The sequence below is a fragment of the Crocodylus siamensis genome, chromosome 3 (assembly GCF_052110815.1).
Source record: "Crocodylus siamensis isolate JL-2025a chromosome 3, ASM5211081v1, whole genome shotgun sequence".
In the NCBI taxonomy this organism is placed as follows: domain Eukaryota; kingdom Metazoa; phylum Chordata; order Crocodylia; family Crocodylidae; genus Crocodylus; species Crocodylus siamensis.
The window spans coordinates 203,342,906-203,487,084 of NC_143397.1; the positions used below are offsets into that span (position 1 = coordinate 203,342,906).

At 43.6% G+C, this 144,179-nt stretch overlaps 1 protein-coding gene and 1 pseudogene across 1 annotated transcript; both read left to right on the forward strand.

Annotated features, from left to right (window-relative positions):
• The first annotated feature begins 26,757 nt into the window (after positions 1 to 26,757).
• PI15 (peptidase inhibitor 15) lies at positions 26,758 to 64,272 on the forward strand. Its single transcript, XM_090040197.1, has 6 exons — positions 26,758 to 26,949; positions 27,454 to 27,789; positions 55,761 to 55,879; positions 56,241 to 56,373; positions 56,515 to 56,630; positions 58,417 to 64,272. Exons 2-6 carry the CDS (start codon positions 27,517 to 27,519, stop codon positions 58,550 to 58,552), a joined length of 777 nt encoding a protein of 258 aa, XP_089896323.1. The 5' UTR covers positions 26,758 to 26,949; positions 27,454 to 27,516; the 3' UTR covers positions 58,553 to 64,272.
• Positions 64,273 to 107,737: 43,465 nt separating this feature from the next.
• Positions 107,738 to 118,280, forward strand: LOC149869359 (uncharacterized; annotated as a pseudogene).
• Positions 118,281 to 144,179: the final 25,899 nt, after the last annotated feature.

Sequence of the window (144,179 nt, forward strand, 5' to 3'; positions counted from 1 at the left end):
ACATGCCAGTGTGTGGCCTGTGGCCTGTTTGCAGCACCACATACCTGCATGTGCCTGCATGTCTGCATGTGGCCTATATATATATATATTTTTTTTTTTGCTTTTCTTCATAAACATGCTATTTTGTGCTGCAAACAAATAACTCAATAGAGAGGTTAGGTCTCTTTTTATTTGAGTAAGTTTCTTTATTGTGTTCAAAAGACTCCTCATTCATTAAATCCTAAAAAAGTGAGTATTCTTAGGGAGTGAAAGTTTAACAAGTGAGCTAGGAAGCCTTGGTTTGTAGGGGCCCAGGCAAAGTGAACTTTGCCTTTATTGTCTGTTCAAAAGGAGTTAAACAGTCAAAAGTTCCTTCAGAGCTTCAGGTCTTAAATCAAACAAACAAACAAAAGCAAAATTCAATGAAAACTGTGGGTTTGATGCAAAACCACAAATCAGATCACATTCCCTAGAATTTGGGCCCAAGGTTACTCAAGAGATTCACAAACACTTTGACAAATTTTAGCTGAGTTTTGACTGTGTAAGATAACACCAAAAATCATGTTTCACACAGCCTGTGGATTTTGGAATGAACCTTTTTCCTAATTCTGGTTAGCAATTACTAACCAAGATACCCTAACCAAAGAGGATAATGGGCCAAAAATCACTTGTGGTATAACTCCACTGACTTCAATGATATGCTACTGTTTTGTGCAAAGCTCACATGTTTTATTCAATTTAATGGCAGCACAGATCAGGGGTATTTGGGTAAATAAGAGTGAGTAAAGAAAAGTATGGATAAGCTAAAGAGAATCAAAAATCTTTTCCCAACTTTGGATGGAAATTTTGTAAGTCTTATTACTGTGAAATATTTCTAAACAGGCCATTAAAATAGTAAAAGGTCCTTAGCAAGTTAGAAGACAGGTAAATGTCATTTATGTCACTGTGAATTCCATTTGTGTAAATCATTATAAGATGCTTTTTTAAAAAAAAATTCCTCTTCTGTTTAACAGTGTGGTAACATCAGGATAGTTAGGGAATGATTCTATTCTCGGTTAAAACTGTTTTGGGTTAATGTAATGTTATTGGTTCAAAGGAGTTATTCTGATGTAACTAAGATTTGAATGTGGCCTTAAGTAGTTGTATTAACTTGCAATGATTGCTTTTTCAGATGTTGGTGAATACATGTGCTTAGGTTATTACAGCAATAAGCCAGCCTGTATGCGTGAATTAATATTTCATATATTTCTGCTTCTGAAGTGGTAAAGTTGCTTTTCCCTACTGAGCAACAATAATGCCTGATTTTCTCTTGCTTACACCAGTTTAAATTGAGAGTAACTCCACAAAAGTTAGTGGAGAAATAATGGAGGAAAATTATGTGACTATGAAGAGAATCCCTTCTCCCTACTCTTTCTAAGGAGAAGATAAGAAAATAGAAGAACCAAAGAAAGCATTTTCTCCACTGGAATTCAGTATAACATAGAAGGCATTGACAGAGGGAGGTAGTTAACTGTTAGTCTGCAGTCAGGGAGAAGGCAGGGTAGATTTGCACCTCTACTAACTAAAACTAACTAAAGAGGGCTTACTTCATCAGATGTGTCTCTTCTTCAGCTTGTGAAGGCATTTATTATTTTAAATGACCTGTTAAATAACATTTCAAGATGCAGTGACGGGCATTATTTCCAGTCAAAGTCAGTAAAAGATTAGTGATTTTCTTAAGCTAGTTCATGCGTCATAGTGCTTTCATTTGTCCAGCTGCCAGTATAAATGATGATCTGTTGAAGTGCGTCTCTCTTGGCACAATGTAAAGCTAAGAAGGTTTTCTGGACATTTATGTGCATTCACTTTCTGAACAAGTACACTATTCTATGCACTACCATTTACCATATCAAACAATCCCAAAAATCTATTCTCTTGAGCAATTTAGCCAACTAACCTGTAGCTGAAGGAGGCCAGGGTTGGCTGTTTATTGCCCTTCACCTTTAAAGGATGATTTCTGGAATTAATATCTTTAAACTGAAAATGTTGAAATTTTGATCAGCAGTAGTTATAATACTCTGGGAAAGAACTGTGGAAAGCTTAAGTTCTCTTTTCTCTGTCCCCTGCCATGTTGCCGAATACCTAGCCTGAAATTATGACCACATTAAAACAATGATAACTCAAATGACTTCAGCATGCCCAGGATTTAATAATCGATATCCACTACATAGATGGCTTTATTCTAGGGCCAGGATCTGCTACTAAAGTTTATGTCAAGCAATCACCTTAACTTTCATTGCAACTACTTAAAGAGCAAAACATTACTCTGTGGGATAAATTCATTGGAAGAATGACAATTTACAGATATTGAAGGTATAATTCAGTATGTGTGAAGGTGGCAAATGGTGGTCTATTAGGATTAAAATATGCAATAAGAAAATGTCCCAGTTATTCCATGGCTTTTGAATATTACATGTTCTATTTTGTTTTTTTCTTAAAGTTGGCTGAAGAATTTGCTGCTAAAGTTGGAGCTTAATCAAATGCACTTTTTGGGAATCCGCATTATTACAACATACACTGTAGTAGGGTGTGTTTTGCCTGTAAACATTGTTTGCATAATGAAGAACATCGCAAAATGTGGAGATGATAAATTAAATTTGCTACCACAGATCTCCGAAAGTGTTACTCTATTACTAGTCTCAGCTATATAAAGTGTTCTATTCAACAGATTGCTTATATGGCTTCTTATAGGAACATCTTCAAGATAAAATAACTTATTGTTTCCACCAATGACTTAGACAAGTAAAAATTAAAAAAAGAATGTTAACATTTCAGTTTGTAGGTTGTAACAGGGCTCTGCCCAAGGGCCCTGTTACAGTCCAGAGAGTCCCATTGCACCTGGACACACAGCAAAACTTACAGGAGGGCACAAGACATATAGATCGGCCGAGGGCTGTGCAGATGGTGTCTGGGATGAATGTGACAGCCCACCTGCTCAGCATAGGGTGAAGCTGGGACATGGAATTCTGGACCTGGCTCCTATTGGCCAGAAGGGGACCAGCCAGAAGTTAAAGTAAGGCCAGCCAAAAGTAGCATCTCCTGGGGAGGGGAAGCACAAGCAGGACATAACTTGTGTGAACTGCATGCAGGTGTGGAAACGACTGTAGGAACCGGACTGAAAAACTGGAGATGACACGAAGTGGAGCAGGGCACTGAAGACCTGTAATCACCTGCTGATGAGGAGGCTCTTAAAGCCACAGGGAAAGGAAAGGCCACCCAGACTGGTAAGGTGAAAAATTAAAGGGGTTTATGCCCTGGGATAGGGGGACTTGGCTGGCAGATACGGGCTGGTGAGTAATGGACATTGGGCCCATTTGACTTAAATAAGAAACTAGCTGTCATGGGACTTGATGAACTTAATTAACCATGGCCAGTAAGCTGGTCTGTTGATCAGATAGATAGAAAATTGATTAATGGGATGATGATAGACATTAGAGCCAAGCATCCAGGGGATGGTTACAGTACAAAATGGATTAACAAACTATGTGATACGAGGGAAATTTGATATAATTGGAGGATGGGACATTTGTTAATTGATATAGCTCAGGTGAGAATTAATGTCATTAAGAAGACAACTAGTTGGGACTAGGCTTCAATCCTCTATCCATGGAAAGATGAGACCCTGAGGAGGGTCACATAGCAATGCCTGCAGAGGTATGATAAGGGCAGGGTGTAGGGAAGGCAGAGCCCTGTGAATAAAGATCACAAGCCACTCCACTCACTGAAGTAAGCAAACACCTTTCCTCTCCTTATTTTTCCTTCTTTCTTAAAATCAGAATGTGGCTAGTGAGGATTTAAGGGAGGTGATCTAAAGTGAAGGAGAGTGGCGGCAGATCAGGCACCTTTGAGCACGTGTACATATGATGGTGGGGCCATGTACACGTGACAAAATGTGACAAGAAATTGTCATTTGTCTAATGTAATGATGTCACCATGTACACATTCACAATTTTTTTGTGTAAAAAATTGTTTGAGCTGGCAACTTAGACCACCTCTTATGTATTTTAGTTCAATTGAGGCAAATTCTCCTGTTGTGGATAAAAAAATCTTGCATGTGTACATGTCACCCAGGTGTGCTGGTGGCTGAAGAAGGTGGCAGGGATGGTGCACAGGGCACTGGAAGCCCAGGTGTGCTCAGGGAAATTCAGGTTTGGTGGGGTTTCAGCACCTCATGCAGCCACCTTTTCCAGCTTCCAGCATATCCAGCTGCCCTCCTGCCACCTTTCCACACTGCTCCAGGGGCATTCCAGGGTGGTCCCAAGTGGTGGGAAGGTGGTGGGGACAGTGCATGGGGTGCTGGAAGCCAGCCAAACCCAAGCTTCCCAATGCCTGGACTTTCAGCGCTCTGTGCACTGTTGGATCGAGCTGGGCACTGCCTATTAGCTGGGGCAGAACCTGCCCGGCTAGCACCCTGCCCAGGCAGCCCCAGGGGGCACTGATGCCATGGAGGGAAGCACCGGGTTCCCTCGCAGCCCAGGGGCTGTGCAACTCAGTGGCAGTCTGTGCTGGCAGGGAAATAAAAAGAAAGTGGTGAGGGGCCCAATCCTTTTCTTTTTTTCCTTGTGAAGGCTGCCTGCCTCTCCCATGGCCGGGGGGGTGAACCGCTGGCAGGCCCTGAGCTGCAGGGGGCCTGGACCTTTGCTCTGCAGTGGCGGTGCTCCCTGGGGCTGCCAGAGCAGGCTGCTAGTGGTTGGATGCTGCCCAAGGGATGTCACCACTGCAGACAGAAAGTCCAGGCCCCCTGCAGCTTAGGACCCACCAGCAGTTTGCCCCCCCTGGCTGCAGGAGAGGGAGGCAGGCTCTGCCAAAAAAAAAAAAGGATTGGGCCTCTTGCTGCTTTTTTATTCCTGGCAGAGCCTGTCTGTGACCGGGGGGTGGGGATGAGCTGCCAATGGGCTGGCACTGTTCCATTGATGGAAACCCCTAAACTAGTTCACAATTAAAACCCCACCAATTAAAACCCCATTGTTTCAATTTAGGGGAACTAAACCCCCCTCACATGTACAAGTGCCTTTCAAGCTCAGTACTGTCACACCGAGCATTACAGGACTCATCATAAGGAATTTAATCATTGACACTGAAACTGATTTCCTACCAACCCCAAGCCTTCTTAGGGTCATGGTGGCAGAATAGTTAGGATATTACATTACATTTCTGGGAGCATGAATTCAAGCCTCACTCTAGAACTGTGCCAAAAGCTGTCACCGTACACATCAATGGGTTGAGAGGCCTAATATGTTCATAATGTTCATAATTATATTGGTCATTCATGCCAGGGTCTCCAAGTTAGCTAGACATGATGCTAGCCATATCACCCCCTTGCATACAGAGCTACCTTAACTTTTGAAATAAAGACTAGTGCTGGATGTAGTTGATGGTGCTCCTTCCTATTAGTCAGTACCGAACCACTGACCCAGCATCAGATTGAAGGGTCAGTCTTTCCCATGAAAAATAAAATTGATGACTTAGCTAAATGCAGGCAGTTGAGATCACACTGAACCCTGCAGAAAACTAGGAGAGTTATTCTGAATGTTTTGGCCAGGTTCTAATTTTTATACTTACAATTCATTTGTGTGCATCTCCCATGATGATTGACTGGAAATACCACCCTTTTTCATCTTTCACTTCCTTTGTTGTGTTCTTTTAAAAATATTTTATGCTATCAGGGCCACAGTTACTGCTGGTGCAAGCAGCTGAAAATCTGTACAAGTTAGTGGGGTTGTGTTCTTTTACCAGTTACAGATTTGAGGCAAATAGTCTGTTCTTTTAAACGTACCTCCTATTTTGTGTCTGCAGCTTGATCTGCAAATAGTTACTCATCAATAACTTGCTAACTGTCTTATGGTACCTACAGATTTAACTGCATTATTCATGCTGCAATTGACTTCTAAGCTTTAGTTTCACTGAGTTTCAATTAAACTTTATCTCCTAAGTGACTTGTGAACTTTAGGATACCAATTAATAATGACTGCAAAATGGGAATCTAGTTTGGAGAATTAAGTCTTTGCGATAAAATGTTCAAACTTAGTATGTAAAGTTGATCACACAATCATGTTTACACACCCATTATAAATGCCTTGATTTTTAGACAGACAAGATTCTTTGGGTGAATCTGATAACTTTAAAAAGATCAACTTAAGTAGTTGGAAAATACTATTTTAAGCAAGCTTTGGGTTTTGGGTTTTTAAAAATTGTTAGTGGTGTTTGGTTCACTGGGAGCTATAATTAGCCAAATCTTCATTTAAGGGTCTGAATATGAATATATGGGTGTGGCTGGATGAGCACAGATGTGCAGTATGTGGTACTGCAAACCTGTTTGCGGTGCTGCACACCACATGTGACATACATACAGGTGTTTCCCATGCTTCTAGTTTGCCTCATGGTCAGGAGCAACATGTTCTGGTATGGTGGTCTGGGTTTTTTGGGTGGTTTTTTTTTTGTATTGATACATGCTTTCAGAGTCTTTGGCCTTGTATTGGCATAGGTCGGCATTCAGTGACCAGTCACTTTATACAGTTTGAAGAATTTGCAGAAGTACTGATTCAGCTCATATACAGACCTCTAATATCTATGGTGATTTTCAAGGCGAAGTTCTCTGACCTAGTCCTGACATGGCTGTTGGAGTGCTTACAGACGGCAGTCCTTGGGTTCATTAATATCCATGTAAAGAATGATCATACACTTCCACAGCAACTCGTGAATGAGTTAACTTAGAAACACAGCCCCATCCACCTGCTCCACAGATGCCAATTCAAAATGGAGATAGTGGGCACTCTCACCATCACTCTTGAGCTTTCTATCTCTCACAAGCTTGAGAGTGTGGTGGGGACATCCCCAGGCAAGCTTCAAAGCCACTTCAAAGCCTCCTTTGCAAGTCTGGGCATGTGGTATCGAAAAGGAAGGGCAGGGCAGTGCCTCTCAGTGCAGTGCTGGAGTTTTCAAGCCAGCTACGGCTGTGGATTGGAAATCTCTGCCCCCTGGAGCAGCCAGCTGCCTGTACTCACTATTGCTGCAGATTTCTGACCTCTGTGCAGTGAAGGAAGTGCAGATCTGGAGGTGTAGCAGGCTATGCAGCAGAGCAAACAGCTGTGGGGGATCTGGATGGCACAGTGCAACTCTCTGCCACCAATTCTGTGTGCCTAATTGAACCTTCATGAACTGGATTTGACCTGTGGGCCCTCAGTTGACTAGGTTGAGTTGTACATTCTGGACATATTAGGCCTCTCCACTTACTCTACAATCAACAGCTTGATTATTGATTTAACAACTAAATGATGTTTTTCCTTGTATCTGGCATGAGCAGCTCTAACTTTCACACTTTTTCCATTTATAGAACACATTCTTCTTGATCAGCAAGTAAATCCGGAGTAGATTGCCATAAAGTTATAAATGCTGCAATCAAACCTTCTTGTCAAGAGATAATCCTATTATTATATTATATTAGTAAGGCTTGTGTATTTTCAGCCATGCTTGAGTATCTTAGTAGTGATAGCTCATGTCTTTTTAGATCACTGTGCATGTTTGTATATGTTAAGTTGGCCATTACAAATCTGGGATTTCACCGAACCAGTTTTGTTTGGCTTCATCTTCAGGAGCAAAAAAACCCAACATGAAGATGACCAAACCTGATTGGCAATATCTCAGTGAAGTTATTTCTGTCTATAGTTAGGAAAACATTTCATAATCCTCCTGACTAGGCTTGTTATGTAATATAAGATATTAATAATAAATTAATTAAACGGATGCACACAGTAATCATGTGAGCCTGCCATAGAGGCACTATGTAAACACTTGAGCCAAATTAAACTAAGGTATAATCAGTTTAGTTTAATTGATTTCATATGCATTATATCCACAGACCAATTTTATAGTTTATGCACATGCTTAAAAAAATTCAGTGAAATCATTCTAGCTAGTACAATATCAAAACATTTACTTTTGTTTAAAAAACTAAAAGGATTTCAATATATGATTTGATTAGGTTTAACTTCTTGAAATTTAGTTGAGAAATGAAGTCTTTTTGCAACTGGAAAAAAAACATTTTGAGGTATATCAAAAAATAATATCCTGCTCAGTTTCTTGTTAATACAGAATGTAGAATTCCAATTTGCATTTGCATCACTTGGCATTCCCACTGTAAAAACAAACTCAATACCACCATTCCCATTTTTGAAAATATTTTGTCTAGTTGTGTTACCAGAGATCTTTGTTTGAGATCTTTGCTTAAGGTCAAAGAGGCAGTTGTATTGCTCTGTTCATAAAAGTGTAAATAATTTAACAAGACATAGAAGACTGACTTAAGTTGAAGGTGTGTCCTTTAGGCTTTGCCAGTTTCCCCCAAATTGAATGCAGATGTGTTTACAGGAAAGTTATTGATGACAGGAGAGATATCAAAATGAATCACAAAAGACACTACACTTCCAGTGATAATATTTTTGATTCAGGTGATATAAATAGTTGAAATGAATCTCTTTTGAAATCTCTTAGCCTCCCAGGAATAAGTACTACAAAATTACATATAACTAATGAAAAATAAAAATACTTCTCTGTCAAAGTTCATGATGATTGCAGAAATAGATTTGAATAAAGCTATTCTCACCATTTTAATCTCATTAGGATAATGGCTCTTTAATCTATCCTGTCCCTCACATAATGGACAGCTCCCTAGAGTCCTTCCAGTCAATGGTTCACAGATATTTAAAAATGTCATTTACATCCTGTGCCTCAAGGAATGTTCACATCAAAAATCTCACATACTTTGCCTAAAATGGAGTTGATTAAAGATATCTTAAAGGTTGCCATTTTCCATGGAGGCTCATCTCCATTGCTTCTACTCGCTTTAATAAAAGATTCACAGGTAAAATGCCCGTGCAGATTTGAAAATCTCAGCCTTCTTTTAAAAGCATGGACTATAGGTATGAAAATCCAAGGTCTACTGATGCTTTATCTTAGACTAAGATATGTGACCTGCTTAGCCATCTTGGCTTGTTGGCTGAAGTGCAGTATTACATTCTCAAATGCATACCATCTGTGGCCTGGTATAAGTGATAGGGCTGTGTGAAGCTTCGGGTGGTCATTTGATTTGGAGGAGATTCGGCCCAATTCGATGGCCAAATCTCCAAATCTGAATCGAATCAGGGCCAATTTAAAGGTCTGAATTGATTCAAAGCTCTCCAAATCTTTGGAAAAGATTTGGAGAGCTTTGATGATTTGGCCAGTCCCCAGTGGCTGCAGCAGGGAGCTGCAGTTGACTCCAAGCAGGTAAGTACTAGGGGCAGAAGAGTGGGGGCTGGGGGAGGGGGGAGGGGACCATGGGGGGACTCCTGCAAGCCCCCTGACCCCCCCACTCCCCCAGCCCCCCTACCCCTGCCCACTCCCCCAATCCCCCATGGCTAACCCCCCACCCCAGCTCAGTACTTTAAAGAAAAGCCCCAGTGCTCACTGGGTGCTGCTGGGTGTGGGGGTGATTCCTGCTGCCCCTCACTGCCCCGTGCTATATGGGGAGCTCTGCCATGAGCCCCCCAAACCCCCCTTGCTCCCCCAGCCCCTCCACAGGTGTCTTACCCAGGCCATCTCCGATCCTTTAAGAAAAGAAACCTGAGAAAAGCCCCAGGACTCACCACTCCTGCAGTGGCCTCAGGGCTTTTGGGGCTTGTGCAGAGCCCCCCACATGGTGTGGGGCAGTGGGGGCAGCAGGGGGCACCCTCTGCTGACAGTAGCGGTTAGTCCCAGAGTTTTTTGTTTTTTTTTTTTGAAGGGTCAGAGCTGGCCTTTTTGAGGCACCTGTGGGGAAGCTGGGAGAGTGAGGGGGAGTGGGGGGCTCATGCAGAGCCCCCACACAGCATGGGGAAGTGAGGGGCAGCAGGGATTGCCTCCTGCCTGACAGGACCTGGTGAGCTGAGCCACTTTTTTGTACAAATGCTGGGAGCTGGGGCAGGCATTGGTGGGCTGGGAGAAGTGTGGGAGATGGGCCTGTCCTGGCCTGGCTGATTTGGAGATTTGGAGATTTGGTTGCTGCTGAATCTCTGAACCAGATTCAGCTGAATCAAATTGGGACAGTAATTCGACTCACCAAATAGAATCACTGTCCCCCAAATCAGCCAAATCTGAAATGAATACTAGCTGCTTTGCACAGGCCTACTGGAAACCAGTCTATGCATGTAGCAGAACAGAAGTTTGGTACACACAGACTGGTTTAAACATGGAGGAGCCCAGTCTAAATTTCCCCCCTCCTGCAGGGCAAATATTAGGCCTGTGCAAAGCAGCAAGTATTCACTTTGGATTTGGATTTGGCTGATTCAGAGGGACAATGATTCAATACGAATCACTGTCCTGATTTGATTTGGCTGATTTGGATTCGTAGATTCAGCACTGATTCAGAGATTTGGCCATAGACTATAATGGGGAATCACTAAAATACCTATAACTTTTTCATCTGAGTCTGCAAAAAAATGACAACAGCAGAGATGGTAGCCCCTTTTAAGGGCATGAAGGCCGCCGAGTATCAAGGAGATATGTGCAGGGGCTTCTGTGAAAGTGCACCTCAAACTGTTGAAAGCAAAACTCATATCACTTGTTTTTGTTAAGGCAGAGCAAGATGAAAACAGCAAGGATGATCTGTGCTGATGGTAGGTAACTCAGAGAAAGATCACAGTCACTGGCCAGCTACAGATGTCAAATCAGAGCAGTCTTTCCTACCCTCTCAGCCTTTTCCATATATGGAAGATCACCCCATCCCCCACCCTTGTCTCAGTTTCTGTTTGCTGCAAGCCTTCCGAATCGCCGAATCTCTCTGAATCAATTCAGAAGCTTCCAATTCAATTTGGACCTTTTAATGGGTCTCCTGACTTGATTAGGATTTGGAGATTTGGCTGCTGAATCGGGCCGAATCTCCTCTGAATTGAATTGGCTACCGAAGCTTCGCACAGCCCTAGCAAATATGTGTTCTGTTGGCTAATGATCTAAACTACACTGTTTACAGAAAACCATGTAACTTAGATTGATTCCACCTTAGGCTTTTTGAGTGTCCATACATAGACTGTATGGTTTGCAACCCTGTGTTAAAACTAAGAGTTTCTATGTGCCAAAAAATGTAAGAGAAAAAACACTGTGGGCCATTTTTTAGCAGGTGGGTTATACCTTTCAATTTGCATGGAAAATTTGAGACACCACCCTGTGCGTCTGCCTTGGCCAAATCCAGCAATTTCCTTTATCACAAGCCAGTAAAGGCATTGGGGAGAGAAATTAAGTTTAAAATGTCAGTATGTGAGGTAAAATTATGTAAAGCAAGCATTCAGTAGTAGGCACAAAACCTCACAAAACCCTATTGTAGCTGCCCTTTTTCTTCTGTTCCTGTGGTTAAAGCTGAACTTCTCTTTCTATAACTGCTATCACATTTCCACTACTTGAAGAGAAGACCAGCTGTAATCATGGGCAGGAAGATGAAAAGGCTAGGCCTGTGGTTTTTCTGACATGGAAGCATTGTTTTCTTTTATACTTTACTATGACTTTTGTTTCCATTACGGATTAAGTCCAGTGAAATGGGTTTGAGAGGAGCAGCAATGGTCTGTCTATAAGATCTGTGTGAATGAATTCTGCCTCTAGCATTTTAGACACTTTCTTTCTGCAAGCTATAGTTCTAAGCTGTAAAGACATAGTCCAACTCTAAAGAAGGATATTCCTGCCTGTAGTTTTATGACTTCAGCTTTAGGGGCCAAAAATCCCAGCAGGAGGATGAATGAATCCAGTCTTGAGCAAGATAAAGTGACATCTCATAAAGAGTTGTATCCTTTTGAAAGAAAAGAAAATATTTTAAAGTACTGAGTGTTCTTTTTTCAAGGCAAAAACCTTTCTCTTCAAATGAGTCAGTCCTGCCTTATTAATGAGGAAAAATCACAATGACATCAGGCATATAATTAGTGGCTTTACCAAGCAAAATGTGGAAATTGTTATAACTGACAATGGTCCTATTACAGCCAAAGACCATTTGCAACAGGGAATTTCAGTGCTTATGGTGCATACACAGTCAGCTAAATTAAATTAATTGAAGTCCACAGAAGCCAATGGAATCTCTTTACCCACTAAATTTTGAAATCCTCTGCATGATGACATTATGTAATATGACTGATATTGAGTAGAAAGCACTGTACTTTTAACCTGTAGTTAGCTGAGTGACTAGAGCTGTTTTAAATTTGGACCCACTTAGAATGGTTTCTAGCAAAGCTTGGTTAATATGTGGGTGGACAGAGCTGAACTGTTTTATATTGGACGCAAGAGCTTTACCTGGTCTAAACCATGATTTGGCATAGTTTCTATGGATCAATAAAAAGCCATCTTAGAAGCCATCAAAAGAACTAAATTCACATTCTTCCTAAAATGGCAAGGAGCCCATTGAAGATGGGAGGTTCCTTTTCCCAAGCTCTACTCTCAAATATCACAGAGTTGAGATGAAATCCATGTCAGTATCGCTGACCCTTACTTAGTCAAACAGATGGCAATGGTTTCAGTAACAACTCAGTAGGAATGGAGATATATATATATATATATATATATATATATATATATATAATGTGCCCACCTGGTCTCCTGTAGGTGCTGCCTTGCCACCTTGGAGTATGTGCTTAGGTTTGTTGTGAAATTTGTTGCATTTGTTCCTGCCGTCATGGCGAGGGCTTGTGTTTTCCTCGAGGGAAGTCCCAAAACTCACCTCCCATGACTTCAAACTTACTTTCAGTGGTGGGACTCCCTCTTGTGACCCCTCGCCAGTCAGTCGCATTCCCTCACATGTATCCTTGAGGTTCCACCTCCCCTACACCCCGCCCATGCGCTAGCCTTTGAGATGGCACTTGATGATTGCTCGGCCCACCCTCCACTGCTGCCTCTTGGACCCTCCTTGTCTGCAGGGCTTCTTGTGATCCTGCCCTGTCTTGGCTATCTTCAGGATATCAGACTGTCTCCACCACTATGACAGCTCTTCCTGGCTACACTGCAACTTGCAGTGCTGCCTCGGTTGCTCCAACTCTTGAGTGCCACCCTTGGCCCTAGTCCATATCTTAAGGCACTTCAGGGCAACCCCTCAGAAAACAAGTTAGTGCAAAGGAAAAGAAAAAGAGGAGTGGGGTCTCCACCCTTCCTCACTCATGGATGCGGTGCCTGCGGCTTCTTAGTGCCTTGATGCTGTCTCTGTCACTTTTATTGCCCGAAGGCCCCTCCAGAGGGCCCACCCTCGGGCCTTTTTGCTCATTCTTGGTGCCGTCCTTGTCCATCATGGGAGGCTCTCCTGCAGCTTGCTCCTTGCAGTGCCTCCCCAGCTGTTTCTTCACTGATGGCTTTTATCTTTGCCGGGCTTTTATCTTTTCCATGACATCTTCCGTCTTCAGCCGAAAATAAAAGCATCTGACAAATAGCGCAGGTGCTACATCCCAGCATTGCTCATCTGTCCCATCTCCTCCTGGAAAAGGTAAGTCTGCCCTGTCTTTAGGGCTTTCCTGCAGGGATGGGCTGTCTCTATGGCTTGGATAGGAAATGGGGATGCCACTTCCTATTCCTTCCTCTCCTAGGATTCTATCTATTCAGCATGACAGGCATGAGAAAAGATTTCAGGAAAAGGCTCAGCTATTGTAGAGGTCTTCAGTTTCCACATGGGCTACCATGTTGATAGAAGTTTGTGGACAGTAGAGGGACAAACTTAGGACCCTGGGAATCAAAGACAACAAAAAGTCCTTCTTTAGGTACATAGGGAAAGGGAGAAAAACAAATGGAAGTGTGGGGCCATTGCTCAACAACTCAGCAGAGCTGGTTACTGGCACCCAAGAGAAAGCTGAACTCCTGAATGACTACTTCGCCTTGGTCTACACTGGACCAAGGGGAAAACCATGCCAGGCAGAGTAGAGGATGAGCATGGTAGGAATAATCACCTTCCTACTATTGCCATAGAATTGGTGTATAACCAATTTAAAAAATAGACATATACAAGTCAGCGGGACCGAATGATCTTCATCTGAGAGTGCTGAAGAATCTGGCCAAAGTCATTGTGGACCCCCTGACGAAACTCTTCCACAACATGTAGCACTCTGCAGAAGTCCCTGAGGTCTGGAAGAGGGCCAATGTTGTGCCTATCCACAAGAAGGGCAGGAGGGAGGACCCAGGTAACTATAGGCTAATCAGCCTAACTTCCATCCTAGGGAAAATCCTAGAAAAGTTCATCAAGGAGTCTATCTTTGATAAGCTTGCAGAAGGTAAGATTCTGAATGACAGCCAGCATGGCTTCATCATGGGTAGCTGTTGCCTTACCAACTTCATCTTCTTCTATGACCAGGTAACTTGCCACCTGGACACGAGAAAGCAGGTTAACATTGTATACCTAGACTTCCAAAAGGGCTTTGATCTAGTATCCCACAATATCCTCACAAGAAAATTGGAGGATTTGGGGCTTATCTCCAAGACAGTCAGGTAAGTGAGAAACTGGCTGCAGGATAGGACCCAGAGAGTCATAGTAAATGGATGTGTGTCATCTTAGGAAGAAGTGGGAAGCAGTGTCCCGTGAGGGTTGGTGCTTAGTCCAGTACTTTTCAATATCTTAATTAAGATTTGGATTTGGGGGTGAAGAGCTCACTGGCTAAGTTCGTGGATGACATCAAGTTATGAGGAAGCATGGTCACACTTGAAGATAGGTTACAGTTATAGGCAGACCTAGAAAGGCTAGCAAATTGGGCAGATTGGAATCTGATGAAGTTCAACATCGAGAAATGTAAAGTGCATCATCTCGGGAAGAGTACACCTACAAGCTTGGTACAAACTGACTAGCACAATGAATGAAAGGGACCTGGGGGTAATAATAGACTACAGTATGAATAGGAGCCAGCAGTGCGATGCTGTAGCCAGTAGGGCAAATAATACTCTGGCATGCATCAATTGATGCATCACCAGCAAAACAAAGGAGGTGATTCTTCCACTCTACTCAGCCCTGGTGCAGTACTCAGCAGCTGGAGTACTGCATCCAGTTCTGGGCACCACACTTTAACAAGGGCATGGACAAACTTGAGAAAGTCCAAAGAAGAGCCATCCTTATGATCAGAGTCTTAAAAGGCAAGCCATACAAGGAAAGGCTGAGGGATCTGGGACTCTTCAACCTGAAGAAAACAAGGCTGAGAGGGGACCTGGTAGCAGCTTACCACTACACTAGGGGAGTGCATCAAGGGCTCAGTGAGCAACTGTTCACCAGGGCACCCAAGGGGAAAACTAGGACTAATGGCAAAAAACTCCTGGAAGATCGATTCAGGGTCAACATTAGGAAAAGTGTCTTCACAGTCAGGGTGTCCAGACTGTGGAAAAAGCTCCCTCCAGAGGTGGTGAAATCACCTACCATGGAAATCTTCAGGAGGAAACTAGACAGTCACCTTGCTGGGGTCACCTGCCCCCTAGTTATCTTCCCTGCTTGGTGCAGGGGGCTGGACTTGATGATCTTCCAAGGCCCCCGCTGGTCTTACAATCTAAGAATCTATGAATCTATGAACTCCATGGGAGCCATCCCCTCTCTCTAGATTGCTGTGATATCACAAGAAGGATATTCATAGATTGTAAATCTGGGATTGATCCTAAAGGATGAAGTTCAATGCTAACAAATGCAAGGCACTGCACCTTGGGAAGAATTATTAAAAAGCAAAAAACAAAATAGGTAACAACTGGCTGGCAGGACTGTGCGAAACAACACTGTTTTATTTCAACTTATGTTTCACTGTTTTGAAGGGATAGAGTTTTCTTTCATCGTTTCATTTCATTTTAAAGCGCTGTTCCATTTTGTTTCTTCAAAACTGTTTCACTGTTTCAACACGTTTCGACATTTTTTCCATAGGCTCAATGAAAATGCCTATAACTTTGTCATTTCTTGCCTGATTTGGATGAAAATTGCAGAACTGGTAGCCCCTTCTGAGGGCATGAAGCCTGACAAGTTTCAAGAAGATAGGTGCAGGGGTTTCTGGGGAACTGCAGCTCAAATGGCTGAAAGCAAAACTCATGTCACTTGCCAGCCTCCTGTCATCCCACAGGCAGATCTGTGGGCCTGTTCCCCCAGAAAGGCTGTGGGGCTGTGCTGAATTCCTTCTGGGTGTGCGGGCCCCCAGATCTGTATGTGGGGTGACAGAAGGCTGCCTCTGCCTTCTGGGATTGGTGCTGGGTGTAACCCCCAAGAAGACTGGTGCTGGCATTGGCCCCAGGCAGCAGCAGCAGCCTCCTGTCATTACATATGCAGATCTGCTGGCGTCTGGGAGGAGTCCAGCAGTGCTGGGAGGGCAGGTTTCACTCTGTGGGGCTTGTGGAGCAGCTCAAAGTGTAGCTCTGGCTCTCCCTGCCTCCCACCAGGTTTCACTCTGAGTGGCTCTGCCAGCCTGTTGCCTGTAGGTGTTGTAGGGTGTCGGCACTTTGCCCCCAAGTGACGTCAGGATGAGACTTAGGCTCAGGTGCCACCTAGATGGTATGAATGCTGCTCCTACTCATCTGCCACATCTTTGATGCTCTTTGTTGGGGAAGCAGTCCCCTTTAGGTGGCCTCCACAACGAAAGAGGTCTTGGTTCTTTCTTCATGGGGCTCTAAATCTCCCCTTTACTCCACCCTTACCACATCCATGGCCTTGATGAATACTACACTTCACAGGTCTTCTCCTGGATGATCTCTCCTCTTGTCCAGGTCACTCACCTCAGAATAGATCAAGCCTTCCAGGCCAGCTCAACCGTCCCCAGAGCTGGTTCCTTGGCTTCAGGCTGGATGGGACACATAAATCCACCCTGTCTTAGGGCTAACGAGAGCTTCCAGTGACCCCAACAGAAACAAACATCTGGCCTCCACTGACAGACTCCTGGGATCCCATCTCTCAGTGCCCCTTGGTTGCACCAATAAAGGAAATAAAAGGAAAGGAAGGGGACTCGCTCATCCTTTTGCTCCTAGTAATTGTGGGGGTGGGCAGCCGCCCCGCTCCCCACCCCGATCCGCCTCCCCAGTTTGACCTCCTCGGAATCCTGGCTGACCTGGGGTCGCTCTCCAGTCGCTGCTCCCGGGCTGGTGGGGTGTGCGGTTCCCCCACTGGGCTGTTCTTGCCTCTCTGCCAGGTTGCTTGTGTGGACTGGCAGCTCCCTGCCGCTGCTTCCCACCACCATACCTGAGCTCCTTGGTAGGGCTGCAGTGTCATTCCTGGACATCCCTTGGCTCTTCAGGCTCAGGCTTCCTCTGTGCTCTGCCAGAGCCCTCTGGTTGCTGCTCTGCTCCTCTTCTCCACTCTTTAGCCTGCTGATCCTCCTCCCTACAGCAGCCGTCTCCTGGCCGGCATCCTGTTCTCCCTCCACTGGCTGCTCAGCTGTTCTTCCAGCTGCTATTTAAGCAGCCCATGTCTCTTTGATTTATGTGTCCCATCCCTTGCTGATCTACAGCTGCAGGCAGCTCCAGAATCACGGAGCTTGCATCTGAGCTCCTTCCCAGCTACCGCTCATTTGGGTCCCTGTGGTAAGTATTGGGGAGCGTGGGGCAGGGGTCCAGGGCACCTTACAGGGGCTTCCACTAACCCTCTCACACAGCCCCATGGAGCTCAGCCCAGTGGTGGGAGGTGGCAGGAGAGCGAATGCCAGAGCTGCTCAGATCACAGCCCTGGTGAGCGCAGCCCGGTGGTTGGAGGCCCTGCAGGCCCATGGAGCTGAGCCTGGCAGCAGGAGGTGGGTGAGAACCACTGGCTAGGGGTGTACTTGGAGCCATGGTTGCATTTGGACCACCTCCACCACTGACTCTCCTGGTGCCTCCCACTGAGCTCTATGGGGCTGGTGGAGCTGCTCAGAGTGCAGCCCTGGGTCTCCCCTGCCTCCCATCACTGGGCTGCTTCAAAACGTGAAACATTTCACAACTTGCTTTAACATTTTGAGTGCCCTCATTTTGTTTTGAAGCTGTTTCAAAGCCTTTTGTTTCATTTCGATTTTGCTGTTTAGAGCTTGAAACGCATCAAAACAGTTTCAAAACAAAACACCCATCAGAGTTTGTCTTCTGGACTTTGCAGTTGCCATATGGGGCTGAGAAGGAATTTTTCCCTGGCTGTTGCTATAGGTACTGGGGACTTTTTTTTTCATCTTCTTCAGAAGTGTTGGGTGTTGGCTGTAGCCAGGGCTGAGGATTTTGACTGGGGTATGCTAAAACCTAGATGTTCCTGGTGAGAGGGTCTTGCTCCTTTGCTTTGTGTTAGACTGATCACCACATTTGGCATCAGGAAGATAATTTATCTCATAGTCAGACTGGCATAGAATGTAGTGGATTTTCTTTTCTTCACCCAGAGAAGGACAAGTGCAAAGTCCTGCACTTAGAATGGAACAGCCTCATGCACCAGTACAGACAGAGGACCTCCTGGCCTGCTGAAAAAAACCTGGGGGTTATAATGGACAATAAACTGAATATGAGCCAACAATGTGCCCTTGTGGCAAAAAAGGCTATGCATATTGGGCTGTAGTAGTAAGAATGTTGCCAGCATATCAAGGGGAGTAATTCTTCCCCTATATTCAGCACCAGTGAGGCCACATCTGGAGTCTTGTGTCCCATTTGGGATCCCCACTAAAGAAAGGGTGTGGACAAATTGGAGAGAATCCAGCAGAGGGCAATGAAAATGGCTAGATGGCTGAGGCTCATGACTTCTGAGGAGAGGCTGAGGGAACTGAGCATATTTAGTTTGGAGAAGAAAAGACTGAGGTGGGGATTTAATAGTAGCCTTCAACTGCCTGAAGGGTAGTTACAAAGAGGGTGGCTCTAGACTGTTCTCAATGGTGGCAGATGACAGAACAAGGAACAATGGTCTCAAGTTTCATCAATGGAAGTTTAGGTTCATAGATTTCATAGATTTCATAGACATTAGAGCTGGAAGGGACCTTGGAAGATCATTGAGTCCAGCCCCGTGCCCAAAGGGCAGGAAGTCAGCTGGGGTCATAGGATCCCAGCAAGATAAGCATCCAAATTACTCCTGAAGGTGTTCAATGTAGGTGCTTGAACTACCTCCGATGGCATGCTGTTCCAGATTCTGGGGGCTTGTACGGTAAATACATTCTTCCTTGTGTCCAGCCTGAAACGGTCTTGCAGTAGTTTATAACCATTCAACCTCGTCATCCTTTGGGGAGCTCTGGTGAACAAACATTCCCCCAAATACTGATGGTCACCCCTGATAACCTTATAGGTGGCCATCAGATCGCCCCTGAGCCTGTGCTTTTCCAGGCTAAAGAGCCACATGGCTCTCAGCCTGTCGTTGTAAGGTCTATTTTCCTGACCTCTGATCACACCCTTGGCTCTCCTCTGCACTCTCTCAAGCTTCTCCACATCCTTTTTGAATTGTGGAGCCCAAAAGTGGATGCAGTACTCCAGCTGTGGCCTCACCAAGGCCGAATACAAGGGGAAAATGACATCCCGGGATTTGCTTGAAAAGCATCTATGGATGCAAGCCAGTATTTTGGTTGCTTTACTAGCCACAGCATCACATTGCAGGCTCATGTTCATCTTGTGGTCAATGATGACCCCCAAGTCTCTTTCTTCCATAGTGCTAGCCAGCGTAGCACTGCTGAGCCTATAAGGGTGCTGCAGGTTTTTCTTCCCAAGGTGGAGAACCTTGCATTTTTTGATGTTAAACACCATCAGGTTCTCATCTGCCCATTTCCTGAGCCTGTCCAGGTCAGCCTGGATCACTCGCCTGTCTTCTGGTGTGGATGCTTTGCCCCTAAGTTTGATATCAGAAGAAACTTTCTCAGCAGAAGCATAGTAAAACACTAGAACAGGTTAACCAGAGAGGTTGTAGAATCTCCATCCTTGGAGGTTTTTAACACCCTGATAGACAAAGTCTTGGCTGAGATGATCTAGTTGGGCATGGTTCTGCTTTGAGCAGTGGGTTGGACTAGATGACCTCCTGAGGTCTCTCCCAAACCTAATTTTCTATGTATAGACCTTTTCCTTGAATCTGCTGAGGACATTTTAACAACTGTTGCAGCAACAGGACACTGTCAGACCTTTGCTTTATCTCTGGCAGGCTAAGGTGCTCCTGGTGTTTTGGGGAAATATGCTTTGTAACTGTGCAGTTGGGTTGATTGTATAGTTTTAGGAATAATAATACAAGCACCTTATGGAATGGTTTAGATAAGGATGTTCTTGCCTCCAGCATTGGTTTGAACTGGATGCTTCCAGAGGCTTTTTTCAGCCCTACTTTTATGGGGTTCTAGTAAGAAAGCAAGAAGGCCTGGATTAGTGCATTTCAGCAGCCTTGCTTAGAATTAGGGACTTAGTCCATAAGTGCAAAGATGCACAAATAAAGGAGAGGCTTCAGGGGAGGCTGGAACAGGTCAGGGAGTGTGTAGAGGCCACAACAAGGGTTCCTGAGGTGCATTTATTTCTTCCTCATTTCCAATACATATTCAAAGGCCTCCTTTTCGGGGAAGAGTTAGTAAGAAGGGAATGGAACAGGGTTCCCACCTCTTAGGACAGCGTCCTGACCACCAAGCTGTAAAGCAGTAGAAGTGGGGGAGCTCATAACCTCTCCTATTAGAGCTATGTCTCTGCAGCCAAGAGTACATGGGCTTTGTTACACAAAGCTTCTACAAAGCTGAAGCCAGGCCTCTGTCCACGTTTTCATATGAAATGAAATATTAGTAGTGTTGAGTGAAAAAATACTGGTAGCACTCAGACCAGATTATGGCATCGAGGATTTATGTTTGTCTTTTGACAGACAGTAGAACATCTATCCAAATAGTCTCTTCCTTCTATATACTTTGCAGCACTGAAATTCTGCTCTGTCCAGCAGCAATGAAATATATAAATCTTTGTGCTCAGTATGAGAAATGTTACCTTTTTTAGTCTTGCCATACACTGGCTTTTTTTCGGGGGCCTCTTTAGTTATGAAGATGCTTAACAATCTCCAAAGTACCTGTAGGAGAGAGCCAGAAGGCTCCTGTTACCTGAGGAGGAAAGAGTAGCAGGTGAGCTAACTACAAAGGAGATGGTCAGTCAGGGGGAAGGACAGAGGTTAGGGGTGCCTACTGCAGAGCTGGTTAATTTGCAATAGTCCAGCAGGGCAGAGCCCTGCTTTGGGAAGCAAGGGACTTATTGCACAGCATTAGTAGGCTACTTTGGAGCAGCAGCAGCAATCCTAATTAGAAAGTATCTGTGGGTAGATGGATGGATCACCTGATGAAAAAGGGGTTGGCCTAAGAGGTATATAAACCTGGGGGTTGAGCCAGGACAGCCAGTTTGGCCCTTGGAAGCCTCAGGGGGACAAAGATACTTGGTGAATGGCTGAGATTTTGCTATGCCTGGGAACTGCAGGTAAGGGACTAAGGTCTGGTAGGGGACTAGGACCCAGACAAGTAAGAGCTGGTATATCTATGAAAGAGTTGGTATACAGTGGATTGAGAGTTTTGTTTTAGCCGCTGGGTTATGGTTTCATTTGCGTTTTAACTGGTAGTTTGGGAGTGGCTGTAAGGGGAATGTGTGAAGGGCACAGCAAGGGGGCCTGAGGTGCATTGTGGGTAACCCACAGTGAGTAGCATGAGAGGTGCATTGTGGTTAACCTACAGTGAGGTGCTTAAGGGATGTATTGTAGGTAACCCCAGTGAGGTGCTGGGGCACAACAGTGTTTGGGTCCCTGCCAGGGGACACTCTCCAGAGACAGGCTTTCTTTCTCTTACGTTTTAGTGTTTCTAGGTGGGAGCCTAGACAATTAAAGCTTACACTAAGAAAGCTGAGTGAGATGGGCCAAGGGCACAAGTGAGTTGGGCCAATGGCCAAACAAGGCTGAGACTCCAAAGCTGGGTCAGAGGAAATGGGCCTAGGCTGGGAGCGATCAGCAAAGAATGACCACCGGGATAAAGCTAACAGGGCTCAAGCCTGTACAAGTTAGTACATGACTCTGGAGTGGTACCTCTGAGATGTGGCTATGGCTATAGGAGAAATTGGAGCTGTGAATAGCCCATAAGGTAACTGGTTCCCTAGAGGCACATAAGGGTCAGGAGGGACTACCTACTATGAGGGCTTGGTTGAGATCAGCAGAGTCCAAAAGGGATCTGCTGGTGGAAGCCGGACTAGCGCTCACTCTAGCACCATTCATTCTGACTCTTCCAAGAACTAACTGAGAACATCAAGGCATGACAGGTGGGGAAAAAAAAGGGGGTACCCTAGAGCCAGAGCAGGGCAGGAGCCATGTGACCACTAGGGGGCGTCAGGTCTGCTCCTGGATCACTGGTCTTGTTACAGGACCATAGATAATGGAAATGTTACCCGGGAGCCTGAAAAAAAAATGTTTGACTTTGCTACATTGATTCAAAGTGATGACTATTGCAGACAGTAAACTAATGCCCTGGGAAAATTTGTCAACTCAAAGTAGTTTAGTACTAATTCAATCATCTGTTTTTGTTTTGCCAGTTATGATAAGACTTCTGAAAGTACATCGTTGCATTGCACAGAGCAACATGATGTGACACAACCATCATGAAACATCTGGCAAATGTACTTTTAATATGACAAGTACACTGTGTTTAGTAATATTTAACCCTATCGTTCTTTTTTTATTGTCACAGCAAGCGTTCTAATAAAATGATCATTGCTTTTATCAGTGCATAAAAGTGTGCTAACTGCATTAAATCTATGACACTCATACCTGCATCTGCTTTGCTCAGCTCCAGGGGTTTTTTTGTGGGTTTTTTTAAGACAGGTTTCTTAATAGGAGTAGTTAACATTTCCTTCAGTTCCTTCAGTAACTATTCTTGCTTTTTCTGTGAATTCTTTCTAGCTTGTTGATGTATTTCTGGCATTAAGATGACCAGTCTGAATAAATTAATCCAATTTTTTGGATGGTATTAGTGCCATTCAAACCGTCTGTCAAGGCCTACTGCAGACACTTGGTTTACATCTAGATATTAAATCCATTAGGAAGTTCAACCATTGCTCTGCCCTATCTGCTACTCTTTTCCCTGCCTCACCCATTGCTCTGCTCTGTTCTCTCCTCCCTGCTCTAAGTGCTGCTGTTTCCCTTGCGGGATTTGCTATGTGCCAAACATGCTACTTTTGGCATGTGTGCTGTGGGTTGACCACCCCTGTTCTAGGACATAGGTGATCCTGTTTCAAGTCCCTGTTCTGACCATAGGCAACGTCATACTTTTCCTTTAGAACAAAAAAATGATGTAAACTTCATGCATATAATTACCTTGGCTCCTTATCTTTCTTGATAGTGATGACCGATTCTTTGATATTTGATATTGGTTGTTATTTGAGTATTTTTGGTGTATGTTTGTGTCAAGGTACTCTCCTGGCCCCTAAAACTCTTGTGTTTGCTTCCTGTGGTTTGATGCTATGGTTCTTAGGATTGCACATAGCTGTGTTTCTATACTTGCATCAGCAGTTACTGAGACTACCCATTAGACATGAGAACAATGAGTTGAGCAATATGCAAAAGGGATGGAAATAAAGGAAATCTTAAGGGAAGACCCATTCTTAAGAAATTTACAGCCCAATTCTTCCACAGTTTACAAAGTTTACATCATGTTTGTATGGTGCCTTGATCAATAGATTATTTCATCACTGTGGCCATCATTACTAATGTAAATAATAATGATAGCTATCTAAAATGTGATTGTTTTACAATATTTGCTCAGTGGAACAGGGTGCTTGTCATCTTTTAGAGATGTTGGGCCAGATCTTTATCTATGAAGTCAAAGAAGCTATGACAAAAGTGGGGAGAGATGGGGTGAAGTGGACTGTTGAAATGGCTTCCAATCTCCCCCTGGATTGGAGCAGCCCTTATGGTTTCAGGGCCTGCTAACACTGCCCTTCCCCCTGCTATTGTGGGGTGAATTTGGAGCAGAAGAAGGCTGGGAGGTTGGGCTTGCAAATCATTTGGCCAGTCAAGATGAAAAGGAAAGGTCCCCGCCAGCCTGCAGCTTTAAAGGGAGCGCAGGCTCTGCTGGGGCAGACATCCTGGGAAGCTTCCACTAAAGGGCAGTGCCCAAGTGTGTTCTTTGGCATTGCCTTTTGGTGTGGACTGAGATGGGGTGAAGCGATATAGTTTTTGAGTTTGTTTCTGTTTGTTGCTTTAATTGAACTACATTTTTTTTTGTAGGGAAGGGAAAAAGGAATGAGTTTTGGAGACTGTCACAACCCTCTCCCTCCCTTTTGAGTGGCAGTGGGAGGAACAGTAAGGCAGTGGGAGGACTTCTCTGTATATAAGGGAAGGGAACAGGAATGGGTAAAATGTTGGGAAAATGGATGGGAGATATTTTTATTTTTATTGACTGTGGGTTGGTACTTGAGGTTGAATGGGACAGGGATGAGCTCTGCCTGTTCAGAACCAGGGAAGCACGAATGAGCAGGGTTGGGTGCATTGCTACTGAATTGGACTTTTTTTCTCAGAAGCATCAGAAATGCAAAACTCTAAAACTATTGATACCTCTGAACCAAGAGTTTTAGAGTTTTACATTTCTTTTTGTCTCAGACCAATGTGGCTACCAAGTACATCTAAGAAACATTGGGTGTTTTTTGCAGCCAAGCCTAGGGATTTTAAATGGGGCGTGCTGGTGATCCTTCTGGTACTTAACCCAGGAGGTTCCTGGCTAGAAGGTCTTACCCCTCTTCTCAGGTTCAGGCTGATCATATTTGGGGTCAAAAAGGAACAAATAAGTTTGTGTGCATGCATTTTACTCCATTGTCCAATTGGTGTAAATGGTGGGAGGGCTTTGCCTTCTTTTTGTAGCAGGACATGCAGCCCTTTTCCTTGGATCTTTTAAGCGTATTTTAGCAATCGTTACAGCAACAGGATATTGGCTGTCATGGTCTCCCTGCTTTACCTGTGGCAGGTTAGGGTGTTTTGTCTTGTGATTGTGTCATGGTTGACTATGCAGTTTTGCTACTTGGTTAGATAATGGGATGATTTAGATTATTTGGATAGGGATTATCCTTCCTCAGGCAGGGGGCTGAACTAGATGACCTTTGGAGGTCCCTTCTAGCCCTGCTACTCTATGATTCTAAGTCTTTTACACTTTTATTGTAAGCTTTGCTGAGACTTTGTGGGAAGGGTCACAATTAAATCTAAGAAATAAATACAACCAAACCAGCGCAAACTTTCTCACATTATATTCAGAGAATGAAATAATATTTTCTTTATGTTAATATAAGCAAATATGCCCTCTATGTACATGGGGCAGGGTGGAGAACAAATTACCTAGTATCTATTGCTGCTTATTCCTGTTTTCAGACTTGCTTGTTTTGTCATTTATATAAATATCTGTGGATACAATGTAGGCACTAGTATTGGACAACATTGGCATGTATTAATATCATAATAATATCTTCAACTTATATAACACCTTACAACTCAAAGCATATTGCCAAGTTTTAATTATTTAAGCCTTACACCATGTCTGTAAAAGACTATTATAGTATACTACAGATTGCACAGAAAGATTGAATGACTTGGTTTAGGCCACACAGGGAGCTAGTGGCAGAGCCAAGAGGAGAGCATAAGTCTTGGCTTCTCTTTCCCTGTTCTAACCACTGAACCACCTTCCCTTAAGGGTGTAAATTCCTGCAGTGCTTCTCCAGCCACAGTTCTGAAAACCAGTGTACTACCAAATTGAACAAAATCTAATGTTTGGTATGTAAACAAATGAAAAGGTCCCCTTTTCCGACCATTCCCATTCCCCATTTTTTTTATGACTCACAAAATAATTTTATTGCATTTTTGAGGGGCCTCATCTTACAAATTGTACCAGGTCTCCTGCTCCTGGCATTTGATCAACCCAACATTGTATAGGCTCCAATCCTTAGCCCCCGTATATGCAACTGCTGGATGCTGGCCACTAGCTGCCGCTGCTGCTGTTGCTGCTGTTACATTCTTTATAACCTCAGTGTTAGGCCCTCAGCTTTACTGTATGAGTGGCGGAACCATTCTGTGCTTAAATAATTCCAAATATATGCAAGTAAATCTGAAACAGATGTTTTCCTGGCTCTTTTTCCCTCTCTGTCATGCTGCTTCTGTAGTTTCTCACAGGCAGAAGTTCAGGTAATTGACACATTTGCTAGTTACATTCCAAAGCAAGGATCAATAAGGGTAGTGTGTGCATAAACACATGTGAGTGTGCACACGTGTAAGTATGAGGAATGGGAGAGAGAGAGTGAGCAAAAGCAAGTGTGAGCAATAGTGTGTGTGCGGTGCTCTGAACATCTGTTGTACTCAACAATGAATGAACTAAACATTTCTGTTGTGAAGTTGCTTGCATACCCTATAATCCCACTGATATAGCTCAGTTCACTCAATTCAGTGTTTAGTTCACTCTTTGAATGCATTCCTTTGGACTATATTGAGCACTGATTTGGCATGCTAAGTTGTAGGTTGTCTGAGTTACCAGCTTCATTATCTTATGCTTAAATATTGCCTAACTAAATGTATGGGTTGTGACTTAGTTTTTAAACAATAAATAGATGGATATCATATGCACATTAAAAAAACATTAAGAAACCAAGATGAAGCTTATCAAATAGCAGTGGGAAAAAACTGTCAGAGGTAAGGTAGGAAGTATTGAGAAAAAGAGGCTTGCCTTTGCGTCTTTGTAGTATAGGAGCTGTGGGTGTGGCAGACTATTTTAACCACCTACACTAAAAAGATGCCACCCAATCACAGTGTGTTCTCTGAAAATCTCCTCCCCTTTCATTTTGGCTAGGCAGATAGCCTTAGAAAGACTGCCTGTTTTGGATCACACAGTCTATAACATATAAAAGCTGTTAGCAGCTTTAGTAGCCAGCAGCTTCAAAACTAGCAGAGTTTTGTTCTTTGAGGGTTTGTAATAAGATACACTCCTTCTTACAAGGGTTCACAACACTACATAGGAACAAGCTGTACAGAGTGCGAGAACAGTATACTGTATTCATTTTTGCTATTATACAGAGGTAAGCAATTCAGCCTAATAAGTTTCTGTGCATGCATTTTTTCCAATGTTCATCACATTTTACTGGAGTAAGGAGGAATTTGAATGTCATTACTAAGATGCCCTGCTTTACTGCATTTAATATACTTTGACTGCCAGTTTGCCTAGGAGATATCAATGCAAATAGTAAAAGGTATACTCTGGAATGTACTTTTCATTTCCAGTACATAACAGTCTGTGAGATTCCTTGTAGTCTTCCCAGCACAAACTGCTTCTGTGAGTACAGTCAGTGTGTAAAGACGATACCTGTGATAATAGCATTCATGATAAGGTGGAACTTCATTTGAGCATAGCCACAATGTTAGTAAGATTGTATTGTGTTCTAAAGGAATAGCTCTAGACTGTTTGTCTGAGTGATCTGACAGATTATAATCATAATGATAATTTGGCATCAAGAAAAAAAAAACATTAATCTTTGCTACAAAGATGTAGAGAATCACATCTTCTGACATTTTTACTTCTGCAGATCTGCTGCTCTCCTGATTTAAAGCAGAACAACTCTGGCCTGTCTTCCTTCCCTGACCCCAAAATGACAGTAATCTCTGCACTCAGTTACATTTTTTTATTTTCCATTCTCTGTCAAACAAGTGCAATAGTATTACCCAATTCCACTGACCTATTCTTGTCAAACAATAATTTCACTGACACTGAAGCAGGGTTGGCAGCTCATTTGGACTCTGGAAAAATCCCCAAAGTGAGGAGGAAGCGATACATTTCACAAAATGACATGATTGCCATTCTTGATTATCACAATCAAGTTCGAGGTAAAGTCTTCCCACCTGCTTCAAACATGGAGTATATGGTAAGTTGACTTTGCTTACTTCTAAGGGTGAAATATCTTTTCTTTAGATGTGCTGGAATACATAAGAAGCTATAAATCTGTGATTTTATTTTCTTAAGGCAGGCCAACCTTTTGTAGTTTGATAGGCTGATGATTGTTAATCTCTGCATGACTTTCTTTTTTTTAAGGTGAACATTACAATAAATAATAAATAAGACCTAAGGGCTAATTATGAACCCCTTACCCTACTGAGCATTTGCTTTCAAGAATAGTCCCAATGGTATCAATGCAACTGAAGTTAATGAGGGTATTTGTGTGAGTTAACTGTTTGTTGGTGTAAGAGAGAGAAACAATTGCAGTTTAGTAATTAGAATAATAAACCATGCATCTAGGATCCTGATTATTAATAGTTCCATTACAGAATTATTGAACACTGAAAACCCGATGCTTAATAATGCATAACCTGTTGAGGTTGCTAATCTTCTGCATGCTTGCAAAGCAAATTCAAGCAATGGAGTGATTTGTCACATCATTGTCTATTAATTCTATGTACATATTTAATATCTAACTAACAGTTTTTTGTTCTTAATCAGGTTCAGTACTTGTTTAAAATGTTTCTTTACATATGTTGAAGTTACATAGAAATTAGTGTGCATGACATTGTTCTTGTGGTAGGTATGTTTTTCTCTTCGTAGGCAAATTCTGTCTCTGAAGTATCTGTCCCTTCAGTGTATATATCTAACTCACTAGTTTTTCATTCATTTGGATTTATTATCTTGTCATAGAGATAACAGCTAAGGCAATGTATTTGCAATATGTTTCGACAGTCTGTACATGCATACTTAAATGCTCTAATGTTAAAAATAGTCAGGCTAAAGAGGAGTACTTTTTTTTTACTAGACAAGGCTTTCACATTGTTTTTAAAGGTTCATTACATTCTGTATTTGCAACATAATATTCATTTAAAGTCACAGGGGCATAACGCATGACAACAGATGGTTAACAAGTTGAAGAAACCTGATACAACCCACATGATAAGCAAAGGGGGGATGATGATAGTAACAACTCATTCTCCTCTTTAGTAGCCGATGACAAACAATTTGGACATCTCTCTGTCACAGATGTTACCTGAATCTGCACTTGATCATGCAGTCAGTTGAGTATATCCCATGAGCAACCCAGACAGCTGAGTGTGCTCAGAAGCTTTCAGGTCAAGACCTATAGTGGTGATGCATACTAGGCTTGACATTTAGTTTAGTGGAAAGGTCAGAGGCAGAAAAAATAAAAAGGTCAAAAGTCAAGCTCAATCATCACTTTCATTAAAGAATTCCATGGTTGATGGGTTCTTTGGACTCTGAATAAATAAACTTAGCTATGATGTTTGAAAGAAGGTCAGTCTCATGTCACTGTCATTGGGCTGATGTCTTTTGGAAAAGTGCCATGTAATTTCCTACAATGCAACCAGTAGAAACTCATTTCTAAAAACATGGCCAAAAGTATTTTCATATACTCAAGGGTTTTATATGAAAGGAAAGACATTTAAAAAAGGAATAAGGAGGAGGATGATTCCAGTCATCAAATGTGTTTATTTTTATTTGGGAAAAAAAATCACACTTATTTTATCTTTTAGGGCATCAGCTAAACATTGCTAGGCTTCTGCAGTGTCTCAGTTTTGGAGTGGTGGAGTGATGATCGTGGTCTTGAGAAACTGTTTTTGACAATGTTTACTGCCCTGCTTACAATAGACTGTATTCGCACTCTAGGGAATGCAGCCATATCCCTTCAGTATTGAGCAGGTCTATTGGCAAGCAGAGATCACAGTGGTAATTGTGTGCTCCATGGGTGATGTACTTCCTAATGTACTTTTCAGAGCATATTTAGGCAACAGAACCAATGATTACAATTCAAACTTTGATGTTCAGATTGTATCTCAAGACATAATCTCCTTCAGTCTTATAGGTCATATTGGATTGCTGCTGTTATAATTAGGAGAGCTTATGGTGTTTGACAATGCACTTCACATACAGAATGGGATCTCTATATTATCACTGCTAACAAAGTGTATTTTGCTGAAAGAGCTTTACAGAATGTATAATGCTATCCCAAGGCCTTTGAAAAATGGCACAGCTAGTGATGAACATGTTTTTTTCCAATTCATTTTCTTACTCACCTAATGGAGAGGGAAAGGCCTGTCATGTTCAAAAGAACTATGAATAGCTGAAAGACTGTTTCATTGCACTGAGGAAACATTTTGTTTCATGTAGTACATTTAAAACTAGTTTGGAGAAAATGAGAAAAGCACATTTTCTCTTCCTGTCTTTCTCCCCAGTGAAATTACCTTTTGCTGTCTTTCCCTGATGTCATTCTTTTCTTCTCATCAACACCCATACCTAATTCCCAGCTCTGTTCCTTTTCACTATATCTCACTCACTTCCAATGAAAAAACTTATGGTTTAACATTACAGCTCTGACCATCCACCTGTAGTTCTATGTCTCACTCTCCCATGCTTATTTTTCACCTCCAAGCATCTTCTAACTTCGCCTGACACACAGGGCAGAATCCTATTCCACTATTTGCAGTTATATGGCTGTTTAACTGCAGTTTTTGGCACTTGTTTACAACTTTCAGTTCAGCATGTGCAGAGGGACTGTGGTCAGCTGCTCTACACTTGCAGAGTACTAATATAAGGTATGGTGAATCCTAAAATTATAGCAAGGCAAAAATCCATGACTAGCAGATAGGCAGGCAAGGTTCTTTTGGTTGGTGTGATATGTTTTATTAGAGAAACTGGGTAGCTGGAAAAAAGTTCTTTGCAAGCTTTCCAGTGCAACCACCTTTCTTCAGGCATGGGCAGTCTTTACTGTTCTGAGACTCCAAAGAATGGAAGAAGCAAAAAGTGTGACGGGATGTCAGTGAGAATGTAAATAGATGGCAATTAGGAAAACAAAAGGTTGAAAAGGGAAGGGAGGGGGGAAAGATTAGCAGTTATTAGACAGAGGAGGATGAACCTCCCACCTTTTAGCCCCAAACCCTGGGAGTTAAAAAACTTATCCAAGGAGTAGGTGACTTGGATTCTCAGTCTCCTTCACTCAGAGAGGAATTGAACCTACATCAATTAGATGAGAATCATAGATTCATAGATACAGGATCAGAAGGGACCTTGCAGATCTTCTAGTCTGATTCCTGCCCTAGACAGGAGAGAAAACTGGGTTCAAATGACCCCAGTTAGGTAATCATCAAGCCTCCTCTTAAAGACCCCCAAGGCAGGAGCCAGCACCACTTCCCTTGGAAGTTGGTTCCAGATCCTAGCTGCCCTGACTGTGTAGTGCCTTCTAATGTCTAGTCTGAACCTACTCTCTAACAACTTATGGCTGTTATTCCTTGTTACTTCTGGAAGTGCTCAGGGGAGCAAGGTTTCTCCCATTCCCTTCTGGTCCCCCCCCACTAAGTTTATAGATGGTCACCAGGTCTCCTCTCAGCCTCTCAGATTCAACAAGGACAAGTGCAAAGTCCTGTGTTTGGAATGGAGACATTGCATGCACAAATATGCATGGGGGAATGATTGTCTAAGGCTGCAGAACTTATTGTAGAGTCGGATCTGGGCGTTACAGTAGACCATGAACTGAATATGTGCCAACTGCATGCCCTTGTTATAAAAAAAGGACAGCTGGCATGCTGGATTGTATTAACAGAAGTGTTACTTGCAAATCAAGGAACATGATTCTTCTAATCAGTTTCAGGGGTTTACTTGGTAGCCATGTTGATTTGAGACAAGAAGACATACAAAAAAACAGAACTCTTGCTTCCAAAATCATGCCTTTTGAACTGGAAAAATGCAAGAAAATTGTCTCTTTCTGCAAGCTTTTGGCATCAAAGTCCCTTCATCACACTCTGGGAAAAGTATAGATGGTACAAGATGGTAAAAAGTCCCCATAGGTAGGAAATAAACTTCATTTTTGCACAGAGGAAGCTGAAGATGGAAGGCTGTCACTGGGTCCCTGAGAGTGTCTTTGTGAGCTGTGCTGAGTAGCTCTTTGATGTGTGGACGAGGTAAAATTCCTTCCCTGGAGGTGTCAGATGGCAGGAAGGGAGGTAAAAAACCTTTCTTGTTGTTCTGCAATGATGTTTAAAACCTAAAATCTGAAATCTCACAAAGATACTCTTGTGGTCCCAGAGGGACAGCCTTCCATCTTCAGCTCTGATGAAGGGACTTTGATCCCAAAAGCTTGCAGAAAAGGACAGTTTTCTTGCAATTTTCCAGTTGGTCTAATAAAACCAAGAGTTCTAGTTGGTCTAATAGAACCAAGAGTTCTAGTTTTTTGTATGTCTTCCAATCAGTTTGGCACTGGTGAGGCCTTGTATGCAGTACTGTATATGGTTTTGGACCTCAGACTTCAAGAAGGATTTGGACAGACTAAATTGTTCAATGCAGAACAACAAGAGGGGGCCTGGAAAGAAAGATTTGTGAAGAAAGGTGTAAAGAGCTAGGTATATTTAGTCTGGAGAAGAGAGGACTGAGAGATTTGATAAGATTTCAAATATTTGAAGGATGATTATAGAAAGGTTGGAGATGGGCTTTTCTCTGTATTTCTAGGGGACAGTAATGGGGACAGTAATGGGCCCCAAGTTGCAGCACAGGAAATTTAGGTTGAAGATTAGGAGAAAGTTTCTGACTAAGACGATGGTCAGCCATTGGAATAGGCTTGTTCTAGTAGAGATATAGTGGAATATCCATCCCTGGAAGTTTTCAAGAGCAAGGTGGACAGATACTTGGCTGGGATGGTTTAGTAAGGGATAAGCCTGCTTTGATCAGGGGACTGGACTAGATGACCGCATGAGAACCCTTCTAGCCCAAGTTTCCTGTGATCCTATGCTAATGCAAGTTTACTTTTGAGTTTACGTGTAAGTAACCATGTGTGCAGCTTAATTTCTCATGTCCATAGCACCAAAAGTGTGTAATATAGTTCATGCTGTAAAGCTAACTGGGGAAATAAGGTCAAAATGAAATTATTGTAGGTGAGCACAGAACTTAGCATAAAATAACATTCAGAGAGTAACTGACAGTGATTTGCTATCCAACTGGGAGGACATATCAAGTGGGGTGTCACGGCAACCTGGTCTTGGTCTAGTATTGTTTATTATTTTATCAGTAACACAGGCAATGGAATAGAGTGGACATTTATAAAAAAATGCAGAGGATGCTGCAAAAAAAAATAAAATTCCATTTTGGAGTATACAGGAATTCCATATATATGACAAGGGAGGTAACTCTTGGTCTCAGATGAAGCACTGCTTCCAGTTTTGGACAGCACACTTAAAGGGAGAGGTGGACAAACTAAAGAGAGCACAGCAGGAGCACAGCAACAATGAGAGATTTAGAAACCATGACCTATGAGAAAGGTTGAAAGAACTGAGTTTGCCTAGTCTGGAAAAGAGAAGACTGAAAGTTGACAAGATAACCATTTTCCAGTATGTAAAAGTTCACTATAGAGAGTGGGGTGTGGTCATCCTCATATTCTCATGTCTCCTGAGGACAGAACCTAAAATATTAGGCTTACTTTGCAACAAGTGAGAGTTCAGCTAGTTAGTAGGAAAACCCTTACAACTATGTGGATAGTTAAATACTGGAGAAGACTATGTTAGAAGGGTTTTGAATACATATTACTGGAAACTTTCAAAGAACAAATTAAATAGATAGTTGCCAGGCCTGGTCTAAATACATGAACCTGCCTCAAGGCAGAGGAATGGTCTACAGACCTATGTAACTATGAGTCTATGAAATGTCCCACTTTGCTTCTGAAAATCTGGCCTTCTATAAGTGGAGGGACAAACCACTGTATCTGAAATAATTTTAAATTAATCTTTTAAAAATATTTATCCTGAAAAATGCTTTACTGTACATGACTCTACTCTCTGTAGTACTGTAAAACAATATTGCAAATACTTTTGAAATTCAGATGAAACTGAAGCACACTGCTGGTAAAACTGGTAACCGATATGGGGACTGGCAGTAGAGATTTATAGATACCATTCCTAGATCAAAGCCTGGAGAAACTACTACCAGAGGCTTCTTAGTGGCTTGTGTGATATGAGATAGCTGTCTTAGATCAGTTTTCAGTAAAAAGATGTCCATATCACCAAATCTGCCATCACAGTTTGCATTATTTGAACTTCCTTTTGCTAGTTTCAGCAGAGAGGCCAGTGATCAGACGGACAAGGAAATTCATAGAGAAATTGAGTTGCCATAAGCAATAAAATAATATTCATCTTGTATTCCAAATTCATATTATTAGTCACATGAACATGAGCTGAGAAAAAAAACACAGGAACTATCACTATTAGTCTTCATTCTTTAATTCCCATGAATATTTCCAACCCTCTTTGTTGAGATTGTCAAGAAGGGTACCACAGAAGGGTGAAGAAGAAGGATGAAGAAGGCTGATTTTGGAGATATGGATCTCTGTCTATCACCAACCCTGTACTGGGTTCACAAAGTCAATTTACAGAGGTCACAATATCCATTTAATGGCCACAGATTCTATAGCTGGTTTAAAACTAGAGCCCCAGTGAAAAATTCATAAAAATTCCTAGCCATCCCAGTTACTCCAGAAGTTGCTTTCTAAGTTGGGTGACTGATTGGGAGGTCAGATAGATCAAAGCAATATTTACTTGCCGTTCTGAGTTCATTAAACAGTCCTAGTTGGTATCTGAACACTTTTCATCATGATGTGACAAAGTGAGTTTGTCCTCCGTCATTCTGGCACTGATAATACAATGCCTGTGTTATATGCTTCTTGGCACTCAGCTTATTCAACTACTACTGCTGTTTGTGTCAATATACTAGTTTCTTTTGAACTTTCAAATTTATAGACATTTAATTCCTTAAACCGTTTGCCCTTGCTCATGAATATAGGCCGATATAGAATCTATGCTTGTGAATAAGGATTAAAGGATTACCTCTTGTAAAAGCCACATAGAATAAGTCTATCACCTACCCTGTGTAGAATATTTGTCTACTTTAAATGCATATTTTTTTAATTCAGTATTTTTTAATGCATATAATGATGCTGTCTGAGTCACATTTCTTGGAAAAAATTGACCTTAGCATTAGAAGTAATTTTCAGATGTTTAACCTAAATATTTGCTTTTGAAGTTCAGTTTATTACTCTTCCCAATTCTATTTCACATCGTTACTTGTTTAATGTTTGCAGATAGTTTTCTTCTTTGTAGCTTTTATCTCACTTGTATAATATACCAGTATATCACATTTCTTGAATCTATTGGTACAGTTTAGGCACACCAATGTTTTTATTATTGATATTCAGATATAGTTGTATTCACTTCAGTGTAATTTCATTGGAAATGTGTAAGGCAATGTTAGGGCACATGAAAACTAGACCCAGTAATGTTTAACTGATGCATCTTTAAGCAAGCTCAGTGATATCTACTCAGATATAATACAGTGTGGTTTGTTACTTTGTTCTAGAAGTTGTGGGAAATCAGTTTTCTGTTGAATCATATTGCACTTACATAGACCCACAAAACCCTCTATAAATAGTAAGGCTTGAAATGAAGTAATAGGGAGACAAGTTATGGGACCAGAAACTCTCTCGTGTTGGGGCTGCTTTTCATCACTGCAGAAGCACAAAGTGGCTCCACATCTGGCATACCCAGGTCCAAGGTTTCTGGGAACTGGTGGCCACCTTTAGGGGGCAGTGTAACAGTCTCTATATGTTGCTTTCCTGTGTCCTGAAAAGCCTGCTCATGTTGTATTACTAGCGAAAGTCAATCAGTTACAATAGCTTTTACAATAGCTCTTACTGGAGTGGCATATAGTGAGGCCAGAACTGAGCCAACCTAAGCTATACTATATATTTTATATATGTATATTGAGCCATCCTGTGTATGTCAGAGGCAAAGGTCAGGAAATATGCCCATAGTGATTAAAAGAGGGCAGTTCGAAAGAATGGCAAAAAGGACTTTTTCTGGAAATCATCCTTTTGTGCAAAATCTCAAGAACACCCAAAACAATGAAATGGTCAGGAACAGCCTGCTTTCATTTGATCTGGTGTGAGAGCTCCTTCACTTGTTTTAGGCATAATTCTTTTACTGTGTCCATCTTAATGTGGTCTGCATAGATTAATATTTACAGCATGTAAATTTAGAACCAGCAGAAAGCCTTCTAGGAATTTAGGCCAGCAAAAAACAAAACCAGTCAGGGCCTTGATAGAAAGGCATCCCCCTAGGGCTTTCAGAATTAGACATTCTTTTATTATTAAATGTAGCACCTCTTGAACTTTTTGGCTAAAAACAGAGACAGGACATTTTTCACAAGAATCTTGTTCCAAAGTACACAGTACTTAGTTTCATACATGAATGGAGAAAGTAGTAACCTCTAAAGCTCTCTACATTTTTTGTCCTGTTTCTGTATCTGAGACAGAACTAAAGAGAATGTATTCTCCAGGACTGTAGAAATATGCATCTCAAACAGGGCAGGAGATGGAAACCATACCATTTTCTCCATCTGGATGCTGCCATGCAGGTCTTACCTTAGGCACCCACACAGGTACATGCCCTCCCAGGATCCCTGAAATGTGCTTAAAAGCCGATTTAAACTTGAGTGAGAATAATGGTCTCTGTATCTTCATCTGCAGTCTTGCTTATCAACTTTTATCAAACTGGAGCATCATCTAGTGAGGCTTCTAACCCCTGGCTTATATTTCTGTTTTGACGAAGGAAGATGTTCCAATATCATCTGTTCTGTGTCAGTTAGATATTTGTTTTTGTGGTATAGCTGTTTGATACATGATAAGTATTTCCAGAATCAGATTTTTCTCAGGTTTTTTGTTTTTATTGAAAAAAAAATAAAAATCCTGAAATAAAAAATTAGACTTCTTTTTCTATAAGAAGATGGAAAAACTCCAGAAGAAACACATTTCCATTAATTCCATTAACTTTCATTGAAAATATTTCAAATAAACCAATTCTACTCTCAGGTTCATGACAAGTTGTCAGTGTGATATGGTACTGGACAAAGTTAGGGTGCTTTGGGCATGTCTACACATGATGCTACATTGCCATAGCGACACACTATAGTGACATAACGTCCACAGGTGTCTACATGTGACCAGGAGCTACCTCACCATAGTGGCACATTCCCCTGTTATAGTGTGCCACTACACAAAGTAGCTGCTAAAAATAACTGTGTGCTGTGCGTATGGCACAGTATGGGAAGTTTGTACTTTGGAAGTATTAAGCAAAGTGCAGTAACAATGTTTCATAGTTTCATAGTTTCATACTTTTAGAGTTTCTAGGGTCAGAAGGGACCTGAGTAGATCATCTAGTCCAACTGGACTAGAAAGATCCGGCAGGAAAGATTACTGGGGTCAAACGACCCCAGCAAGGTGTTCATCTAACCTCCTCTTAAAAACCCCCAGGGTAGGGGCCAGCACCACTTCTCTTGGAAGCTGGTTCCAGACCCTAGACGCCCTGACTGTGAAGTAGCACCTCCTGATATCTAGCCTAAATCTACCCTCTGCCAGCTTGTGACCGTTATTCCTGGTCACTCCTGGCAGTGCTCGGGGGAACAGGGACTCCCCCAGTGCCTGCTGGTCCCCCCTGACTAGTTTGTAACAGGCCACTAGATCCCGCCTCAGCCTTCTCTTGTGGAGGCTGAACAGGTTCAGGTCCCGTAGCCTCTCCTCATAAGGCCTGCCCTGCTGCCCCCTGATCATATGAGTGGCCCACCTCTGGACCCTCTCAATGTTGTCCACATCCCTTTTGAAGTGTGGCACCCAGAACTGGAGGCAGTACTTCAGCTGCGGCCTGCCCAGTGCTGCATAGAGAGTGAGGATCACCTCCTTGGACCTGCTCGAGATGCATCTGTGGATTCATGACAAGGTACGGTTGGCCTTCCTGACTGCTTCGCCACGCTGCCAACCCATGTTCATCTTGGAGTCAATGATGACTCCAAGATCCTTTTCTGCCTCTGTACTGACAAGAAGGGAGTTCCCCAACCTGTAGGTATGGAGCCGGTTGTTCCTCCCCAGTGCATCACTTTGCACTTGTCAGTGTTGAATCCCATCCTGTTATCATCCGCCCACCCTTGTAACCTGTCTAGGTCCGACTGTAGCCTATTGCTCCCTTCTAGAGTGCCCACATCCCCCCACATCTTAGTGTCATCAGAAAATTTGAACAGGGTGCTTTTTACCCCCTCGTCCAAGTCGCTGATGAAGATGTTGAACAGTGCGGGCCTGAGAACCGAGCCCTGCGGAACCCCACTGCCCTCCAGGCTTAAAATGACCCATCCACCACCACACTCCAGCCAGTTGGCAACCCAGTTGACTGTGTGGGTGTTGACACCACAGTCCTCCAGCTTCTTAATGAAAACAGGGTGAGAGAGTGTCGAAGGCCTTCCAAAAGTCCAGGAAGGAAGGGCAATGTGTAGACGTGCCCTTTGACACCTTTTTTGGGGTAAGATCTTGCCAAATAACATGTGTTCTGTGGTAGGTTAGCAAAACGCTGGATTTCTTGAGGTATTTAGCTCTTACTCAGTACTTTTGACTTTTCCAAAAGATACAGGCGTAGTATACTATCAAATTTGTGAAGAACTCATACTATCAAATTTGACAGTCTACCATTTTTATTTATTTTTTGGCTTTGAAACCAGGTTCTACAGATGAGAGAGAGGGGGGAAAAAAAGGAACAGATGCTTGAAAGAAAAGTTTTTTTATTGGCAATGAGCAAACCTCAGATCTTTGGGTCTGGACCAAACACACAGACAAAAATGTGAATTCTTTTATAAAACATACCTAAGCTTCATGAATATACAAATTTACTTGAAATTTCCTGACAAGTGTGTGTGTGTTTGTTTGTGATGTTTAGGCCATCTGATTCTAGTTATTCTGGGAATTTTCTTTTCTGTCATTTGCATACTTCTGCTTACCATAAATCCAGAAGTATGTTGTGTGTTTTTTTTAAAAATGTAGTAAACATCTTTGAATCAGTAAAATTTCGTATTTGGTAATATTGCTGTGCTAAGTCTTAATTAATTTGAACCAGTTTGCTTGTATGGTCTTCCAAAAGTATCTCCTATAGCATGTTTTACTTTAGAAAGTGTACTCTGAGATTTTCTATCTAAGTTTCTTTAATTACTGCTGCATTATAGCAGGTTTTGGACCCAGACAGTAAGATTTATAATAGATGCACAGTAAGATTTCTAACAGGTGTTAATTCAGAAGAAAGTATTCCTATTCTTAGAGAGAGAGAGACAGCCTTGAATGCAAATGATCTCACAGCCCGAATAAAAATATAAAGTTTGCCAAATCTGTCTATAAATTCCAATGAGCTCATATGTTTTCATCACACAGTATGTATTGAAAAAATGACCAAGAAGAGAGAAGGCATTTTTAAACTCTGCTAAAAATGCTTACAGGCAAAAAGAATGGTGATTGTTTTACTAAATTTGTGCCAAATTCTGGGCAGGGGGATGGTCCTACATGCCCATAGACAACCAGGCATTTTAAATGCTGCAGGTCCACTGGGAAAATGATAAACAGGTATCTTGGTTTTCTGTTTGCAATGGAAAAATGAGGATTTTCTCCTTTAAAGGAGAAAAATGGAGGAAACCATGGGTTTCCCCTTGCAGACTGACAGAGTTCAAGCCTGCAAGGTGCTGCTTGGGGCTGGGGGGGAGTCGAAGGAGGCTGATCGGAGGCTGAGGGCAGCATGTGCATGTGCACACATGCACATGGCCAACAGCCCAGCCCAGCCCAATGAGCAAAGCAAACAAACAGGTAAGAGAGAGGGGCCAGGGTAATGCTGGGACTAGGGTACACACACCCACAGGAGGCCTCAAATGCCTCTACACAAACGCTCGTAGTATGGGCAACAAGCAGGAGGAACTCACCCTCCTGCTGGCTGACACCAGCCCGGACATAGTGGGGATTACAGAAACGTGGTGGGACGAAACGCATGATTCGGCGGTCAATGTCAAGGGCTATAGGCTGTACAGGAGGGACAGGATAGGAAAGAGAGGTGGGGGCATGGTGCTCTATATTAAGGAGGAATACACATCCTCGTTAATCAGCAAGGAGTCAGGGGAGGGGCACTCTGAAGTGCTTTGGGTTAGAGTACAAGGCAGTCGAGGGGAAAGGGACTTAATGGTGGGAGTCTACTACAGACCTCCCAACCAGGGGGAAGAGCTTGACCAGGAATTTTTGGGTCAGCTCACAGAGGTAGTGAAGGCTAAGGATGTGGTAGTCATGGGGGGCCTGAATTTCCCAGACATCTGCTGGGAAGAACAGTCAGCCAGGTCTGAATGCTCACGTAGGTTCTTGGCCAGAGTGCAGGACCTCCATCTAACCCAGGAGGTGCACAGCCCCACCAGGGGGGATGCCTTGTTGGACCTAGTGCTGGCCATGGGTGATGACCTGGTGAGGGGGCTGCAGGTGCTCGACCGCCTGGGTGACAGCGATCATTGCCTGCTGGAATTCACCATCCAGCGCAAGGTGGCAAAGGCATGCAGTAAGGCAGCAGCCCTAGATTTTAGGAGGGCAGACTTCAACGAGCTAAGGAGGATAGTTGGAGAAGTGCTGAGGTCCTGGAGCGGAGGGGAGCCAGGTGTCCAAGGAGAGTGGTCGCTCCTTAAGGAGATGATCCTCCAAGCCCAAAGGAAGGTAATCCCAATGAGGATCAAAGGGAGCAGGAGAGCACACAAGCCTCCGTGGCTCACCAAAAGCATCCGGGAATGTCTCCTTGCTAAAAAGGAGGCTTACACCCAATGGAAAGAAGGGGTCATCACCGGGGAGGATTATTCTGTAGTTGCTCAGGGATGTAGGGGGGTAGTTAGGAAGGCAAAGGCAGAGATGGAACTGGGGCTAGCTTCCCAGATTAAGGACAATAAGAAGTCCTTTTTTAAATATGTAGGGGGTAAAAAGAAGGTCCTGGGTAATGTGGGGCACTTGCAGGACACCATGGGAAACTTGGTCGTCACACCAGATGGCAAAGCCAACATGTTTAATGATTTCTTTGCCTCCGTCTTCCTAAGTAGGGACCAGAACGGCCACCTCCCTGCTGGGCCCCCCTCAGGCCCTGGGGGAGGCACACCTGGGCCACGGGTTAGTGAGGATTTAGTTAGGGAGCTTCTGGAGGGGTTGGACGTATTCAAGTCAGCCAGCCCGGATGATCTCCACCCTAGAGTTCTAAAGAAACTGGCCAAGGTCATTGCAAGTCCCCTGGCACAACTTTACGAGCACTCGTGGGGCTCTGGTGAGGTACCGGAGGACTGGAAGAGGGTCAATGTGGTCCCCATCTTCAAAAAAGTCAGGAAGGAGGACCCAGGAAACTATAGGCCGGTTAGGCTCACCTCAATCCTAGGCAAGCTGTTTGAGAAAATTATGCTGGCACACATCCAGGAGGGGCAGCAGGGGACTGCATGCTTAGGGGCAACCAACATGGGTTCATCAGTGGCAGGTCCTGTCAGACCAACCTGGTGGCCTTTTACGATCAGATCACCAGATCATTAGACGCAGGGGTAGCAGTGGATATAATCTTCCTGGACTTCCGGAAGGCTTTTGACACTGTCTCTCACCCCATTCTCATTAAGAAACTGGGGGGCTGTGGTGTAGACACCCACACAGTCAAATGGGTCGCCAACTGGCTGGAGGGCTGCACCCAGAGGGTGGTGGTGGATGGGTCCTTCTCAACCTGGAAGGACGTGGGCAGTGGGGTTCCGCAGGGCTCGGTCCTCGGGCCCACACTGGTCAACATCTTCATCAGCGATTTGGATGAGGGGGTAAAAAGCACCCTGTTCAAATTTGCTGATGTGGGGGGACATGGGCACATTGGAAGGATGCAACAGGCTACAATCAGACCTAGACAGGTTACAAGGGTGGGCGGACGAGAATAGGATGGGTTTCAAACACAGACAAGTGCAAGGTGCTGCACCTGGGGAGGAACAACAGGCACCATACCTACAGGGTAGGGAACTCCCCTCTTGTCAGCACGGAGGTGGAAAGGGATCTGGGGGTCATCATTGACTCCAAGATGAACATGGGCTGGCAGTGTGGAGAGGCAGTAAGGAAGGCCAACCGCACCTTGGCATGCATTCACAGGTGCATCTCGAGCAGGTTCAGAGAGGTGATCCTCCCCCTCTATGTGGCACTGGTCAGGCTGCAGCTGGAGTATTGTGTCCAGTTCTGGGCACCACACTTCAAGAGGGATGTCGTCAGCATGGAGAGGGTCCAGAGGCGGGCCACTCATATGATCAGGGGACAACAGGGCAGACCCTATGAGGAGAGGCTACGGGACCTGAACCTGTTCAGCCTCCAAAAGAGAAGGCTGAGGGGGGATCTTGTGGCCTGTTATAAACTAGTCAGGGGGGATCAGCAGGCATTGGGGGAGTCACTGTTCCCCTGAGCACTGCCAGGAGTGACCAGGAATAATGGTCACAAGCTGGCAGAGGGTAGGTTTAGGTTAGATAACAGGAGGCGGTACTTCACAGTCAGGGCGGGTAGGGTCTGGAACCAGCTTCCAAGAGAAGTGGTGCAGGTTCCTACCTTGGGGATGTTTAAGAGGAGGTTAGATGATCATCTTGCTGGGGTCATTTGACCCCAGTACTCTTTTCTGCCATGGCAGGAGGTCGGACTAGATGATCTGCTCAGGTCCCTTCCGACCCTAGAAACTATGAAACTATGAAAATGGCCCCAGGCAGCATGGTGGACAGCAGCTCCCCCAGCTGCCTGCAGCTAGGTCTTGCAGTGGGGGGAGGGGCATAGGTAATATGTAGGTAGGCAGGGAGGGCAGATTGAAGTTGTGGTGGTGGCTTGTGCTGAGATGAGGGAAGGAGTGGGTCAGGTTTGGCAGCTGGGGCTCTGGTCACTGGTCAACCAGGGCAGTGTGTGGAGCCCAGGGCTGGGGGCCAGAATGTGTGGCTGCAGGGCTTTGCCAAGAGCAGGACAAAGCCACTGGTGGCTTGTCTGTGGGGGTTGTTGGGGTGGGGAGGCTGGCTCCCTGTTGCTGTGTTCACTCCCAGGGAGGGGTCAGGCACTACAGACAACATGTTGGAGGGACGTATGGGGGAAGTGTCACCCCAGATTTGTGTGCCTAGAATGGGGCATGTGACTGCACTTTGGTCGGACCAGCATCAGGCTGCCCCTGTGGCCCAGTGGGTAGGACCCAGCATGGGAGGGCTGAGCAGGGTGGGGAGGTGAGACTTGCTGCTGCTTCCAGGACCCCCACACCAGACACACCACCGTGGAGTAACACCATCCTACTTGCAGCTCAAGTAGCAACAGGCTGGGGGGGACCTGCTCTGGACTCACATCCTCCCAGCCCCAGCTACTTGTGTGCTCAGCCACACCTCTGTCCTGGCGGGGAGGTGGGGTGGCAAGTGACGGTGGTGGCCGGGCAATGGCAACAGGTTAGAGCTGTGGCAGGAGGGGTTGAGGGCAGCGCAGCCACTCCCCCTGTCTGTTACTCCTCACACTGCTGGTGGTTCGGTGTTACTCCATGGCAGCATGGTTTGTGCAGGGGTCCTGGTGGTGGTGATGGTGGAGGTGGCAGTAGCAAGTCTCTCTGTCCTGCTCTGCCTTCCCACTTCTGGTCCTGCCCACTGGGCTATGGAGGTGGCCTGGTGCTGGTCAGCCCAGGCTGCAGCCCTGTGCCCCACTATGGTGCACAAATATCGGGGGGCATGTGCCCCCCATTGCCCCATGACACTTTGCCAATGGCATTGGCTATAGTCAGGCACTCCCCCCTATGGTCAAGCACACACTTGGGGGGCTGCAGAACAGTGGCTCAGGAGGAGGGGGGCTGCAGAGCAAGGCTGGGGGTAGTTGGGGAGGGATGTGGCTTGGGAGTGAGGAGCACCAGCATATCACAGCTGCTCAGAGTCAGAAAGCAGCTGATTTGCTGATTAAAAAACCCCCAAATCAGACTCCAAAATATAGAGGTATTTAGTCTGTATTTTATTATAATGACTGAAGCACTGGTAGGTTTCCAAATGGTTTTAAAATCGTAACGACAGTAAAAGCTCTGTTATCCAGCATCCCCCAGGAATGGGGGATGCCGGATAACAAAATATGCTGGTTAATTGAGTGGCCTAAATAGGCGTCCTTACTTTTTCAGGCCGCTGCTTCTCTTGCCGAGTCCCGGGCATTGCTGACCTTCCCACAGCATTGCCAACCCTCCTGTGGGCCCTGCAGGACAGGGAGGCATGCCCCACGCAGCCTGTTATGCACCTGGGCCCTGGGGGCTCAGGGAAACCAGAATTGCCACGATGGGCACTTCCGGTTTCACTTTTCCTTGCAAGCTGGCATGCCGGTTAACAAAGCATGTCGGCTTGTAAGGTATCAGTTACTGGAGATTCTACTGTATATTAATAAAATATTGTGTTCAACTTATTCCTATATAGGTAGTGATGTTTCATTTTAATTGTGGAAAAACATAGATTTGTGGGGTTTAATCAGAACATTTTGGAATTTTTTTAATAAGAGAATTTGAGATTTTTAAATAGAGGAAGCCAGGATCCCTACTGATCTGTAAAGAAGCTGTGCGAGGGAATTTTTCATCTTCTTTCATAGTGTTCTCAATATTATCTGGGAAGGGATATTATCTAGGTGCCAAGGGATATAGCTAACTGAGATGTGTATAAAGTGTGATCAAATGGGATGAAACCCTGGAAACTATGGTTTTAAGGGGACAATGTTGGGGAGGATAAGGCATCTTTTAAATGGGTACCTGGTAATTTGGTTTGGGGAGCCAGTGGTGGCAAGATGTGAAGATAGTTTCATTTCTTCTTTGCATGCCATTAGCTATAGGAACTAGCTACCTTAACCATACTGGTCCATTGTGTTGCCTGGGCTTGGGAAGAAACTTTGACCTTTAATTAGGATTTAAGGTATGAATAGAACTACACACAAAAGATTTCCTACTTGTGAAATTTAAATTGCAGAGATATGTTTAAATTATTCATATTAAATTATCTCTGTTTCTTTGGGCAAGATTAATGTCACATTATGCATCTTTTCTTGTCTTTCACGTAGATTAATTTTCTTTACTACTGAAAAAGAGAAAGTAGACTGCCTATAGAAGCTCAGGCCTTTCTGAGCCAGTTCATCTCTAAGGGCCTTGTTACATAGTAATTTTGGGTGGCTCCTGGAGATCTTAACACCTGGACTGTGTGAACATTAACACCTAAAACTAGTTTTAAGCACTCATTATGTAGCTCAAAGTTACACCACTTCAGGGCAGGATTATTTCTGATCTGCATTACTCAACTCATGTTACACTAAGGTATAGCCCCTCTAGGCTACACCTTAGTTTAAACACCCCACCTACCCCTCCCCATCCCCCAGACTGTTCCCGCCCCCCCCCCGGCACCCTGCTCACTGTCCTACCCCTCCTTACTTATGGCTGCCAATGCTGTCTGTCACAGGGAGCAGGCAGGGAAGGGTTAACTTGCCTGCTTACCTGCTGCCACCACTGCTGCAGCTCTCTGGGTAGTCTCCAGCCTGGAGAGAAGCAGCAGCCTAGCAGTGGTGGCAGTGGCAGGTTAATTCTTCCCTGCCTACTTCCCCAGTGGCCCAGGGACAGGCAGTGCAGGCAGCCACAAAAAGACAGGTTGTGGGGGAGGGGAGGCAGGAGAGAACCCCATGGGGCAGAGGGGGAGCCCTTGGCATGCTGGGAACCAGGGGAAACCTTGGCATGTGGGGAACCAGGGGAGCTCTGGGAGGGGGGATTCTTCCTTTTTAGTTTTCTTGGCCCCTGCTGCCCTGGAGTATGAGTGCTCCAAACTTGAGCTAGCATTACTACCAATCAACATTTGGGTGGCTCTCAGTGTAAGGTGTGAAAAGGTGCCAAGGTGCCACCCTGCCTTACCTTTTACACGTCAGATTAATATGATTAACTACCTCACTGCTCAGTATTCCAGAGTAGTTGATTATTTCTCCTGAAATGATTAATATTAGTATCTATAATGTCATCATTAAGCTTCCTTATTAACATCCTATTAAAATTCATGGCCCAGTTAGCAAGTCTCTTACAGATTCAGTGTCTGTCTCTTGGCTGACTCTATACCCAATTATATTTTAAAAATTTCTTCATAACAATAAGGGCTAGAAATTTAAATGGTTCCAATGCATGCCAAAATAGGTAGGAGGATGAGAAAAATGCCAATAATGTGTATCACTCAGTACCGGTTCAATTTGTCCACGTCAACACTACTTACTTGATCTTTTTAGTGCCTTATGATGCCACTGTCTGGGGTAGGAGACAAAAAGGCCATGTCCACATGAATACCTTGTGCCGCTGCTACTTGTTCCCAGGGAATGCATGTGCCACGTGCGCCCTGGTGTGCAGCAGGTTACCCCAAGTGGGAGCGAAGGCACTGGGGCCACCAACTGTGCTGGCTCGAGAAGCTTTACCTGGGGCTCAGGAAAGCTGCAGACATGGTGTTTCTGCAGCTAGGAGTCTGCCGACAGCCAGAGCATGGCTCCAGATGGCCAGGCTGCAGTTGTGGGTGGCACATGCTGTCACTGTATGTGCTACCCCACTTCTTTCATGTGCGGGTTTTTCTGACCCCAGAATTTCCCCCACGACCTTCTGCACTGGAAGGAGGCAGCATGGAGAATGCCTGAAGTCACTGTGGGGCCACATACTGCATGGCTGTGCTTGTCTGGATGCAGTCAAATATTCTTTCTTAGTGTCATCCTTTTCCCAAACCACAAGGGATGGATAGAGACATAATAATATTTTTATTTAGGCCAGCTTAAAATCAGAATAAGTAACTCCCATTTTCTGAATAGCTCCAAAAAACATGCCCATCTCCTTTCATAACACCCATGCCAAAGAATGAAGGTAAGCTGAATTTCTGAATCCTGGAATTTGGTAATTTTACATGAACTGGAACTTTGGTGTCATGCAGTCACCAAAATGTGTAACTATTAAATGTGACCCTTTACATAATAAGCACAATAAAAATAAATGTTGAATATGTATTTAAATGTATATATGCATTACTGGTATAAGGGTCTGTATGTTACACTTAAAATTGAGTGTACTGCTTGAAATGGGTATTTTACTTATCTGTCAGGCAGGTAAAAGAAATTACATCTACTGTATTGCATGTTTGAAATAATAAGTCAGGAGAAAAAAGACTGCAATACCACTCCTAAGCTTTATAAAATGCAGTAAAGTGTTGACAGAACTCTTTGGAGTGTTTGGAATAGTCCAGCAATTTCTTTCCAGAAAAAAATATAATTTCAGAAATGTGTTGTGTAGAATTTAAGCCAGATCATAAATCTCGGTGTGGGTATCAGCAACATGGGAGGTGAAAATTATTCATCTCTCTTTTTATTTCTATGACAAGGTGTTAATAAGATGTAGTTGAAAATGACCTCCTTTGTGATTTGTTTATTGAGGGTCTATGGATTTTTCTCTGGTACAAGCTTAACTAGTATTTGAATTTTGCTCATTTTTCATAATGGGGAGGAAATAATAGCTTGTGGCAGTGGAAGGCAAGTCAAAGAAATACATTCCAGAATAAAAGCAATTGAAGGATTAAACATATTTACACATGTCAGAGTAGAATTAACATATTATTTTCTGCCTGTGGAGAGTCATGTCCTCCAAGCACCTGTTTGATATTCAGGAACATCTGCTATTTTTCTTTTTTGACTTGCGTATTTGATCAATGCAGTGCCCGGAAGAATTCATCATCATCATTCCAAACTGGTTGTCAGTTTACAGTGTTAAAGAGCCCCATCCTGCCTCCATTTTGCCCAAGCACTGGAAGTGTTCACTGCTGATTAACTTTAGCCCCTGCAGGCTCATGACCGAAGGACTAATACAAGGCTTACACATGAGCTCTTCTTCATTCTGTGCAGCTATGGAGTGTCTAAACAATAGGTGTAATATGTGTATGTTTCTAGCCCTTCCAGTTGTAGGGAAAGCCTTGTTAACTCTGGCCCCATTTTACCATGGTGATACAACATACTGAGAAAATCCTACTCTGTATTGCAGTCAATAAGAGCATTGCCATTCCCGTGTTTATGTCATATCCTGTGCTAGAGAATGCTTAAATGCTTAGTCCACTGGTAGTTGTACAGTGTGTGTCATTTCAAACTGGGTTCACACGAGGCTCTAGCATGATATGCAGGTAAATCAAGAGGTATTCCTCTAAAAGAAGAAAAACGGCACTCATTCTGTTACAGCTGAATACTCATACAGTAGGCATGCAATGAATGCAAAAGAAAACTGCTTTAATGGATGTACAGAGTGCAAATGGTATGTTGTCTCTGCCTGCCAATAAAATTCAAGTCCTTAATACTTTATCTATCCCAACAGCATGCTCAAAGTAGTAACAATGTTGATTTTAATACCTGTTTTGTTTTAGTCAGTAAAATTTAACCATACCATGGCACATTCATCATTCACAGATGTCCTTAGCAAAAGCTTGCATGTTCAACCTTTTCTGTATAACTGCTGCCAAGGGCAATAGCCCATTTAAGAATATTAGGTATTTTACTTCATAAATAAAACAGAAGTAATTTTGTTCCTTTTAAAAGGCTGCCATTTTCTCTTGGGAAATTACTAGAAAATAAATAGATCTTGAAATTGTGGTATAGTAAAATTTCGGAGTCCTTTAGCAAACTTGCATGAGATTTTATAAAAGAAGTAATGTCAGATTACAGAGAGCTCTAATTATATTGGTAAATATTGTTGTTTCAGATATATTTGTGTAACGTATTTCCATATACATATAAGTAGGTGAGTTACAATCCTTAATATTTAGTTGTTTCCAGGTGTAGATTATTGTCCTACAGAAGACTCACCTGCACACAGATAAGTTAGGCATGCAAGACCACCATATTTAAATGATCCATAAATATAAATATAGTATTCTTGTAATAAGAAAGATTGCCCAAGGCCCAGGACCCTACTGTTCTAAGGACTATAACCATCAGACACATCCAGAGAACAAAAAGACAAACTTTGGCCCCAGAGAGTTTACAATGGAAGTATAAGGCAGTGAACAGCAGACAGGTACAAAGAGGTAGCAGAACATGAGAAAAAAAAGGAACAGTTTGATCAACAATAGTGAAAAGACATTGACAGTGTAGCTGCAGCCAAGTCATCTACAAACACTGATGCTGTTCACTTACAAATTATAATTGACAAATATTTTATACTCTTTTCTCTGATGTTGTACTTCATGGAAATTATAGGGGTTATTACATGTTTTTTTGCTACGCATAGGGGAAAAATCATGGCAATACTGATATCAAGGGCAAAATATGCTTTCTTAGTGTTGAGGTGACACTGTTCCTGTGATGGTTCAGGAAATGTGAGAGGAAAGAATTATCTCGAGCGATACCTTTTATTGGACCAAGTGAATGGTAGGGACAGACATAGGCAAGCTTTTGGGTACTTTCGTTGACCTATGCAAGGTTAGAATTTTACTCCTGAAGCTCAGTTAGTATGTACTTCTTGTAACACATTGAAACTTCCCTAAGCTGTCTCACAAGGCTATTATCCGCTCATTATGCAAATCCCTTCTAAAGAATATCTTTCATTCTGATGGGATGGTTTAGATAGGAATGTGGATTTTGGGGTTCTGTGATTGGTCATCAGGGGCTCTGCAGAGAGATTGGGGTAAGAGTGGAGTGGATCAGGAGGCAGTGTGCCACCATTGCCAGGCCAAGTTACCTGCAGCTCACAGGATAGGGGTAGGGGTTTGGTGCCAGAAAAAGTGCTATGAAAGGGATCTGTAACTTTAGGAAGCTTGAAAGCCACTGAAAAAGATGACATCTTGATGTCTTTTCCAGCCTTTGATTCCACTATGACACCTACTAGAGGCTGGCTGCCCATTAATGGCAAGGTACAAACTTCTAGGGCAAGATCATCAGCCATTGTAAATTGATCTGAAGATCTGGGCCCATAGTATTTATTTTAAAGTGTATTTTCATGACATAGTCTTTCATCACCAAGACCATTTTACTAAGTGTTCCACCCATTGTTCCTTTGTCTGATTATTTGTCTTTTTGTGGCTGCCCTCACTGACTTCCCTTTACAGTGTCATAAGTACTATGCCATAGATCAGGTATTATCCAGACCACTATTTCAATCTATTCTTTTAACATTATTGAATTTCCTTTGCATGTTTAATAATAAAGCCTAAATGGTTATCACAGTGTTCATTATTTTGTATATTGCATGATCCCTTACTCTTACTTCTCTTATTAATTAATCCTGTTCTTTTCACCTCTCCTAATAAGGAAACTGTACCTCCATGCCTTTAGTCATTTTATTTACTCAACCTGAATATTTTTCTCCTTCCTCCCCATTCTCATCAGCATCAGAACTTGGTTGTGACCAGAATGGAGACTCTGTATTGAGAGAGAGAGAGATAAACAAATTAAAATGCAGTTTCTGGATCATTCTTCCCCTCCTATGTTTTGGAAGACGTTAGGTCTTTATAAGAGAATTCATCAATGTGTCTGCCTATTTTGGTGCATATTACTTATCTTTCATGTTATTCAAAAAGATCAACAGCTGGTCTTAAACTCTTAGTGGGCCTGGAAACTGGCAAGGAGACAAATCTTCCATTAGTGAGAAGGGTTCTTGGTGGGAAACTGCTACTTCCATCAAGGGCTGCTGCTCTACCTAGTGGTGGGGGGAAGGGTCTGTGCTATCCAGTAACGCGGGAACCAGAAGTCAGTGTCTCCTGATGCTTCCAATTTCACTTCATTTGCCTGATGGGTCTTCAGGCACCAGTTTACGTGGAGGGAGAGCTTTTTGGAAGCAGTAGTCTCCCAATATTGGGGGAGCATGAGGAGCTATAGTCACCCTAATTTAGTCCTTGATCTCTATTTCTACATCATTTGGGTTTTTTAGGGAGAAACTGAGAAACACATGAACAGACATTCACTTTTGATTCAGGAAATGCAGCAACATGCCTGCAGTGGCTCAAGCAAGGAGCAGGGGGTGCTAGAGCATGCCTGTCAGCCACTGCCAAAGGGAAGGAAGGAGAGAAGCCCTCCAAGACTTTTCCCCCTTCCCTACTGTAGCAGAAGAAGCATGGCCTGGCCCCAGCCTGTGATCTGCCTGGGTGGAAGGAGGAGGGGCTGCCAGGCTGCGGAGGGGGTAGGTGGGGAAAAAGGCAGTGGCATTAAAATCATAAAAGCTTGAACAAGAATAGTCCTGGCTGTGTGTTTGCTTCCTCTTCTGCTGCTGCCGAGTTCTCTGGAATTTGCAGGACAGAATTACAGCACCAGGACTCTGCAGGGTTTCTCATCACTTCTTCTTCCCACTTTCAGGTATCTCTGGGATTTGTAGTCCACATTCACAGCCAGCATAATGAAGAGAAGGGGACAAGGCCAGCACACTGAGCTACCTTTACTAGCCTCAGATCCCTGGGGGGTTTGCTTGAGGTAGGAGGGGTGGTGAGCCAGCCAGTGAGCCAGCCCTCACTGCTTCGGCTAGGGAGCAGAGGGGCGGGGCCAACCCTTCTCTCTGGAGCAGACAGCACAGCCCAACCCAGTGCTGCAAAGAATCCTGGGATGCTGGGAGACTCTGATTTAACCTGAACCAGGAAGGGGTTTGAAACAGAAGTTTCATAAACAAATTTGACCTAAATTAGTTAAGTCTGATACTACATTCAGACGGGTTTCTGTTAATCCAGTCTCAGCTGTTTTGAAACTGGTTTATGTGCACTGAACTTCTGTTCTGTTACAGGTTTAAACCAGTTTCTGATCTCTTAAACTAGTTTATGTGTAACTTGTGTCCCTAGCCATTATGTATGAAAGTCATGCCTGTGCATCCAATAATTTGGATTTCAATATTTTCCTACTTCTTTCACAACCCCAACATTGCTGCATTGTTCTGATATTTGAGAATAAGAAAGTGAAAGGGAACAGAAACAAAGAAGAAGTGGTTTAGGTTTGCTTTTACTGTCTAAATGCAAAAGTTTAAACAATGACTATTAGTAAAAAAAAAAGTGACAGTAAGTGCAGGCCTTTTAATAGTATAGACTACACTTTTTAAAATATGTGTTATGTATAGGCAAGATAATTTTATTATTAAAATCATGTTGGGTTCAAATGAGAATCTCAGTGCTATTTGTGCAAATATGTTGCACATGGAGATTATTGTGGGCCCTTAGCCAGGCTTGCTTCAAGTGGGCACACAACCTTCTGGCAGAGAGTATTCATGCCAGAGGCATGATTAATATCAGCAAGGAAGAGTGTTTATGGGGTGTCACAATTTTGGCTGAGCTGGTCCTAATGGATAATCACCAGGCAGCTGTATTTGGACCACATGCTTCTAAGCTCCCCTGGGTCTAAGCAGGCTCCAGGCACAGTTCCTGGCTCTGGCCTCTCATGTACATTTTTAGGGAATTGCTGACCATAAGTCTCTATAATATCTTAAGGAGAATCTCCCAAGTTCCAACTCTGGTGGTAACAAGTTACAATTTAACCCTTTAATCACAGATTTTGCAGTAGAATTTTTAAATCAGTAATATGAGGTAGAATACAAGAGATACGTATATCATGACAAAATAGGAACATATGTATACAGTTTCCTCCTCCTCAGTACTCATGTTCTTGAGTGATCTTTGAGTTGTGGTCAGTGCCTTCAGGTGTTGAAGCTCCCTTCTTCTGGACCCCACTGTGCTGGCTGGGTCTTATCTTCCTGGTCATGGACTTCATAGTATTGTAGTGCTTAGGGTTTGAAGGGACCTAAACAGATCATCAGGTCCGACCCACTGCCTCAGGCAGGAATGGGTGCTAGGACCATATCACCCCATCCAAATATCTGTCCAGCCTCCTCTGAAGACCCCCAGGGTAGGAGAAAGTACCACCTCACTTGGGAGCCCATTCCAGAGCCTGGCATCCCTAACTGTAAAGTAATGTCTCCTGATGTCCAGCCTGAACCTTCTGTCTAACAATTTGTGGCCGTTATTCCTAGTAACCCCAGATGGTGCCCGGGGGAACAGAGCCCCCTCTCCCCCCACCCCCGCCAATTTCCGCTGGTCCCCACTGGTGAGTTTGTAAATGGCCACCAGATCCCATCTCAGCCTTCTCTTGTGGAGCTGAATAGGTTCAGGCCCTTTAGTTTCTCTTCATAGGGCCTGCCCCATTGCCCCTTGACCATGTGAGTGGCCCTCTTCTGGATCCTCTCAGTGCTAGCCATATCCCTCTTGAAGTGCGGCACCCAGAACTGGATGCAGTACTCCAACTGTGGCCTGATTAATGCCACAAAGAGGGGAAGGCTTACTTCCCTGGACCTGCTTGTGATGCATCCGTAATGCATGACAAGTAATGGTTAGCCTTACTGATCACTTCCTCACATTGGTGGCTTATGTTCATTCTGGAATCAACAATGACTCCACCGTGTTGACAAGAAGGGTGTTCCCCAGCCTATAGGTGTGTTGCTGGTTTCTTCTCCCTAGATGCAGTATTCTGCACTTGTCTGCATTGAATTCCATCCTATTCTCATCCGCCCACCTTTGTAATTTGTCTAGATCTAGCTGGATTCTGTCCCTCCCCTCCAGCGGGCCCACCTCACTCCACAACTTGGTGCCATCAGCAAATTTGGACAGTGTGCATTCCACACCCACATCCAGATCACTGATAAAGATGTTGAACAGTACAAGCCCCAGGACTGAGCCCTGGGGGACTCCATGCCCACATCCCTCCAGGTGAAAATGATTTGTCCACCACCACTCTCTGGGTGCGACCATCTAGCCAATTTGCCACCCATCTGACTGTGTAGGCTTCAATGCTGCAGTCACCAAGTTATTTTTAAGAGAATGTGGTAGGAAACAGTGTCAAAGGCCTTCTTGAAGCCCAGGAAGGTGACATCCACCCCGACATCCTTGTCCAGGGACTTAGTGACCTGATCATAAAAAGAAACCAGGTTAGTCAGGCAGGACCTGCCCTCAATGAACCCGTGCTGGTTTCCCCTGAGCATTACCTCCCCTGCTGGGCCCTTGCAGATGTGCTCCTTGATAATTTTCTCAAGGACTGAGGTAAGACTGACTGGCTTATAATTGCCAGGGTCCTCCTTTCTCCCCTTCTTGTAAATGGGGACCACATTGGCCCTTTTCCAATCTCCTGGTACCTTATCGGACTTACCCCGATTTCTCTAACTCAGCTTTCTTTAGCTTGTTCAGATCTAGCTTTCAAAAGATTCCTCAGCTCAGTGAGCATATTCCTTTTTTAACAGCAACTTTTAACACTTTTTGTCTTTGCTTCTTCCATTTTTGGTGGATTTTCCATTCCTCCAGTCTCACCTCCTGCAGGCTACTTTGGGAAAGTTTGTTCACATTAGGCTGCAGCCATCGTGGCTCTACAGAAGTTTCTTTTGAAGAAGTTAAAGGCTTAATTATACCAGTCATATCTCCTGCCTTCATTTCTGTGAGGGGATACAGACATAGGCTTTCTTATATTTGTAATCCAATATATGCAAAGACATTCAATGATATAGTAGTTTCATAAACTCAAACAGATGTCATGTTTTACATAGGCAACTTTGTCTTACCTGTCCCATGGAGTCAGGGATATGACCTAGGACAATAAACTTTAATTTTCTGATTCCCACTACTATCATTCTGCAACTTTGGACACATTAGATTGTAAACTCGGCAAGTTTTAGAGGCTTGCTTTGTAGGTTGAGCTGTAGAGATCTGAACATGCATATTCCATGTCAATAGGAAGACAGTCTATGGCTGGGGCATTAGCACCAACATGTATTCTTTTTGTAAGAGATCATTCATTGCTTCTGTTTTTTTGGCTGAGACATTCCTCTGTTAATGACTTCATAAGTGTTTGCTTTGGAAATAACTGTATTTGGTTACAACTGTGTTGTAACTAAACCTGTGTTCAGGTTTTGTTAAGATAACTGGTTAACTCATAAGGAAAAATGTTCCCCCATTGTTCAAATGTCTTTAGTAATAAAGATTGATACACTGCACTTTCTATACCTATAACAGAACTCCTGAAAGGGGACTTAGGGATAGGCAGTCTCTGAAAGATCTCTTCATTAATTTGTTTTCCTATTATTTCAGAGGGGTGGCATTTGTTCCCATGCAGAATGATTTATGGGAGCTTATACTCAAATAGATCCTGGCTGGTGGAGCTTGAAGGGGATCAGTGCCTCCATTCTGACTCATTGCTTGTGCTATATACCCTTTGCTGACAATATAGTCTCAAAAGCATGTGCTCCCCTGGGCCACAATTGTATGCAGGGATCCTTTTGCTGGATGTAACAGTTTTCAAAGAGTATGTGAAATCATCCAAGGCTAAATTCAGTACCATAGCAAGGGCAGTGTCAGTGGTGAACTGGCACTGGGTGCCATCGCATGGGGGGTGCCATCACATGAAGGCAGGGTGTAATTACTTGAAATGGAAGTAATTACATAGTAGCATGTAGTGGGGTAATCTGCCCAACTTGCACTGGGCACTAAAATGACTGGCTATGGCTATGGCTGCAATATCATTCCCTTGCATGTTCTCCAGCTGAATATGTATCCCCTTAACCTTCATTCCAACAAATACAAGGCTGACCATAGCTCCTAGCCAATCCCTTCTTATCTTTAACCCCATACAAATCTACAGAGGGCCAGGACCCAAAGGGTCCATTTGTGACTCAGGAAGTCTACATACACGGGATCACGTAAACTAGCAGACCTTGTTTATCTGATTTGGTCCTATGGAAGATCTCATAAGGCCAGTGTGTGGTAGATCTGTGTTCCTGTAAGTCAGGGAGGCCTCTGACTGGATTTTGGTTTTTATAAAGCATAGAATAGAGGATTAGTTCATGAGAACTGCAGTTTTGATTAATGTATTTTAAAAACCTTCTGCAGATACTGAGCTGTGAATCTGATATGGTTTATTTACATGATTACATCTTATGGTACCTGTCTCTTACTGTCTTGCACCATAATGTAATTTTTATTGCTTTTGCTAAAGATGTTTTATTTTGGCAGGTTTGGGATGAAACTCTTGCCAAATCAGCAGAGGCTTGGGCTGCTACATGCATTTGGGACCATGGACCTTCCTACTTATTGAGATTCTTGGGTCAAAACTTGTCTGTAAGAACTGGAAGGTAGGCAACTGTCTTGTAGAATTTTTGTGCAGCTTTGTACAAGTTGGACATCTCAGTTAGTGTAAATTACAGTGAAGCCACACATATGTGAACTTTTCAGATAGCATGATAACAACCACTAGACTAGCTTGTAGTTAAAAAAAAAACCAAACCCAAACCCAAAAAACTAATTCTACATAGAAATATGCAAATGAATAACTTATAAGTTAACTCATTGTTAACTTTAACCCAGCATTTCAAGTCTCAAAAGAAAAGTTGTTCTTAAATAGACCATAACACATCCCATGGATGTATGACAGAATGTTTTAATGTATAAAGCTCTAAAATGTATTTCTTCTCTTCTGCCTTTAAATAAATCTAGGTATCGGTCCATTCTTCAGCTGGTAAAGCCATGGTATGATGAAGTGAAGGACTATGCTTTCCCATATCCTCAGGACTGCAACCCTAGGTGCCCTCTGAGATGCTATGGACCCATGTGCACACACTATACACAGGTTATATGAATTCCATTCTCTTTACCAATCTACAGTTCAAAGATGGACTTTTCTATGGTGTATTTATAGCTCTGTATCTTATATAAGAATATATATATTTCTTTTCAATTTGGACTTTACCAATAATGATTATTTATTCAGATGGTTTGGGCCACTTCCAATCGCATAGGCTGCGCTATCCATACATGCCACAATATGAATGTCTGGGGGTCAGTTTGGCGACGAGCTGTTTACTTGGTATGCAACTATGCCCCAAAGTAAGTTCCTTTATTTTTTATTCGGTTTACTTTCATACTTTCTGTATGTTAGGGTCATGTTGTAAGGATCTTAACTTCTTTTCATGACTTAGCATTTTAATGCTGACCTTCATTCATGGGTTTTTGCTGGGTCTATCCCCTCAATTAACATTATTGATCATAAATGCACACAAACAAAAATGGAAACATTAATATTTATTTGGAACAAAAACATATTATTATATCTCATACTGTAGTATTTACCCTTTTCATAACCCCCCCACTCCAAATGCCCTTTTCCCCCTTGCTATGCTATATCTAATTTAGCATCCAGTTCCGCAATCTCTCTGCTCATATCACTCTTCACTTTACGCAAGCTGTCTTATTGTAGACCAGACCTTTAGCTCTGGAGGAGAAAGACTGGAATTTTTGGCTGCACAGGGCTATGCACACCCCTGGTGCTGTGTAAGAAACAAAATAATAATGAGTTGTGCATGTTTTCCATAAACTTTCAATGGCACAGATCCACAAGTAGGGAAGAATATGTGAGTGAGTGAGTTTGAATAATGTTGTTGTCCCAGCTGTCTTATGAAAAAGAAAAGGATTTTTATCTGTGGCCATAAAGATTGTATAACCTTTAACAGGTGAATTGGGTAAAAAAACAGACTTCTTGAAGAAACCTCCTTTATTTTGGGAAACAAGGACCGTGTTATGTTGCTCTTCTGGGAGAGGATACACCTTAGCTCCAGTCCCTACTACTGAGACCATTCATATATTTTTACAGTAGACAGTCATTGGATAAAACCCAGAAATAACCCTAGATGCGGGAACTGAAACTTATAACTTTGAATTCTCAGAGGTATGCCCATTTCATTGAGCTACAGGCTTCCTGTTGCTTGTTCTCCGTGAGTCATACATTTCTAACTGCCCACTGGGCCTGCTTCAAGAGGAGTTGAGGGGGATCCACCCTTCCAGTCTAGTCAATAATATGGTTTGTGGTATACTCTCATCTGGAAAGTGAGAAAGGCCACAGGCATAGGCAATGTGTATAGAGGACATGGTGCCCCCCCGAGATTGGGCCTCACAGGCCAGGGAGTGGTGGGGTGACAGCCAGTACAACCCTTGAAATCATGGGGGCACCAAAAGAAGCACCAGTGGTACTTCTGGGTTTCCCGCCAGCACTTCCAGTTTTGCTGTCGGTACTTCTGCTAGCAGCAGCGATGGGCCACTGGGTGATCCACACCCCGGTTGGCTGATGGCCACTAGGGCCCCCCCAGTATCAGGAAGCACCAGTTGCCCATGGCCACAGAACACCTGGAGCCTACAAATAATGATGCATGGGCCCTCCTCCAGCATAATCTTGCCTTCATCCTTTCATTCAACTTTCAAGTAATCTTCCACTTCCAGTATTTTTTCTCTAATGCTGTTGTGAATAGTCTTTTATGTTCCCATTTCCCTTGAGCAAATCATCCTGGGTTCAGTCTCAACCTAATGTGGTTGAACTCTTCCCGTGAGATATGACTTACTAACTTAGAAAAATATGTATGTAGCCATTAAACTAAAGCACTTTAACAGTCTAAGAAAACTTTGAAACCGTGTTTGCGCCCCAGTTCCTTACTGAAAAAGTGTTTTGGTTGTTTTCCTTTGATTAGAGAGGAAGCCTGCAAAAGTTATTCCAAACTGAGCATGGATATATTTTATAAGTACCCAATGGGAAACATAACCCCCAAATTTATTTTGCACTTATTTTGGGTATATATTTGTTTCTCAAATTACTAAAAAATGTTCTTACTTTTTTTTTTTTCAGGGGCAACTGGATTGGAGAAGCCCCATATAAAGTAGGAGTCCCATGTTCCGCTTGTCCACCTAGCTATGGAGGATCTTGTACTGACAATCTTTGTTTCCCGGGAGTTACATCAAATTACTTATATTGGTTTAAATAAGCTAGCATCAGTTTACATTACTTTTAAATAATATGGCTGAATAACAAAAGCTTGTATATTGAATTTTGCACATATTATAAATATATATATAAAGATACTGTAATAATACCTTGGTTTTCTTTTTGTATGCTTTTGTTAAATTAGTTTTCAAAGTACAGAATACATTTATTTTAACCCTTTGAATTTATAGCCAAATGTTCTCCAATTCAGATGATTGCCATGTAGAGAAGGATAAGCTTATGTTCATCTTAGGAAAGTGTAGTTTCCTAAGGAATGTATTCTATTTTCTATTAAAAGCACATTAAAAAGGGCACTGTCAACTTAAGTCTAAAACCTGACTTCCTTTAAAATTATACATATAGACAGCAAATTGTCACTGGAATCTAAATCAATGTTTAAAAATTAACAACAGCCATGACTGTAGTGCAGTGTTTTTTAGGCTATGGTCTGTGGACCTCAGGGTCCGCAAAAGAAGACTATGATTTTCAAAAGTATGTGAAAAGCCATACTTATAGTTCAAAGGGGTCCACACCTCCATTCAAAATGTTTTAGGGGTATACAAATGCAAAAGATTTGAAAATCACTGCTGTAGTGTGTTGTACAACACAATGCATTGTCCTTGTCTTGGAAGTGGTACTCTATTTTGTACCTGCGCTTACATGTACACATTTGATGATAGTCTGAGAAGGAGTATACACACATACAGGAGAAACTGCAAGTTTCAGCCCTATTTTAGCTACCTCATACACAACAGTTATTAACTTAAATTATTTTTCAAGAGTTCAGTGCAAGCTGCTGCTATCATCAATAACGCCTGTGTGAACAGAGAGAAGTAAAGAATAGGGAGCTATGTTGGCCTTTGCACCACCACAATATACTGTGGGGCTGAAAGTATTCACCAATCTAATTAGAACCTTTTCTACAGTAGAAAAAATTACCAGTATTTTACCACTGTAACCAGTTCACCTCCCCCAGGTGAACATAATTATATTAGTATAAAGAAGTTTTATACAAGCATATCAATTTCCATATGGGAAGGAAAATGACTGTATTGTTACAAGACACCTATGTGTAAGTAAATAGCATCCATGTCTTTATCAGAGTAACTATGCTGATTTTTAAAAAAACTCTTCCACTAAGTGAAATAGTTATATTGATGAATATTTCAAAGATAGATCTGGCCTAAGGTTTAATCAAAACATTTCCCAAAAAAGTTGTCATTGATCAAATTGATTAATGAACTTAAAAAAGGGAAAGAGAAAATCTTTTAACAGCATTTGAAAAAACTGATAATTTTTATAGCAGTTGACAGTGTGCTTTACACAATGGAGCAGGGCTATTTCTTGAAAAAAAATGCATTTACCGCCCTCCAGAATGGGTGCTTAGTAGAAAAGGTATGGAGAAGTAATGACTACAGCTTAAACTAGAACACTGAACAGATAGATTTTCCTGAATTATATAGTTAGATTTCAAACTCTTGTTTGTTAGTATACCAACACGTGCAGCTGTAATTGAACTAAGGGATGTACAGAATACTACAATGTAGAATTTAATTCACACAGACCAGAGAGCACAATTACTTCTTTCCAATTTTCCATGTTCCCATTTGTGCCTAGTATGGCTGAGCGCAAAGCTTTAAATTTTTTGAACTTGATGTAGCTAGAGTCAGTACTACAATTAGAGTGGTACAGCTTCACTGGTATTGTATACATGCATTTTTAAAGCAATAATGCCATCTTCCCAAGGTTGGTCAAGGGAGTCTGCCATCATAACAGAGGGGATGATAAGAAGTAATTTTTTTCTAAACTTAAAAAAAGGGAATTATATATTGGCAAAAGGGTTGATATATATGTAATCAACCCTTTTGCCAAACATGACAATAATATTGATAACATGAGTTCTATACTGGACAGCATAAAAATGTTGGCTCTCTGGCTACCTATCATTTGACATTTACTTGGATGAGGTCCTTAATTGTACTGTAGCTCTTCAAACATTTCTGGAAGCAACATTTCTTTGTCTGAAAAGACAGTACTTTGAGAGGTATATAATCCTAAACCATTGATACATTTCCAAGCTTAAATGCTGCACTTAAGTTAATGCTCCTGTTTTAATACTAGTAACAATTATAATTTTATGGATTTTCCTGACTGTAAATAAAGGGCCTGGAGTCCTTCAGTCCTTACTTGTCAGAAAACGTAAATAGTATGAAATTCTCCCCTATCCAGAGAGTTAACACAAATTTTATCTACCACTTATACACACATTTAAAGGATTTTGATGAGCTCTAACTGTCAAGTTGACCATGCACTGCAACCCAAAGAACATTTTTAACAAAAGAGTAGAAGATCGGATGCAAAGGGCAATTTGTATCCTATGATAGGTCTCTTCGGAGAAGGAAAGGGGGAAGGATAAGGACTGCATCTTTACATTTTCTTTATTTTGCAATTGAAGAAAATATAATTAGGCAGAATATACATTTAACAAATGTTCAGATTAAGCTGTAGAGTCTACAGTATTAAGGTTGACATTTAATAATAATGATGCACTTTGTAACTTGCAACTTGTACATTGTGTAGGACACTTTTCAAACCAGACTAGAAATTATAAATTAATTTATACATCAGTAATTCAGCTGAAATTATTATAACGGGTATATATCTTATTGTATCTGTTCATTTTTTTAAGTTGGTAGAAATAAGTTGATTGTGTGGAATATTTTGTTTTCTGTGGATACAGGAAACTGCAACTGTCACACAGGTGTGCAGATTTTTCACAACACCCAGTCATGGTGCTAGGGATCATTATATCTATTATAATCACACTGTAATGGACAGCAGCAGGAAATAATCTGAGTATAAGCTATTTCATAAGAGCAGCTTCTGAGTATCCGAGCATCAGTAGGGGTTACTACTAATCAGACATTTGATTAACGAAATGCAATTTACCCTTCCATTTATTATAATAGTGCTGTGGACCATAAATCTTTCTATATTATTTATTTGAATCCCTACAATTAAAAGCATCAACTCTCTCTTGGGTTGAATAACAACAATGCCAGTCAACTTCTCCTTTGATGGCCTGTGTCAGTGCTGCTTGATTTATTACCTGACACAAAGTAGTCCAGGAGCTAAAGTACCAGAAATGTCAGGGAGACCCACGGTATCTACTATAATATAATAATATATCCTTGGGTTTGCAAACAGAGGAAGAGAAGAAGCAAAACCCCACAACTTCCTTTTTTGGACTTAAAAATCCAGGCCCACTCTTTCTTCGTAGCAGAAAAGGTATGTGCTGCTTAACAACAAATTGGCTGTTGGAAATATATTCCTTTGAACAAAAAAAACTTGTTCTATTTTAAATTTAAAACAAATATTTGTAGAATTGGTCAAATGCTAAAATAAGATGAAGAATAGCTGTGATTCAAATAAAAGATACTGTGAGAGTTATAGAAGAAAAAATATGTCCTGATGCAAGCTAATGCAGCCTTTTATACCATAATAACTGCCAGTCAGATGTCTAATCAAACAGATAGTAATGGCTGTCTTTTTGGTGCTAATCTATATATTCTGGTGCTATTCATCTTTTTGCAGAGGATGAGGTTTATTTCTGATATTACTGAATATGATCTAGGGATTATGATCTTTTTCAAAGTAAATAAAGCATCTACAAGGAAGTCAATACAGCACTTGTTCAAAATTCTTCTTTTAAAGACATGTACATAGATCACTTCAGCTTTAAAAGTCTTTTATGCATCAGGAAAACTTATTCCTAATCTAAAAAAAATCACTCTTCCTTAATATACTTAAAGAACCCTATTATTAGTGATTGAACTCCTGTGTCAAGATCAAAGAGAGAATAACACATTCAGTAATTGAGATTGCTGTTGAACACACTTTAATGACCTTCTCAGGAATGAACTAATGCAAAAACTTTAAGTTGAATTTTGTTTAATTCAGCCTGTAAGAATGTATATATGCCCTTCTCTTGGGATCAAGTTCAATTCTCATTGAATTCAAAGGGAGTTGAATCAGCCCTCATTGATACCATTGAGATATTTGCCACTAATTTCAAAAGGTCTAGGACCAAACCCTTTGGAAAGAGAGGAAGAAGGAAAAAAACTGATGCCTGTATAGGTAACAGAAGGTAGAATTAGGTTTTTGTCATTTCAGCAGCATTGGGGGTTGGACTCAGGAATCTGAAAGAGAACAGGTATACAGAATTGATAAATACCATAGCTGGGGCCTTATACTGAAGCACGGATGCTAAAGATATGACTCATGGGCCAGACTTAGCCAATGGAGCCCTATCATTTGGCCGACGGTGCTTCCCATGTTGGGCCAGGACAGGCATGTGCTTTGCGCGAAAGAGCTGGGACAGGTGCAAACTGCATGTGTCATGCGGGGGTGGCCTGGGGCATATGCTACATGCAGTGTCTCCAGCTAGGCCAAGGCTCACACTGCATGCAGTGCCTATGGCCAATCTGGAGTGGGTGTTGTCCACAGCCAGACCAGGGCAAATGTTGCATATGATGCCTGTACCAGACTGGCTGTCTGCTTTGGATCCAACATACAAGTCTGGTCTGTGGGCCCAGTCTGGCACATGGACTGGCTCTGCACCATTCTTTCAGCACATGGACCAACCCTGTGCCATTTGTCAGGCCTGCAGGACCTGCAAGTTTGACATCCTTGTATTAAAGAATATATAGCATAGAATGTGTGTACATATGAGGTTGCATGCATGGATGCCCTCTTGTGGTTGAAAAAGAAATTTATTTAGGCTTGATTTCCTGTAGAACTCAGTTTCTGTAGAAACTGAGAGGAAAGAGGAAAAGGAGCCACTGGAAAGCCCTTAAACACATGCAACAGTAATAATTATACCATTGGAAGGAAGAAGATCTTTGCAAATGCCCATGTCTTGTGGCTAAACTTTCCCTGTTACTGTTAGACTTTGAAGACATAACTATTGCTTTCCTTTATTAAATCTGAAGGTAGCTTGTGAACTACTTATCTTTTTTAACAATAGTTTTTTGTACACTGTGCAGTATATAAATTCCTACATTTTGGCTGTATTAATTGGTCCTAAAAACACAGACGCATTCTGTGAAAAATTCGTATTTTTGGATACAGTTTTCCCTCAGAATTCACGTACTAGAAACATGGCCTCCTCACTCCGGTTTCTTCTAATTATAATTATGACATTTTAGCTTACTACTACTACTAACAATAGTAATAATAATTTGAAGGCCAGCTTGCTGCTTATTTTTTTTGTTGCTGAGTTTTTCTCAAGACATGGTTTATTGCCTAGCAAAGAAGAAGTTCTTCAAATTATCATCTAATCATGTTATTCTGGATTTCACTTTTTGAACCAGATGGGTTAGAGTGGGTTTAAACTCCAGGTAACTGTCAGCCTGCTTCCAAAACACTAATGGCATCTGTGTGCTGAGCTCTCCTTTGAAAAAGCACTGCAGAAATAACATCACACAAGTCAGGAACTATTTTTGATACAATGTTTAGGGTACTAATACTCTCCCCTGGGATTTAGTGGCAATATTAGATTGTTCTGAAGAGGTAAATCTCTTTGTTTCATATAAGGTCATATCTAATTAAAAGGTGCTTAAATGCTGGGATTCATTTAAGAATTAAACTTTTGGATAGTTTATGGTTGCTAAATGCTTGTACATTTGCTTTTCTTTTTTTTTAACATAGTATGACAATGTTTTGAGGACTGGACAATGTTAAGATTCATAACTACAACAGAATATGTCATTCTGATTAAAATCAAACCTGAAAAGGTTTTAAAGTATTTATATAGTAAATTACCCATTTCTCACTTTCTTACTCAATTACCCATTTCATAATTTTTTTGGCTTTTGTATTCTTAACAAATTATTTTTTTCCCTGACATGGATGTTTATTGCTTGAAACAAAAATAACAGTGAATAACATTTTCCATGTTGTGATATGATGCTATATATATGCTATAACTGAGACATAAATCAGTATTCCTGTTTCAACTCCTGAACTTATGAAAATAAAAAGAAATGTAGATTATTTTGAATTAATGTGTAATATTCATGCATTTAAATAAAATGAACAGTATTTACAGTTGATGTTCTTTTGAGGCATTTTGTTACTTTTGCGCCTGCCCCTGTCATGCCTAATTAAAATATTAAAAAATCTATTTGGGCCAAAAAATAAAATTAAAAGGCAAGTGTTAAGGGGACTAGTAAAAGGATAACTGAACCCAAATTTTAATATGATTTGAAAGTGTTTAAATACCTCCTGTTATCTTTTGGTTTCAACAAACTGAGCATTCTCTACTGGGAGAGCTTCTATTTTTCATAGCTGTGAGCTCATGGCCTGCCTTAAAAACAGCAGGTGACAACATTTTCTTGTGTGCCTTTGACCAGGGGCAGTGAAGCTCCTAAAAATTTGAGGACAGTAACCATTGAGAGCAAATCTGAAAGTACCATGTCTACCTACCTACGTTTCTTTGTGGTCCTTGTTATTGTGGCTTGAGAGCCCTGTTCTACTTAATAATTTGCCTAATATAACCTTTTTGTTCTAACCAGACATGCTGCAACTCGTTTGGAGGAAAACGGAAGTAAGATAAATAAAAAATACTAAGAATCAGTTAGAAAAGACTACGCTGGGGTCCGAAAAGGGAACTTACAAGGGCTCACTGGAGGTGAGAGGGAATTTGGGCTTTGAGAGAAACAAGGATGAAATAAAGGAGCAGAAACATGGGGTTATGGGAAAGGAGGAATATCTTAGGAAAACAAACATGAAGAATATCAGGAAAAAGGAGGCTTCAAAATATTTATAAAAATGTAAGTTGTCATATACAAATTCAGATTTTAATCAAACCTAATTTCCAGTTCTTATCACACCAAAAAGAAACAGCCCAAACCATGTCAATAGTATTCTTCAATTTAAAGATGACACAACATAATTTTTAGAAGTCATTAATCCTTCATATTCAATATTTTGCATTTCAAATTTAGGGAAACTCTCCAAAATATTTCTTACCAGAGAGAAAATTCTGAAGAGATATTAAGAGTTACTGAACATCAGGCAAGAGGCCAGAGAGATAGGGGAGGAACAAAAGAAAAAGCAGATTTCTTTTTTTAATTATGCCATAATGCACAGTCCCCAGTACTGCAGTGTGTTCAGAGCCAAACTGAATTACATTTAAACAAACAGAACTTTAACATAGAACATACCTACAAATACTTAAAACAACTTAGTAACTAAGGGCTCAGACAAAAGTGACAATTTTTGTGCAATCTGGCCCCTGAAAGTACACTATAGCCACGTTGTAACACACCTATCCCCAATACCTGAGCAGGGGTAGCTGAGGGGCCTTGTGAGGTGGGGGTGGGGCTCCATCCCCTACCTCCCCACCTCTCCCTCAGCTCTGGCCATTCAGCAGCTGGGACTCCCTCCCCTTTCCCCTCCCTCTCATGCTGGCAGGCCCAGAGCTGGGGGAGGGGGAGACAGGGCTGGGGAGAGGGGTGGTTTGGCAGCCTCCTTGGAGGCTACTGGAATGCCCCCACCTGCTGGCCAGGGCTGGTGCAGGCTGGCTCTAGCCCCCTCCCTGACCCACAAGCAAATGTTGATTGTGTCAAGGGTAGGTTTCAAACTCATGGCATTTTATATAAAGTGCCATGAGTTAGAACTGCCCTACTGTCTGTCTGCAGCCTAAGGGTGGAATTCTGTTTCCTTCTGTGTGTCTAAATGGTGTCTGTTTGGTTATGTAAGTGTCATGGCTGTCACTTAAGCTTAGACAGAAATTTTGTTTCTCTGGTAGTGTGGATTCATGTGTGTGTGTGTGTGTGTGTGTGTGTGTGTGTGTGTAGACAGAGGATCCTCAGTAGTCTATTTGTTGGCTGAGCACATATGCAGTTACTTGTGTGCTTCCCTTGTGGATGCATACTGTCATCTAAGGCTTGAAAATGTAGGTGGCTAAAATGCATGACTAGTTACCTTGATAGAGGAGGAGGATGGCCTTCCTATGGTTCAGCAGTAATAGCTGAGTGTTTAAGATACTTTCCCAGAAAACAGGAGACACAGATTTTAGGCTTCCCTCATCCAGAGTGTGATTTAAACTGCATCTGTCTGACTCCTAACATAGTGCTCAAACCACCACTTAGCAGTGAGACTTGCACAGAGCTGTCTCTGGTGTTCTTTTGATTCTTACCTCTTGGACTGCCAAGAGAGGGCTATATGTATGGCCAGGGGGACAAAAACAAACTTCTTGTATAACTAAGTGGGTGCATCTACCTGAGATGCTTAACTGCTCAGTAGACTAATCTACTGCACAGTAAAGCATCACTATGTAACTGAGCACAGCAATGAACAGCACATTAAAATAGGCTAACTTGTGGTGTTCTACCACCTGTATTTACAGGTAGTACATTTACTGCAAATTAGCTAATGTACAGTAGTGCATGTTTACATAGCTGACTGGGAGCAAGTTGCTCCCCGTCAGCCCAGGCAGCAGAGGGAAGAAGAGCTGTCCTATACCCCAGGAAGCTGCCTATTTCCCAGCCCCTGATTGAGGCAAATTGGAGCTGGAGTTGGGACACTGTCTCCTTCCCCAGCAGCTGCTGGCCCTGGATGTAAGATGGAGCCAAGGTTGGTTCCAATCTCAAGCCCCAGGAGCAGGGCGCTACCAGGCCAGGGGAGATTGTCCTAGCCCCATCTCTGATCTTGGAGCAGGTGTTAAGCAGCAGGCAGCTGTCTGAGACAGGGATGTGGGGACAGCAGTGGGAAAGCTCCCCACCACCCTCTGGAGCCCAGGCCTGATTCTGGTGGCCCCTTCCAGCCTGGGGCTGGCATCCAGGGAAACCTAGAGTTTCCCTACAGGCCATAAGGGGGCAGAGCAGGACAGGAGTAGCCCTGCCCTAAACTGCTCCCATTGGAAGCAAATTTGCTCCAAATAGGTGTATGTGTGGACGTGTTCCCAGGGAAAGTGTGTCAAAAACAGCCAGGTACTTGGCTAATACAGCCAAGTAGATGGCTAGAAAATTGTCACTTATATGCACAAAGGGAAATAGAATTCCACCTGAACGTCTCATTTAGTCTCTTTTTTATGGTGACCTATACTGCCACTTGGACTTGTGAAGGTTCACAAGTGCTATTAGGAGGCAACAAGTCTACTTGTTCTGAGACTTTTGGGCCTCCATTCTCTAAAGCCTGTCTGAAACTGTCTCAGGCAAAACAAGATGATTAGGATCCTTTCTGTTTCTTCCTCCTGGAAAGTAGAGGTTTCCCTTATTTTGTTGTAGTATGTCCACCAGGGTGACAACCCCAGGACAGCCAAGTGCTATTTTAACCCTTCATAGAATTGCACAGCATCATTTTCATAGAATGATGCTGTTCCTGTGGGTTAAAATCATATTAAGGTTTACCTTATTTGCTCATGTGAGACCAGCAGAAAACACCTTTGACTTTTCTTTAGATTTTCCAATTCCTCATAGAATCATAGAAAATTAGGGTTGGAAGGGATCTGAGGAGCATCTAGTCCAACCCCCTTCTCAAAGCAGGACCATCCCCAATTAGGTCATCCCAGCCAAAGCTTTGTCTAGCCGAGTCTTGAAAACTTCCAAGGATGGAGCTTCTACCACCTCTCTGGGTAACCTGTTCTGGTGTTTTACTACCCTCATAGTAAAAAAAAAAATCTTCCTAATATCTAACTTAATTTCCCTTGCTGTAGCTTGAAACCATTGCTCCCTGTTCTGTCATCTGCCACCAATAAGAACAGTTTGGCTCCATCCTCTTTCAAACCCCCCTGCAGATAGTTGACAGCTGCAATTAAATCCCCTCTCAGTCTCCTCTTTTCTAGATTAAATCAGCCCAGTTCCCTCAGTCTTTCCTTATAAGTCATGTGCCCTAGCCCCCTCACCACTTTCATTGCCCTCCACTGGAGTCTCTTCAATTTGTCTGCATCCTTTCTGTGGTAGGGGGGCCCAAAAGTAAACACAGTACTCCAGATGTGGCCTCCCCCATAGAAGGAAATAATCACTTCCCTTGATCTCCTACCAATGCAGTCAGTATGCTGTTAGCCTTCTTGGTAACAAGGGCACATTATTGGCTCATATTCAGCTTATTGTCAACTTTAACCCCCAGGTCCTTTTCTGCAGAGCTACTGCCCAGCCAGTCAGGCTCCATCCTGTACTGATACATGGGATTGTTTTGTCTTAAGTACAGGACTTTGCATTTGTCTTTGTTGAGCTTCATGAGATTTCGTTTGGTCCAATCCTCCAATTTCTGTAGGTCACTCTGAATCCTAGTCCTACCCTCCAGCATATCTAGTGGCATATGAGGGTACACTCTATGCCATCTTCCAGGTTGTTGGCATTGAAAAAAACCAGCCCTAGGTTAACCCGCGGGGCACCTGAGTTGATTCTGGCTGCCAACCAGACATCAAACTATTGATTACTATCCTCTGACCCTGATGATCCAGCCAGTTTTCTATACACCTTCTTTTCTTACAGTTCTTTCATCCAGCCCATACTTCCTTAGCTTGCCTGTGAGAATGTTGTGGGAGACTGTATCAAAAGCCTTGCTAAAATCCAGGTATATCACATCCAGGTATGTCGCATCTGCAGAGCCAGTCACCTCATCATAGAAGGCAATCAGGTTGGTCAGGCATGACTTGCCCTTTGTGAATCCATGCTGACTTCCTAATCACCTTCTTCTCTTTCTAAGTGCTTAGAAATGGTTTCTTGAGGGTCTACTCCATAATTTTTCCAGGAACTGAGGTGAGGCTAACTTGTCTGTAGTTCCCTGAATTCTCCTTTTTCTCTTTCTTAAATATGGGCACCCATTTCCAGTCACCTGGGACATCTCCTGATCACCATGAGTTTTCAAAGGTGATGGCCTGTGGCTCTGTAATCTTATCAGCCAACTCCCTTAGCACCCTCAGGTGCATCCCATCTGACCTCATGGACTTGTATATGTCCAGCTTTTGTAAATGGTCCCTAACCTGTTTTTTCACCACTGTCGGCTGCTCACCTCCTCGGCAACCTGTGCTGTCTGGTGCAGTAGTCTGGGAGCTGACCTTGCCTGTGAAGACTGAGGCAAAAATGACATTGAACACTTCAGCCTTTTCTGCATCCTCTGTCACTAGGTTGCCTCCCCCATTCAGTAAGGGACCTACACTTTCCCTGATCCTTCTCTTGCTACTGACATACTTGTAGAAACCCTTCATGTCCCTTGCTAGCTGTAATTTCAATTGTGCTTTGGCCTTTTGGATTTCATCCCCACATGCCCAATGAATGCTCTTATACTTCTCCCTATTTATTTGTCCAAATGTTCACTTATAAGCTTTCTTTTTGTGACTTGGTTTACTGAAGAGTTCCCTGCTAAGCCAAGCTGGTCTTCTACCACACTTGCTAGTTTTCCTGTGCATCAGGATCACTTGTTCCTGTACTCTCAGTAAGGCTTCTTTAAAGCATAGCTAGCTGTCCTGGACTGCTCTCCCCCTCAGACTGGCTTCCCAGGGGATTGTGCTCATGAATTCCCTGAGCAAGTTGACGCCTGCTTTTCTGAAGTCCAGGGTCCTTACTCTGCTGCTTTCCATTGTTCCTTTTCTTAGTATCCTGAGCTCAATCATCTCATAGTTACTACTGCCCAAGTTGTCATCCACTACTACATTTCCCACCAATTCTTCCCTGTTCATGAGCAGCAGATCAAGAAGAGCATGGCCCCTAGTTGGCCACTGCAACACGTGCACCAGGAAGTTGTCCCGAACACTCTCCAAACCTTCCTGGATTGCCTGTGCACTACTATATCGCCCTCCCAGCAGATGTCAGGGTGACTGAAGTCCCCCATGAGAACCACGGGTTGTGACCAGAAAACTTCTGCTAGCTGCTTGAAGAAAGCCTCATTTACCATTTCCTCCTGGTTTGGTGGTCTACAGCAGACCCCCACCACAACATTACTCTTGTTGTTCTCCCTACTAATCTTAACCCAGAAACTTTCAACACGCCTATCTCCAGTTTCATACTGGAGCTGTGAGCAGTCATATGGCTTTTTATGTAAAAGTGCAACTCCTTCTCCTCTTCTCCCTTGCCTGTCCATCCTGAACAGTTCGTACCCATCCACGACTGTGGTCCAGTCAAGCAAGCTATCCTGCCGAGTCTCTGTTATTCCAATCATGTCATAGTTCTGTGACAGTGCAAGGACTTCCAATTCTTCCTGCTTGTTTCCCAGGCTCCGTGCATTTGTGTACAGACACCTGAGGTAACTAGTTAATTGCCCTGATCTCTCAGGGAGAATGAGAGCTCCTTCCCTGTTGCCCCCTCCTGCTTGCTCTTCCTCCAGGTGTCCTGCTTCCCCATTACCTCAGGGCTTTGGTCTCTATCACCCTGAAAACCTAGTTTAAAGCCCTCCTCACTAGGTTAGGGAGCCTGTCTATGAAGATGTTCTTTCCTCTCTTAACCATGTGGATCCTGTCTCTTCCTAGCATTCCTTCTTCTTAGAACAACATCCATTGGTCGAAGAATCCAAAGCCCTGCCAGTGACAACCATTTGTGCAGCCAGATATTGATCTGCAGGATGCACCTGTTTCTCACATTCTTGTATTCTCTGGAATATATATTATCTGGAATACCTTAGCCATCATTCTAATATTATAAAAGTCTAAGTCTGTCTATTTGCCTGTTTTTCTGTAATGCTTTATTTGCACTCTGATTGGCTGATGGAAACAGCCTATCAGAGTGTTCTGGGGAGTGCCGCCATGACTTCCAAGCCACGCTGAGGACCGCAAGAGGCAGAACAGTGGGAGCATGGGGCATTAGGTGGCAGCACTCCATCCCTTCCCCCTCTCTCTGCCCTGTCATTCTTGATGGGCAATTGGCTAGTCTGTTTAGATAAAAATCTAAAATCTTATCTGGTCCTCACAGCTTCTTATAGCAATAATAAGACAGAGACCATGGTGTCCCAGCCATTCCATGCTAAGTTCTTAGCTACTTTCACCAGATGATCATCCTAAGCAGTAGTTGTGGTAATCACAGTCCATATTTCATCTGTGATAGAACAAGTGTCTTGTTTGTTTAATCAGATTCAAATTAGATCTGGCATTTACAGCACTGCAGTTTTGTCAAAAGCTCTGGAGAACATGTCTACAGCCACCAGAGCGATCCCAGGATTGTAATCATTTCACAAAATATACATGTGTAGCTGAAAAAATAATCTCTCTTTTTACAGAGAGGTGTTTGCCAGTCCCTTTTAGTCTGTGGCAATAAGTGATTTATGATCAGTTTCAACTTACATAGGCCTTACATAAATAAAGACATGGATTTTTTACCCCTGTGGACCAAATCCAAGTTCTCCTCCACTTGAGTATACTAGTGCTCAGTTTTTATTAACACCTGTGATGCATAAGCCTTCGGTCTCCAGTTGTAGCCATACTGTTGTGAGAGGACTGAGGTAATCCCCTTTTGAAGATGCCTATGGATTTTTTAGATGTGTACTTACTGTCACGGTCCATCAGGATTGCAGCCCAACTACTTTTCAAGCTTGAATTTACACTTGCATCCTCTGTTGATTGCACACCTTTGTACCAGCTCTCAAGCTGCTGGTGAAGGCAGCTAAATTAGCCACAAATGTTCCTGAAAAGTCTGTCATTACAAGGAATCATTGTATCTCCTCTCAGTCATTAAGGCAGACATGTTGGTGATGGCTTCAATATCACTGCGATCTACCTGTACATCTTACTGTACATCCCTCCCAGGTATGCTATTTCCAATATAGAATTTACATTTATCTTTAGTCAAAAGCTCTGATTCTTTTCAAGGTTGTTGCAACTTCTGGTCATGCTCTTCTAGTTTTATTTTACCAGATCAACGCGTCATGTATGCAAATCTCAGTGTGCTCTACACTATCAAAATTTTGTTGTATTTTCCAGTGAAACACTTCGGGTGCCAAGCATAACTGAAATAGCAGTCTGCAGAAACAGTGTCTCCCAAAGGGCAGACTGAATGTGCACAGACGTGTGTTCTATTTGTCTAACAACACCTGCCAGAATCCTGCTGATGCATCAAGCATAGAAAATATTTGGCATTGGCCATCTCCCCAGTGATTTCTTTCTTTGTAGGTAGTGGAAAATGTTTCTTTATTACATATGTCTGATTCTTTTAGGTCTATATATAAGTAATAGGTTCCATCTTGCTATTTTACAATGACTAATGAACTACTCTCTCTGTTGCTTCTCCAACTTGCTTATGATACCTAGAGCAATAGGTCTGTCCGGTTCCTCTTTTGGTCTGTCTTAAGGAATGAGGAACTTTTGTTGGTAATGAACTGTGGGGTGAATAGGCTTTTTAAGCTCTATTCTCCATTTGAATGTCCAGGCTCTTTTTTCTTTGTTTAAAACTTTATTTTTGTCCAAATATGTAAAATATTTTATTTGGGTCACAAATTACATTTTAAGTTAATTCTAATACGTAAGGTAAATTAACTCTATTTTCTGGAAGGGAAAAATATTTCTGGGCAGGTTAACCACTTTAGTCAAGATTTGTGACACCAAAAATAAGTCATGCATATTATTTCAAATGAACCCTTTAGAGCATATTGCACAATCATATTGTGTTTTTGCTACAGATTTACCAAAAAAAAATTGTCAACCCTTTTACATGAATCCTTCCAGTTTAGTTTGTGAGATATTATACCTTAAGAATTTTTCCTTGCTATTGGATAATTTGATGTGTATATACTTTGTGTGTGGGTGGGTGGGTGTGTGTGCGCACATGTGTGTAGATATATATATAGATATCTATATATATATTACCTTCAGCCCTTGGCTGTTCATGAATTTCAGACCATTAAATGGCAATACCTTATCTACTATTTATGATATTTTTATCACAATATGAATTAAATAAATTCACATGAATTAAATAAATTCTCAATAATACATCCCCAAATCTCTTTTTATTAATCTTTTCTACGATCAAAATAGCTCCTGGGGATAACCATAAAAACCAAAATGGGAGCTGGGGAATGTGAACATGCATAGGATGGCTCTCCTGGTTGCTGTTGTCCTTGTAGCTGTTGGAGACCAAGTAGGAATTGATATCTTGTGACTCACTTTTGGGTAGTAAAATAATATTGATATCTATCTATGATGAAATCATTGTTTGGCCAAGAAGGACTAGTGAGAGGCGTATTACTGATACTCACCTGAGCTCAGAGGCTGCCCTCCTCCCTGGCACATACATAAACTATATGACCCTTTAAACCTTGCAAAAAAGTCAAGCAGGAACTGGTTTCAAAATGTATTTTTTATAATTAAGCATAGAAATGCTGATATAAAAACATGTCACAATACTGCTTTTGTAACAGGGATTCTCTTCCAGATGTAGTTTTCAGTGTCAAAGAGTTAATTAATCAGACACAAAATATAGGGTTTGTCTCATCCTAAACCTTGTCATTTTCCTACTGTAACTATATTTTTCAAGTGAAAAATGGACAGTATCTTGGTAGAGAAAATATAATTCCTATTTCATCGATTTCATAGATTTCATAGATATTAGGGTTGGAAGGAATCGAGGAAGATCTTCCTGCCTGAGGGGCAGGAAGTCAGCTGGGATCATAGGAGCCCAGCATGATAAGTATTCAAATTTTTCTTGAAGGTGTTCAATGTAATAGTGCTTAACCTTTTTTTCTAAGCTGGTAGTGAATCAATACAAAAACCAATCGTTGAACCACCTCCAGTGGCAGGGTATTCCAGACCTTGGGGACTCGGACAGTAAAGAAATTCTTCCTTATGTCTAGCCTGAAACAGTCTTGGAGGAGTTTATAACCGTTCGAACTCATCATCCCTTGGGGCACTCTGGTGAATAAATGTTCCCCCAGATCCTGGTGAACACCCCTGGTAAACTTATAGGTGGCCATCAGATCACCCCTGAGCCTGTGCTTTTCCAGGCTAAATTGCTCCATAGCGCTCAGCCTGTCATCACACGTTCTGTTTTCCTGACCTCTGATCATGTGCGTGGCTCTCCTCTGGACTCTCTCAAGCTTCTCCACATCCTTTTTGAACTGTGGAGCCCAAAACTGGACTCAGTACTCCAGCTGCGGCCTCACCAAGGATTTGCTTGAGAAGCATCTATGGATGCAAGCCAGTGTTTTGCTCGCTTTACTAGCCACATTGAAGGCTCATGTTCATCTTGTGGTCAGTCATGACCCCCAAGTCCCTTTCATCCATAGTGCTGGGCAGTGTAGCACTGCCAAGCCTATACGGATGCTGCTGGTCTCTCTTCCCAAGGTGTAGAACCTTGCATTTTTTGGTGTTAAATACCTTCAGGTTCTTGTCCGCCCATTTCCTGAGCCTGCCAAGGTCAGCCTGGATCATCTTCCTGTCCTCAGGTGTGGATGCTTTACCGCAGAGTCTGGTATCATCGGCAAACTTGGCCAGTCCACTTCTGACTCTAATGTCCACATCATTACTGAAGATGTTGAACAATATAGGTTGAAGGACAGAGCCTTGGGGAACCCCATTGGTCACAGGACACGATGGCGGTTGAGTTCCATCAACCACCACCCTCTGGGTCCAACCACAGAGCCAATTTCCCAGCCAGTAGATTGTGGTGGACCCGAGGCTGCAGTTGGCCAGTTTTGTCAAGAGGTGATCATGGGATACCAGATTGAAGGCTTTTTTGAAGTTAAGATATATGACCTTGTCCAGGAGATAGGTCACCTGGTCATAAAAGGAAATAAGAGTGGTCAAGCAAGACCTACCTACAACAAACCCATGCTGGCTATCCCTAAGGATGTTGCTGTCAGCCAGTCTGTTAAGAATGGCCTCTTTGATAATCTTTTCTAAGACCTTCCCTGGGATAGAGGTCAGGCTGATGGGCCTATACTTTGCCGGATCCACTTTCCTCTTTTTCTTGAAGATAGGTACCACATTGGCCCTCTTCCAATCATCAGACACTTCACCAGAGCACCAGGAGTTCTCAAAGATCCATATCAGGGGCTGGGCTATGATGCTCACTAGCTATTTGAGTACCCTGGGGTGTAGATTGTCAGGGCCAGCTGACTTGAAAGTGTCCAGCCTCTCAAGGTGTTCCTTCATGAGGTCAGCATCGATGGAGGACAGGAAATCTCCCTCACTCAGGCCTTCCTGTCCCATAATGGGCAGGGACATCCCGTGGGACTGATGAAAGACTGATGCAAAGTACCCATTTAATAGGTAGGCTTTTTCCTGGCATCGGCTGTCAGTTGTCCCATCTGGTTTAGCAGGGGTCCAGTGTTGCCCTTGCTTTTCGTCTAGCTCCCCACATATCTAGAAAAGGAGTTTTTATTGTCCTTGATACTTGTAGCTAGTTGGAGTTCTGTTGCAGCCTTGGCTTTCCTGGTTCGCTCCCTGCAGGTCTAGACCAGTGTGGAATATTCCTCCTTGGAGGTGGATCCTGTCCTCCTTCCTTTGTCAGCCTTTCTTTTTAGCTGCAGGAGGTCTGCTAGTTCCCTGGAGAGCCAAGGGGGCTGCTGTGCTCTTTTGCTGCCTTTCCTCCGAGAAGGCATAGCATTAGCTTGTGCATCGAGGATCGCTCCCTTGAGGAGCAACCACTCTTCCTGAACTCCCCTCCCCTTGGGGTCATGGTCCTTTAGGGCCTCATCAACAAGCCTCCTGAGATTGTCAAAGTCAGCTTTCCTAAAGTCAAGGACTTCTGTATTGCTGATTGACTTGCCAGCTTTACAGCAGATGGTGAAAGTGATCAGCTCATGGTTGCTGTCACCCAGCTTCCCATTCATCACTGGGTTGCTCATTAGTTCGCTGATTGACAGTACCAGGTCAAGCAGTGCTTTACCTCTCATTGGCCCGCAGACTTCTTGTGTCAGGTTGAGGTCATCCACGCACGAGAGGAAACTTTGCAACTGCTTGGATTTAGCTGAGCGCTCTTCCCACGAGATGTCTGGGTAGCTGAAGTTTCCCATGACAACCATGGACCTGAAGCGTGCAGCCTCAGCCAATTCCCTTGCGAACTCCTGGTCAAGCTCTTGACTTTGGGTGGGAGGTCTGTAGTAGGCTCCCACCATCGTGTCCCCTGTGGCGTGTTCTTCATGGATTTTAACCCAGAGGGTCTCCAGCCATCTACCCTGGTCACCAATATCAGCTTGCAGACATAGAGAGCTATGCCTTGACATAGAGAGCTATGCCCCCGCCCCTTTTGTCTACTCAATCTCTCCTGTATGGAGTATAGCCGTCTACACTGGTGGTCCAGTCATGGGTGGAGTCCCACCAGGTCTATGTTATCCCTGTGACATCCATTATCCCTATCACTGGGCTAATCCAATATTATGGTCAGGTCAATCAGGGTGCCAAAAACTCTTCCATAGCATTTATTTGTGCACATTAATGTAAATACATTTTCACATAACAGCTCCTGGCAATCCTTGCTTTAGTACAAAGAGTACATATCAATCCATAGAACTAACTTCATTAGTTCCTCTCCCTGTCTCATAGCCAAACCTCACCATGTGTGCATTTGAAACTTGACAAAAGCCAGCTGAAGCTGAAATGTTGGGAATTTGCCCTTTTCACCCCATGAATAAATCTTTCTTCAAAAGTAAGAAACATTTTTGGATCGGAACATTTCAGAAAGCTGACTATGCATAAACTAAGGTTGGAATGATGATGACTGGTTTTTGTATTGATTCATTACCAGCTTAGAAAAAAAGGTTAAGTACTATTATTCTAATTTATTATTACAATGTCCTAGTTGCTTTCCAAATAATCAGGAAGGGACAACTCCTAACTCTTGAGACAGTACAATGTAAAGACAAACAACAGTAATCATGCCACACAGAAACCAGGACTTTGTCAATTTGGCTCCAACACAATTTTTTCCCCTGATCCCCAAAATGGGCAAGTCATCAGATGCACAACATTCCATAAACTAACAGTTTTTCTACTAGACCTACAAGAAGGGAGATGGGGCTATGCCAGAGACATGGTATGGATATACTTTGAGTTTACTAAGGCTAAGACTTTACGGCCAAGGTTGGTATTAGCATTTGCAATCTGTTAGAAAAGCCATACATTAAACAAATAAAGATGTCAGAAGCAATCTGTTTAAGCTCAGTAGGATAAACAGTTCACATATATGGAGAGGAAATGTACTGAAACTTCTAGCATCTGGTCAGGCTCATTCTTGATGCACACCACTGAAAATTAAATAGACAAATCTACACTGACTGCCCTGTAGCACCACTCTTGCTAGGGCCTTTCATTTCAGTTAAGACAGTCAGAAGAATTATTTTTGTACCCTTTAATTGTGAACATTTTTGAGAAGATGAGTCAGATTTGGACTACTAAAAGAAAGAGGGGCTTTCTCATTTTCTTGAATTTATTCTGAGATCTTGTGTACATACATACATACATACATACACCTTTCAAGAAAAAGAGTTTGCTTCCTCAACATAGCAAAAATTACCTTTGAAATGTCAGCATACCTGCACATTTCTCCTTCAAGTCTAGAAGGTGAAAACATGCATCACTAAATATTATCTTGATTTATACCACTTGCATGTTTCCATGAAAGAAACAGATCATTCTTCAGAATAAATCAGGGTAGAATTTCTAGTATCCTGGAAATTCCCAAAATTTCTAAGCATAAATATTCCTCCACATAATCAAAGGAAAAGGTGGGGTCATCCCACATTTTTTACATTCTAATAGATAGCCAACATGGCTTTATTGCAGGTAGGTCGTGCCTGACCAACCTCATTTCCTTCTATAATCAGGTAACATGCCACCTGGATAAGGGAGATGGGGCTGACATTTTATATTTGGCCTTAAAAAAAGCCTTTGACTTGGTCTCCTACAAAATGCTTGTGGCAAAATTGGAGCTCTGTGGCCTCAATAACTAAATGTCCAAGGGCTAGGGAACTGGCTTTAAGGTAGGATCCAGAGAGTAATACTAGATGAAATTGAATCAACATGGCACTTGGTGACCAGTGGCATCCCTCAGGGTTCAGTACTCAGACCAGTCATTTTTAACATGTTTATTAATGATTTGGACTCGGGTGTTAAAAGAAGACTGGCAAAGTTCGCAGATGTCACCAAATTATGGGGGACTGCAATCACACTGGAGGATAGGTTGGGGATACAGGCTGACCTGGACAGGCTTGCAAGATGGGTGGATCAAAACCTGATGACGTTCAACACTGAGAAGTGTAAGGTGCTCCACCCAGGGAGAAAAACCGGAACATACTTACAGGCTCGGCTGTGCTACGCTTACCAGCACCACAACTGAAAGAGACCTGGGGGTCTTGATAAACCATACAATAGACATGAGCTATCAATGCAGTGCTGTAGGCAGCAAAGCAGACAAAACAATGGCATGCATCTACAGATGCAACTCAAGACTAAGGATGTCATCTTTTTGCTTTACTCAGCCTTGGTGAGACTGCAGCTGGAGTACTGCATCCATTTCTGGGCATCACACTTTAGGAAAGATGTGGAAAAGCTTGAGAGGGTCCAAAGGAGGGCTACGCATATGATTAGAAGTATGGAGAGATGGCTGCCTATCAATATCAATAGAAGGTGCACATCAGGGACGGGGAGAATGTTTGTTTACCAGGGCTCCCCAGGGGAAGACTAGGGCTAATGGTCATAAATTGCTAGAAGACCACTTTAGATTAGACATAAGGAAAAACTTCTTTACAATGTGACTGTCCAGAGCCTGGAATAGACTCCTCCCCCACCCTCAGAAGTGGTACAATCACCTACTGTGGATATCTTTAAAAAAATGCCTGGACACTCACCTGATCCCAGCAGTCTTTCCTTCCCATGCACAGGGGGCTAGACCTGATGATCTCTAGAGGTCCCTCCCAGTCCCTGATATCTATGAATCACCTCTCCACATCCCATAAATAGCAGCTAAAATATGACCCAAAGGCAACTTTAAAATTAAAGACCTGGAAAGAATAAAAAGTATGGAGAGAAAGAAGGCATAGAAAGCAGAGAAACTGGTCAGGAAAATTCACATACAGTGGGTAGGGACAAGGTGTTTTAATAATGGGCAGCAACTCAGTTAATTGGTTTGAGCAGCACAGCTATTGTGGCTGGTAGGATAGGACAGGAAAATTACATTATCAGCAGCACAGTGTACAGCCTGGAAGGTGAAGAAACAAGGCAGGAATGCAAGGTAAGAGGATGGTACAGTTATCAAAGTAGCGAGAAAATCTATGCTTATTTTAGTTAGTAGTTTATATGCATCCTTCAATAAAACAAGACAATAAAATAAGTAAAAACATATACACACTAAAATAACATTTGTATAATTTATCTTTTTTGCTAAAACCATACCATAAGCAGTGAAAAATAATTGGGGAGAAGTTTGACAATGGGAAAGATATGGGGGTTGTCAGTGCAGGTAGCAGCAGAGAGTGAGATTTAGGTAGTACAATTTAAAACAGTAGCTAAATATTTAAGTTGTGATATCAGAGACCCAGCAAGAGATGTAACACAGGATAGAAGGCAAGAATTGTGGTAGGAATAAAAAATTGGGTTTGAGAATCATCAACATACAGAAGACCAGTGAGTGCATTGGAGGGAATTAAGGCCTTGTTGACTCTAGAGCAAAGCTTCCTTGTGGCAGAACCTATTTTTGAGCTGGCCAAATCAGACCAGTTCTGCTGAGTGGAGCAAGGTCCCCAGTGTTGTCAAGCAGGCAGCAAGAGATGTGTATAAACACTCCCATTTCTTCTGCCAGCTTCTGTAGCTTTTTCTGGTGCCTCTGTAGAGCATTTGATGCATTGGCATCAGAACTACTGAATGGAGCTACAGTCACCAGACATTTATGTGCTCTGGTAGCTTGCTGCTTGCTGCTGCTGTTGCTGCTGGAACTTCTAGTCTCAGAGGCTGGTAAGTGTAGACAACTACATCGAGACACTGAGGAATTAAACCCCATTAGAAACATTGAACCTGTAAAACCTTAACAAATAAGGAAGAATGAGACATCATTAAAGGAGACACCGAAGAGAGTGCAGTGGGCAGAAAGCCACTGAAGCAAAGAGCGGAGAGTAATCAGAGAAGGAGGGAAAAAGATGAATTATATGGAAGGTAGCAGCTAGAACAGGTATCATGACGAGAGAGACAGGTCCTTTAGATTTAGCTAGAAAATATTCTTAGGGACCTGGAGCTGAGATTATCTATTGGCAATCTTAACCCAGTTTTTGGTCACATTCTTTTTTAATCCTTGCAATTTGTAATTCTGAGGTCCTCCTTAGATACCAAAATAAACTTTCTCCCACATTTTCTAGCACTCTGTCATTAGAACTGTTATTTAAACTTTTCCTTTTGTTAAGCATACAGTCCTTTAATAGTCAGCAAGGGACATAAGATTTACTTTATCCCAGTTTTAAAAGAAAGCAGTCCTAGGAGCCAAACATTAGAAAAGAAAAGCACAGCAGGAATAGTTCCAACACACACCATTTTTTCCAAATACAATGAAAGTGCAAGATAAGTCAGCCACAAAAACACTAGAAATCGCTGAACAAAAGACAAGAAATGATGTATTAAATAAAGCAGTCTTGCCCTGGCAAGAACAGATTAATGATCTAATAGGTCTTTTCCAAATCTACTGTCTGATAATTCTTTTGAATATGAGGAATAGGAAAAAATAACTAAAAAGTAAAAAGAATTAAGGCTAATTTCAGCGTTGTTAAAGTTTTCTATTATATCCACTCATCAGTTGCTATGTAACTGGTTTCTCGATTCACTGACACAAGTTTTACACCATTGCACTCAATGGCATGATTTCTGATTTAGAATGATAGAGAAGTAGGGATGGATGAGACCTTAGATGGCCATCTAGTCCAGCCCAAAACAGGATCAAATCAATTAAACCATCCCAGTCAATTGTTTGTTTAACCTGCTCTTAAAACTTTCAAGGATGGAGGCTCCATAGGCTCTTTGTGTAGCCTATTGAGTACTTATCATGATCAGAAAGTTCTTTTAACATCCAGCCCAAATTTGCCTTGCTGCAATTTAAAACCATTGCTCCTTTTTCTGTCTAGCCCCTTGCACCAAGCAGGAAAGATAACTGGGGGTCAGGTGACCCCAGCAAGGTGACTGTCTAGTGTCATCTTGATGATTTCCAGGGTAGATGACTGAACCACCTCTGGAGGGAGCATATTTCACAGTCTGGACACCCTGACTGTGAAGAAGTTTTTCCTAATGTTGAGCCTGAATCAACCTTCCAGGAGTTTGTGGCCATTACTCCTGGTTTTCTCCTTGGGTGCCCTGGTGAACAGCTGCTACCAGGTCCCCCCTCAGCTTTCTTTTCCTCAGGCTAAAGAGTCCCAGATGCCTCAGTCGTTCCTCGTATGGCTTGCATTTTAAGACTCTGATCATGTGGGTGGCTCTTCTTTGGACTCTCTCAAGCTTTTCCACGTCCTTGTTAAAGTGTGGTGCCCAGAACTGAATGCAGTACTTCAGCTGCAGTCTCACCAGTGCTGAGTAGATCACCTCCTTAGCTTTGCTGGAGATGCATCAGTTGATGCATGCCAGAGTAGTATTTGCCCTAGTGGCTACAGCATTTCACTGCCAGCTCGTCCTGAGGTGGAACACTTTACATTTCTCAACGCTGAACTTCATAAGTTTCTGATCCACTGAACTTGATAGCCTGTCTAAGTCTGCCTGTAACCTGTAGCCTGTCTTCAAGCATGACCATGCTTCTCCATAACTTGATGTCATCTGCAAACTTGGCCAGTGAACTCTTCACCCCCATATCCAAATTGTTAATAAAGATATTGAAAAATACTGGACTGAGCACCCACCCCGCTGTCCACTTCTCGCCAGCGTGACACAGGTCCATTCACTATGACTCTCTGGGTCCTATCCTGTAGCCAGTTTCTCACTCACCTGACTGTCTCGGAGTTAAGCCTACAATCCTCCAATTTTCTCAGAAAGACATCACGGGATATTAGATCAAAGGCCTTTTGGAAGTCTAGGTATACAATGTCAACCTGCTTTCTTGTGTCCAGGTGGTGAGTTACCTGGACATAGGAGATGAAGTTGGTAAGGCAAGAGCTGCCCATGATGAAGCTATGCTGGCTGTCATTCAGAATCTTACCTTCTGCAAGCTTATCACAGATAGCCTCATTGATGAACTTTTCTAGGATTTTTCCTAGGATAGAAGTTAGGCTGATTGGCCTATAGTTACCCAGGTCCTCCTTCCTGTCCTTCTTGTGAATGGACACAACATTGGCCCTCTTCCAGTCCTCAGGGACTTCTCCAGAGCATCACCAGTTGTGAAAGAGTTTCACCAGGGGTTCTGCAATGACTTCGGCCAGCTCCTTCAGCACTCCAAGTCCTGCTGACTTGTATATGTCTAATTCTATTAATTGGTTAGTACAGCTTGACCCAGAGGGTTTCAAGCTGTCCATTTTTGGAGCTGATGTCAACCTCCAAAGAGGTATACTGCTCTGTCACATACAGAGAAATGCCTCCAACTTTCTTCCCCACCTAGTCCCTTCTATGCAGGGTGTAGCCCTCTATACCTATACTCCAGTCATGTGAGGAGTCCCACTAGGTCTCCATAATCCCTACTAGGGTATAATCATAATCACCTGATAGTATTATTATAATAAATATAATACTTATAAGGATCATTATTATAGTAAGAGCACAATATCTTCTATTATCATATATTAGTTATTGCATACTTTATGTTTCCTTCTCTTTTGGAGAGAATTTTACAAGAATTACTTTTGCTTTTAATCAATAACTAGGGGATAGATAAAAGATACTTTTATTCCTTTTATAAAAACTTTTATAAGCTTTTCCTAGGTAATGCAAACTGCTTTCCTACAGAACACAGTAGGATGAATTAAGCCAATGGACAGAATGCTGAGTTTTATGTGTTTATCTATCAGTGAGAACAAAAGATGTGTGGTATAAAAGTTTTATTGAATGAGTGTATTCACAAGTTGTGTGCTATTCATTTGAAATTAATGTCAATACAATTTTTATAACATACCATAGCATCAGATCTTCTAAAAATGCTACATACTCATCTGTGTCTAAAATATTTTCTCCCATAATCATCCTTCTTGTACCACATCGGTTTAATGGGGTATGAATAAGAACACTTTATCAAAGCCATTTAAACTAACATTATTAATCAAAAAACAATTTCCCCATGTTTTTCTTTAAAATAAATGGTACATACACATCCATGTGTAAACCCAGACATTTAGGTATATGAAACACTGTGGATGTAGTCACAATCACAGAAAATCAGACAATTCAAAATTCAAAGTTTCCACAGGAATTAGCTCAATTAGATTTGAGTATATTAACTCAGTTATGTTTGAGTATATGTTATACATTTGTATAGCTGCCTTTTTGCTTAATTGTATGATATTTATGTTGGAAAGAATACAGTGAAACACATTTTACAATATGGCTCAGTTTCTGTTGCTCCTGGAACTGTAACTCTTGCAATTCTTGAATTATATCATTTCAATTATATGAACTTAATATTGAATTAATTTACATTTCTACCATTATTTATAAAATAATTTAGAATCAAGTATTAAAAAAATTCCAACAAAGAACAGATTATGCTGAACCTAACACTTTGATAGTTGCACATACAATGCTATTCTCCACAAAGTAAAATTCAGAAATCATATAATGATGATGGAAGATTTAAAAACAAATAAAGAAACAAAAACACCAGAAAGAAATCTAAGATTTCAGTTTGATATTTTATTGCCAAACCTTTAACAATAATTTGTGTAATTGTATCTAGGAAGCCAAGATGATTTCTCTGACAAACCCACTGAGAATAACAGGCCACACAAACTATAGAAGAAAATTTGTTTATGTAATCATTTGCATCTGCTCCCTTTACCATTTTCTCATTGCTGTTGGATTTGCTATTAAAGGAAGATGCCTGTCCATTTCTTCTTTTAATGTGGGAATGTCATTGTGCATCTGCAACCATGCAGTACTTTGATGGAAGGAAATTTTAATCAGATGACAAGTAAAATCTAGACAACTGGAGGTTTCTATTCCACTGCAGCCTTCATCGGTCTTTGCATCTATTGCAAAATATTCTTCCTTCATACATCTGGTCTATTGTTGAGGACTTTTATTTTTTTTGAATTGCTGTTAGTCTCAACTTTGTCACCAGGGATGACTCTACCAGGTCCAGAAGGCATTATTCTCAAGGTCATTTGTAGCACAAACCACCCACAATGTCAAGTTTGCAATCCATGGGAGATATATTAGATGCAATACCTGGGAAACTCAAGTATTGAATCATCACCAATAGCACCATGATGTATGACAACGCATCAACCAGTGATATTGAAGTCCTGGACTTCAAAAATGGTCACTTAGGCTCAGAGCATTAGGAGGGGAGGTGATGCGGGACGAGGAAGGGAAGGTGAATGGGGTGAATGAAGAGTGGTTGTTGCTCAAGGATATGATCCTTGAAGCACAAATGAAAACTGTTCCTGCAAAAAGGAAAGGTAGCAGAAGCACTTACAAGCCCTCTTGGCTTAATAGGGACATTGTGATCTTCTTAAAAAAGAAAACAGAGGTGTATGCACAGTGGTAGCTAGGGACTAAGCAAGGAGGACTATACATTAGTGGCCAGCAGTTGTAGGGAAATGATCAGGAAAACCAAGGCAGTAACTGAGTTTAGGTTAGCCACAGGAGTCAAGGAAAATAAGAAGTCCTTCTTTAGCTATGTAGGCAGTAGAAGGAAAACAAATGGAAGGGTGAGACCCCTGCTTAATACCTCAGGACAGCTGGTAAGTGACATTCAGGAAAAATCTGAACTCCTGAATGCCCACTTTGCTTCGGTATTTCACCAGACCAATGGGAAAGACAATCGAGATAAAGCTCATCAGGGACATGCCGGGAATGACAACTTTCCCACTGCGAATGCTGATCAGGTGCTATACCAACCAGAAAAGTTAGACATTTATAAGTCAGCAGGACTGGATGGACTTCATCCGAGAGTACTGAAGTAGCCAGCTAAGGTCACCACGGAACCCCTGGCAAAGCTCTTTCAGAATTCATGGTGCACAGGGGAAATCCCTGATGACTGGAAGAGGGCCAACATTGTGCCCATCTTCAAGAAGGGGAAGGGGGAGGACCCAGGCAACTATAGGCCAATCAGCCTAACCTCCATCCCATGAAAAAACCTGGAAGAGCTCATTAAAGAATCTGTGTGTGATACGCTTGCAGAAGGTAAGATTCTGAACAACAGCCAGCATGGCTTTGTCATGGGTAGGTCTTGTCTTACCAATCTCATCTCCTTCTATGACCAGGTCTATCACCACCTGGACATGGGAGATGAAGTAGATGTTATATACCTACACTTCCAAAAGGCTTTTGATCTAGTATCCCACAATATCCTTGTGAGAAAAATGGAAGATTGTGGGCTTAGCTGCTCGATAGTTCAGTGTGTGGGAAACTGGCTACATGGTAGGACCCAGTGAGTTCTCATGAATGGTTATGTGTCATCCTGGTGCAAAGTGACCGGTGGTGTCCCTCAGGGGACTGCTTGGACTGGTGCTTTTCAACATCTTTATCAATGATTTGGATGGGGAAGTGAAAAGCTTGCTGGCCAAGTTTGCAAATGACACCAAGTTATGGGGCAGTGTTGTCATGTCAGAAGATAGGTTGCAGATACAGGCAGACCTAGACAGGCTGGAGAGTTGGGTAGACCAGAACCAGATGAAGTTTAACACTTCCAAGTGTAAGGTGCTGCACCTGGGGGCAAACAACCCTCAACATACATACAGGCTTGGTGGTGACAGCTTGACTTGCACCACAGCGAAAAGGGACCTAGGGGTAATGGTTGACCATCGCATGAATATGAGCCATCAGTGTGATGTGGTGGCCAGCAGGGAAAATAACACACTGGTATGCATCAACTGATGCATCTCATGTAAAACTAAGGAAGCAATACTCCTGTTGTACTCAGCACTGGTGAGACTGCAGTTGAAATACTGCATCCAGTTCTTGACAGGGTCCAGAAAACAGAGATCCATATGATCAGGACTTGCAAGGCAGGCCATATGAGGAAAGGCTGTGGGATCTGGGCCTCTTTATCCTAAAGAAGAAAAGGTTGAGAGGGAACTTGATAGCAGCTTACTGTTATATCAGAGGAGCGCATCAGGAACTCTGTGAACAACTGTTCACAAGGGCACCCCCGGAGAAGACCAGGACCAATGGATACAAACTCCTGGAAGGCTGCTTCAGGCTTGATACCAGGAAAATCTCCTTCACAGTCAGGGTGTCCAGACTGTGGAATAAACTCCCTCCATAGGTGGTGCAGTCACCTACCCTAGAGCTTTTCAATAAGAGACTGGACAGTCACCTTGCTGACGTCACTTAACCACAGTTGTCTTCCTGCCTTGAGCAGGGTGCCTGGACCCGATGATCTGCAAAGTCCCTTCCAGCCCCTACCAATCTATGAATCAATCATTTGCATAAACTCATTTTGCTATGGAGGTAGATAGACAAGAGACACAGAGGAAAAGAGCTGTGACCTGACATCACCAGGATCTATTTTCTATAGAAATTTGAATACTCCTTCTTCCTGGAACTATTTTCCACACTTGCAATCAAATTTGTGGATCTCAGATTGGCCTCCTTAGTCATCTACAGGCTCACTGATGATGTTCCCTATTTACTGGAAGCCTGCCATCCTCATATCAAGTGACTGCCAATGATGAGTTCCACACTCATTCCTGTAATGAGGACTTAATTCTGCCAGGTTGTGTGCCTCCTGAGAAGTCAGAAGAACATGCTGAAGGCTATAGGACTAACATGTTGCAATAGAAAACTGTAGGACTTAACATCCATAACAATTAATATAATTGTGTAATAGGAGATTCTAAATGCAATGTTAGAGATGAACCTGTCCCCCACGGTGAGTGCTCTAGCCACTAAGCTATTGTATGAAAAAAGAGCATGGGCACCTCTGCATTTGGCAGCAGAGTTTTGTGCAGGGCCCAGTGTTGTCAGTTTGCCTACAAGATGAGGACCTAGAGGGCAGATAGGTAGAGGAATGCTCAGTTTCTATACCCCAGTGAAGGGTAGGCATCTAGCTGCTCAGCTTTGTTAAGTCAAAAGTGCTTCCTGGTGTGCTGAGAAGCCTTCCTTTAGGAAGCTAAGAAATTACCACTGGTGAAAAATTCTGGTGCCCACCCAGAAACAGGTGGACAGGCCAACATTTAACTGGCCCCAGGAAGGCCCCATTACATTCCTGTTCCCTTTCCCCTAAGTAGTAAAAGAGATGGAAAGGGCCTAGTAATTCTACTGTCACTGGGTTTGTTGTGCTGAATGGGGAAAGTCATGATCCAGGGTTTATCTTTGAAATCAAACTGTAGAATTGTGCTTGTTATGTAACTCCCCATTGGATGGACTTGATAGATGTATTACCCACCTACAACACAGGAGAAATTTCCATAGATTGCAAAACTGTTATGTCATATTGTGCTTTCCTTGTACTGTCCCTTTAAGGTCAAAGCCCTCATTTTCAGCACTGCAGGGTCCAGTTTGCTTTGTGGCAGTTTTGCAGCACTGATTACTCCATTTTCTCTGGCCCTGAGGCAACCAGAGACTGCGTTCTCCACAGAGACTCTCTGGCTGCTAGATTGTCTCTGTGGTTGTCCCTCGACTTGGTGCTGAAGCACACTGCCTGCTGGTGCAGGGCAGGCAGTGTGACTTCTCAGCCTCCCGATCCCTTCCCTGCCCAGCCCAGCCCCATTCCCCACCTTCCCCCTGAGCCACCCCAATTCCTGCACCACACAGCCCCACCCCCTGCCTGCCCCCCAAGCCTCCCTGATCCCTTCCCTGCCCGGCTCCATTCCCCACCTGCCCCCGAACCCTCTGAATCCCTGATCTACCTGGCCCCATTCCCCCCGACCCCCCATAGGTCCCCAATCCCTGCATCCCCACAATAACACTCCCCCTGGCACTTACGAGCAGTACAGATGATGTCTGGGTCACTGGGGCCCTGCTCACACAGTGTAGGGCATGATGAAAACCCCAGCAGCCCCAGCCTGGGCCCTGCTGCACCCCACTGCCCTGTGCTGCCTGGGGGGGGGGCTCTGCCATGAGGCCCAAGAGCCTCTGCCCCAGTTCCTGCTTCTAGGGTGAGTAGAGGCTTCTTTTTTTTGTTGCTTTTTTAAGTGCTGGTGCCTGGGGTTGAGGGAGCAGCCATGGGGGTCTGGGGGTGTAAGTTGGGGGGGACCTGGGGGACAGGGTTGGGTGGGGTAGCCATCGGGGGGGGCTGCACAGCTGGCAGGGGATGGGGCCAGGTTGGGCATGTGAGCTCTGTAGAGGGGTGGGGGTAGTCCCTGTGGGGTCCATTTGCTCCCTGTTGGGGGGATGTTGCCCTGTGGGGGGAGCAAAACATATAGATATTTAGATTTCATTTTATTATGATGATAGAGACATTGCTAGGCATCCAAATTGCTTTAACACTAGTTATATCAATAAAACATGCCCAAGTGGTCACTGTCTCTCTGTCTGTCACTCTCTTTCTCTCTATGCATAGTGGTCTTTTGTTTTAATTATGGAGGTACATGGATTTTGGGGTATTTTACAGACTGACTTTGGGATTATTTATCAGAGTTTTTTCAATTTTCCAATAGGGAACACCAAAATTCCTGCTAGAGAGGCCAGTGGCAGAACCCTGCCTGCTCAGAACTGGCATCTTGGACCCAGCTGAAGGTGGCTGACCACCTGGCCAATTGGGGACAGGAGGACATGCTTTGACAGTTCAAAGCAGGCCACCATACCTGGACAATCTTCCAGGTGATAGATGCCCAAGTGGCTGGGCAGGAGCACACATGGCAGTAGTGCCACAGAAAGGCCAACCCTGAAGCCACACCCCACTGGCAGCTAGCCCAGAGATGTAGATGCCTCTATTGGATGTGCAGTCCCCATCTGGGTCTGGCAGGTGTGCAGCAGGTCACAGCTGCAGTGGGTAAAGTGTGCATGGATCTCTCAGGGCTACCTGAGCATTCCAGATGGTAACAAGAGGTAGTATCCCCAGATACCAATTGGCTGAGCCCCAGAAGCTCCTGTTTACTTGTAGCATTCAAAATAGCATGGGCCCTAAGGCCCGCCCATCTAACCAGTATCCCTGATTGTATGGAGGCTAGTGGGAGAATGAACAGAGCCCCCTGGGCGGCACCCACCGGTCCTCAAAAGCATCCAAGGAGCCAGTGGACACTCCCCACTGGTGCTCCACCTAGAAATGTGCACGGACAAATGAAAGGAAAGCAGCCCAGTCTTTGGGGACCGTCCCGGCCAGAGCCTCCTTCCTGGTCAAGTAAAGGGCCCATTTGGCCAGGGCCAAGAGGAGGTTTACCAGGAGATCCCAGGACTTGGTGGAGCCACGAATGGGGTAACCAAAAACAAAATGGTGGGAGGTGAAATTCAACCACAACCTCAAGAGGAGGCTCTGGAGGTGGAGGAGCTTCAGCCTGGTGCACTCAAGGATCATGTGCGCCAATCTCCCTCTGCCTGCAGAAGAGGCAGGAGACCAGGGTGTCCATGAAGCTCACCACATACACACCTGTGGCAATGGCTCCATGGAGGAGCCACCAGCTGAGGTTCCCAATGGCTTGTGGGATGAGGGTGGTGTACAGATTCAGCCACTGTTTTGCCCCAGCCACACCCTTGCTGAGCAGGTCCCGCCACTTGGTATCTGGGTGGGATGTGAGGGTGGCATGATGGAAAGTGTGGCATATGAGTGTGTAGAGGTGGCAACAATGGATGGTGGAAAAGTGGACCAGTCTGGTGTCCTTTAGTTAGCTCAGATGGTGGAGCAGGGAGCACCGTGGGGCTAGGCAAGTTACTGGCCCCATGACAAAATCGGGTGGACTGGAGGACACGGGGGATGGGGGCAGGGACTGCTGCTCAACAAAGGCAAGGGTGTCAGGAGGTAGAGCAGATTTCATCTCCTGGACCAGAAAGCAGGTTTCACATGTCATGGGTAGACCCATGTGCTGGGCCAGTGCAGAAGGGTCCACCCACTTCTGCCTATCATAATCTAGGAATTCTCCAATATGGGTGACACCAGTCAGGATCAACCTCTGTCGTAACCAGGGTGCCTCTGCCATCAGCATCTCCAGCTGGGGGTTCCAGAGGAGGGGCTTGATGAGCAGGTCGGCACCCTCGGTGACTGTTGCAGGGGACCTGGAGGTGAAGACCAGCCTCCAGGCCTGGAGGAGGTCCTGGTAGAAATCTGGCAACCCTCGCAGGTCCTGCAGGGAGAGGCCCCACAGGCTGAGGAGCTGTCAGTCATATCAGAGCCCCTGGAAGTGGCGTAGGAAAGCACACCCCATGTGGCCCTATGCTGTGTGGCTACTGGCACTGTATATCAGTTGCTGCAGGGCCTGAAGGCAAAAAGCCAGGACCTGGCTGCACAGGTAAACCAGGCCTTGGCCACCCTCCTGCAAGGGGAGGCTCAGGACTTCTGCAGTGACCCAGTGCTGTCCCAGCCAGAAAACTCCAGTGCCTGACTCTGGAGTCCCTTCAGGACCTCAGAGGACACAGGCAGGGTGTGTAAGTGGTGTTAGAGCATGGACAGGACCAGCTGAATCAGCACCAGCTCTCTGCTATGCAGAGAAAGACATCTCAAGAGTCTTGCTCATGCCCAGAGCTGTTCCACCACCCTTGCCTCCAGCTCGTGCCAGTTCTGTGGTGGGGAGGGGTCTGTGGGGGACATGTAGACCCCCAAGTAGAGCAGCAAGCCCACACTCCAGAGGTTCCCATGGAGCATGGATGGGAGTGATCCCATCTGCCACCTGTTACTCATCGCCAGGCCAAAGCTCTTGACCCAGTTGACCCGGGCAGAGGAGACTGCCGAGTAGAATGCCCGGCAGGCCTCCACCTGTGCCAGGTCGCCTGAGTCCTCGATCATGAGGAATACATCATCAGCATATGCTGACAGGACCAGCCACACAGCCAGCCCACAGAGCATCAATCCTACCCCACATGCTTCCTCAGGAGAATGAGGAAGGGCTCCAGGGCCAAGGCACACAGCTGGCCTGAGAGCAGGCAGCCTTGACGCACCCCTCTTCTGAATGGGATGGGCTCTGTCAGGGTCCAGTTGAGCTTGCTTGACCAAACACTCTGCAGAGGTGTACAGCACCTGGAGAGCCTGCACAAAGTGGGGCCCAAAGCCAAAGGCCTGTAGCATGCCTATGAGGTACCCATGATCCACTATGTCAAACACTTTCTCCCAGTCTGGGATAGGAGGGTGAAAGACAGGCCCTCCCAGTTCATTAGCTCCAGGAGGTCCCAAACCAGGTACCGGTTATCAAAGATGGAACGTCCAGGCACCATGTATGTCTGGTCAGGATGGATCACGTCTGTCAACACAGACTGCAGGTGCAGAGAGATGGCCTTTGGTGCCACCTTGTAGTCCATGCAGAGGAGGGACACAGGACGCCAGTTCCTCAGGTCATGGTGACCTGTTCTTTGGCAGCACAGCCCTCCAGGATAGCAGAGGGATCTCCCCACTTCCTTCAGATTCAGCCCAGAACATGGCAAGGTATGGGCTGAGGACGTCCCAGAAACCCTGGTAGAACTCTGTGGTCAACCTGTCGATGCCCAGCACCTTGTTGCCAGGCATCAGGCAGAGGGTAGCTGAAAATTCAGCCAGAGTGAGAGGAGCTTCCAGCTAGTCCTGGTCATCCACGCTGAACCCACAGGGTCTGACAGGCTTCATTGGTTGGATCCAGAGAGAAGAGCTCTTCATAGAAGGCCAGCATGTGCTAGCACATCTCACCTGGATCCGTGAGGGAGGTGCCGTCACCTGCCAGAAGGTAGACGATGTACTTCATGGCCCCCCACCTCCTCTCCAGGGCATAGAAGAAGAGGGAACTGTGGTCTATCTCCCAAAGGATCTGGACATGTGAGCGGACAAATACATCATGGGTGCATCTAGAGCACAAAGCTCTTTCTGCCTCTCCTGACATTCTCCGCAGAGGGATGGGTTGGTTGGGTTGTTGGCCAGGTGCCTTCCAAGCTCTAGCACTTCTTGCTTAAGCTGCTCCCAGACTGCCTCCCTCTGCCAGGTGTGCTCTCAAGTGTAGCTGCAGCAAAAAAGCTGGACACGCCCCTTCCCCACATCCCACCATCTCAGAGATGCGGGGAAGGCTTCCCATTGCTCCCACCAGGCCAGCCAGAACTCCCAGAAGGCCTCCCTGAAGCCCACATCCTCCAGCAGACTGGCATTGAAATGCCAGCAGGCTGAACCTGGACACCTAGGCCCCAGTGTGGCCTGGGCCCAGACAAGGTAGTAATCACTGAAAGGCGGTGGCTGGATTCCAGAGGAGTGGGCCCAGGCAAAGTGCAGCAAAGAGATATAAACCCAGTCTAACTGGGAGTGACATGCCTGCTCCTCCCCCAGTCTCACATAGCGGGAGGGTTGGTAGGGTGACAGGCACACCAGACATCCATCAGGGAGTAGTTCATCAGGATCTCCCCGATGACACCCACAGCAGCCTGGTTTCGCTCCCTGTGCATCTAGGGTGATGTAAAAGTCCCCAGCAGGAACCAGGCACTTGCAAGGGTTGAGGGTGCCAATGTATGTGGCTGCCTGGTGGAAGAAATCCACCAACTCCAACTTGCTCACAGGGGCATACACATTCAGAAGGTTCAGTACCCGCCCCTGCACCTGGACCCAGAGGTGCAGCAGGCAGCCCGGCACCACCTCAATATCCTGGAGAACCTCCGGCTGCAGGCCTGGGGAGAACAGGGCGGCCACCCCACAAGAAGTGGCTGAGAGGTGACTAAAAGAGACCCTGCCTCCGCACTCCACTCACCAATTAGGCTTATCGTCTGGAGTCGTCAGGGTCTCCTGCAAGAACACAGTAGGGTACCCTCCTTCCTGAAGGAAGGAGAGCACCTGACACCTCTGAAGACCCTTCTTGCAGCCCTGGACGTTGAGGGTCATGATCTTAAATGACCTCATGGTTGGGGGGGTGGGGTAGATGGTTCAGCAGGGGCCTTGTGCATCTCAATGTCCAGTGTGGGGCCCTGTGGTTTGGGTAGCACCCTCCCATATGTATAGCAGGCATCTGTGAAACTGCTGGCCCATCCATAGATCTGGGAGTTGCAGCTTTTGGGCCCCTTGCCTTCCCCCGCCAACTCCATGCAGTGGCAAGGACACTGTCAAAATCTCCCCAGCAGTCCAAGGCTAGCTGTACCTTGCTGGCAGACTGGCATGTGTAGCCATGGTCAGGAAATGCAAGTAGCTCATCCCTGGGGACTGCTGGGACTGAGAGGTATGCAGGTTCCATGGAACTTACTCCTAAGTTCTTTTGAGCTATGTATTTCAGGTTATTCCCATTTCCCCAGTAATAAATTAGTTATAAATATGTCCACTGATTTTTTAAAAACACGAATAAGGAATTATTGAAAGGAATATCCTTTATAATTCTCTTTAGGTTAAATAATATAGTACTTAAGTTTAATCTTTAGTTTAAAGTTTGGTCTACTTAATGTTATTCCATATGTTCCACAATTTTATTTCATTCTATTCTTTACTTTTAATTAGAAGGGGCAGATCATTTCTCACTTTTGCCCTCAGGTATGTTTTTTGTACTATAAGCTGGAGCAAAATGATTGCCATGGCAAATGTTCCTCATGATAGCTTCACAGATAAAGCATTTATTTTGTTCAGTTTGAATAAGCATTTCTGGTACATTTTTAAAAGGGTGTTCATTGTTTCAGCTGGTAAGAGATGTCACTCAGTGCTAATTTCTGAAAATAACATCTTTTTCTAGTTTTTGGTCTTTGACTTTCTTTTCCAGAAAGGTTTTGGATAAATTTTGCCTTTTGTCCCTTTATTTGCTTCTGGTTCTCTATAACTTAGAGTTGAGTAGAAGGGTGGTTCAGACAAATTGCTACAACTTCAGATGCTTGAGTTTGAACTTGTCTGTGGACTAGCAATGACTGCTTCATCCACTTGTAAATGAGTACCCGGTCATGCAGGCTGGGGTGTTAAATGTGACTGAGCGTAATATAAACCATATTGTGTGCTGTTGGCTACAGAAACCGGCGCATCTCAACTGCATCCACTCAATGAGTACCAAAAATTGAGCAGATCTTTTACCGTGGCTCTTTCATATTTTCCGTTGTGTTCAGCCTTCAGGTATAAAGATAGAAAACAGTGAGCCATTGTAAACTGGATATGTCTGAAAGAAGGTTCCAAAGGCAAGAGAGCCAGAGACCTCTGGTCTATTTACAAAATGACTACGCATATTCCAAGGCTGCTGTCAAACATAGAGCTCTTTCTGTATCACCTTTGACAGCATGTAAGAAATGTATTTTGCTTAGTCTTTTAGTATCCATTAACGATTTGCTTACTAAAGTGTGTATGTATCATAATACTAACATAATGGACCTGCTTATATGTATTATCAGTTCCTTTTAGTAGCTGATATACTGGAGCTGCTTTTTTAGTTCAAAAGACTTGTGGTTTTGGAGCCTGATGATCCTGGGGTCAGAAAGTCTGTGGTCACAAACCATTACACCATGCAGACTGTGAACTGTTATAGTGTATCACCAGAAATTATACACAGTGGACACCATAGTGTCTCCTAAACCCTCTGATTATTTTTATACATTAATCACACTTTCAGAGATAGTACATCCCAATTAGATAGGAAGTGGTGTGTTTCATTAGTACATTTTTAGAGATTGTAAAAAGCCAAGAAAATTAGTACCCTATATTCACACATCAAAATATGGTAACTTTAGAGTATATTAAGATTTCTGGACTGTTTATCATAGAATCATATAATCGAATCATAGAAATAGGGTTGGAAGGGACCTTGTAGATCTTCAAGGCCAACCCCCCACCTCGGCAGGAGAAAAACTGGGCTTAAATGACTCCAGCCAGGTAGGCATTAAGCCTCTTCTTAAAGACCCCCAGGGTAGGAGCCAGCACCACATCCCTTGGAAGTTGGTTCCAGATCCTAGCTGCCCTGCAAGTGAAGTAGTTCTTCCGGATGTCTAATCTAAACCTACTCTCCAACAACTTGTGGCCGTTATTCCTTGTTATGCCATGGGGTGCTAGGGGAAACAAGGTCTCTCCCAAACCCTTCTGGTCCCCCCTAGTGAGTTTATAGACAGTCATCAGGTCCCCCCTCAGCCTTCCCTTGTGAAGGCTGAACAGGTTCAGGTCCCGCAGTCTTCCATTGTAGGGTCTGCCCTGTTGTCCCCGGATCATGTGGGTGGCCCTCCTCTGGACCCTCTCAATGTTGTCCACATCCCTCCTGAAGTTGGGACACAGAACTGGATACAGTACTCCAGCTGTGGCCTGACCAGTGTTGAGTAGAGGGAGAGGATCACCTCCTTGGCCCTGCTTGAGATGCACCTGTGGATGCACGACAAGGTCCGGTTAGGCCTGCCAACTGTGACCTTGCACTGTCGGCCCGTGTTCATCCTGGAGTCAATAATGACTTCCTGCCTCCGTGCTCTCAAGAAGGGAGTTTCCCATCTTATAAGTGTGCTGCTGGTTACTGCTGCCCAAGTGCAGCACCCTGCACTTGTCAATATTGAAACACATCCTGTTTTTGTTAGCCCACCCATGTAACCTCTCCAGGTCTTGCTGCAGTCTTTCCCTTCCTACTAGCCTGCTCACCTCACCCCAAATTTTGGTGTCATCAGCAAATTTAAGCAGGTTGCTTTTCACCCCATCATCCAAATTGCTGATAAAGAAATTGAACAGCGTGGGCCCAAGGACTGAGCCCTGGGGGACTCCACTGCCCACTATTCCCCAGGTCGAATATGACCCGTCCACCACCACCCTCTAAGTACGACCCTTCAGCCAACCTGCAATCCATCTGACTGTGTAGGCATCAATGCCACAGTTGCCTAGTTGTTTAATGAGGATGGGGTGGGAGACGGTGTCAAAGGCCTTGCTGAAGTCTAGAAAGACTACATCCACGGCGACACCTGCATCCAATGCTTTTGTGACCTGATCATAAAAGGCAATCAGGTTTGTCTGACATGACCTGCCCCTAATGAAACCATGCTCATTGCCCTTGAGCATCATCCCTGAAGCTGGCCCATTACAGATGTGCTCCTTGATGATAATCTCAAAGAGTTTTGCTAGGATTAAGGTAAAACTGATGGGCCTATAGTTGCCCAGGTCCTCCCTCCTCCCTTTTTTAAAGATGGGGACCACGTTGGCTATCTTCCAATCATCTGGCACCTGGCCTTAGCAACACAAGTGCTTGTAAAGCCATGCCAAGGGCCCTGCAATAACTCCTGGTAGCTCCCTCAACACCCTGGGGTGGAGAGCATCTGGACCCGCTGATTTGAACACATCCAGCCCCTCCAGAAGCTCTCTTACCCAGTCCTCCCCAACCTGAGGTCTGGAGGTGTTCCCCTCGAGTCCGTCTCGCATCACAGTGGGGAGGTCCCGGTCCCTGCACAAGAAAACGGAGGAGAAGAATTGGTTAAAGAGGTCTGCTTTCTCCTCTGGTGCAACCACCAGATTGCCCAGCGTTATCCATGATGGAAGAAGAAAAATAACACTTCTTAAATATAACCCATTCACTCAGATGGGTTTTGGGTCAGAATCATTAGATAAAGGTGACTGCTATGTCTTTACAGTATACTGACTGTAGACTACTACTTCAGGCAGTCTCTTAAACCAAAAGCAGTGTAACTTCATTCAGACACTACTATGGGCATGCTTATTAGTACTCCTGAGTGGCAGCATAAATTAGCTTGACACCATGGTAAATAATCTGCCTGCTAAACCACACACGCATGGCTGCATTGGTCTCTTTTAGGAGGCAGCCTACTGGAGCAGCTTGGCATGGTTGAGGATTCTGCTGCCCATCTCAGAGCTGGTGCTAAAATAATTATGGGCCAAGCTCTGCTCACCTCATTTATGTAGAATATCAAAGCGGTCAATGGCACTTCCCTGTAAATCAAATAGGATTTAAATGTCCAATGAACAGACTTACAAAATCAATATACACCTCCCTTTTCCCATCACCTGGAGTAGATTTGCAGCATAAAAAATGATCTCTCAGACTTCTGTTGCTCATCCTGTCTCCTAGAAGGGAGAGGAAATGAAGCAAATCTTTGTAAAGGTTAAGGTAAATGGATGTGTAGGTAAATGGATGTGTACTTAATAGACCTGAAGACGGAACTACAGTTTTCAGGATTCAATTACTTTTAAAACAATAGCCTGTGGAATAATGATCCCATTGCTAGTCTGTTACAAAAAAGTTTTTTCTGAACATTTTATGCATCCTAGAATCATAGAATAATAGCAAATTAGGGTAGGAAGGGACCTCAGGAGGTCATCTAGTCCAACCCTCTGCTTAAACCATGATTATCCCTAATTAGATCATCCCAGCCAAAGCTTTGTCTAGCCAGGTCTTAAAAATGTCCAAAAATGGAGAGTCCCCAATATCTTTGGGTAACCTGTTCCAGTGTTTTACTACCCTCCTAGTGAGAAAGTTCTTTCTAATATCTAACCTAAACTTCCCTTGCTGCAACTTGAGACCATTACTTCTTGTTCTGTCATTTGTCATCACTGAGAACAGACTAGCTGCACTCTTTCAACCACCCGCCCCCTGCAGGTAGTGACTTGACAATCACCTTGCTGCAGCTTCACAATCACCTTGCAGGGGTCATTTGACCCCAGTACTCTTTCCTGCAATGGCAGGGGGTTGGACTTGATGATCTGCTCAGGTCCCTCCCGACCCTACCAACTATGAAACTATGAAGGCTGCTATAAAATACCCTCTCATTCTTCTTTTCTCTAAACTAAATAAGCCCAGTTCCTTCAACCTCTCCTCAGAAGTCATGTGCCCCAGCCCCTGCACTATTTTTGTTGTCCTCCATTGGACTTTCTCCAGTTTGTCCACATCCTTTCTGTAGTGGGGGGACAAATATAATACTCCAGATGTGGCCTCCCCAATAATCACTTCCCTTGGTCTACTGGCAACACTCCTACCAATGCAGACCAGTATACTGTTAGCCTTCTTGGCAACAATGGCACACTGCTGGTTCATATTCAGGTTATTGCCCACTGTAACCCCCAAGTTCTTTTCTGCAGGGCTGCTGTCTAGCCAGTCAGGCCCCAGCCTGTACCGGTGCATGGGATTGTTCCATCCTAAGTGCAGGACTTTGCACTTATCATAATTGAAGATCATGATATTTCTTTTTGGTCTAATCCTCCATTTTGTCTAGGTCTCTCTGAATCCTAGCCCAAGTTTAGGCTTGTTGAAGACTGGCTGAGCCCTACGCCATATCTACTACTCCGCTCAGCTTGGTGTCCACTGCAAATTTGGTTAGGGTGCACTTTGTACCATTTTCCAAGTAATTGAGGAAGATATTGAACAAAACCAGCCCCAGACCAGCCCCTGGGGCCCTCCACTTGATACCAGCTTCCAACTAAACACAGACCCATTGGTGACTGCCCTCTGAGCCTGATAATCCAGCCAGCTTTCTACCCACTTTACAGTCCACTCCTCCAGCCCTTACCTCCTTAGCTTGCCTACAAGAATATTGTGGGAGGCTGTACCAAAAGCCTTGCTAAAATCAGGGTATACCACATCCACTGATCTCCCAACATTCACAGAGCCAGTCATCTCATCATAGAAGGCAATCAGATTGGTCAGGCATGACTTGTCCTTGGTAAATCCATGCTGCCTATTCCTAATCACCTTCTCCTCCAAGTATGTAGAAATGCATTCCTTGTGGACCTGCTCCATGATTTTTCCAGGGACTGAGGTGAGGCTGACTCCTCTGTAGGTCTCTGGATCCTTCTTTTTCCCTTTCTTATATATTGACACTATGTTTGACCCCTTTCCAGTTGTCCAGAACTTCTCCTGATCACCATGAATTTTCAAAGATGATGGCCAGCAGCTCTACAATCACATCAGCCAACTCCCTCAGCACAGGTGCATCCTGTCCAGGCCAATGGATTTATATATGTCCAGATTATCTAAATAGTCCCTAACCTGTTTTTTTGCTGCTGTTGGATGCTCACCTCCACAAACTATGCTGCCTGGTGCTGTAGCTTGGGTGCTAACCTTGCCTGTAAAGACGGAGGTAAAAAAGGCACAGACTACTTCAGCATTTTCTGTAACCTCTGTCACTAGGTCACATCCTCCATTCAGTAAGAGACCCACAGTTTCAGGGAAACCTGATTTTCCTCTTGTTGCTAATATATTTGTAGAAACTATTTTTGTTACCCTTCATGTCCCTTGCTAGCTACAACTCCAATTGCACTTTGGCCTGCCTCAGTTTATCTCTGCATGGCTGAGCAATACTCTTATACTCCTCCCTAGTTGATAGTCCAAGTTTCCATTTCTTATTAGGTTCCTTTTTGTACTTTAGTTTACTATTAAGCCAAACTGGTCTTCTGCCACACTTGCTAATCTTCCTGCACGTTGTGATGGTTTGTTTCTTCACTCTTAGTAAGCTTTCTCTAAAGTGCAGCCAGCTATCCTGGACTCCTCCCCCGTCAGATGGGCTTTCCAAGGGATCCTGACCATGAGTTCCCTGGATGAGACTGCTAGGCATGCAAATTGCTTTAACACTGTAGATATAGCAATAAAACATGCCCAACTGATCCTTGTCTCTCTGTCTCTCACTCTCTTTCTCTCTCTAAATATAGTAATCTTTTGTTTTAATTTTGGAGGAACATGGATTTCAAGGTATTTCACAGGGTGACTTTGGGATTTTTTAAATCAGGGATTATTCAATTTTCCAATGGGGAACACCAGAATTCCTGCTAGGGAGGCAAATGGCAGGACCCTGCCTGCCCAGAGCTGGCATCTTGGACCCAGCTGGAAGTGGATGGCTCCTGGCCAACTGGGGCCAGGGGGATGTGGTTTGACAGTTCAAAGCATGCCACCACACTGGGAACATCTTCTGGGTGATAGCTGTCCAGATGGCCAAGCAGGGGCACACATGGTAGTAGTGCCACTCGAAGGCCAACCCTGCAGCCACAGCCCACTGGCAGCTGGCCCAGAGAGGCAGATGCCTCTACTGGCTGTGCAGTGCCCATCTGGGTCTGGCAGGTTTGCAGCAGGTCACAGCCAGGCAGGAGCCCCTACTGCCAGACTGCTGCAGTGGGTAAAGGGTGCAGGGAACTCTCAGGGCTGCTTCAGCAGTCCAGCTGGCACAAGGGGTAGTGTCCCCAGGTACCAATTATCTGGGACCCAGAAGCTCCTGAGAGTGAGTACCCCTGAGCTACTTGTCAGGGCAGCTTTTTGTACTGCTGGGGCCAGGACAGGACAGCTTTTTATACTGCTGGGGACAGCACAGGTGCTGGCCCTGGGCTCTACCTCTGCCTGGCTGCAGATCCGGGAGGAGCCAGGCAGGATTATTTTGTTCCAAGTGGCACAATTTGCTCCACATCAAAGTGCATGTCTGAATATGTGCATTGAGGCAAAAAAGCTCTGGCTCAAATTCGCACTGCTTCTATTTGAGCTGCTGTAAGCACATGTGCTTGCATGTGTGGACATACCTTGGGAGGATGGATATAATAGGGGAATGATCAGGAGGCTGGAGACAGCCCCTGGAGACATTCCCCGGTGTCTCCAGCCCCCAGCTCCTCTCCCTGAAGTTTCCAGCATCGGAGGCAACCTGTTTTTTCCCCCCAGGGTATTGTTTGACCCCTGGATATCCAGGGGCCTTAATTTGCAGTGTGGGGAATGTTTTTATGTTCCCACACATGCCTCTTGCAGTGTCACAAAGGGGTTTGAGATGCTGCAAGAGGCATGTACGGGCTCATCTGGATGCACCCCATGTGTCTAAATCCACTATAGCTACCCAAGAAATTATGGGTATCTTACATGAAGGGGAAGCAACATGTAAAATGTTTTACCATCTTGAAGAGGAACCCAGTGTGAGAAAAAGAAAAGGTGGGTAACGAATTCAGCTACTGAGAAAAGAAAAACATTTTACCTGTTGTTGTTTACATGGATACTAAGTTTGGAATAATACATATTAATACTTTTTCTGAATGCTCTTGGCATCCATAACAACACAGTCCATGTGAAGAGGAGAGTTATCCCCTGACCACCACCTCCAAAAAAAAAAAAAAGAAAAAGAAAAGAAAAGAAAAACAACAAAGAATCTGTTTTGGCAACTATGATATCTTTCATTAGACCAACTAAATAGTTGGAAAAATTGTTCTTTGCAAGCTTTCAGGTACAAATACCCTTCTTCAGGCACAGGGAGAATCTGCTGGTGTTTGTGTGCTTTCTGGGTAGAATAGAAGCCAATATGCAAAACAAAGTTCTGTGAAAATGCTAATATATGGAAGTGAAGATAAGACCACCTCATGCATTGTTAAGTTTTATAACATGACACAAAACAACCCTACTCCATGAAAACAGTCTTAGCAGTTGATCCACCCATACCAAATCATTAGCTCTCAACTGGGGCAACCTTAGGCAATAACTTTCTGGATGGTAATGGCAGTATACTTGTCTACTCTGCAGTGAACTGTAATATTGATGTCTTGATTCTACAACTCTGGCAGATTTCTAAGATATTGGCTTTCATCATCTCTAAGCTCTGCCACCGTTGCTGTTCAGCCGTTATCTTCCTCAATACCTGCCCTCCCAGTCATTGCTTGTTTGCCAAACCCAGAAGCAGGACTCCATTAAGTAAAAGTGCTCTAGATAAGTTGTTGCATTTTAGTCCTTTTCCTCCATTTTCCCCATTAGCCATTTTACTGTGGCATCAAACACAAAACCAAATCCATATGCCTGCTTGAAACCAAATACAAATGTATCATTTTGCCTGTATTAAGGATTGCAAAGAGCACAGCAATTAGTCACATCTTCCATGCTGCCTGAAACAAGGTAAAAATGGCACTGGAAATGTTAGAAGGTACCAGAAGAGGAGACTCAGGAGTCTGTTAAATCTCAGAAATCTCAGATCTCAGGATTACTATGATATGCAAAGGGTATACAGCTATGAACCATAAGAAAGATCACAGAACACAGTGGTGAGATGTAGAACACAGTACCATATGATATCTGCCCATAACACTGCATGGTTGGAAGAATAGCAGAACTATGTAGAAGAAATAATTAACCAGGTAAACCTTTTAAGCTAACATAATAAATTAATGTGGTTTCAATCTAATTTATCTATAACTTCAGTTAAATCACTACATTTACAGTCAACAAATTAATGCAATGTATCATTCATGGGTACATATGGCCTAAGAAAATAATAAATATCTGAAGACTGGGAAGAGAATGTACAGTGTATTCAAACATTATATATAATTATATATAAAGGTATTTCTTTGTGTTTTCATTTTTTAAAAACTGTCTAAACAGATAAAATAGGTATTAACTATCTTTATCTGTACGTAGCTTGTATTGATTGGTTACTTATAGACATTGTATTGCAGTTGAATATAGAAATACGGTTTCAAACACAAAAGATACTGCGCACATAATGAAAATATTATTGGGGTAAAGTATTTTTTTTGTTTTTCCTTCACTGGGAAAAAAATCACAGTTTACAGCTAGTATTGTTTTGAACTACTGGAGGGTTTCTTGTACAGCATACTAAATGCAGAGCTGTATGGAGCAAAGAATCTCATTACTTTAATATTCTAATTAATGTCCACATGGAAGCTACTTATTATTACTGGCTCTAACATATCTGCAATTCTGACAAACTAACAGATTGAGGGAGAGAGACTGTGTTGATATAGTGTATAGCTGTTTGCGGCTTTCCCATTTGAAAGAGTATATTAAAGTTGGATCCAGATTACAAATGTTTAATTTGGCAAAAGGATTTGGTGGCCTCTAAAGCAAATATTTTGTCATTAATATAGCAGTATCCACAAATGGGACTGGCGACATATAATGCTGTGTCTGTGGATATATTCAAATTATGTTTAGGGTCCTTAACTAACCCCAGTCTGTGTAGCTATTGCAGCACATGTCCCTTCAAAACCTAAGCACAACAGAATGAGTTAAGAACATATTTTTAGCCTTAAATCTAAATTCCCAGGAGTCTGTGGTTTGAGATCAAACTTTAAATATTATCTGAACTATTTTTTTTGTGGTTCAGTAGAAAATACATATTTTTTTATTTTAGCTTTTAATACATTTTTACAATGATATCAAGAATAGCAAACTCTTTCATGTTTATTCAGGTTGACATGATGAACCATAATAACACTATTTAACATAGTTTATTGCATAAATTATTGCACAGTTTAGGATTTTGACACAATGGGTCATAAGAGTTATTTTTATTATTTATGCTGATCTTTGACATGGTATCTAATAATATATCATCTCAATCCAAACCATAGAGATGTTACGATGTTATTATAGGAAAGAGGTGTGGGCCAAAATGATAGGAGTATTAAAGTTAGGAAAAAATTACTGCACAGTAGCTGACCTTGAGACAATAATTTGGTCAGTTTTATTAATACCAAAAATATTTCTGTCTCTAAAGCATTTTGAAGTGGCAATATACTGGCTCTCAACTGTTGGAATGACTTTTAGTCCCGCAACAATTCTTCATAGTTGAAGGATACTTCATTCCTTATGCATTTCTTCAAGCCATACATTATTTCTCAGATTTGGCCAATTTGGAGACAGGAACTGTCTCTCAAACATATCACTTAGTTGAAGTCTGCTGATCTGGGGTATTTCAGCACATATTATATAGAATCATTCATTAGGAGCATTAAAGCCAGAGTCTACTCATCTCTGTTCCTTCCTACATATTTTTTATACATTTTTCTATCAAGAATTATTCTATACATAAATGCCATAGGCTGAAGTTCAGCCAACCATTCTAAGTACAAGAGCATAAGAACTCAAATTCTTCTAGGATCTCTATAATTCTTCAGGCAAATAAAAAGCAATCACTTATAAGTGTCATCTTATTATTAAAGATACATATTTTCCTTATGGGAGGGAGGGCAAGAAAAGGGAAGAAAGATATGGGTATCATAAATTATATTTATAAAATATACATATAATTAAACTGGATATCATGATTCAGGTGTATAGAATTTTAGCATATTATTTTAGAAGGCTTGGATGGTAAATTAATATTTGTTTTGGAGGTAAAGTTCTAGGTATATTCTGGAGAGTAGGTCAATCATCCTGTTAGATGTTGAACCTATCACCGTATAATAGAAAGACCATAAAAAAATTAAACAAACATGGCCCACACCTGTAGGGAACAGATTATAAAAGCAAAAGCAGAAACCAAATTCAAACTGGCAACAGAAATCAAGAATACAAAAAGTCCTTCTTTAGATATATAAGAAGTTGGAGAAAAAACAAGAGAAATGTAGGATCCCTGAAGAACAAGATGGGACAGCTGATACCTAACACCAACAAGAAAACTGAACTCCTAAACAAATACTTTACACTGGTATTCCATCAGTCTAAGGGTGTTACCCTGCCTGGCAGGATACAAGATGATCAAGTTGGGGGTGATTACCCATCCATGGTTGGTGAAGATCTTGTGAGGGAACATCTGGAGAAGCTGGATATCTACAAGTCAGCAGGACTTGATTAACTACACCCAAGCGTGCTAAAAAGAATTGGCTGATGTCGTCACATGACCAATGGCTAAGCTATTTGAGAACTCATGGTTCTCAGGAAAGATTAGAGTGCTGGAAGAGGGCCAGTGTGGTGTCTTTCTTCAAGAAAGGAAGGATGGAGGACCCAGAGAATTACAGGCCAATCAGTTTGACCTCAATCCCTGGAAAAATCCTGGAAAGATTATCAAAGAATCTACTAGCGATAGGTTAACTGACATTCTAATAGATAGACAACATGGCTTTATTGCTGGCAGGTTATGCCTGATCAACCTCATTTCCTTCTATGATCAAGTAATATGCCGCCTGTATAAGGCAGGTGAGGTTGATGCCATATACTTGGATTTCAAAAACACCTTTGACTTGGTCTCCCATGACATCCTCATGGTAAAATTCGGGAACTACAGCCTCAACAACTTAATGGTCTGGTGGCCAGGAAACTGACACTGAGGTAGGACTCAGAGAGTATTAATAGATGGAACTGAGTCGACATGGTGCATGGTGACCAATGGCATCCCTCAGGGTTCAGTTCTTGGACCACTGCTTTTCAACATATTCATTAATGATTTGTATTTGGTTGTTAAAAGTATACTGGCAAAGTTCATGTATGACACCACATTATGGGGGAGTGTAGTCATGCTGAGGGACAGGCTGGGGATACAGGCTGGCCTGGACAGGCTTGCAAGGTAGGCAGATCAAAACTTGATGACGTTTAACAGAGAGAAATGTAAGGTGCTCCATCTGAGGAGAAGAAATTCTCAACACACTTACAGGCTCAGTGGTGCTACTTTTGCTAGCACCACAACTGAAAAAGACCTGGGGGTCATAATAGACCACAAAATAAACATGAGGCACAATGTGATGCCATAGCTGGCAAAGCAGATAAGACACTACTATGCATCTACTGATACATCTCAAGCAAGACTAAAGATATCATCATCCCTCTCTACTTGGCTTTGGTGAGGCCACAGCTGGAGTTCTGGTCACCACAGTTCAGGAAGGATGTGGAGAAGCTTGAGAAAGTCCAGAGGAGGGCTACATTAGAGGTCTGGAGAGCAGGCCATATGAGGAGAGGCTGAAAGACAGGGGACGTTCTGCCTGGAGAAGAAAAGACTTAGAGGGGACTTGGTGGCAGCCTATAAATATATAAGGGGTGAACATCAGGTCCTGGGAGAGTATCTTTTTACCATGGCACCCCAGGAGAAGACAAGGAATAATGGTCATAATTGCTGGAAGATTGCTTTAGATTGGGCATAAGGAAAAACATCTTTAAGGTTAGAGTGCCCAGGGTCTGGAACCGACTTCTCCCAAAGGTAGTAAAATAACCTAACCTGGAAATGTTAAAAAAGGATCTGGATGCTCATCTGGATGGGGTCATCTGACCCCAGCAGTTTTTCCTGCCCAAATGCAGCATGGCTGGACCGGATGACCTGATGAAGTCCCTTCCAGCCCCTAATATCTATGAATATTCCACTATTCACACTTGTTGCCGAGGCTAAGATAAACAAATTTGGCACTGAACCTGCTTTTATTTACACAAGTGTAAATCACTTGTCAAACTACAATAGTGTTGCACCAGGATGGATTTAGGGTTTTTATACTCAGTTGATTGCTTGCCAGTTTGACTTGTGGCAGTTACTACCTTTGTAAAGGCTAGCTTGGACACTCTCTAAACATTTGTTCCAGGTTACAAATATTTGTGGTCTCTGACTAGAGCTGGATTAACTTTATTGGATGTATATTTCATTAACCAAAAGAACGCAGTTTTAGGACAATCACATATTTGGAAGAAAGAGACATCAATGTGGGGGCATGAAGTTTTCAAATATTTGAAAGGCTGACATTAAGATACAGAACTACTATTTCTGCTCCAGATGGTAGAACATAAAACAATATGTTTAAACATCTGGGGAGCCCTTATCTGGGATGTGGCTGAGAGGATCCCAAAACTTATCCTGCCGTTTGACCACTACTCCATGCTCCTTGTCCATGTGGGCAGAAATGACACTGCTCAGAGCAATTCCAGCCAGGTCATGAATGACTACAGGGATCTGGGAGTGGGACTTAGGGGGTTGTGGGTGCAGGTGGTTTTTTCCTTGATCCTTCCAGGATCATGGATTGAGGAGGGAGAGATGAAGTGAGGCAGTAAACAGAAGACTGTGGCACTGGTGCCATCATGAAGGCTTTGGTTTCTACGCTTACAGTCCACACTTCAGAGAGAGAAGCAATGATCTGTTGGGAAAATGTGGCCTCCACTTCACTCCACTCAGGAAGAAGCTGTCATCAGCCAGAATGGCTGGCCAGCTCAACTGGACTTGAAACTCAGCTCACTGGGGGAAGGGTGGATAACCACCAGAGCATGCTCACCAAGCATCAACCACAAAATCAGCAGGTTAGGATGCTTGAGGGAACCCATTCCTACCCCAGAGCAGGAACAGAGCCTATGGTCCTCCAGCAGCATACTTACTTGCTTGCACACTAATGCTAGGAATTTGGGGAATAAACAGGAGGAACTGGTCCATCTGCTAAACAGAAATTACTACAATATCATAGGGATAATGGAGACCTGATGTGACTACTCCTATGACTAGACTATGGGTATAAATGGCTATATCCTATACAAGAGATATCATGTTGAAGAAAGGGGCAGCAGTGTAGCTCTCTATGTGAAGAAGAGCTACACATCCCTACAAGCTGGTATTGGCACCTAAGGAGGATGACTGGAGACCTTTTGGGTTAGAATACAAGGGGAATGTGGTGAAGGGGATACAACTGTAGAAGTCTACTACAGACCTCCAATTCAGGGACAAGAGCTTGAACAAGAGTTTGTCAGGGAACTGGACGAGGCTGCATGCTCTTGGTGCACGGTTGTCATGGGAGACTTCAACTACCTGGACATCTCATGGGAAGAGCACTCAGCCAAATCTGCTCAGTCTCAAAACTTCTTTACATGTGTGGATGAGCTCTACCTATTTCAAGAAGTTTATGGGCCAACAAGAGGTAAGGTGCTGCTGGACCTGGTACTGGCCAAAGAGGATGATCTAATCAGAGACCTAAGAATCGAAGGGAAGTTGGGTGCCAGTTGCCACGAGTTGATCACTTTCACTATCCATCACAAAGCTGGCAAGTTAGCCAGCAATGCAGTAGTCCTTGACTTTAGGAAAGATGACTTTCATAAGATCAGGAGGCTTTCTCTTAAGGCCCTGAGAGGCTATGATTTCACAGGAAGGGGAGTTCATGATGAGTGGTCGCTCCTTAAGGAAGCAATCGTAGAAGCAGAAGGGGAGTCCATCCCAACCTGTAGGACAGGTGGCAAAAGGGCTCAGCAACCCCCTTGGCTCAACAGGGAACTCCTACATCTAAAAAGAGAGGCTTACAAAGGATAGAATACAAGAAACACCACTAAGGAAGAGTGTTCTGCACTGGTCCACACCTGTAGGGAGCAAACTAGGAAAGCCAGGGCTGCAACTGAACTCCAACCAGCTACACAAATCAAGGACAATAAAAAGTCCTTCTTCAGATATGTGGGGAGTTGAAAATAAACAAAGGCAATGTTGGACCATTGCTAAACCAATTGGGGCAGCTGAGCACCAACACCCAGGAAAAAGCCAATCTGCTTAATGATTACTTTGTGTTGGTTTTTCACCAGCCCAAAAGGACCACCCTGCCTAACATTATGAGAGATGACCAGGGTAAGGATGAGTATATGCCCACCATTGGCATGGATCTTGTGAGGAAGCATCTTGAGAAGCTGGACCTCCACAAATCAGCTGGTCTGGATAGACCGCACCCAAGAGTGCTAAAGGAACTGGCAAACATGCTAGTACAGCTACTGGCAAGGATATTTGAGAACCTGTGGCACTTAGGCAAAGTACTTGAAGGTTGGAAGAGGGCCACTGTGGTGCCTATCTTCAAGAAGGGGAGGAAAGAAGATCCAGGAAACTATAGGCCAATCAGTTTGACCTCAATCCCTGGCAAGATCTTGAAAAAAATCATTAAAGAAACCATTCTTGACAGGCTAACAGAAGGCAACATTCTGAGAGATAGTAAGTACAGATTTGATGCAGGTAGGGCTTGCCTGACCAATCTCATTTCCTTCTATGACCAGGTGACTCATCAACTGGACAAAAGGGAAGAGGTTGATATCATATATTTGGACTTTAAAAAAGTCTTTGACCTGGTGTCCCATGATGTCCTCATGGAAAAATTGGGCAACTGAGGCCTCAACTACTCCACAGTCTAATGGTTGGGGAACTGGCTCTGAGGTCAGACCCAGAGAGTGGTAGTTGATGGAACTGAATCACCATGGCACTCAGTGACTAATGTCCCCCAAGGCTCTGGTCTCAGACTTGTATTCTTTAATGCCTTTATAAATGGTCTGGACACTGGTTTCAGAAGCGGACTGGCTAAGTTCACTGATGACACCAAATTTTGGGGAAGAGTATCCACACTTGAGGACAGGCTGGTGATCCAGGCTGACCTCGATAGGCTTGCAAGGTGGGTTGATGAAAACCTGATGGTATTCAATATGGAGAAATGCAAGGTGCTCCCCCTCCCATCACACTTATAAAAAAAACAACCCTGCATCACACTTATAGGCTTGGCAATGCTACCCGCACTAGCACCATGACTGAAAGAAACTGAGGGATCATGACTGACCACAAGATAAACATGAGTCACCAATGCAATATTGCAACTAGTAAAGCAAACAAAACTCTGGCTTGCATCCATAGATGCTTCTCAAGTTAATCTCAGGATGTCATCCTTCCTCTGTACTTGGCCTTGGTGAGGCCACAGCTGGAGTACTGCATCCAATTCTGGGCTCCACAATTCAGGAAGGACATGGCGAAGCTTGAAGGAGTCTAGAGGAGAGCCACATCTGATCAGAAGGCAAGAAAACAGGTCTTATGAAGAGAGGCTGTAACCTATGGGACTCTTCAGCCTGAAGAAGCGTAGCCTCAGGGGAGCCATGGTGGCAGCCTATAAGTACATAAACAGTGTGCATAAAGGATCTGGGGGAATGCTTGTTCACCAGAGCACACCAAGGGATGACAAGGTCCAATGGTCACAAACTCCTGCAAGACCGTTTTAGGCTGGACAAAAAGAAAAACTTCTTTACTGTCCGAGCCGCAAGGCCTGGAACAAACTCCCGCCAGAGGTGGTGCAAGGACCTACTCTGGACACTTTTAAGAAACATTTGGACACTTATCTTGCTGGGAACCTTTGACCCTAGTTAACTTCCTTCCCTTTGGACAAGGGGCTGCACCTGATGATATTATGAGGTCCCTTCCAGCCCTATTGTCTATGAAATCTATGGAAGTAGATTTAAAGTAAAAAAAAAAATCCTACAGTCAGAACAGTAAGACAGTGAAACAAACTGCCCAGAAAAGTTGTAGAATCTCTTTCATTGGAAGGTTTTTAAGGAGAGACTGAGTAAGCATTCATGTGCAATGGTTTAGGAATAGTGCATCCTGTATTCTTGCAGGAGGTTGGAATACATAACCCTTTAAAATAACTTCCAATCCCAGGGTTCTCTTTAGAAATAGTTTCATGTGAGAAAGTGACAAGAAATGAAAACAGTCAAAAATCTTTGTTCCAAAATGTTTTAATGAAGCATTTTGATTTTTTTATTTGACATGATTTTTCAAGATCCAATTTGCCTACATTTAATTTGATTTTAAGTAAGAATAAGTTTATGCCTAATTGGAACAAAATGTTTCATTTTATATGAATATTTTTGCTTCCCTGAAAAACAAACAAAACGCAAGTTGACCTGAAACAAAATTTATTTTTCATTTTGGCCAACAAACCAAAAAAATCATCCTACTTCAGTGGTGAGCATTGAGCTAAACTAGCAGTATTGGGCCCCTTGTATATAAACCGGACACACATTTACTTTACCTTTCTGAACCGAATGCTCCTCCTATACAAAATTAGTCAGATTAAGTTTTTGTACATTAAAAGCAGTCAGACAAATGTATACCTACCAATATGGTTGATGAGAAGGTTTCAGATAGATTATCACATGCTTCCATAACAGTTGAGGAAGGAGTATGCTACTAGAATCTCCTTGAGGAGGAGGGATTAGCTCCAAGATCTGGGTGGGTGAGAGGTTTCTGTCCTTGCCTCTGAGGGCAGCTCTCAGATATGCAGAGCTAGCCCTGAGCGCCGCATGGGTAGAAGCTGCCTTTGGAGATGAACAGAGCTCCCCTCTAACCCCCGAGGGTCCAGGTCTGACCCCTGTGCCCCCTGCCAGCCCAAGGCTAGCACCCAGAGGGGTCTGGACTCCCCCTGGCTGCTGTAGGGGGTAGAGCTGGATAGAAGCAGCCCTGGACTAGGGCTGCTGCTGAGCTCAATTTGCTCCCAACCCATTCACACATGTAGATGTGCACCCAGGAGCAGTTTAATGTGCCTGAATTTACTGCACAGTAAATTCAGGTGCATTAATTGCACTTGTAGATGAGCCTACTGTAGAAGAGAAAGAAAAGAAGGGAAAGCTGTCATAAAAAGTTCAGGAAATAGATAAATTTCCAATATATATCAAAATATTTGGGTTTTTATGGAATACTGGGTCAAATTCTGGGTTATTTGAGGTTTGCCTGATACTAATATATAGGTAATGGGTAACACCTTGCTATTTTTGCTGGAAAAAAGCAATACAAACCAAAAAAAGTAAATGAATTGTCAATGTTTCACTGCCATCTGTTGGATTTAAAGTGAATTTAATGAATTATAATAATTTGTTATATTTAAAGATTAGACAAGTTATTGATCTTAAAGCAAAGGACAGTCTTATACCAGAAAAACAATTCCATCAATGAAAGAATGTGTCCTTTCCATACTAAGGGCATAAGTAACACCCTCTCAGCTAGGAAAAACAAGTTTTCACTATTGCTGATGTGAAACAAATATGTTAGTATGTCAAGGAAGCACATGTACAGGTGACAGAAGAGAGAACATTCCACAAAATTTCAACATTTGTGTACTGCAGAATATACTTAATTTGGGAAAGAATAAACAATACAGGGCTATCTTAACTTTTGTTGAGATTAATGTTTTAAGATAAATATAGGAAGCATTCATAGAAGGGATGGTTTGATTGTGTTTTATACATGTAGAAATTGTATAAAATTCATAGAAAATACATATCTTCCAGTTTTTCCACAGTTTTAGATCCAAAGAGAATAGTATTGAGGTCAGTGCAATGAAACCTCATCCCTATTGTCTCCTTGCCAAAGACTGCATTTATGAAAATATTTAAACATAATATTGCTTGTTTGGAGGTTGACTAAAACCTGATTGAACTTCATGGTAGTAAGTTTGGCCCTTTATGTAGGATAGGCCAAGGTGGAATTGCTCTAATTTTCAACCTTTACTTTAAGCTTCCAAGGTTAAGTCGGGAGCAAGCAAAGCATACATTAGCCCTTGTAGGGGATGGGGTGAAGAGGTTGGAGCCTGCCTGCCTGCTTGCCTGCCTTAAGCCTGTTTGTATGGCCCAAACCCACCATGTTGGGGGTGGGGGGTGGGGAGTGAGTTTTGACTCCTGAGTGTAGCTGAGCCATCCCAATTGGCTGGTGGGAACATCACAGCTACCCACCTGGACCTGATGTAGCAGCAGCTTGTCATGATATACACCCTCATGGCCACAAGCCACCAGCCAATTGTCCCATGTATGCTCATCTACTGCACCCTGTACCCAAGTGTGTGTATGTCAGACACTCGGGTTCTGTGTGTGTTTGTGTGTCCTGCATGCCGGCACCCCCATCCCCCTGCCCCAATGCTGGTGTCCCTAGCTCTGCACAATAGCAGGCTGTCCAGCTCTGTGAAGCCCTAGCTGAGTACCTCCTTATCTGCATAGATGGGGAGCCCTCCCTGGAAGAGTAGGGCCATGAGTGCCCCTGCTGTGGCACCAGGCCATGGGTCTCTAGCGCTGGGCTCCTCTGGCCTTGAGTCACAGGCACTGCTGCCCAAAATGCAGGCTGCCTGGGCATCATTCTGCTTCTTCTCTCCTCTCCGCCCCCCCAGGGGCATACATTGGGGCTGCAGAGGAAAATGGCCTGAGGAAAAGACTTGCCTTGATTTAATCAAATGTTGAAGCTGCCAAACTTTTAACGCATTTATTAAACAAAAACTATGGAACTTTGCTTGCTCTGCTACTTGGACCTGAGCACAAGGGGCTCCCTATCATCAAAGAGGCTGTGCCACTCCCCCAAAGTGGGACCCAGGCCTGGAGTGGCCTGGCCTAGTTAAGCCATTCCCTGGCTTTTCTGAGTGGTTCTGCACCCTTCCAGGACTGATGTGGAACTTATTTGTGGCCCTGTGCCTATGCTAGTGACTGCTAGCAGCCAGAGGTAGTGGGCCCTGGAAAGTAGGTGGAGTCAATGCCAGCTCTTAGCAGGTCACAGACAGCTTGACCCCCAACTTCTTCCCCAGAGCAAGCCCTGCCAGCTGCCTTTCTGGATCCTTGGACCATGGGTCAGGGGCTCCCAAGCACCATTTCTCCTGTGCCAGATCTCTCTCAATGTGTGGGCAGTGGGTGACCATCTGTAGACCTTGTTCTTGGACCTTTGCAGTGTGTGCGTGGGCCTGGATGACTCATTCAAGTGCCAGGGCAGCATGGGTGCAAATAGTTGCCAACTTACCCATTCCAGGGCCCCACATCAAGAGTCCCATTTGGTCCTCATTTCTCTGGTACCATCTATGCACATGTCTCCAGCCAACCATCCTGGATCCAGCATCTTGGGCTCCATGTCTGGGCCTCCCACACACAAATGTGGGGTCTGCAGACAAGCGAGAAACCAAGGAACCCATGGTGAGTCCCCTGTCCAGAACTTTTCCTCTGTCCAGGGCTGCTGCCTATGTTCTTAGACCAACATGGCTATAACATATACACTATTTCTGTGTTCAGAAATCAGCACAGCACTTGATCAAAAGCTCCAGTCTTTACAAATGCCCAAATGTGGTAGATGGAATCTGCACACTATGCAGTAATACCAGACAGTGGCTTATACCTGTCCAGAGGGAACAAGGAGGGGTGTGGGAGGATTGGAAACAGAGGCTCCACTGACTCTTGTCAGTTTCAGCCTGGGGGTGGGGCTGGCCTGGTGCTTGGGCAGACCAGACAAGGTCTGGCTGAGGCTTGGGAGGGGCAGCAAGTGGGGTGCCATAAAGCCCCATGGGCTGCTGGCAGAATGCGTCTGTGGTTGGGCCCCTTTTCCTACAGCTCTACCAGCACTGTGTGCTTTGTCAGAGAGCTTGTTACCTTCTCAAGATGCAAACCCAACACAGCCACAGCTTGATGGCAGGTATGTAGAATTCTAGCCCAGAGAAGGAAACCGGCTCTGCCATCAGGGCTTTCTTCCTACTTGTCCAAAATAACTGGCTACAGCCTGGAGTGAGGTCCCACAGGCCTATTATGGGGGCTCCTCCAACCTGTGTACCCCCACCACAGTCCTCTGGTATGATTAAGATCTCTTGCTGTTAAGGCCTCACAGACAGGAGCTAAACACAGTACTTTCCTGGTCAACTTCCAGGAATTCCCCACAGTCTATCAGTCACAAAAACAAAGAAATATGGGCAGATGTACCACTTGCCACCACTGCTGTCCAGCCTAGGGTCCCTTCCTTTACCACTTCCTGCATCCTTTTAGGTTCTCCTCCACATACTCCCAGCCTATCAGCATCAGCTTCTGGTCTCTAGCTGCATCTCATTTGTCCTGTGTTAAGGAGAAGAACCTGGGATGAACTGGGATGAGGTATATCTTCCCCCGAGGGTATAAACTGCTCAGGATGTCCTAGCCCAGCTTCAGTGCTCCCAAGTCGGGTTTTTCCCTCTATGGAACTCTATTTCCCAAGGGGACCCTTTAAGGGGCTTGACTGCAGCTGTGCTGTCCCCTGCACTACCCACCTGTCCCTTCAGTTCTGGGTCTGCTCACACCAGGCACAGTTGGTGAACTCAGACTGGTGGGGCAGTGAAGTGTCCCATGGGAGTCTGGCAAGGGGGTTTTGTAGCCAGCCAGAATTGGGGTGGGATTTTCAGCTGCCCGGGGGAGGGGGGGGGGTTCTGTTGCAGCTGGCCAGGCACTCTAGCTGGTAGTGGGTAGGCTGCAACCCCCCTGTTGCTGGCCAGCTGCAAACACCTGCACCTCCTTGGGATGCTCCAGCTCCCCACCGGTGTGAGTTCACCAGCCATGCCTGGTTCACACCTCATCCTGGGGGAGCTCCTGAGGTAAGGGTTTTATCCCCCTTGTGCCCCTGGACCTACCTTGGAAGTTCTGTGTCCAGACTGGCCCTTCAGCTGCCCTGCTCCAGCTGCTTGTCCCATTGCTCAAGAGGCAGCTTGCCTCCCAGATGTTTAGGGGAAGGGAGTGAGTGGGTATTTCCTCCACACCCCCACCCCTTCCCCTTCTCTTCTACAGCATCTTAGTGTGAGTCATGATGGGATCTGGTACAAATATTCCTTACAGCTCTCCAATCTACAGCGCTGAAGTCTGATACCACATCCATTCAGGATTATTTTAGAGTGGGATCCAACAATTTTACAGTGGTCCATGTGCCCTGATCATCTTTTCAATAACAGCTGTAGAGTGCTTTTTGCATGCTTACCACACAATATGTGTGACTTCTGTACCTGGACATTAAATGCTTGTTAAGCTGGTTTTCTGGAGTAAGATATCCAGAATAATAAGAATCACTGACCAAAGCACTAGCCATACACCAGGTCAGTCAGAAATTCAGCTATCTTGGCTGAGCATCTTTTTTTTCAAGACTGAGCTGATCTGTAGCTGTAGCTGCCGTGTAGCTACAGTTGGACTGGAAGTCATGGTTGCCAAAGTTTCCAGCCCACTCCTGGGGTACTATGCCAAATAAAAACTTATGTATTAAGTCCTGTAACCTGGGAAAGAGGCTCATACACTAAAGCTGTCTTTTATGCACAAAGAAGAAAAGGAATGTTTTCTCCTGGAACCCAACACCTCACCCCCACACACTCCTCCAAAGTTAGGCCTGCTTCAATAGAAATACAAGCCTCCAAATGTATCATGTCCATAGATGTATCTCCACTTCTAAATGGAACATAATTTAAGAATAAATATTTCCTTTGGATGATATATTTTCAAGATATCCAAAGAACACTTTTAAAAGTGTTTTTCTCAGACAACATTCTGGTTTGGAAAAGCACTTCTTTAAAGTGTTTATCCTTTAGATCCACAACAGAAGCAAGTAGTCTGATAACAGACAAATGAAAAGTTCTTCCCCCACACACCCACAAGCTATTCCTGGTTTTCAATATCCAGAAGTAAATACCATTTAATTTTTTTTTATTGAACTATACCTTGGCTCTCTTTAAATGCCTTATTCAAACGAGATTAAACATTACAGCCTGTATTACCTATGTCCTCCCTAGCATTAAGGCTATGTCTATTTACACATGCAGCAGCCTGGACTATATCCAGCACAGTTCTTTCAAATGCTATCTGCCTGTTAATTCCTGAAACCTTTCAGTTGGAATCATTGGTCAAAACAGCCCTGCTGTATTTTATGCTTTGTTGTCTCTGAAACAGCATAGAACTGACACAAACTGTCTAATTCTCAATACTGTCAATTTCATTATATGACTTAATGCTTCTCAGACATATGCTATTCAGGTGATGAATGGTACATTTACCAAAAAAGAGACTATTCAGTGCGAGTAAGGCTGGTAGAATCTGTCTTTTAAGAAGGAATAGCTAGTGGTTCTGTGAAGTGTTGGGCAAAGACATGTGAATAAATAATTCTAAGTAAATACAAAATGTGTCCACTCACAGTAATACCCAATTGATGCCGATTTAGCTATCAGTAAAATGGTTAGTTCTTTGCTAATTACTTCAAGAAAAAACAAAAAGATCCTCTTGGGGCATGTCTATATTGTGCTAATGTTGTGGCTGGAGCTTATATAAACAAACTTGATCCAGCTTTAAATTATCTAGCTCAGGAATCAATGACAGCTCCGCTGCAGCAGCCAGGGGCTCAGAATGGGTGGCAAAATCTGCCCTAGGCTTTGGTTGCACTGAGCTGTGTATTGCAGTCTTTACATTTTTATAGATAGCAGAGATGATCTGAAACTAAATCAGGTGTGTCTAAAAGGCTTCACTGAACCTTATAGATTATAGTATAAGCATACCCTTGATCGCACAACTTTACGCAAGTTTTTGAAACAGGCATTTTTCTCAATAGTGGAGAAAAAGAAGAGTTATGCCCAAATAATGAAATATAACAGCAGTGTAACTGGGGGAAAATGGGGAGTAAACAGGAAAGCAGCCATGGGTGCCACCTTTGTGTGTGTGTTGGGGGCGGGGGGGCTGTGCAAAATTAGCTATCACCATAGCCACAGTTGATTGCACTGCCACAATCAGCACAGTGGTACTGCCTCATGCATCAATAGCTGGCTTGGGCATGGAGCTGCCCTGCTATGCCTAATAATTAGATAAGCATTAAGCTGCTATTACTTCTCTAGACTAAGGAGTGAAGAAGAAGGTGAAATAAAAAGGAACCAGCATTCAAATCAGACTGCAACCCATTGAAGGAAGGATGGGGAGAAGAGGAATTATCCCCTCTGCAAAGTAAAACATCAGACCTTTCAGGGACAAGTCCTCCACCTCAAGAACTTCTAACAAGTTCGATTTGCTTGTGTCAAACAGTTGTAAAAAACTGACTTTTAACCTTGGCTTTTTATTAGGATGTTATTTGAATCCCCTCAGCCAAAAAATATAGCACGTTTAATGCTTATGTTTCTCTCTTGGATTCTTTTCATTTTAAATGTGTAATAAAGTACACTAAATGCTCCTCCACTGTCAACAGAAAAAAGCTTCCTCCAAGAGGGTAGATCTATGCTAGAAAGGGAAAAAAAATAACAAGGAGATTTGTTGCCTTGGATACTTTTGAACTTTCCCCTAGTGAAGCTAAAGCTAACATTTTTTATATTTATTTAGCCAATCGAGATCCATCCAATCTAAATAATTGTTAATTTGTGGAAAAGGCTGAGGTTAGAGCTAAGCATTCCAACGTGTTGTTGATATTTGCCTGTTTGACAAAATCAGAATTCGGTGAAGATGGCGTGAATTTGCCAAAGTTTCAAGAGAGCCCCGTCAAGCCTCCATAGCTTCCTGATAGCTTATCAGTTCACCTCCTCAGCATCCATGGACCCCAGGTCAAAAGCTTCTGCAGTCTGTTTTCCAAAGACAGCCCTCCATATCCTAGAGAACTTCAAGTCTGGAGCGGGCAAGAGAGAAGGGGGCTGCTTTTCATATGAATTAAACCAATTCAGAAGTATTGGAATCTTTTGTGAAAGAAACTTCCTTTTCTCTGTCTTGCTCTAGTCAAGGTGTATGGTTCAAATCCTCGTAGAACATCTCTCAATGGACATTCTCCAGACTGCTTGGATTCCCTCATAGATTGTTCTGGGATTACTAGAGCAGAATATAACCAGTGTTTCTGGTTTGGACTTATTGGACTAACTACACAGCAAAGATCCTCCATCCAACATCCTTTTATGAAATACAAGGAATGTGCAGACAACTGCCTAACCCTAAAACAAGCATTAGCTCTCCCAAGCTATCTCAGTAGTTTGAAATAGCTACATCAGCTAGTAGTGGGTGTTATCCTTACACATAGCTATGGTAACAAAACTTTATAATACAGACCTGACCTTACAATCTAGACTACATTCACAAAACAAAACAGAGTTTGCAGATTATTCGCAACGTATTGAATCAAAGGAAGCTACATTAAGGCAACTGTCCTGAAATATGGAAACTTTGAAGTTCAGTTGCTTTTGGCCTTGAAACTACTACCAGCTTGTACAAGATTCTGCAGTAACTTGTGCATTTCCAGAGGTGCATAGGAGCTCCGATGCCTCAACATAGCCTTCCTTGGTGTAACAGTGTAATATTTTAGATTGTATCTGCATGCATCTATATGAATATGCAGCTAACCTCAGCGTGCATTCTGCACAAGAACTAAACTGAAAAAGTCCACTGAAAAGCAGTAAAGTAACCTGAGTCTTCCATATCCCATTTATTATGCTATTGTGAAGGCTGTGGGCTTTTGAAATTGAAGAAACTGTGATTTATTTCTTGAGATATAGAGTGCTCATCCATTGCTGCCAAAAATAGTTTATTGTAAATGTAGCTTATGGGGGAAGATAAAATGCCCTAGGGGATAATTATCCTGTTTTTAAAAAAGATAAAAAAATACACTGATACTGCAGAAAAAGCTTTGATAAAGTAGATTCAACTTCAAGGCAACCAAGTTGAGCCAAAATAGCCAAGGATGGGGTTGAACATAAAAGACTGAAATAAATCTGGTCATGAAGAGTCTTCAAATAACATTGAATTAATTAATATACTTTTATAATATCTTAATTAAAACATTTATAAACCATGACAGAAGAGAGTTATGGTGCTCTGTATGTATATGTATTGAACAACACCATCCATATTTTATAGCATCTTTTTTATTTAGTGATCAGTTTATCAACTGCTAAAACACATACATAGCTGGAAGTGGTGACTCTTTATTATAAGACAAAACAAATCAAGAGGACAGGCAAAGGAGAAAAATGTCTTTATCAAATGGGAATTTTAGTAGGAAGAATGCAGTTTGCCCAAGATGGAATCTGGATAATACATTGAACTTACCCTTAAAGATGAAAAAAGTGACACTGGATTTTTAATTGTAGTGTATGGTAGGAATGTTTTGGTTTTCTTTTCTTAACAATATTGTAAATCCTTACATTTATATTATCACAAAAAATCTAATACGATGCTGGGGTGGGTTTTCAATCATCAACACCAGGTCCTGTGGCATCGTATAACAATACTTTGAGTCTTCTTGTAGCTCAGTAATATAGAAGGGTACTATTTAGATTTTGATACAGAATGACATCATAGCAAAAGTTAAATAAATATCATGCTTAATTGCATACACTTGGCAAATGCTTTATTTGTAGAGGTATGTTCTCAGAAACTTGCTATTTGTTATTATTCACATAGTAACACTGGTACGTAGCCATTTACAAGTATATGGGAAGACAAAGTCTCTGTTCTATAGACATTACACTAGTTTATGGCTCCCGCACTCCCCTTTTTGAGGGGCAAGCTTTTCAGCTTGGTATGAGGAAGCAGGAAGAAAAGGAACCCTTTGGGGCCAAGGAGCAATGAACAGACGAGATTCCAGGCAAGTTCTCTAGGGAATGTGTGCTTGGAAGAAGAGCAGTAAGAGAGAGAAGGCATATTAAGAGACCCAGGGACATGGCTGCAGGACATCACAATGTCAGAGCTTGTGACTTCTGGCAGCAAGCAGAGATCTTCACCACCACCTACAGTAGTTCTTCTGGAGAACAGATATGCAGCCCAAGCAACTGAGAGGGAGAAGCATGTTCCATTGGTGGTGAAAGACAGGCCAGGCCTCACCAAGATGGGAAGGATTAAGATGTCTCCCACCAAGTAGAATCTATGGGTGGTGGTGGTTGGAAACTCCCTTGTGCAGGGGATGTAGGGAGCCATCTGCTGATCTGACCTGTTGTCTTGGGAAGTCTGCTGGTTGCCTTGAGCCTGACTCCAAGATGTCACAGAGGGACTACCAAGGCTTATCTTGCCCTCTGACTACTATCCTATGCTGCTCATCCATGTGGGCATCAACAATACTGCCAAGGGACACTCTGACCATACCAAAAGTGACTACAGGGCTCTGGATGTAAGGGTGAGGGGATCCAGGTCTCAGGTTGTGTTCTCGATGATACTTCCAGTCAAATGAAAAGACCCAGGTAGGAGCAGGTGCATCTGGTTACACAGGTGGTGTCACCAGCAGAGCTTTGGCTTCTTCAACCATTGGGTGTTCTTCCAAGAAAAAGAATTGCTAGGAAGAGATGGGATCCACCTGATGAAGACAGGAAAGAGCATCTTCATAGACAAGCTTGCTAACCTAGTGAGGAGGGCTTAAAACTAGGTTTGCCAAGGGATGGAGACTAAAGTCCTGAGGTAAGTGTGGAAGTGGGAGACCTGGAGGAAGAGAAAGCAGGAGGAGGCAATAGGGAAGGTGCTTTCATACTTCCTGAGAAATCAGGGCAATCTGCTAGTTACTTCAAGTGTCTGTACATGAATGCACGGAGCCTGGGAAACAAGCAAGAAGAATTGGAAGTCCTTGTACAGTCACAGAACTATGATGTGATTGGAATAACAGAGACTTAGTGAGATAGCTTGCATGGATGGGTACAAATTGTTCAGGAAGGACAGGAAGGGGAGAAGAGTTGCACTTTTACATAAAGAGCCATATGATTGCTCATAGCTCCAGTATGAAACTGGTGATAGGCCTGTTGTGAGTCCCTGGGTTAGAATTGGAGTGGCAGCAACAATGGTGGTGTTGTGATGGGGGTCTGCAATAGACCACCAGAGCAGAAGGAAGTGGTGGATGAGGCTTTCTTCAAACAGCTAGTGGAAATTTCCCAAACACAGGTCCTGGTTTTCATGGGGGACTTCAGTCACCCAGATATCTGTTGGGAGGGCAATACAGCAGTCCACAGAAAATCTAGGAAGTTTTTGGAGAGTGTTGGGGACAATTTTCTTGTGCAAGTGCTGTAACAGCCAACTAAGGGCCATGCTTTTTGTAGGAGGGTGGCTGTGTCCTTCCCAGTATCTCTTAGAGCCTGCCTACAATGACTTTGATTGAAAGGAAAAGATGTTCAATGTTTATCCTTGAGGGTGAGAACACACCACAGACCACCCAGATGATTAACTTCCGGGTACTAACTTTATTGGTATCAATGTTACATTGTTGTTTCCTCCTGGCTAATTGCCTCATTAGCAAAGGGAGTGGTACCGCCATTCTAATTAACACCTAAGTAGGTGAGTCTCCTGGCTGCTCTAGTCAATTTTGGCTTGCACAGCTTTCTCACTCTCAGTTACCTTATTGATGGAGGCATGTCTCGGTTGTCTCAGTCAGCTCTGCCGTGATCCCTCCATACCCCCTATACACCCTGGCTGCCTGGTGGGGCAAATGGCTTTGCAAGTCTCTCCCCTTTGTGTACTTCCATGGGGTCCTCTGCTTCAGTGTTTCTCTTCCTGCTCAGCTCTGCAGGGTTCCCTGGATCCTCCTTTAGTTGCCCATGCCATCTGTGGGCCTCAGGTCGGTACCCCTGCTCATTACCAGTGGATCGCAGATATTCCCATCACTGGTCCCCATTTCCCTTCAGGGTCTCGTGCCTCCTCCTCTTTTTCTCTCTCCTCATCCATCACCTCTTCCTCCTCCTCTGGTGCCTGATGGCAAAATATGGTCTCTAGTAGCCGCACTTATGTAGGCGGTGGCGGGTTTAATTACCCTGATCTTCCCTAGGTGTGCGAAGTCCCTTCACCTGTGTAGCATGCTCCCCGTGGTTTCCCACCCCTGAGTCTATTCTAGTAATGGGGATTCTTCCCAAGCCCCTGTTACACACCTCCCCTCATAGTTCAAACAAACTCCCCAAATGAAAATCTTCAAGCTCATCAGCTCCGTCCAGATTCTGCTTGGTGCTCCATCAAGGGTATCATATCATCCTTCTTCCATACGGGAAAGGAAGTCAGCATTTCCATTCTTCTTCCCTGCCTGATGTCTCTGTAAAATAAAAGGATTGTAAGACAAGGGACCACATCATTACTCTGGAATTATCCAGTTTGGGTGTGCGTAGCCAGCATGGGAGCACATGGTCTATAATTAATACAAACTCCTGCCCTATTAGGAAATAATGAAAAAGTTCTACCCCCCCACCACATGGCTAGGCACTCCCGCTTGATTGTGGAGCATCATGTCTCTGTCAATGTCAGCTATTTGCTGGTGAAGTCTATCGGCATTTCCTCCCCACTTCTTTCTGGAGGAGAATTGCTCCCAGGGTGGTGCCTGATGCATCTGTTTTCAGGAAGAAGGTTTTCTTGAAGTCTGGGGTGTTCGGGCCTGGGTGTTGAGATAGGGCCTCTTTTACTTGCTTAAAGGGTTGGAAGGCACTGGTGTTCCACTGGATCGGGTTCCGTTGACCTATTGTCAGTTCTGTCAGGGGAGCTGCTTTTTCTGAGAAATTCTGGATGAATAGTCAATAGTAGCTGGCAAAGCCAAGGAATGATCTCTGTTGCTTTAGTGTCCGGGGAAGGGAGTGTTGTTGGATGGCCTTATACTACATTGTTCCACCATAAAGCTTAGGTATTGCATTTCCTTTTTACCTAGTGCATATTTCCAGGGGTTGACTGTCAGTCCAGCCCATCAGAGCTCTTTTAGGACTTTTTGCAGATTTTGACAATGGGTTTCCCAGTCTCGGGAAAAAATGATGATATCATAAATATATGCGGCAGTGTACTCCTGATGGGAGGCTAGCAACTGGTCCATCTGCCGTTGGAAGGAGGCGGCCACCCTGTGCAGTCCACATGGCATCCATTTGAATTGGAATAGGCTCCAGGCGGTCCCAAAGACCATCTTTTCTTTATCCACTGCAGCCATCAGGATCTGGCAATTGCCCTTGGTCAGGTCCAAGGTGGAGCTGTACTGGACCTGGCTGACTTTCTTTAGCATGTCCACTTGCAGCATCAGGAAGGCGTTGAACTTCATGATCTCATTCACCTTACAGTAGTCAATGTAAAGTTGTATTGAGCTGTCTGTCTTTGGAACCATTACCATCAGGCTCCTCCAGGTGCTCCTGGACCCTTCGATGATTCCTAACCTCCTCATCTGATCAACTTCCTGCCTGACTGCGAGCCACAGGTGTCAAGGTAACCTCCTCCAGTGATTGCGTACAGTACATCCCGCTGGGGTCTGGATATGATGTTCTATGCCCCAGGCTTCTCCTGGTAACTCCTTGAAAACATCCCCAAACTCTGTTATCAGGACCCTTAAGTCCTTTTGCTGTCTAGGGCTAAGCTGGTTGTTAACCTCCAGTCTAGTAGGGGATCCCTTCATTTCTTGGAGCACCCTCATTTCTTCTCGTTCTTCTAGCACACCTAGCTCCTTCATCATTCACCCTTCCCATTGGTGCCATCTTTGTAACAGATTGATATGGTAAATCTGCTTCCTATGGGTGGGCTCAGTATGGAGGACTTTGTAGTTAACCGGCCCATATACCTAGTAACCTGGAAAGGTTCCTGCCACTGGGAGAGCAGTTTGCGGGGATTATTGGGCAGCAGCACGAGTACCCAATCTCCTACCCAGAGTCCTTTCTCAGTGGCTTGTGTGTCATAATCTTACTTCTGTCTCTTCTGGCTATAATCCAGGCTCTTCTGGGCTATCTCTCAGCCTTCTTCAGTCTCTCTCAGAAGTCAGCCATGGCTTGGGGCTTAGCTGTGCCCCCGGCTCTGTTTCCCATCCTTGATGTATTATATCCAGCAATCCCTGTGCGTGGTGGCCATAGACCAGCTCAGACGGGGCATACCCTATGGAGGAGGATTGGAGTAGCAGGGGATGTGAAAGTAACAAGAAGGGTTACTACAAGTACATTGGTAGCAAAAGGAGGATAAGGAAAAGTGTGGGTCCCTTACTGAATTGGGGAGGCAACCTAGTGACAGAATTTGCAGAAAAGCCTGACATGCTCAATACCTTTTTTGCCACAGTCTTCACAGGCAAGGTCAGCTCCCAGCACAGTTTGGGGAGGTGAGCAGGCCTCAGTGGTGAAAGAATATGTTAGGGGCTATTTAGAAAAGCTGGACGTGTACAAGTCCATGGGACCAGACAGGATGCACCTCAGGGTGCTGAGGGAGATGCCTGATGTGACTGCAAAGCCACTGGCCATCATCTTTGAAAACTAGTGCTTGTCAGGAGAGGTCCCAGATTATCAGAAAAGGGTAAATATAGTACCCATATTTAAAAAAGGGAAAAAAGAGGATCCAAGAAACTACAAACCAGTCAGTCTCACCTCAGTCTCTGGAAAAAATCATGGAGAAGAATCTCAAGGAATGCATTTCTAAGAACTTGGAGGGGAAACAGGTGATTAGACATGGTCAGCATGGATTCACCAGGGGCAAGTCATGCCTGACCAACCTGACTGCTTTCTAGGGTGAGGTGACTGGCTCTGTGGATGGGGGGAAACTGGTGGATGTGGTGTACCTTGATTTTAACAAGGCTTCCCACAACATTCTCGCAGGCATGGTAAGGAAGTATAGGGTGGATGAATAGACTGTAAGGTGGATAGAAAAGTGGTTGGAGCCTTGGGCTTAGAGAGTAGTAATCAATGGCTATTCTAGTTGGCAGCTGGTATCAAGTGGAGTGCCCCAGGAGACAGTCCTGGGGCCAGTTTTGTTCAATATCTTCATGAACAACATGGAAAGTGGCATAGAGTGCACCCTCAGCAAGTTTTCAGATGACACCAAGCTGGGGAGAGTGTCACAGGCCAGCTGAGCACTGTGAGTATAGTATATAAATTTAGCTACTTGGCTGTTTGGTTTGGGATCAAGGAGGCAGAGCTGGGAGTAAAACAATGGCAAATGTATTATAGCTTACACACACACAACAGTTAAGAGAAAGATAAATGCAATAAGCAGATAATGCAATACTAAAGATCTAATAATAAATAATAACAGATAATAACAACAGATAAATAGATTAATCTGTCACAGGCCTGCAAGAATATCAGCCCCTGGGCTGTTTAAAAAAACAGATAGACAGACATGAGTTGGCAACTTATTGGCAGTCCCTCAATGCCAGGTGCACGCCAGGTGATTCCAGTGAAGTTAGGCATCCCCGATCAATGCTGTCCAAAGGATTACTGGGGAATGTCCCTTGGTCAGGGTCCAATACTCACTCACACCAGGAGTCCAGAGTCCGGGCTTGGAACAGCAATTTACATCATGTTCCCTCTTTTTCCCTTTTTCCTGTTGGTCACCTGACACACGCACTTTTTATACCTAGTCTTATGCTAATCTGCTGGCCTTAGGGCCATTTACAATTTTGTTTTATAGCTATTACCCTATGGGATTAAAAGGTGTTAAAATTATTATAGAAGGTTACTACCCAGACTTGGGTTTATCCAATAAGCAAAGTGGAACACAGCATCTTCAGGTTTGAAATTAACATTACCCCGCCTAAATCCAGCTCCTTTAGAACTCTCTGACTATGCTTTTTTGAGATGTCCTTTCATGAAATGTGCTGGATAAGCTAGGACAGTGAATTCAGTTTTTATCATCATCAAGGCTAAATTCTGAGCAAGAAAGAACTATTAGGTCAGTTAATTTCACAGCTATAGCTTTGTTTTTGAGGCCTAGTCAGTTCCACAAACAGTTACAAGTTGCATTTGCGGGTTACAAAAATACAAGCTTTATATTAGACAAAAGTTTCAAATGCCTCTAAGAAGCACATATTTTTTACTTATTAATTTCTTTGGTTTAGGCTGTCACAGGGGAGTAGTAGATATGCTGGAGGGCAGGGCTAGGATTCAGAGTGACCTAGAAAAATTGGAAAATTGAGCCAAAAGTTATCTCATGAGATTCAACAAGTATAGATGGGAAGTCCTGCACTTAGGACAGAACAATCTCATGCACCAGTACAGGCTGGGGGCTGAGTGGTTGGGTAGCAGGTCTGCAGAAACAGACCTGTGGGTTATAGAAACCAATAAGCTGCATATGAGCCAGCAGTGTGTCCTTGTTGCCAGGAAAGCTAATGGCATCCTGGGCTGCAATGGTAGGTATGTTGCCAGTAGGTCAAGAGAAGTGATTATTCCCTTCTATTCAGAACTGGTAAGGCCACATAGGGAGAATTGTGTTCAGTTTTGGGCCCCCCACTATGGAAAGAATATGGACAAATTGGAGAGAGGGTGACAAAAATGGTGATTAAAATAGGATTGACTAAAATAGGACTAAATCAGATAGACAACATATGCTCTAAAACACAGGTCTGGGAATTACCTCCAGTTCTGGTCACTGAGTCCAGTCCCCTGGTTCTTGCAGGCAAATATCCTATAATCTTCATAAACTTAGCGGACTTCATCCTGGGGATGAAAAAAGCTTAGGTATTAACAACAAGAATTTCTGGTATCATCTGTAAGCTCATTAGTTGGAAACAGATGAGAAACAAAAGGGTATATTTATCTGTTGCAGGATGACTGTAAGCCACTTACACCGTACAGCCATAAAGGAGGAAAATGTGACTGTAGGATGCATTACATAGTATATTGTTATAATTGAAAAGGAGCTATTAATGTTGTTTTACTGAGTACTGATGAAAAACTGGAATATAGTATACAGTTTTGGTCCCTTGCATTCAAGAACGAAAAATTCAGACTGGAACATGTGCAGAGAAAGGCTACAAGGAAGTCCATAGACACAGAAGTGAAAGGAATCACCTGAGTTATTAAGTCCAGTTCCTTACATTTATGTACTAGACATCAAGTCCAGACTGGACCACTGAACATCCATTCTGCCCTCCCTTCCCTACAAACACATCACAGGTTATACAATATCTGCAACACTTCAAAACAAAATTGGAACACAGATCACAAGGATCCAAAGCTTCAAAACTTCAATGTGCTATAGATAAAGAGGAGAGACTAGAGGCCCTGCCAATGTCTTGGGTGCTGTGACGGCAGGCAATTGGTTATGCTTAGATGATCCTGGAGGATGAACCATGCCCTATGCACCAAAGACAATGAATATATAAGTAAATAAATAAAGTCAATGGTCCCTGCCAGTCTTATCTGGAGGAAATTTCCTTTCTGACCCCAAATCTGGCAAATAGTATAATCCATAGATGTAAGCAAGGTATACCATCTAGACACCTGGACATTTTAATTCTAACCCTAATCCAAGCCCTGATGCTTATGAGGGAAGGAAAAAAAACCCATCACGGAAGCCAAGTTACATATTTAAGGGTAAGAAAGTTCTTTCTTAGCTCCTAGAGGCAGCCAATACTAGGCAGGGGTATGGAACTAATTAACTGAATACAATATAAACACAGTGAAATATTTTAAGCATATTAAGAGCTCAAAAGAAAGGCAATGGACAGTGGAGGAAAACTGATCCAAGGAAACTTATGTGCACACTTAAAACCATAAACTTCCCTATCATCTAGGACCTAAGGTATGTCCTTGAAAAAAGGAAACAGTCTCACCTCAAAGACCTTGGGATGTGGTGAGTTTACCATCCCCACTGCTAAGACTGCTTCGATCAGAAGAAAGATTTTGGAATGATAGTCCAAAAGAAACTGTGGGGATAAGAAATCTAAATGATTTTAAAATGAGGCATGGTAGATTTACAAAAGGAATTATATGAGATGGTCACCAGCAATAGCAGGGATTGGATTTAATGACCTAAGGCACTCATACGATCCTGCCTTAAAATTGTTTAAAAAAATAAACTTCAAAAAAGTATATTTTTTGCTCCACATCTCCTGTTACGAGGTTATTTTAGAAACATACTCCTCTGGTGGTTAGATCTATTAACATTTCCAGGGACCCGAAGGACATCAGGACAGGGGGGCACCAAGACCACCCACTGGGGTGCTCAAGTGTCTATACTAATGTTAGGCGTGCGGGAAACAAGCAGGAGGAACTTCCACTCCTGCTTGAAAATAAGAACTTCGACTTAGTTGGGCTAACTGAAACTTGGTGGGACCCTACTCATGCTTGGGCAGTAAGCATTGAGAGCTATATGAGATAGAGTGGGGAAAAAAAGGTGAGGTGTTGCTCTCTATGTTAAGGAGCCAATATACATCTTCTGTAATCAAGATGGGACCAGAGGAGAGGAAAATTGAGATTTTGTGGGTCAGAATGCAAAGGCGTCGGGGGAAAAGTGACTTGGAAGTGGGGGTCTACTAGAGGCCGCCACATCAGGAGGATGAGTTGGACCTGGAATTCTCCAGACAGTTCTCAGAGGCCATATGGTGAAGGGACGTGGGTGTCTCTTCACCCATGGGAAGGGTTTATGTGTGACCTAAACTACCCTGACATCTACTGGGAGGAGCAGTCAGCTAGATCCAACCATTCACGTAGGTTCTTAATCTGCATACAGGACCTTCACCTAATGCAGGAGGCATGATCCCACTAGGGGAAATGCCTTACTGGACTTGGTGCTGGCTACAGGGGATGACTTGGTGGGGGATCTACTGACACAAGGTAACCTAGGGGACAGTGACTATCAATTGATTGAATTCACCATCTGGCATAGGGTGGGAAAGATAAACAGTAGGGCAGAAGGGCTAGACTTCAGAAGGGCTAACTTCAGTGTGCTAAGGTGACTAGTTAGTGAGGCACTGAAGAACAGGAGCATTGGTGAAATGGGAATCTAGGAAGTGTGGTCATTTTTAAAGGGTTCAGTCCTACAGATGCAAATGGAGACAATCCCATTGCACAGGAAAGGGAGCAAAGGGCCCAAGAAACCCTCCTCGCTGAACAGGGAAATCCAGGAAAGCCTACAGGCAAAAAAAGAGGCATTTAGGCTGTGGAAGCAGGAGGTAGCTACCAAGGCAGAGTACACATACTTGGCTTGCACTTGCAGGAAGGCAGTCAGAAATGCCAAAGCAGAAATGGATCTTAGGCTGGCAACAAAAATTGAAGACAACAAAAAGTCCTTCAGGTATATAGGGATAAAAAGAAGGCACAGGGTAGCACAGGACCCTTACAGGACAAACTAGGGCAATTAGTGACAGATAGCGGGGTCAAGGTTGAGCTCTTCAATGAGTTTTTTTGCCTCTGTATTCCTGAACACGGATCAGGAGAAATATACCAATTAGATCATAGACAGGCAGAAAAGGGAAAATAGCCGACCAACTGTTAGTGCTGAGTTAGTGAAGGGACACTTGGAAGGGCTGGATGTGTTTAAGTCAGCAGGCCCAGATGATCTTTATCCAAGGGTGCTGAAAGAATCATCCAGTGTCATAGTAGAACCACTGCCATGTCTGTTTGAGCACTCTTGGTGCTCAGGTCAGGTCCCAGAGGACTGGAAAAGGGATGATGTGGTCCTTATTTTCAAGAAGGGAAGGAAGGATGATCTGGGTAACTATAGCCCAGTTAGTCTCACCTCTATCCTCAGGAAAACCTTTGAAAAAATGCTTAAGGGATCACATATGTGGGAGTCCAGTGGGAAAAACAATGGTGAAGGGTAATCAGCACAGATTCATAGCAGATAGATCCTGCCTGACTAACCTTGTTTCTTCTTATGACCAGGTCACAAAATGTTTAGTCACAGAGGTAGATGTCATCTACTTGGATTGTAAGAAAGCCTTCGATATGGTATCTCAATCTATTCTCACAGATAAACTGAGAGGCTATGATGTAGATGACAACACAGTCAGGTGGGTGGCAAATTGGCTTAGGGATTGCACCCAGAGAATGGTGGTGCATGGGTCAGTTTCAACCTGGAATAATGTGGGTAGTGGAGTCCCACAGGGCTCAGTCCTCAGACGTGTGCTGTTCAATATCTTCATCAGTTACTTGGATGAGGGTGTGGAAAGAATTCTGTCCAAATTTGATGATGATACCAAATTATGGGGTAAAGTTAATACACTAGAGGGTAAGGAATGAATCCAGCTGGATCTGGACAGGTTGGAAATGTGGGTGGAACAGAATAGGATTCAGTTCAACAAGGATAAGGTGCTTCATGTAGGGAGATGGAACCACCAGCATGCTTACAGGCTATGGGAGGATCCTCTCAGCAGCAACAGCTGCAGAAAGGGATCTTTCAGTCATTATTGACACCAAGATGAACGTAAGTTGTCAATGTGATGAAGTGATCAGTAAAGCTACCTGCACTTTATCATGTATTAGCAGGTGCAAGACAAACAGATCCAGGGAGGTGATACTTTCCCTCTAGGTGACATTGGTCAGGCTGCATTTGGAGTATTGTGTCCAGATTTGGGGTGGACAACCTCAAGAGGGTTCAGAAGAGGGGCACTGGTATGGTTAGGGGCCTGCAAGCAAAGCCCTATGAGGAGAGGTTGAGGGCCTTGGATCTCATCAACCTCTGCAAGAGAAGGCTGAGAGGCAAATTCATTGGGGGAAGGCGGCAGGGGGGAGCAGCAAGGAATAGGAGATGCTCTGTTTGCCAGGGCACCCCTTGGAGTAACTAGGAACAACAGCCACAAACTGAAGGAGAACAGATTAGGTTAGACATCAGGAAGAACTTCTTTACAATGAGGGTTGCCAGAATCTGGAATGGGCTTCCAAGGGAGGTGGTGCTCTCCTCTACCTTGGGGGTCTTTAAGAGGAAGCTAGACATGAACCTGGTTGGGGTCATCTGACCCCTGCGCTCTTTTCTGCCCAGGGCAGGCGGTCAGACTTGATGATCTGCTAAGGTCCCTTTAGACCCCCAAAAATCTAAGAATCTATGAATCCATGAATAAATTTATTCATGTACCATTTAAATCACTGGTTTTATGCCAAGGGTTTTTCCCCATTAAGAAAAGCAATCACATCACCACCTTTCTTTCGCATAATTAAACAAGCCAATTTCTTAGTCTCCTCTCATAAAATAGGCTCTCCATTCCCCCAAATTCTAGTTATTCATCAATATTGTATGCATGACTAAACAAGTGCAATGATTATGGGAGAGTATATCTTTCTAATTCCTATTATTATTCTCTTTAGATGTACATCCATATAAATGTCTACATACAAATATCTCTAGATAGTCTGTCCACATTATGCGTGTCAATGCTTTATAGGCAAGTTAAGATTGTTAGTAGAAAGCAAACTATACTTGTGGCCAAGTGTCTTTTTAGAACACCTCAGAAAGTTTATATATGGGTGCACAGGTCTAAATTATTTTTATGTCTACTTCTTATTTCTAAAATAAGAAATGTGATGAGTCTTTACCTAAAATTTGAAACAAACATAAATCAAACTTTAGTTGAGACTCAACAAAATACTATTAAAAACATTAAAATATTTTGTTTCCCTCCACTTCCTGCTAAGAAAAGCTGAAGTGTTAAAAGGCCACAAGTCTGTTCTCACCCTATTTTCAGCCTGATCAAAAAAAGAAAGTGCCAGAAATATGTTCTCTCAAGAATTTCAACACAGCTTTTCATTCATGAGATTCAGGTAATTTGTATAAAGTTTGATAAATATCAAAATGTATTATCTTTTGGGGGGTAAAACTGAACTTCTGCATACTTTGAGGTTCACCTGTTACCAGTAAAGAACTATTTGAGATGGACTGATCACTTCTCAGGGTAGTATGAGCTTTTGCATCTGAGAGGTATTGGATAAGAGCTGTAATGCTTTTTCAGAACTCTAGTGTTGATTTTTTCCCCTTAGCAACAATAATGTTATTGTATTTTACTAGGAAAAAAGAATCAACAGGTGTGGAAAAAATCTAGTTCACATTTTGATGAGATCAAATATAGATTTTTAAGGAAAATAAATAGTGGTTACAGGATAGATATAAAAAAATAACATATCTGAGATAAAAGATAAAACACTGGAGAATGACACTTTTACCTGAAAGTTCAGTAGGTGTCAGCTTTTGGCAAGACCAGACAAGAATCCATTTTATCTGTATCCTGTCCAGATGTTGTGATCTGTCTGGTGGTTTCAGGAATGCCGTGTGAGGTCTGGTGGGGCTTGGGAGCATGCAAAACAAGCAAATGGGACATTAAAAAATTATGAAGCCTCCTGAAAGTTCTGCTTCATACAAATAGTAGCTGATCTGTAAAGGCCACTAATTTTCTATATAACGGGTATGCTAGTGTCCCTCCACTTACTCCCCCCCCCTTAGCAGATGTGTGTTTAGTTCAGTAAAAGGCTATTGTTCTGTATTGTTAGTGGTTGCCAGTCACTTCTTGCAATGTATCCCAGTCATGTAATAGAACCTTTTTAGCAAAGTATATTGCAGCTTCCAGGGCAGTACATGGGAAAACCAGATCCTGTTGAATTTAGGAGTCTTGCCATTGATTCCATAGGTGCCAAGAAGCCATCCCAGATATACTAAAACTCTACCACTCAGAGTTGGGTTGTATGAAATACACTCAGAGACCTAAGTAATATGTTTTGTGATCTGGAAAAACCTCCCCTGCACCCTGGAATGGGGGATAGTGCCACTAAACACTGGAGAGCAGGGGAGGGGGGATAGGAAGATAGTCAGTCTTACCTTCCCTGAGAAATCAAGGACCTCAGCTGTTGATGCTGTGGTGTTACTGACAGTCTCCTATTGCTGGGGCACAGGGCTGCTACTACCAAGGCAAAGACTCCCCAAGATGCCACTATTTCAATGCCCACTTTGAGTTAGTGGCTGCTGACAAGCTTTAGTTAAATTGCCGCCATTGCTATTTTTCAGAATAGGCACACTGATACGTGTGATGTTGAAGTCTGCTGGAGCACACAGACTGAGAGTGGGGCCCAGTGAGAAGCCCAAGAGCCTACAAAAGACTGAGACTCAAACCAGAAGGTCCAAGAGCACAGGGAACATTGAGCTGAGTGAGAGGGGTCCAAGCTGGACCAAGTGGACCAAGCTGGATTAAAGGGTCTGAGAGCTCAGAGGAGGGGTTGTGTGTGGGCCTGAGGGTCTGAGAGTGCAGAGAGAGAGATTGTGCAGGGGCCCAGGGGGTCTGAGAGTGCAGAGAGAGAGATTGTGCAGGGGCCCAGGGGGTCTGAGGGCTCAAGGGGGCCAAGCGTATAAAGATAAAGATCAAAGAGAGAACATCTGTGAGGCTTGGGGTGGGTATAGGGAAGGTGAAGGAGCTGCACAACTTGCTCTTAAGGCTCTTGGTACCCTGCAGGAGTCTAGTCAGTTTGAGAGGGACTTACCAAGCCTGAGAGCTGGTTCAAGACCAGTGGGGGCTCAGAGGAGACTCAAGGGGAAATTATTATAGTTTCATAGTTGGTAGGGTCGGAAGGGACCTGAGCAGATCAGCAAGTCATAGATTTCATAGAATTTCATAGAAATTAGGGCTGGAAGGGACCTAGGGAGATCATCGAGTCCAGCCCCCTGCCCAAAGGGGGCAGTCCAACCCCTGCCATGGCAGGAAAGAGTACTGGGGTCAAACGACCCCAGCAAGATGTTCATCCAGCCTCCTTTTAAAGACCCCCAGGCTACGAGCCAGCACCACTTCTCTTGGAAGTTGGTTCCAGATCCCTAGTTGCCCTGACAGTAAAGTAGCGCCTCCTGATGTCTAGCCTGAATCTACCCTCTGCCAGCTTGTGACCATTATTGCTTGTCACTTCTGGTGCTTCTCAGGGGAACCGGGACTCTCCCAATGCCTGCTGGTCCCCCTGACTAGTTTGTAAATGGCCACTAGAACCCCCCTCAGCCTTCTCTTGTGGAGGCTAAACAGGTTCAGGTCCTGTAGCCTCTCCTCGTAGGGCCTACCCTGCTGACGCCTGATCATGTGGGTGGCTCTCCTCTGGACCCTCTCCATGTTGTCCACATCCCTCTTGAAGTGTGGCACCCAGAGCTGGATGCATTACTCCAACTGCAGCCTGACCAGTGTCGCATAGAGGGGGAGGATCACCTCCTTGGACCTGCCTGAGATGCATCTGTGGATGCATGACAAGGTATGGTTGGCCTTCCTGACCACATCCCCACACTGTCATCCCATGTTCATTTTGGAATCAATAATGACTCCAAGTTCCTTTTCTTCCTCTGCACTGATAAGAAGGTACGTCCCCAGCCTGTAGGTATGCCACTTCTTTTTCCTCCCCAGGTGCAGTACCCTGCACTTGTCAGTGATGAAACCCATCCTGTTCTCATCTGCCCACCCCTGTAACCTGTCCAGGTCCAATTGCAGCCTATTCCTCCCTTCTAGCATGCCCACTTCTCCCCACATCTTAGTGGCTGTGAATTTGAACAAGGTGGTTTTTACCCCCTCATCCAAGTTGCTGATGAAGATGTTGAACAGTGCAGGCCTGAAGATCAAGCCCTGTGGAACCCCACTGCCCACATCCCTCCAGGTCCAATAAGACCCATCCACCACCACTCTCTGGGTGTGGCCCTCCAGCCAATTAGTGACCCATCTGACTGTGTAGGTATCGATGCCACAGTCTCCTAGTTTTTTAATGAGAATGGGGTGAGAGACAGTGTTGAAGGCCTTCCTAAAGTCCAGAAAAACTATGTCCACCGCAACATCTGCATCCAAGGATTTTGTGACCTGGTCATAGAAGGCCACCAGGTTGGTCTGACAGGACCTGCCCCTAATGAACCTGTGTTTGTTGCCCCTAAGTATAATCTCCCCTGCTGGCCCCTCGCAGATATTCACCAGGATAATATTCTCAAAAAACTTACCCAGAACCGAGGTAAGACTAACAGGCCCATAGTTTCCTGGATCCTCCTTCCTCCCTTTTTTGAAAATGGGAACCACATTGGCCCTTTGCCAGTCCTCTGGTACATCGCCAGAGCACCATGAGTGCTTGTAAAGCCATGCCAGGGGTCTTGCAATGACCTCTGCTAATTCCCTCAGCACTCTGGGGTGGAGATTGTCAGGACCTGCTGATTTAAATATGTCCAGTCCCTCTAGAAGTTCCCTGACTAGGTCCTCTCTGACCCTAGGCCTGGGTGCACCTCCCCTGAAGCCTACGGGGGTCCCAGTGGCAGGGATGACCCGGTCCCTGCTCAGAAAAATGGAGGCAAAAAAATTGTTAAATAGGTTAGCTTTGCTGTCTGGTGCAATGACCAGATTTACTAGCGTGTCCTGAAGAGGCTCCATGTTACCTGGTACCTTCTTTTTACCCCCTATGTATTTTAAAAAGGACTTCCTGTTTTCCTTGATCCAGGTAGATAGTCCTAGTTCCTTCTTCGCCTTGGCCTTCCTGACCACCCCCACCTACAGTCCTGAGCAACAGAGGTATAGTCCTCCCTGGTCATGGCCCCTCCCTTCCATTGGGTGTATGCCTCCTTTTTAGCTAGGAGACATTCCTGGATGCTTTTGGTGAGCCATCGGGGCTTTTGCACCCTCTTGCCCCCTTTGATCTGTGTTTAGGATTAGGGCTCACTCTAAGGTCTCTTGGCAGCCTCCTTGACTCAACCTATAATATTTAAGAACAAGGCACGGCAGACAAGTAATGTAGGGAGAGTGGTATTAGAGTGTGAGCCAGGCAGGTGCAACAGGGCCACTAGGGGATGTCATGGCTGGCCTGGGGGCAACAAGCCTGTCACAACGATGTAAACAATACCAAAAATTACATGGGCCCTGTTAGCTCATGCTCAATTCATTCATGAGTGAATTTATATACTGCTGCCTATGCAGCAGTTCATGCCACCAAATCCCAATTTTATCAGCAATGCTACAGAAAACTTTATAAATACTGTCTAACTTCAGGAGAGGGATAGGTTTTCTGACACACACCACTCTTCTATGCTTACTGGCTGTTAAATGCATGTCCATGCAGAGCATCTGGTTGCTGTGAAACCCAAGCGAAATAAAAGTATCATATTTGCTCAAATCTAAGACAACCCTGACTTTAAGATGACTTCCCAATAAGTAGATTCTATATATATGGAAATAAATGATGCATTTATTATCATTCCAGGTATAGAATCTAATTATTGAAGGGTTGTTTTGAATTTGTCCACAACCACTACTTTCCCTGCTATAGCAGTTGAGCACATCAGGTGGTTGGGGGGATTAGGTAGCCCCTTTGCCCTATGCCACTCTGTTCTTCCCCCTGTAACCTTCCTATCCCCAATGCCACCTGCATTCCCCCACCCCCAGTTCCCCATAGTCTCTGTTTCTCCCCCCTTACTCCCCAGTCTCTGCCTCTTCCTCTTCACTCCTCCCAGTCTGTGTCTCTCCCTCCCCCCACTCCCAATCCTTACTTTCAGATGCTGGGGACTGGGGAAACCTCAACTTAGATTTGAGATAATATCTCCATTCAAGGTGTGGAGACCCAAGACAGATATGGTGGAATCCTTTTTCACTGTATGCATCTAAATGACTTTTACCCAACCATGCTAATGCCTCTTCCCTCCTCTGACAAAATGCAATCATCCTATAGGCCTGCTGCAAATAAAATGGATGAGAAGCACTCTCTCAGGATTTCTGTTGCTAACATTTTATTAGAAAAGTGACCAGAAATCATGATCCCATTACAAAATTCATGGCACTGATTTCACTATATTATCCACCTTACCGTTATTAGTAGTTGCTTGATTATTACATCTTGTTCCTCTTACTCTTTTCTGTTCATTGTGCTAATGATGAGGGTACCGCTAGCCTGTATAGAGAAGTTAGCCCCAAAAGAAGTTTGAAATGACATCCTTTCCTCTTAGTTGTCATTAACTTCAAAGTCTGGCTCTCACCTTTTTGATACCAGATATTTTAAAAAACCTGTACAATGTAAACAACCACCTTAAATAATTTAAATTTAGTTAGAAAAGAAAACAAGGTCTGATTTTGCTTTTGACTCAGAGGACCCTTGAGAAAAATATGTAAACTCACAAAATCAAAATAAACCTGGACCCAGCTGCCTCACAGAAACTTAACAGTAGTAGTAAGAAATATACGTTTACATAAACTGTTGGTGCTTTTGACATTCCAACCAGTTTAAAAAGATATTATATTGAAGTGCTTTTTAACCAGTCCACATCAAATGAAAGTTTTCTCTTCAGAGATTTCTTTCCTGCCCAACTGGAAGGAGTGAAAAACTAATTCTGCAAGGTGCTGTGACTTTCCTATGAGACGTTATTTAGAATTCACAGAGAAGAAAGATTCTTGCAGAAAGTGCTCAAGCTATCTTTCTGCAACCTTTTTCATGTTAATATTTTTTTAAACAAGGGAAGAAGCTGTGTCAAATTTCATTGCAGTATCTTGGCAGCATCTCTTGTGATCGGAGCTAGCACGACAATGACATCCCACCCCTTCAGCATCATTTTGCTCCATGGCGCCAGCATCAAACCTGATATCATGGTAACCACCTGTCTTTTCTGAGAAAAGGACGAAAGTTCTTTGAAGTGGAATTTGATTAAATCTTAACTGTGGGACATGTCACTTCTAGTCATTCTCATTGCTCATGAGACCTGAGTTTCCAAAAGCAGGCAGTTCCAAGGCCTGAGTTACCTAGGGTGGGTGGAAAGGAGGTATTTCTTAAGAATTCTATTTACCTGTTAATCTAAACAATTGTAAAAACTGTTTTGATCACTAAGACACTAGAAGAGTAGGGCTAGAGAAGGGGTCTCCTGTCTCACCACTGGTCTTGCCCCATTGCTCTATTGCAACAGCAGTCAGATTCTCCAGGCTACCCCTCCCTCCTGCCCGCGGGGGTGAGGCAGTGCAGCATGGCATAGCCAGGGGAAGTGTGGGTAAACCTGGGGCCACGCAGGTGCACAGTGGAGTGGTAAGTGTAGTGCATCTGTGGTGCAGCAGGTAGGTCAAGTAGTGGAGTAGTAGTAGAAGGGTGTGGGTGCATGACATGGGGCTGTGGTAGGGAAGGCCTGCATGAGTGCATGGTGCAGCAATAGTAGTGGAGCCCTCTATGCACTGTGTGTGGCACAGGCGGGCCATGACTTTCCCTAAAGCAGTCTGCAGGTATGTGGCCCTTGCTGGTCCCTGGCTCCTTAGAAGTTGGGCAGACCTGATCGACAAACTCCATGTTAAAGTTAGGATCATCCATGTCTAAAACATCACAGAATATATTCCAGTCTTCTTCAAGCCAGAATTGAAACAGTGGTCTACAGGTCCCTTCAGGCAGGATCTCTATAGTAGTCTGCTACATCAACTGAATTTTCAAAGACATCTGATAAGGAAAATAGTATAAGAGATCCATGCTCATCAACTTGACAGGTGCCCTGCCCCCTTCCACAACCTTGGAACCAGAAGTTTCACCCCCTGCCTCAAGTCACTTAGTGTGTGACATCAGAAGTTCCATCCTTATTCCCCTCATATGGTGAGTGATGTCAGAAATACCCCCCACCCTAACCCCAGTCACATGGTATTGGATATCAGAATCCCTGACCCCCTTCTCACCCCTTGACCCCGTCATATGATACATGACATCAGAACCCTACTCCCTGCCCTGGTCACATGGCACATAACATCAGAAACCCTGCATCCCCTAGGCTGTTTTGGTCACCATGGTCCCAGAATTCCCTGCTACCCATCACATGGCACATGACACCACCTGTCACATGATCCATGACATCAAAAAGGCTGCCTATCAGACCTCCCATAGCCCACCCTTCATTCTGGATAGCCCACCCTAAACCACACAGTACAGGTACAACCTATCATATAGTGGGGGGGTTGTGACCCCTCTAACAATCCACCCCAGCACCCTCAAATAATTGGCAGAGGTCTTAGAGGCCTTGGACTTCCCTGAGAATGGTACCAAGCCAACTGGAGCAGGTAGAGCAGTGGGGTCTAGGCTACAAACCTCTATCTGGTCTATCTGCTTTCTAAAATGGACCATGCTAAGGCAGACAAGAGCAGATATGGATTCTTACACTATGCTGGTAAGACTCCTCATCTTTGTTTCACCACGAAGACTTATCAGTTGCCTGTAAAGAAAGCATACTGCAGTGATAGTTTTGAGGGGGGAGGGGAGGAGATCCCCCTAGCCCAAAGACTGCCTGAGATGCCTGAGGCTGATCAGGAAGCCCATGCAAGTGTGCAGCAGGCCTATGAGATGGAGTCCCAGTCTTCTGGAGGAGATGTTGAGGAGCAAATACTGGGGGGGGGGCCTGGGCCTGTACTGGAGTCTGCGTGGGAAGATGTCAATGAGAGAGCTGGTAAGATGCCTGAAGCATGGCTTGGGGAGGGGGGAGGTTAGACCCTGGGAGATGTAGGAAGTAGCTATGGAATGGTTAAACAATGGCTATGTTTTTATCTAAATCCCCTTTGCAGTTAGATGAAGCTTTTTTAATGATCCCAGAAAGTCTGTGGGCCAGCACACCCGTAAACCTGACACTAGAGAAGAGAAACTGCTTTTGCAATGAACAGAGACCAGATGTTTCACAAGATAATGATAATTCTTCAGCTTTTAGAAGAATGCTAGGGATACAATTATTAGGTCCTGTTTCACATCAGTAACATAAAAAGCTCTTGCAAGCTCTTATGCATGTTTCTTTTTATGGTATAATAAAATACTGTTTGAGAATAAGGCTTTTTGAAAAGGGTATGGAATGTGTTTATGATGAGTATGGTCAGGGTGGTCATGAATGATTGTCTTACCTGGTTAGATAAAGATATAAACCAGATAATTCAGGAACTTTGCAATAAGCTGTGCATGAAAAGTGTTTTACGTGCCATTATAGAGCTAGGGTATGCTATGAATTGTCTATGCCTCGCTGAGAAACATTTAGCTCAACGTGTAGAATTTTTAAATAGAGTGCATTTTGCTGATGATGCAAGTGCTACTTTATCCATGAAGGGGATAAGCTTCTTGTACCCTTGTGGTAGCCAGAACCAGAGGGGTTACTATCATGAGCAATAAATATATGCTCTTGGAGACATCCAGGCAATTGTTTAGCAGTTAAGATTAGCTAATGCAAACCTTGCAAGTTTGCAACCTGGAAGTGGAATTTGTCTGTCACAGTTTAACCAAAGTGCTGAATCTAACTGTTTGCACTGATCATGGGCCCCCAAAATAAGCAAACTACAAGATTAGCTGTTCTAACAGGTTTTTTTTAAAGGTCAGCCATAACAATATCCAATCACCTAATATAATTAGTACATTGCAAGGAATCTAAGAAATAAAAAAACAGGGGTTGAGCTTGGGCAGGTAATGCCAATTTCAAACCTCAAAGTAATGTGGTGTAATTTGCTTATTGGGTGAACCAAGTTCAGGCAGTAACCTTTCATGATAATTTCTAACACCTTTTGATCCCATAGGGTAACAGCTATAGGACAAGATTGTGAGTGGCTCTAAAGCCAACAGATTAGCATAAGATAAGGCATAAAGGGATGTGCATGTCAAGTGACCAGTTAGAAGGATGAGACAGAAGGACCATCGCTGTACCAAGCCTGGACCCTGGACTCCCAGTGTGAGTGAGGACCAGATCCTGACCAAGAGACCTTCCCAGTGACTCCTTGGACAGCATTGATTGGGGATGCCTGAGCTCGCTGGAACAACTTGGCATAAAGGGACTGCCAAGAAGTTGCCAACCCCATGTGAGAACTCTTTGTCATTCTGTCTATCTGTTGTTATTATTCACTATTAGCTCTTTAGTACTGTACTATCTGTTTGTCACATTAACCTTTCTGTTAACTGTTGTATGCTAAACCTTAAGTAAATTTGCCTTTACTTCACTCCCAACTGGCTTCCTCGATCCAGAGCCCAGCAGCCTAACAGCTGATACACTCACGGTGCCTAGCCAGCCAGTGACATACCCTTCTGAAATCTTGGCAGAAGTGTGGTAGCTCCTTTAATCTTGTATGTTCCCCTGAGAATCCATCCCCCCACAAATGCTGATTGGCTGAGGGGCTCCAGTGGGCCTGCTGTTTGCTGCTGACTGCCCAAGCAGCAAAGATGGAGCCATATTTAAAATTGTAGTTTTCACCACCCTGATGATGAGAAACGAGTGGTGGGTCCCACTCATTTAAAGGTTTACCTTTATGAAAAACACTTTTTAAATAGTAACTTTGTTTTAAAACAAAGTTTGCTATATATTTTTTACTTTTACATATACACAGTGTTTTACTTACTGTGGTCACATCTACACATACGCATTTACTGCACAGTAACCAAAATGACTATACAGTATGGAATGTGTCTACATGTGCACTCCCATACTGCTCAGTAAATATGGTGGCTTATGCTTACTTTGACTTACACATCATCCAGGTATCAAATTTATGCTCAATTAGTTACTGCACAGTAATGCACGTGTAGATGTGTTACTGTGCAGGAACCCAGGGGGCCTACCTGCTGGGTCTGCCCAGCCACTAGGGCTTCTGGCTGGCTACCTCTCCTGGCTTCAGTTTCGGACTAAAGTTAGTCCCAAGTGCTGGTGGCCATGTGGCTGGAGGCTGGAGCTCCCCACAGTGGCCATAGAGGTGCATGGTAGGCTGCTCTGATCTGGGACTAAATTTAGTCCCAGGTTTTCTGCACATGTAGACACTGAACTATTTTCACTTACTGCGCAGTAAATTACTGTTCAATAAATTTAAGCTGGCATAAATTCACATGTAATATATTTAATTTTTATTACAGGATGCTTATTTAGTGGGAAAGCCACAAGCAATTTTTCCACAGCAAGGTAAAACATTATTTAAAATGGAGGGATTATTTGTGGCTGTGTTAATATAAGAACATTAAGTTATAATGCTGCCTGTTCAAACAGAAACACTTCTTCTAAAACAGAACAAACATATTCCCTTGTGTCTTTACCCAACAAGGTACATTTTCTGAAATCAGCTATTGAAACTGTGTGTGAGCAGGGGTTTTATGTGGGGGTAAATGAACCCCATTCACACACTCCCTTCTTAGGCAGCGGTTTTATGTGGGGGTAAATGAACGCTGTGAGTAAAGAGGTAGAGGGGTTAAGCCTTTTCTTAAAATTTATGGTGTGTTAAGCTTAGCTACATATTTGTGAAAAATGAATTTTTAATGCTTAGGCATAACAGTTATATTTCCTAAGTGATCACATGCAGTACCCCCAAGGAAGGAATATCTGCTTCAGAAAATCAGTTCCTAAAAATACCAGAGGGGTGGAGGCTTCTAAAAACACTATTAAAAAGCCACAGAAATGCCCAGTCTGAAGATCAGAATGCCCAAGAACCAAGATACCAGAAGGACAGAGTAGGACATGATAAAAAAAAGAAGAAAAGACAGTATGGTTCCTCAGAGAATAAGGCACCACCTACCCCTGAGAGAACCATGTGTGAAAACACAAGGATTCACACTCCCAAATCTGGTGATCTGTGCCCTGTGAATATGAAACCCAGGACTGACTGCTCACACACTTCGGAGAAACCTAAGGAGATTTTTCATTTGATTTTGAAAAATCATGATTATTGTGAAAAAAAAAGAAGGGGATTTTTGGGAGGTGCTGTTATGCATATACATTGCAGAAAGAGTGTGTAGAAAGACCACAGCTTTGAAAGGCCACAATTATTGTCAAAGCAAAGGAGTTAATTTTGTTCAGAGGGGGGCCCATCTGTATGACCTGGACAGCAGTTGTGGTGTGCTTCCTAAGAGTGGAGGACATGATAAACCTAGGGGTAAGAATGAGGGGCTAATCAGTAAATGGATTGTGGGACAAAAAGTAAGGGCATAGTTAAAGATGAGGGTGGGGAAAACTAAGCACCTGCTGAGAAAAAATAAGAGAGCCCTTAGTGATGGTGGTTTAGAAGACCCTTTAGAGGAACTCTCAAGTGCTTTGCCTCCTCCAGGACCTGTGGAGTTAGAGAGCCAGTTATAGTTAGCAAATATAATTTAGAAGACCCACTTGAGGGGTCCTCTAATGAGTCTTCTAAATTGTATTCACCATCTCAGCTCACTGGCCCTGCAGGTCCTGGAGGAGGGGGAGCGTTTGAAGGTTCCTCTAAAGGGCCTTCTAAACTACCATCACTAGGGGATCTTTTATTATTATGTAACAGCTGCAAAGGCTTGCTTGGCTGCAAACTGAGTGGGTGAAATGTGCCTATGAACTTTGCAAGAAACATGGCAAAAAGTTTGCAGAGGATGCAATAGCTTAGCTTTTCCAAACACAGGGTATGCTGAATGCACGCTTTTTACTGGAGGATTTGAACTGTAACCAGAGCCCCCACTGCAAATCCCCAGGCTCTGATTGGCTACTATGGAGCCATAAAAGCAGAGGGAGGGAAAAGAAGATGGGAGAGAAGCAAGAGAACATCACTAGCCTGGAGAGAGAGGGGTAGAGACTCACCCCCTCCTCTGTCTTGCCCTGGGCAGAGAGAATGGAGCCTTAAAGTCTTACTGGAGAGCAGACTTCAGGACAGAGGAGATCCTGAGTCATCCTAGGAGAGGCTGATGCAGGTCAGAGCTGTGCAATCAGGGACACAGGTACCCAGGGAAAGTGTGGTGAGGGGCTGGTAAGCTAGCTGGGAGAAGCTGCCTGGTCAGGGACCTGCAGAGGTAAGACCTCTGTTTGGGCTGGAAAGGCTTATATTGCAGGAACAGAGACCTGCAGAGCAAATTCCCTGTCTGCATGTGGAGGTGTTGGGTGATAGAGAC

Coding starts and splice junctions, on each gene's coding strand:
- PI15 (XM_090040197.1), top strand. CDS start 27,517: ATGACAGTAATCTCTGCACTCAGTTACATTTTTTTATTTTCCATTCTC. Junction 27,790..55,760: donor CTTCAAACATGGAGTATATG/GTAAGTTGACTT, acceptor TTATTTTGGCAG/GTTTGGGATGAAACTCTTGC. Junction 55,880..56,240: donor TTGTCTGTAAGAACTGGAAG/GTAGGCAACTGT, acceptor AAATAAATCTAG/GTATCGGTCCATTCTTCAGC.